This window comes from Pseudorca crassidens, chromosome 11 (genome assembly GCF_039906515.1).
Source record: "Pseudorca crassidens isolate mPseCra1 chromosome 11, mPseCra1.hap1, whole genome shotgun sequence".
Taxonomy (NCBI): domain Eukaryota; kingdom Metazoa; phylum Chordata; class Mammalia; order Artiodactyla; family Delphinidae; genus Pseudorca; species Pseudorca crassidens.
In genome coordinates, this window is record NC_090306.1 from 8,163,689 (window position 1) to 8,298,510 (window position 134,822).

General features: G+C 35.6%; 5 protein-coding genes and 2 long non-coding RNA genes across 8 annotated transcripts; 2 read left to right on the top strand and 5 right to left on the bottom strand.

Annotated features, from left to right (window-relative positions):
- The first annotated feature begins 15,997 nt into the window (after positions 1 to 15,997).
- On the top strand, positions 15,998 to 83,293 carry LOC137201624 (natural killer cells antigen CD94-like). The gene is made up of 6 exons (XM_067695681.1): positions 15,998 to 16,189; positions 17,526 to 17,618; positions 17,766 to 17,828; positions 19,270 to 19,421; positions 81,315 to 81,418; positions 82,229 to 83,293. The coding sequence occupies exons 1-6, from the start codon at positions 16,159 to 16,161 to the stop codon at positions 82,347 to 82,349; spliced, it is 564 nt and encodes a 187-aa protein (XP_067551782.1). The 5' UTR covers positions 15,998 to 16,158; the 3' UTR covers positions 82,350 to 83,293.
- On the bottom strand, positions 43,306 to 48,206 carry LOC137202761 (NKG2-A/NKG2-B type II integral membrane protein-like). Its single transcript, XM_067698628.1, has 6 exons — positions 47,904 to 48,206; positions 47,414 to 47,512; positions 46,877 to 46,930; positions 46,199 to 46,350; positions 44,189 to 44,289; positions 43,306 to 43,867 (listed from the first exon to the last, which is right to left on the bottom strand). Exons 1-6 carry the CDS (start codon positions 48,088 to 48,090, stop codon positions 43,747 to 43,749), a joined length of 714 nt encoding a protein of 237 aa, XP_067554729.1. The 5' UTR covers positions 48,091 to 48,206; the 3' UTR covers positions 43,306 to 43,746.
- On the bottom strand, positions 56,538 to 71,406 carry LOC137202762 (uncharacterized). Of its 2 annotated transcripts, XR_010932772.1 has the most exons (5): positions 71,305 to 71,406; positions 68,113 to 68,245; positions 66,920 to 67,018; positions 66,708 to 66,776; positions 56,538 to 57,125 (listed from the first exon to the last, which is right to left on the bottom strand). It is a non-coding gene; the product is annotated as an uncharacterized lncRNA (long non-coding RNA). The 2 variants fall into 2 exon arrangements; XR_010932771.1 differs by lacking the exon at positions 71,305 to 71,406 and having other exon boundaries at positions 68,113 to 68,386.
- On the bottom strand, positions 60,613 to 63,687 carry LOC137201620 (YTH domain-containing protein 1-like). The gene is made up of 2 exons (XM_067695677.1): positions 62,595 to 63,687; positions 60,613 to 62,540 (listed from the first exon to the last, which is right to left on the bottom strand). Exons 1-2 carry the CDS (start codon positions 63,574 to 63,576, stop codon positions 61,384 to 61,386), a joined length of 2,139 nt encoding a protein of 712 aa, XP_067551778.1. The 5' UTR covers positions 63,577 to 63,687; the 3' UTR covers positions 60,613 to 61,383.
- LOC137201625 (natural killer cells antigen CD94-like) lies at positions 77,139 to 80,557 on the top strand. The gene is made up of 4 exons (XM_067695682.1): positions 77,139 to 77,311; positions 78,648 to 78,740; positions 78,888 to 78,950; positions 80,394 to 80,557. The coding sequence occupies exons 1-4, from the start codon at positions 77,281 to 77,283 to the stop codon at positions 80,555 to 80,557; spliced, it is 351 nt and encodes a 116-aa protein (XP_067551783.1). The 5' UTR covers positions 77,139 to 77,280.
- A 21,110-nt stretch (positions 83,294 to 104,403) lies between the features above and the next one.
- Positions 104,404 to 109,924, bottom strand: LOC137201621 (NKG2-A/NKG2-B type II integral membrane protein-like). The gene is made up of 6 exons (XM_067695678.1): positions 109,018 to 109,924; positions 108,528 to 108,626; positions 107,991 to 108,044; positions 107,313 to 107,464; positions 105,303 to 105,403; positions 104,404 to 104,981 (listed from the first exon to the last, which is right to left on the bottom strand). The coding sequence occupies exons 1-6, from the start codon at positions 109,202 to 109,204 to the stop codon at positions 104,861 to 104,863; spliced, it is 714 nt and encodes a 237-aa protein (XP_067551779.1). The 5' UTR covers positions 109,205 to 109,924; the 3' UTR covers positions 104,404 to 104,860.
- Positions 109,925 to 116,710: 6,786 nt separating this feature from the next.
- On the bottom strand, positions 116,711 to 126,386 carry LOC137201622 (uncharacterized). Its single transcript, XR_010932263.1, has 5 exons — positions 126,125 to 126,386; positions 124,931 to 125,029; positions 124,719 to 124,787; positions 117,837 to 117,988; positions 116,711 to 116,876 (listed from the first exon to the last, which is right to left on the bottom strand). It is a non-coding gene; the product is annotated as an uncharacterized lncRNA (long non-coding RNA).
- Positions 126,387 to 134,822: the final 8,436 nt, after the last annotated feature.

Sequence of the window (134,822 nt, forward strand, 5' to 3'; positions counted from 1 at the left end):
AAAACTGCTGGGACAGACAGAAGGGTTGGAGAAGCCTAGATGCTACTCATAAGGAGTGTGCACATGTTGGTTTGCCAACAGTCAGGTGGCGAGAGCCTTGCACTGGTGGCTGCCTCATCACCACACTTCTCAATCCGAAGGGGCAAACACCACAGCCCTGTTCACTCCACACCACAGCTGGGGAGCAGATCCAGCACCTGGCAGGGCAATGATGGCCACTGAACAGAGAGGAAGTCCCTCGTCACACCCTGCACGAGCATTTGATCCTCCAATGCCAATGACAGTCTCTATCAAGGTGATCGTGGCTAGCACACCCTGAGGAAAGAAGTGGCTGGCAGCTCTCACACCAAAGACACAGAATACACACAGCCTCCACGGGAATGCTCCCACATAAAAACACGCCTTCAAGACCACAATAGACAACTGTTTCCCCTAAATTCATAGAGTCATAGAAATTTAAGTGAAATCTAAGGGCAGAGGAACTACTCCCAACCAAAAGAGCAAGAGAAATCCCCTGAAAGAACAAAATAAAACAGAGCTCACCAGCCTACCAGACCCCAAGTTCAAGAAGGTGGTAATAAAAACGCTAACTGAATTAAGAAAGATTGTCAACAGAAATGCAGATCACTGTAACAAGGAACTAGAAACTACAAAGAAGAGCCAATCAAAAATAGATAACTCAATTACTGGATAAAAAGCAATCTCGGGGCTTCCCTGGTGGCGCAGTGGTTGAGAGTCTGCCTGCCGATGCATGGGACATGGGTTCATGCCCGGGTCCGGGAAGATCCCACATGCTGCGGAGCGGCTGGGCCCGTGAGCCATGGCCACTGAGCCTGCGCGTCCGGAGCCTGTGCTCCGCAACGGGAGAGGCCACAACAGTGAGAGGCCTGCGTACCGCAAAAAAAAAAAAGCAATCTCAAAGCAATGAATAGCCAACTAAATGACACAGAAGAATGAATAAGTGATCTAGAAGATAGAAAAATGGAAATCACCCAATCAGAACAGCAGACAGAAAGACAAGGAAAGAAAAACAAAAGCAACGTATGAGATCTATGGGATAATATAAAGCATGCCAACGTACACAAAATAGGGGTTCCAGAAGGAGAAGAGAGAAAAAAGGGGGTGAAAAGTGTATTTGAAGAAATTATGGCTGAAAACTTCCCAAACCTAAAGAAGGAAACAGATATACAGGAACAGGAAGCACAGAGGCTCCCAACTCTCAGCCATAAAAAGAAGGAAATCTTCCATTTGCAACAAAATGGGTGGACCTTGAGGGCATTGTACTAAGTCAGACAAATTCACTATGATTTTACTTATATGGAATGTAAAAAAAAAGTCATAGAAACAGACAGATTTGTGGTTGCCAGAGGTGAGGTGTGGTGGTGAGGGAAGTAGGTGAAAATGGTCAAAATGTACAAACTTCCAGTTGTAAAATAAATAAATTCTGGGGAGGTAAAGTGTGGTGACTATAGGTAATAATACCATGTTGTATATTTGAAAGTTGATAAGAGAGTAGATCTTAAAAGTCCTCATCAGGACTTCCCTGGTGGCGCAGTGGTTAAGAATCCGCCTGCCAAAGCAGGGGACACGGGTTCCAGCCCTGGCCCGGGAAGATCCCACATGCCTCGGGAAGATCCCACATGCCTCGGAGCAACTAAGCCTGTGCACCGCAACTACTGAACCTGTGCTCTAGAGCCCGTGCGCCACAACTACTGAAGCCCAAATGCCTAGAGCCCATGCTCTGCAACAAGAAAAGCCACCACATTGAGAAGCCCACGCACCACAGCAAACAGTAGCCCCCGCTCGCTGCACCTAGAGAAAGCCCGCACGCAGCAACGAAAATCCAACACAGCCAAAAATAAATAAATAAAATTTAAAAATAAAGTAGTCCTCTTATTAAAAAAAACAGTCCTCATCAAAAGAAAAAAAATTATAACAATATATGGTGATGGATTTTAACTAGACTTATTTTGATGATCATTTCAGAATATATACAAGTGTCAAATCATTATATTGTACCCCTTAAACTAATATAATGTTGCATGTCAATTATAGCTCAAAAAATTCTCTTTGAGGTAAATAGTAAAGAGTATAACAGAGAAGGCATATGTTTGCTTTTGCTCATCACAATTTCACCAACAGTGTATGAGTCTTCCTTTAATCTGCTCATTTTTCTAACTTTTTAAAATTTTCATATTTTAAAAAATCTATACTAATCTTTGAAATTTGAAATAATGTACCATTATTTAATTACAATTTTTTCTAATTGCCCGTGAAAGTGAGCATCTTTTCATATATTAATTATACTTTAAATTTCTTCTTTAAGATTTTCTCTCATTCATATCTTGCTTCCACCCTCAGCCTACAAATTGTTCTTTTTTTCTTTTTCTTTCTTTCTCCCATTAATTATTCAACTGCATGGGCTCCTTTTGCAATCATTCAAAAGCAATTTAGTATGCAGAACAGAAACATACTTCTGAGCAATTTGCTGTGATATTTTGCTGCTCATTATGAAATAATAACCAGAATCATAACATATTATTTTTTTACTTCAGTTTTTATTTTCCCACTGTTTACGCACCCTCAATGACCTGATTTTTTCTCTCCCAAATAAAACTTTATTACTTTATTCCTTGCCTCAGGCTCTGTTTCTTAAAACATCCAGGAAAAGACTAAGTTTGTGTTTGGTCCTTTTGTACTTTCCATATCAGTTTTTGTGTCTTTAATTCCACTTTTCAAGGCTTTACATATTTGAAAGACATCTAATTTTCATTCTGTATCTGATACTTCAATTACCTGGATGTATTAGCATCTAATTTCTTTGTTATCTCAGCTAAGTACTGTTATGACTTTTTCCCTATGCAATTTGGTATTTTAAATTAGTTTTTATATATGATAATCATCTGGACCTGAGCTAGTGTCCTTTTCTTAGATGGATCATCTGCATGTACTTTCTCTGTACATGATGATTTGGGGTCCTACCAACCCAGGATCACACAGGGAATGTAACCTTAAATTCTAAGTGAGTCTGCCTAAGAAATTACAGAAAGGTCTGTATAGTCAACTAGAACTTGAGCTAATATAGAAAAAACTGTTTTAATATCCTCAAGCTTTACATGAGAAACTAATTTTTAACTCTTTTGCTCAAGCTAAGTGAAAGCCTCATTCTCTATCTCTGTTGTAGCGGTTCAATCCAGACTGTACAGTTATTAACATTGGAAATAACCCCAGAGAGTGGTAACTTCAGAGTCAGAATGCTTCTCTCGTTTCAAGCTTTCTCTCCATTTTTGGCCCTTGATGATTTCCGCTGTTTTATCAGAAACCTAGATGTAAAACTAAAATTTAAATTAAAAAAATTGTGTCCATCTAGACATCTGGATCTAATGAGAAGAAAAAGGGAAGTTGAACTTCACTAATACATAAACTTAGATGCCTGAGCTGTTAAGCACCATCCCTTAGGTAGAAATTAGAGCAGCAACGCTGGTTCCCTGCCACCTGTCGACTGTAACCCTGAACCTCTTCCCTCCTACGAGAGAAGTAGAGCTTGAGTTGCATCTCTTGACTTTTAAAGCTAGAAATTCAACTAAAGTAGTAGTAAAGGAATAAGAAGTAAAAATAAAAAAGAACGAGGACTATGGAAAGACTAGGAAAACATTAGTAGAAAACAAAGCTATGGGAGAATTTACCTCTGAGGAATAGGACTAAAGAGAGAAAGAAGAGTTAGCTTCACTGCTTTTAATTATGTCTTCCTGTGCTATTTTTAAATCCACTTGGTTGAGTTATAATTTACACACAATAAATTACATTGTTTTGAAGTACACACTTTGATGAGTTTTGATGAATGAATATACCTTTGTAACTTCCTCCCCATTTAAAATTTAGAATATTTCCATCACCTCAAAAGTTAACTCATGTCAATTCCCAACTAATGCCCCACACCTGCTTTACCCAAGCAACCACAGATCTGATTTACATCACTGTAAATTATTTTTTACTTTTGTATGCAATGCGTATACACACAATCCTTCAATATCAACTCGTTTGCATCTTATGTCACTCAACATAATGTTTTTGAGTTTTATTCAGGTTGTGTGTATAGGGATTTCATTCTTTTTCATTGCTGACTTGTCCATCATATGACTAACCCACAATTTGTAATCCATTCATCTGGTGATTTACTTTTGGATTGCTTATAATTTTTAGTTTTTATAAATAAATTGTCTATAAACATTTTTGCACATGTCTTATGTGGACATATCTCTTCATGTCTCTTTTTTAAATGTTTAAGAGTGAAATTGTTGGGGATTTGCACCAGTACAGTTAACTCCATGTCCTTGTTACTGTCAGTCCTTTCAAATTGTAACCATTTTGGATGGTTGTGTAGTGGTAACTCACTGGGGTCATAAGTTGCATTTCCTTAATTATTTACTATTTGATTGCTTTTTATTTTCAGATTAGGTGAATTGAAGGAAAACAAAAACAAGCAATATGAACAGCTAATATTTGGCATTAATATTTTTTTTCTGGGAGACATCAAGAAGTTTTGAAAAGCAATCACTAATTTAAATAAAAACTTAACAGCTGCTGGGTCTAGTCTCCTGTTTATTGCATCTATTGAGATTTTCCCTTTTTTATTCAAAGAATTTATTTTTAATAAGACTTTCAATTAGTTCTTTCCATATTTTTACTCCATTATTTTAATTTCCTTCCATTTTCTTTTTTTTTTTTAATTTGCTTTTAGAGAATATTCATCAGGAATACTCATGAGGCATGCCTTTAGTCTCAATGATGAAGGAACCCTACACTTTCGGGTTTTGTGTGTGGAAGAGATATTTTTCTTGGCAAATGCATCTGTGCTGAGAATCTTACACTGTTCATGAAAAAGCAAATATTTCTCTGAAAAGACGACAGAGGGGAACCATCCCGACTTCCTGAAAAAACAGACTCAATTAGGAAAGTTCTCTCTTTCCCTCTCCCCCTCTTCCCCCCGCACTGTGCCCCATCCCTGCTGTTTTTTAAGTGCTTAATTTACTGATAAGGATTTGAATAAACCCGCAATAAGTGAAAAAAAAGAGAATTGAAAACGAAAACAGCTTTCTATATTATGGCTATTGTATCTGGATTTATAAAAAAATTAATGTAAAATTTATACGCTTGTAATGTCATAAATGTTAGAGGAATAATATCCATCAGAGAAAGCTAGAAAGAAAAAAGTGTTAATGAGACACAACTCCCTTGCTTTTCATTTGTTTTCTTTTTGCCTTTTTGACCCCCTTCACACATTTCTCTCGCCCCCCACCTTAATATAATTTAAATCCCATTTTTCTCCTAATAATAATCAAATTGCAAACAATAATTCTCTTTTATACATAATACGTTGGGTTTTTTCACATTCTCTTATGTCTTCTTTCTTATTTTGCCCAATATTAATATTTCCTTGATAAAACATTGACCATACCATAAAACAGCATTTTTCTATCATGATTCACGAAGTTTTGTGGCTGTCAGGAAGGCAAACCCTTTAGTTCCAATGATCAATATTAGAAGTGGATTGAACAGAGAGAATACTCACCACCATTTTTAGAAGATAGTGTGGGAACAGGTGATCTTTTTCAGTTTTGTTCTTCTCTGCTAGAAAATACTGTGGTAAAAATTATGGTAGTAATTAGTTCTGTATAGGACAAAATAATTAAGACAACGTAAAAATCAGTCTTGAAAGCAAATCATTGAAATGTATTATGTTACTGATTTTAATAAAAACAGATTATTTTCTTAATTACTTACAGTTTGCAAGCGAGGCACCCACTGTTTTCATCCAGACCACACAAAAGATCCCTAGACTCCCAGTCACCAGTTGCCATGCTGTAGGTCGGTGGTGTAACACTAAAGAAAACAGAAACAATGATGAAGTTCCATCGTTTCCCAGAAGTCATCAAATGTAAAATTTAAGACCATTGTGTTTCACCCTTAGAGGGCAACCATTCATTTTCTAATTCTTGAATGAGTTCATCCTGAATAAAACTATTTCTCAGCCACATTGAGAACCCTAGTTCTTTGATACCCAAATTTCCTCCCTATTAGCTTCTTGTTGACTTCAGTTCTTTCTTATCAGAAATGGACATACATTTCGTATGTACCTTTCTTGAGTCTTCCTCTACTCAAGCCTTATATGTTGCTTTTCTCTATGATAGACTTTTCACCCCCATCATCTCTATTTGCAACCTTACCTACTGAGTCTTTCCCACCCATTTCCATCCTCTTCTGGAAGATCCAGCCTTTTAAATCTAATTTCATTATGGACGTTGTCCTCTGAAGTGATCAAGAGACAATTCAATGCCATATATGATCTGACTTTTACTGGATTAAACATTATTTTTCTTAATGGTGAGTAAGATGATTAGTCACTTAAGCTAGAAACCTTGTTATCTTATTCTACTCATTTCTCACCTTACCTCCAACTTTCAGTTAATCATGAAGTCATATAAGCTCTACCGCCAAAATACTTTTTTTCTCTATAATCTGTCTTTCCCCTAACAAATTCTGTTAGTTCTTTGAAGCTAAGTGGTTATTGCTTCTTCATCTTTGTAGGTACCCTAAGTCCAGAGCAGGCCCACAGAACAAATTCAGACATAGTTGTGGGACTGAGTTATATTGAACTGAATTGAAGACTAATATCAAGAATTATTTTAAAATAATTTTAAAATAACACAAAAAAAGGAATAGAATTTTCACAGTAGTTCTTACAAGTAATGCAATTCTGTAGGAATTTGAATCAATGCTATTTTAGAGGAAATGAACATAGTGAAGGACTATTTAAGAGACAAACAATTCCATGGTAATATCCTAAAATAATTAAGGAGAGTGTTGAAGATAGATAATTAGTGTAATGAGGCAATTTTATAGTGGTTTTGAGAGAAGTAATCTTCTAAACCCAAGAATCAAGATCTAGCAAATAACAAAATATATATAATATTGTACCTTTTCTTTTTTTCCTAAACAACCGTTTTCTGTGCTGAAGGTGAGAGGGCCTTGGAAACTTCAGTTCCGTGTAGTTTACTTGCTGTTCACTTGATTTGACACTTCTCTGGTTTGTCTTGGGTATTTTTTGCTTCTGTTGAGATTTGGAAAATTTTGGTTCTGTGTAGGTTACCTCTTGCTTGTTTACAATACCCTTGTTTTGCTTACTCTTAAACATTATTTTTTGGAAAGACTTAGATTGTTTCAGCTCAATCTTGATATCTTTCTGTGTCTCTCTTTAATATCTATGCAATAGAGAAATGTGAGGAAAAGAGTTACATGGTGACTGTATCAGCTCAGACAGTGAAAATTGCCTTCATTCTGATGTACAAGTAAACATTTAGGTATAACATTAAAAGGGTAAAAAAGGGAGGAAATGAGAGACTAAATCTCTCTCCCAACTTTGCAGTCCTTCTTCAGAAGAATAATTTTATTCCCCTTTAATGAGATTACACATTTCATTTCCTCTTTGAATCCGGTTTTGAAAGGAGCAGATTAAGGAGTAGATATGTTTTTCCCTCTCAACATTCTCTGTATAATGAACCATGTTGACAATGTGTAGACTATGGCTAAAACACAACTACATTAACAAAGTGTTGATTATTTAAATTTAATATTAAAGTTTTTATTTCAAATCAGGTTGGCATAAAGTTTATTGTATCACTGAAATAACCCATTACTCAGTAGATTCTTTACTAATAGAGGAAAACCCCAACTCTTTCAAGAACTGGGTAGAGTCTACATTTGTACAATAACCATGTATCTCTCAATCTGCCAGCCTAACGTCTTTTTTCTACTTAACTAGATTATATTTACCTACAGGCACATACTCACACACAGAGGCAGTCACACAGACCATCTAAATTAAAGAGACAAGGCCAATGAATCACCAAAAATAAACAAAAGAAATTAAAAGGTAATGTATAAAATTTTTTTAATTTATTCAATCTCATTAATAAAGAAAGAAAGCAAATGAAAAGAATAGAACAACTTTCACCTGTGAGAACACTAAATAACTGATACTTTTCTGAATTGGCAAATGACTGTGAGTATAAAATTGTCGATAGTTATTAAAACATAAAATATACAGGCTTTTTACCAGCAATTCTATTTTAAGTAATTTATCTTACAAAATATTTTTTAAATATTCAAAGTTGTGTAGCACCTGTTTTTGGTTTTATTTACTAAAAGCTAAATTGGAAAAACAAAAGAACAAAAAGTTGTCAAGAGAACGGTTCACAATTAAGGGAGTTGTTAAAGTTATGAGACATTTATACCCTAGTATACCATTGTTTAATATAACAAATATTACTTTAAATTTTTATTTATTTATTTATTTATGGCTGTGTTGGGTCTTTGTTTCTGTGCGTGGGCTTTCTCTAGTTGTGGCAAGGGGGGGCCACTCTTCATCGCGGTGCGCAGGCCTCTCACTATCGCAGCCTCTGTTGTTGTGGAGCACAGGCTCCAGACGCACAGGCTCAGTAATTATAGCTCACGGGCCCAGATGCTCTGCGGCATGTGGGGTCTTCCCAGACCAGGGCTCGAACCCGTGTTCCCTGTATTGGCAGGCAGATTCTCAACCACTGTGCCACCGGGGAAGCCCAACAAATATTACTGATGTGTAAAGCAAAATAATAGATTTGTAACGTGCTATGTCTTTGGTGGTTACTTGTAGGTAGAGTTTTGGCAGGTTTGCACTGCTCTCAATTTTATTGAAAATTAAAGAACATATGTTAAAATCTATTTAAAGGTGAAAATTTGAGTATTTAAAAATATTGAATAATAAATAATTTTATACATAGGGCCTTTTCTATATTTACCCTTCTATAAATTTACTGAGTAAACTCAAAACAACTGGGATAAAGTTATTTTCAAATTAAGAATTTTTTACACTTCCTCAAATTGTTTTCTGAAAGTTTTGACCAATTCATTTAGCACCAGCAAAAATGATATTTAAGAGGAATTGGCATTGTAAGAATGTTGCTGTTTAAATATTTAGAACAATTAAACTATTTTTTGTACCAGAAAAGGAAGAAAAATGACTATTGTTTTTGAAAATAAATAATTGAATAAGCTGATCTAGAAAATGTTAAAAGCGATAGAATCAGGTGGAATATTGGTTCAAATTGAAGCATTACATAGACTTAGATCTCTAATTTCACAACATATAATTGAACAAATTTCAGATAAACTAAAATGTTAAATGTAAACCATGAGATGATAAAACTGATAAACGACTGAAAGAAAGTATAAGTAAATAGTTATAACTTTCTAGTCACACACAGACAAGAAAGAGAGTTAGGTTAAATTATAGAAACATCATTTTCTTGCTAATGTAAAGATTTTTATCAATAATAATCACACTAAAAGACTTTTATTTCATCACTAACCAAAGAAATACAAACTACTATATTAATGATATACATTTTCACCTACAGAATCAGTAAATATTTATAAGCCAAATGCAACCACACAGAGTTGGACAAAGTGCAGGAAAACAGGCATTCATTTACACGGACTTTTGGTTAATCTAAATCTTTCCCTTCTGGAAAATAATTTGTCAGTATGTAAATATCAAAACCAAATAATAAAAACATCTACTGATGAAAGATTTCAAAATAATGTGAAAATGATGGGTTATTTCAAAAAAGAGCCTAAATAGTTGGAAAATAAAACGACAGAAAAATTCCAAGACAAAGAAACAAAAAAGTTCAAGGGATAGCTGGGTTCATACTCCACAACATTGTTTACAAAATGAGCATGTAACATAATTTTACAAAAATTATTTTTCCCTAAACTATCATTTAATACATTCTGAGTTAATTGTTGAAAGTAGTGTTAAAAAGTTACATACATTTTTAACTTCTTGAGAGAAGGAAATAAACAAAAGTAATACTCAGTGACTTGAAGAATAAATTTAAAAATAAATTTTGTAGGGGCTTCCGGGAAGATGGCGGAAGAGTAAGACGCTGAGATCACCTTCTTCCCCACAGATACACCAGGAATACATCTACACGTGGAACAACTCCTACAGAACACCTACTGAACGCTGGCAGAAGACCTCAGACCTCCCAAAAGGCAAGAAACCCCCCACGTACCTGGGTAGGGCAAAAGAAAAAAGAATAAACAGAGACAAAAGGATAGGGACGGGTCCTGCACCAGCGGGAGAGAGCTGTGAAGGAGGAAAAGTTTCCACACACTAGGAAGCCCCTTCGCGGGCGGAGACTGCGGGTGGCGGAGAGGGGGAGCTTCGGGGCCGCGGAGGAGAGCACAGCAACAGGGGTGCGGAGGGCAAAGCGGGGAGATTCCCGCACAGAGGATCGGGGCCGACCGGCACTCACCAGCCCGAGAGGCTTGTCTGCTCACCCGCCGGGGCGGGCGGGGCTGGGAGCTGAGGCTCGGGCTTCGGTCGGAGCGCTGGGAGAGGACTGCGGTTGGCGGCGTCAACACAGCCTGCAGGGGGTTAGTGCGCCACGGCTGGCCGGGAGGGAGTGCGGGAAAGTCTGGAGCTGCCGAAGAGGCAAGAGACTTTTTCTTGCCTCTTTGTTTCCTGGTGCGCGAGGAGAGGGGATTAAGAGCGCTGCTTAAAGGAGCTCCAGAGACGGGCGCGAGTCGCGGCTAAAAGCGCGGACCCCAGAGACGGGCATGAGACGCTAAGGCCGCTGCTGCCGCCACCAAGAAGCCTGTGTGCGAGCACAGGTTACTCTTCGCACACCCCTTCCGGCTGGTGCAACGTCACGGTGACCTCTGCCGCCGCTGGCTCGCCCCGCCCTCCATGCACACCCCCCCCCCCCCCCCCACCGCCCGAGTGAGCCAGAGCCCTCGAATCAGCGGCTCCTTTAACCCCGTCCTGTCTGAGCAAAGAACAGACGCCCTCAGGCGACCTACATGCAGAGGTGGGGCCAAATCCAAAACTGAGTCCCCGGGAGCTGTGAGAACAAAGAAGAGAAAGGGAAATCTCTCCCAGCAGCTGCAGAAGCAGCGGATTAAAGCTCCACAATCAACTTGATGTCTGTGGAATACATGAATACACAACGAATCATCCCAAATTGAGGAGGTGGACTTTGAGAGCAAGATTTATGCTGTATAGCTTTGCTTCCACCATTTGTCCTAGGGTTCTATCCGTCCGTTGTTTTTTTGGTTTTTTTTCTTTTTTTTCTTAATAATTATTTTTTATTTTAATAACTTTATTATATTTTATCTTACTTTATTTTACTTTATCTTCTTTCTTTCTTTTTTTCCTTCCTTCCCTCCTTCCTTCCTCCCTCCCTCCCTTTCTTTCTTTCTTTCTACTTCTACTAATTCTTTCTTTCTACTTTTTTTCCCTTTTATTCTGAGCCGTGTGGATGAAAGGCTCTTGGTGCTGCAGCCAGGAGTCAGTGCTGTGCCTCTGAGGTGGGAGAGCCAACTTCAGGACACTGGTCCACAAGAGGCCTCCCAGCTTCACATAATATCAAACAGCAAAAATCTCCCAGAGATCTCCATCTCAACACAAGCACCCAGCTTCACTCAACGACCAGCAAGCTACAGTGCTGGACATCCTATGCCAAACAACTAGCAAGACAGGAACACAACACCACCCATTAGCAGAGAGGCTGCCTAAAATCATAATAAGGCCACAGACACCCCAAAACACACCACCAGACGTGGACCTGCCCACCAGAAAGACAAGATCCAGCCTCATCCACCAGAACACAGGCACTAGTCCCCTCCACCAGGAAGCCTACACAACCCACTGAACCAACCTTAGACACTAGGGACAGACACCAAAAACAACGGGAACTACGAGCCTGCAGCCTGCAAAAAGGAGACCCCAAACACAGTAAGATAAGCAAAATGAGAAGACAGAAAAACACACAGCAGAAGGAGCAAGATAAAAGCCCACCAGACCTAACAAATGAACAGGAAATAGGCAGTCTACCCGAAAAAGAATTCAGAATAATGATAGTAAAGATGAACCAAAATCTTGGAAATAGAATGGTCAAATTGCAAGAAATATTTAACAAGGACCTAGAAGAACTAAAGATGAACCAAACAATGATGAACAACACAATAAATGAAATTAAAAATACTCTAGATGGGATCAATAGCAGAACAACTGAGGCAGAAGAACGGATAAGTGAACTGGAAGATAAAATAGTGGAAATAACTACTGCAGAGCAGAATAAAGAAAAAAGAATGAAAAGAACTGAGGACAGTCTCAGAGACCTCCGGGACAACATTAAATGCACCAACATTCGAATTATAGGGGTTCCAGAAGAAGAAGAGAAAAAGAAAGGGGCTGTGTAAATATTTGAAGAGATTATAGTTGAAAACTTCCCTAATATGGGAAGGGAACTAGTTAATCAAGTCCAGGAAGCACAGAGAGTCCCACACAAGATAAATCCAAGGAGAAATATGCCAAGACACATATTAATCAAACTGTCAAAAATTAAATACAAAGAAAACATATTAAAAGCAGCAAGGGAAAAACAACAAATAACACACAAGGGAATCCCCATAAGGTTAACAGCTGATCTTTCAGCAGAAACTCTGCAAGCCAGAAGGGAGTGGCAGGACATATTTAAAGTGATGAAGGAGAAAAACCTGCAACCAAGATTACTCTACCCAGCAAGGATCTCATTCAGATTTGATGGAGAAATTAAAACCTTTACAGACAAACAAAAGCTGAGAGAGTTCAGCACCACCAAACCATCTTTACAACAACTGCTAAAGGAACTTCTCTAGGCAAGAAGCACAAGAGAAGGAAAAGACCTACAATACCGAACCCAAAACAATCAAGAAAATGGGAATAGGAACATACATATCGATAATTACCTTAAATGTAAATGGACTAAATGCTCCCACCAAAAGACACAGATTAGCTGAATGGATACAAAAACAAGACCCATATAGTTGCTGTCTACCACAGACCCACTTCAGACCTAGAGACACATACAGACTGAAAGTAAGGGGATGGAAAAAGATATTTCATGCAAATGGAAACCAAAAGAAAGCTGGAGTAGCAATTCTCATATCAGACAAAATAGACTTTAAAATAAAGACTATTAGAGGAGACAAAGAAGTACATTACCTAATGATCAAGGGATCGATCCAAGAAGAATATATAACAATTGTAAATATTTATGTACCCAACATAGGAGCACCTCAACACATAAGGCAAATACTAACAGCCATAAAAGGGGAAATCGACAGTAACACATTCATAGTAGGGGACGTTAACACCCCACTTTCACCAATAGACAGATCATCCAAAATGCAAATAAATAAGGAAACAAAAGCTTTAAATGATACATTAAACAAGATGGACTTAATTGATATTTATAGGACATTCCATCCAAAAACAACAGAATACACATTGTTCTCAAGTGCTCATGGAACATTCTCCAGGATAGATCATATTTTGGGTCACAAGTCAAGCCTTGGTAAATTTAAGAAAATCGAAGTTGTTTCAAGTATCTTTTCCAACCACAACACTATGAGACTAGATATCAATTACAGGAAAAGATCTGTAAAAACTACAAACACATGGAGGCTAAACAATACACTACTTAATAACAAAGTGATCACTGAAGAAATCAAAGAGGAAATAAAAGAATACCTAGAAACAAATGACAATGGAGACACGATGACCCAAAATCTATGGGATGCAGCAAAAGCAGTTCTAAGAGGGAAGTTTATAGCAATACAATCCTACCTTAAGAAACAGGAAACATCTCGAATAAACAACCTAACCTTGCACCTAAAGCAATTAGAGGAAGAAGAACAAAAAAAAACCCAAAGTTAGCAGAAGGAAAGAAATCATAAACATCAGATCAGAAATAAATGAAAAAGAAATGAAGGAAACGATAGCAAAGATCAATAAAACTAAAAGCTGGTTCTTTGAGAAGATAAACAAAATTGATAAACCATTAGCCAGACTCATCAAGAAAAAAAGGAAAAAGACTCAAATCAATAGAATTACAAATGAAAAAGGAGAAGTAACAAGTGACACTGCAGAAATACAAAAGATCATGAGAGGTTACTACAAGCAACTGTATGCCAATAAAACGGACAACTTCAAAGAAATGGACAAATTCTTAGAAATGCACAACCTGCCAAGACTGAATCAGGAAGAAATCTTGAGAATGAAAAACGGAGCTGGAGGAATCAGGCTCCCTGACTTCAGACTATACTACAAAGCTACAGTAATCAAGACAGTATGGTACTGGCACAAAAACAGAAAGACAGATCAATGGAACAGGATAGAAAGCCCAGAGATAAACCCATGCACATATGGTCACCTTATCTTTGATAAAGGAGGCAGGAATGTACAGTGGAGAAAGGACAGCCTCTTCAATAAGTGGTGCTGGGAAAACTGGACAGGTACATGTCGAAGTATGAGATTAGATCACTCCCTAACACCATACACAAAAATAAGCTCAAAATGGATTAAAGACCTAAATGTAAGGCCAGAAACGATCAAACTGGTAGAGGAAAACATAGGCAGAACACTCTATGACATAAATCACAGCAACGTCCTTTTTGACCCACCTCCTAGAGAAATGGAAATAAAAACAAAACTAAACAAATGGGACCTAATGAAACTTCAAAGCTTTTGCACAGCAAGGAAACCATAAACAAGACCAAAACACAACCCTCAGAATGGGAGAAAATATTTGCAAATGAAGCAACTGACAAAGGATTAATCTCCAAAATTTACAAGCAGCTCATGCAGCTCAATAACAAAAAAACAAACAATCCAATCCAAAAATGGGCACAAGACATAAATAGACATTTCTCCAAAGAAGATATACAGACTGCCAACAAACACATGAAAGAATGCTCAACATCATTAATCAGTAGAGAAATGCAAATCAAAACTACAATGAGATATCATCTCACACCAGTCAGAATGGCCATCATCAAAAAATCTACAAACAATAAATGCTGGAGAGGGTGTGGAGAAAAGGGAACCCTCTTGCACTGTTGGTGGGAATGTAAATTTATACAGCTACTGTGGAGAACAGTATGGAGGTTCCTTAAAGAACTACAAATAGAACTACCATATGACCCAGCAATCCCACTACTGGGCATATACCCTGAGAAAACCATAATTCAAAAAGAGTCATGTACCAAAATGTTCATTGCAGCTCTATTTACAATAGCCCAGAGATGGAAACAACCTAAGTGTCCGTCATCGGATGAATGGATAAAGAAGATGTGGCACATATATACAATGGAATATTACTCAGCTATAAAAAGATATGAAACTGAGCTATTTGTAATGAGGTGGATAGACCTAGAGTCTGTCATACAGAGTGAAGTAAGTCAGAAAGAGAAAGACAAATACCGTATGCTAACACATATATATGGAATTTAAGAAAAAAAAATGTCATGAAGAACCTAGGGATAAGACAGGAATAAAGACACAGACCTACTAGAGAATGGACTTGAGGATATGGGGAGGGGGAAGGGTAAGCTGTGACAAAGCGAGAGAGAGGCATGGACATATATACACTAACAAACGTAAGGTAGATAGCTAGTGGGAAGCAGCCGCATAGCACAAGGATATCAGGTCAGTGCTTTGTGACCGCCTGGAGGGGTGGGATATGGAGGGTGGGAGGGAGGGAGACGCAAGAGGGAAGAGATATGGGAACATATGTATACGTATAACTGATTCACTTTGTTATAAAGCAGAAACTAACACACCATTGTAAAGCAATTATACTCCAATAAAGATGTTTAAAAAAAAAGATGTAGAAAAATAAAAAAATAAAAAGTAAAAAGTAAATAAATAAATATTTTAGAAAAAGGAAACTTATGTGTGGAATTTTATTATACCAAGTAAATTTACCATTAAACATGAAAAAAACTTCCTGTCACCTTCTTTTGTGATAGTCAAAGGGTGTGCATTGCACAAGTTCAGTGAGAATTTCCTGTATTGTGGTTCCAGAAACATTTTAGAAGATAGTGATTTTACTGCTTCTTGTTCATACTACACATCTGTGTCTCATCAGCAGATGATGCACGCACACTTGAATACACAAGTTTTCTTTTTTAAAAAATTTCTTCATACACAACTTTCAGGTTCCTTAGCCTACAGCTCAGCTCCGTGATCTAACCCAGTTCTTGAACAAGCAGCCATCGTGCCTTTCCTGCATGAACACTGGAACAACATTTCATATGGCAGGTATGTGCAGCCCAAGTCATAAAATGAAAAAATTAAAATAACCAGGAAAAATATCTTGTGGGTATGGCTAATTTGAGGCAACGCTGTAGGACAAAAGTATACATTTTTAGGCTCCCCATGTATCTGTACTTTCTACTTTAATTTCATTTTTCTGATTCTTCATTCTGTAACTTAGAAATGATTTTGTGAAGATTTTTCCAACAGGTTTAAAGAGTGGATTCTGACAGGGATAGCTCTAAATTCTGATTGGCATCTGAATTTACCAGGAAAAATATAAACAACATAATTCTAGCATGAAAATATATAGAGAATGTTAAATATTATCAACAAAATGTTTAAAAGTGTTTTTTTTTTAATTTACCATTTGTGTTGTGACATCCCCCAAACCACCCAGATTAACAGTTTGACACATTGAACTGTTGTGAATGATGACACCCTTTGGGAGTACTCTAATGTTAATGCAGAATCTCCTGATGCTAAATTATTTTAGGGGAAATGCCTGTGAGCAAGTAATTTTTGGTATGAGAAGACGTAATACATGTTAAAAATGGTTCCTGTAAAAAAGTGGTTTTTTACATATCATAATTCAATGTACTGTGAAATGAACTCAGGTTCCCAAGTTATTAGCGCTACATTGGTTGGGGAACCTCTCATCACACCATGTCTTCTCTTCACAGTACAGCCTCTACAAAGCTATGAGCAGCCTGACATTTCTCAGAGTAGCAAATACACTGAGATTAGCAGAAGGACACACTCCCAAGTAGTATTAATATTATTGTAACAATGATGGAATACATGTCATTTAAATGAAAGACTCTGGGTCTAGACAAACTTTCATTTGATTTCTGACTTGGGTACTTAATAGCTCTGATTCCTTGAGAAAATAACATTATTAATGGATCCTACATTTTCTCAGCTACCTAATGGGAATCAGATTCTCTATCTTGTGATTTTTTTGTTGCTGTTACAAAACTAAGAGTTTGTTATATCAGCCCACAAGACCGAACTTGGTGCCTGTTGATCTCTTTTTACTACAGATCTCTAAACTTCTTTGTCAAATTTAAAAATAAGTGGTAAGTACAGTTTGATAAGATAGAGCTGATAAAGAGGAAAAGGTATGGCTAATCTCACTGAAGAATAAAGTACATCATATAAAATTTTTGGTATTGGGTGGAGTTCTAAATGGAATGTCTTCATTTTCCAACATTTCATTGACAAAATTATGGGGTTATTAAACCAAGGAACTTTTTGGATTCTCTCACTGGTTTCTGCTTTTAAGAACTTCAGCTCCTGTGTTTGTTCTTTAAATCTTTACCCTATCTCTCTTTCTTTATAGCTTTTCAGACCACTCGATGGAGGCTGATTTCTGGGGTCTTAGGAGTAACGTGCCTTTTGTTGGTGGCTGCTTTGCGAGTTTTGTTGAAAAATTGTAAGTTTTTCTAATCAAGACTATATAAAAAGATCAAAATTGTGATGAAACTGTCTTACAATAAAGGTTTCATTTTGCTAATGTGTAATATTTTGTTATTTCATAAATCTGTGTCTGATGAAGTAAATTTCTAATTACTTCTTACAGCATTTACTAAACAAAATGTTCAGCCGACATTCTCTCCAGGACCCTCCACAGATCTCCAGGAAGGTGGGTTCCATACTTTGGAAAACTTTAGTGCTGTTAGAGAATGAAATATTCTTGTTTTTCTCACACAGAAGCATGAAGGGATATTATGCTTAGGAATAGAAATTACAGGATAGTCTCATTTTATTGCTAACTTAGTTTATTAAATTACATTGAATGTGTGTCATTTATATATTAAGTAATAAGGAAAATATTAGCCGGAAGTGACCTATTTTTCCTATGTGATTGCTCATGTTTAAGTAACAAAAGCAAATTACAGTAAATATTGTAGCTGATCCTAAGTGCCTGCTTGTGTTTCATAACACATACTTTGATACCTCTTTACCTGTACCTCCGCTTCTTCCATAACTCAGAAAGAAGCACAGAGATTTCTGCAATTCTAAACTCTACTTAACCAGTGAACGTCAGCTCAAAGATATTTTTAAACATATCTTTTCCTAAATGATGTCTCATCATCTTCTGTGTTCATATAGCACTTCATTCATATCTTTTTTCCCTCAGCGTTTTTCCAACTTTATTGAGATATAATTGACATATGACATCGTGTAAGTTTAAAGTGTACAATGATTCACTTATTACAATATTATTGCCACCATAGCATTAACTAACACCTCCATCATGTCACACAACTATCATGTCTTTTTGTGGTGAGAATGTTTAAGAAGCTCTCTTGTAGCAACTCTCCCAAGTATATAATACAGTACTGTTAACTCTAGTTATAATGATGCACAGTAGATCCCTAAAACTTAATCATCTTCTAAATGGAAGCTCGTACCTTTTGACCAACAGCTCCCCATTTCCCCCACATCCCAGCCCCTGGTAGCCCATTCAACTCTACAATCTCAGCACCACTCATTTGACAAAGATTTGAGTGCCTACCACATAATATGACTTTTATCACTGAGGATGGTAAATGTTGAAGACACTATCACTAGTAAACTGGACGGTCAGACTTCAAGCTAAGTGCTTTATTAACTTCATTTAGAAATAAAATATCCAGAATTATTTTCTGACTCAGGAAATATGCTAAAATGCTTTCCTCCTTTAAATATCTCTTTTTTCTAGTTCACTTTTAATTACACAGCAGAGATCAACTTTGGGTCACTTCCTCAAAAGAGGTTCTTCTAACCGCCCCCCATCCTATACTCTGCTACACAGTATTTTAACATACTGAATTTCTTGTGTATACTTACACAAATTATCATTAAATATAATTCATAAATGACTGAAATTTGTATAATTCTGTCTCTATCTCTAGACTATAATCTTCATGAGGAAGAAGGGTCATGTCTGAGTCATTCAGATTAATATCCCCTGAACTGTGGTGTATGCAGTAAATTCTCAAAGAATAGTTGTAGAAAACATTAAATAACAAATGAGTAAATAGCACTGAAAACAACGGAATCGCCAATGTCATCAAGTCATGTTTTGTTTTTTCTCTTAGGATCTGGCAGCTGTTCTTGCCGAGAAAAGTGGATTGGCTACCAATGCAGCTGTTACTTCCTTTCTAGTGAATCAAAAACATGGAAAGACAGTAGAAATTTTTGTGTTTCTCAGAATTCCAGTCTACTTCAGATACAAGACAGAAATGAACTGGCATGTATTTAATTCTGATTTTTCTACAATTTTTTTGACCTAGGAAAATATTATCTAAGTAAGCTGAATACTTTGATTCAAGTCTTTAATCAGATAGTAAATAGGCAGTTATATTTGAACTAATTTCCTACACTTTGAAACAGTCAATATACACAAAATTTCTCAAAGATTTACATTATAGGAATGTGACAGATAAAGTACAAGAAACTTTTTAGAGAGAATTCAAAGAATAAATAATAGATCATTATTTTTATTCAAAGGACTTTGAAGTTTTAGTTCATTAATTGAATTTATAATTTGTTTTGTAATTATATAGCTTTTGTTATCACTCTTGGAATGAATATGAAGAATATTATAAAACAATTACCCAACTCTTAAGAAAAAGTGAAAATTTTCTCTAGCTCCATGCAGAACCTGTGCTAAGATTTATCCCTCAAGATACTGTTGGTTTGGGATCAAATTTGATTGCTGATCCCCTGTGAAGGAAGTGTTCCATGAAAGCTCTAATTCCCTTTATGACGTTTTTCATTCTTTCAAGAAGTGAGATTTTGTGGTACGTTTTCCTCCATAAATGAATGGGCCTGATGAATGAGAACTATGAGGCATGTGACTTGACTATACCTCCTAAATTAAAAGTTAAAAATGATTTTAGTTTGTATAATTGAAAAACTGAATCTGACTTTCTTAAAAGTCACTGACTTTCTTAAAAGTACCTGATCCCTAGAGTAGATTCAAAATAGATTAATATGTTGGTCTTTGTTTCCAAACAGCATTTTATGAACTCCATTTCCTATTATTACTGGATTGGACTCTCTTACAGTGAAGAACATCATGCCTGGTTGTGGGAGGATAATTCTAATGTCTCCCAAGATCTGTAAGTTTCTGGCACTCAAAACCTTTTTCTGTTCTTTTTGAGTTTATCCTTAGATCTGATCAGAGAACGTAACATCCAGGAACACTGTAGGTAAGATATCCTGTTTAGGACGTGAGAATACAGAAAAGAGAATTGATACAACAGAATAACAATTTTAGTCCCAACCACAACACCCAAGTGTATGCTCAAGTGAGATGAAGTTAGTGTACTTGTGACTCTAAAAGAGCTTTTGATATATGCGTTTATTTCCTGCCTTGGTACAAGCACTTGGATATGTATGTACATATACAGATTCTCACATACACAAAAGCCATCCAGAGAAAAGAGTATATCCACTATTTTCCTTATTCTGGTGGAGCCCAATATTCTCAGCATCATCCCATATTTCAAACATTCTGGGCTTATTTTCTGTGTATTTGTAATCTTCAAATCTCATTTTCATTCATAAACATGGGATTTACAGTATCATACAATGACAGGTTTTATGCTCTGATTTTTTCCCTAGACTAGATTAGCAGATGCATCTTAGAAGTAAAGTATATAACATACCAAAACCATTAAAAACAACAGCAAAAACAAAAAAATCCCCAACTTCATTGCTATTGATTATTGATGCAATAGCTGAGTTTTTGTAACATTGTACTCTGAAATTGTGAAAACTGACTTGAATGAAAAAAAGATAATGTCTCAATGTGGTAATATCTCATTAAAATGCTTTTAAAATGTCTGTAGTTCTATCATTTAACAAAAACATCATCCTTGAACATTCTCATTTCCTTTTCCCAATATATTAAAACATTATTCTTCATTACAGATTTCCATCCTTTCACCCTCTAAATCCAAAGAACTGCATAATATATGACCCAAGCGGAGGAGTTTCGGATACAGACTGTGGGAGTCAACATCGTTATGTCTGTAAGCAACAGCTTATTTAGATGTCTCTTGGGGCAGAAGGGGTGTGCAATGAAGATTCAGTGTACTTAGAATGGTAACATATATTACTAACTACCTACTTCTGGGATCTGTAAAATGTTTCAAATTGTGTCTTATCAATCATAATTTTCATGTATTTGAAAATGTGTTTAAATTTTTTATCAAGATATAATTGACATATTACATTAGCTTCAAGTATACAACATAACAATAACTAGACACTAGGTCTAATTAACATCCATCATCATATATAGTTATAATTTTTAAATTTTGCCGTGTGTCTTAAAATGGATGAAAGGTGTGCCTACACCTAAAATTATAGTCCAGACAAGTAATTTCATGAATATTAATGTATATGGTAAAGAGTGAATTTAATAGTTTATGCATATGTTCTTGGAAACTCTCTGCAGAAATTTAAATAAAACTTAATTCATGCCAAATAATATATATCACATCGTATCAGTCCTTTGTGTGGCGTACTGAGTTGAGAAGTCCCATCCTCATCTCTCTTTTTCCGGAAGTAAAAATAATTTTAGTGTTCCTTTTCAGTTCTTTGTGGATTTCTATACATCTATATGTTCTAATTTAGAGCTGGAAGTGCCATATAATAGTTTCTTCATATGTGTCACCTGGCCTCAGAGGGGAACACATTTGTGTGTCTTCTCTTGATGCTACAGAGTTCTGCAGAACAGTTGGAAGTCTCTGGCCAAATATATGGTCTCACGTGATTGCTTTCATATTTTGCAAGAGGCAAGGGCATCTAAGCCCTGATCATATAAATTTATAATACTTATTTCTTTACTCCACCTATCTTTCTTGCCTATGCTTATCCATCAGTAAAAAAAAAGCCATTCTTACATGTACATTGAAGATTTTAATCTCTAGCCAGTCCCCAAAGCCTTTTCCTAAAAGTATGTACCAAAAACTAAATACTGTAAGATGTTACAGAAAAACCCAAATGAACTTTTGGGCCAACCCAATAATTACCCTTTTTTTGGGGGGGGTGGAGGAGGGGCTAGCTCATTTTATTGAAGGATTTCTAAATAGGTAAAAGAAAGGGTGGGAACACAATGAGTTCTGATGCCCGTCTGACCTGGAAGAGATTTTCCCAACCTCACAGATATCAAAAGCCAATTCCCTTTTTGTAATTGTTGCATCTACATCTTAAAAATTGTGTATTGACATCTATATTTGCTCTCTAGTTTTATATTTTAATTAAATAATAATAATTAAGAACCCAAAGTTGATTTTTAAAATACAAAGAGTCAGGAAGAGGAAAGAGCCTCTTATGTTTTATTTCTCAAAATATAAATATAATAGTACTACAACTTGAACTCTTCACATTCTTGTATGCAGGTTGACTTAGGAAAAATGCACTTAAGTTATACTATGCAAAATTCAGGATAGACTATAACATCTTTCAAATGTTTAACTTGGACTAAGTGAACATGCATTGCACTTTCTAGATATTTGAAATGTTTTGCCTGTGCTGTCCATGTGATTTTCATAATAATATAGTTTAATTGAATTTAAGAAGAACATTATAGGCAACCTTATAATGAAAATAAATACTTTTCTGTTCCAACTGTCCCATCAATCTGTCCTCTTCCCACAAAAATTTCCTCTGAGTTTTTTGTGTGTTTCTTTGTTTTTTCCTACCTGGAGTAGTTTTCTCTGTAATGAACCAAGGATAGTCTATTTTCATAATTTTTGTCCAGGATGAATCTCAACTGTATTTATTTAGCCACATTAAAGTATAGGTTCAAATTGTTACTTTCATATCATTACACTATGAAGTGTCCAGAGTTCAATCAGCCTTTTTTTTTTTTTTCCTGAGAACTCATGAACATTTATTACAATGCTGCAAGAACAATGAGGGAACGGAAGGTGTTAAATATGACAGATGATGTCTAATTTCAGAGAGTAATCTATGTCAAAATTGTCTCCATCGAGGGAAGAAAATTCCTGTTGCCACCCAATTATAGCTCAGATGTTTTTTTAAGCTCCCATATCTTTTCAGGGCATTGTGATGGAAAGTGCTGATTCGAATGAAGAGTACTGGTCACCCATGGCAGTGGCCTGCTCACATCTGGCCCCATCATACTAATCACAGTCAATCCAGGACCATCTGACCCATTTCATTTTTATTATTTTTTCTGCCACTCTTACCTGCATTCTATTTTCCTTCATCCTGAAAATATCTTTGTAGTCCTTGGGATGGGAACAACATTTTTTTTTTTTTTTTTTTTTTTTGCGGTACGCGGGCCTCTCACTGTTGTGGCCTCTCCCGTTGCAGAGCACAGGCTCCGGACGCGCAGGCTCAGCGGCCATGGCTCACGGGCCCAGCTGCTCCGCGGCACGTGGGATATTCCCGGAGCAGGGCACGAACCCGTGTCCCCTGCCTCGGCAGGTGGACTCTCAACCACTGTGCCACCAGGAAAGCCCTAAAATAAGTTAATTCTTAATGTGTAATGAAATATAACATAAAAATAAAGACACTATCATGAAAAAGACAGGGATCTAGGGCATTAGACGTGTGTTTAATTCACAGAGCCACGTTTACTAAGTTAATAATTTCACAAATTGCAAGAAGAAGAAAAGAAACAAAGAAAGAAACGGAGAAAGACAGAAAAAAAGGGGGAGAGGGAGGGAGGGAGGAAGACAAAGAATATTAACAAAACCTGGTGTGGGTATTTTAAAAAGTAAAAGAAAATGAAATGCATCTTGTATCAATAATGTAAATCATGTAGTAAAGTTCTTTATAGTGAAGGACTTACAAAGAATAAAATAGTAGGTTCTAAAATTTTAGGAAAAAGACAAGTAAAGAATCTCGCCTCTGAATAACACGAGTGAAAAATAATTTTTTTTCTTTTTGAAATAATCACTACTGAATATGTAAGAGCCTTTTATAAATGAAATGTGAATATGAATTACCTTTTGCACCTAAAATTAAACTAAAACTTTTTTTAGTTTATACATACAATATGTAATTTAATTTAAACTTCATTATTAAGTATGTGGAAAATGTGGGTATTATTTTATTTCTTATTTATGTATTATTTAGGTAAATATTTATTATTATTTTATGGGTGAAGAAATTAAATCTTAGAGGCGGCCAAAATCATACTGCTTATTCAGTATAAACCTATCAGCTATGAGTAATTTATAATATTTTTAGTTCAAAAAGCACTTTTAAATTTATGTCACTTGAGTTGAATATCATAGAAATCCACTAAGGTAAATATGGCATGTCTTATACCTCTATTTAATAGAAAAGGAAACGTAAGTCCATAGAGGCTGTTATTGTCCCAGATCTCAAAGCTAGAGACTGGTAAAATTTTGATTAAAACCCAGTTCTAACTCCAAATACTAAGGCTGTTATCTCAAATTGTGAGATACATTCCTTTAGGTAGTTATTGAAATGAAGGAGGAAAAAACCTTTCAAGTTTTTGAAGCCAGGATTTAAAATATAACATGACCATAATATAAAATGAACATAAGTGAATCATAGTAAATTACTTTTCTATGACTTATATGCTTGTATCAAATTCTGGGTATCTTAAAATTGTACAGAAAGACCAAACTACATTTATGTGGAAAGTACGTACCCACGCTGTGATGGGCCCACGGATCTCGGACCAACCCCATCATAGAATTATGACTGCCCATCTATCCCACAGATGAATCCAAATGCTTCATTTTTTACAAAGGATTACTGAATAAAATAAAAATGTGAATTTTTTTCCTGTTTCCTCTCCTTGGGGTGAGTTGATATATTTAGATTAGAAAAGTGAGAATACAGAAAACTTTCACCCATGCAGACATGAAAAAGGAAAGAATGGAAATGAGAATTCATATAGAGCCAGGTAAAATTACTTTTAAATTTTCTCTTGCTATAAAATAAAAAACAAAATGTTAAAAAATGTAATAGCTGTTTTTAGTTCACCTACACTAAGATACTTAAAGATGTTTTTCATCACTGATAGTGAATGATAACACACACAGTTTTTGTTTGTTTTTTTTTTTTTTGCGGTACACGGGCCTCTCACTGTTGCGGCCTCTCCCCGTTGCGGAGCACAGGCTCAACGGCCATGGCTCACGGGCCCAGCCACTCCGCGGCATGTGGGATCCTCCTGGACCGGGGCACGAACCCGTGTCCTCTGCATCGGCAGGCAGACTCTCAACCACTGCGCCACCAGGGAAGCCCCACACACAGTTTTTTATTTATAGTCGTCTTATTTTATTTGGTGGTAACTTTATTGGTGGTAATTGCTTTCTTTGCAAGGTAAGTCTGGGTAGGATATATGAATTTTTGTTGAATGAGTTTTTCTAGTATACTTTAATTAAAGTTCTGTCCACATCGTTGTCATCATTTACAAGTTATCGTTGTCATCATTAACAAAACTAATCTCACATTTGTTAATATAGTAACATCTTAACATTGCCTAGCAGAGCTCTCAGGAAAAAATAAAAGGTGTTTAATAAATGCGCATAGTGCTTAGATTTTTAAAAATATAAACTGTTCTACATTTGATCATGATAGTTGGAAACAATGAAAATAATTTGTTTCATTTTGAAAGTAAGGTTGTGTGTCACATCTTATAGTAATATCATAACTTCTGATTCTTCAATAAGTATATCCTACTTACCTATCATTAAATAAAGTGGAGCAGAATATACCTCAGAAGTAACAAGTATTCATTGCCTTCAGTAAGTCAATTCAAACACTTAAGAAACAATTAGAATTACCTTATAGCGCATATATTTTTAGAAATTTTCTTGAGGTTAAAACCTCAAGAGTTTCTTATTTATTAAACAATAGTTGTTAGAAACACACACACAAACACACACAGACACACACCTGATTAGAGAAGGAAGGTCCTGATTCTTGTGGATAAGAGCCTCCTGAAAAAATTAGACCTGTCCTGAGTTCCTGATTTAGATTCGATACTAGCAATATCCAGTCAATTCTGATCCCTGAAAAGGATATGACAAGTGTTATTCTAATCTCATCTTTCTGTTGAAAAAGCATAGCACAAACCACAGTGCTTCCACCTCTCACGACACAGAAAATTTCCCTTTTTGGTGGAATAAATGTTAGGTCCTAACATCACTTTAGGACTTAAAAATGGTGAATTCAGTGATAAGAAGTCACCAGAGTTTTAAGAAACAAATGGTGGGATCACATAATCTCTTTCTGAATTTTTTTCAAAAGTGAAAAATTTGTAATAAAATATGGTTATAAGTACTTTGTGGAAAAAATAGAGAAAAAATTAAACTTCTTAATCATTTTGTGCATAGGCTTTTATAAGTTTGAGTGGAATTAAGTATGCTGTATCATATAAGCTGAAACAACAGAGAGATAGCTTTCATATATATACTACATAGGTACATACCTACATGTATATGCATACATATGTATATATGCATATGTGTGTATTTATATGACCTTTTAATAATGAAAATATAAGTGTATACAAGATAAAAATTCCATGATGAATCATCATATGCCTAATTTAAATAATTATCAACTTGTGACCAATATTATTTCAGTTATGATGTATGTGAGTCTCTCAGATCTACCTCTGCTCCTAAATAGGGCTCTTTCCTCCTTCTTCCTTGTGTACACCACTCATTATATTACTCTCTCTTTACTGCTCAGAACAATAGCTCCAAATCCCTTACCACAATAGTAACATAATCAACTAATGTCTTAATGCTCTCATTTTTAGCTATTTATAATTTTTGTTATATTAAGAAATGATGACAGCCAAAAGGAGTTTAAATAGACTGAATGACTAAAAGTAGCATGGTATCCTGGATGGCATAATGGAAGAGAAAATGGATATTAGGTAAAAACTAAAGAAATACAAGTAAAGTATGTTCATTAATAATAATATATCAGTTCATTCATTGTGAAAAATGCACCATGCTAATGTAAGCTGTTAATAATAAGAGAAACTGGACACTGGGTGTATGGGAACACTCTGTACTACTTTTGCACTTTTTCTGTAAATTTAAGACTATTCTAAGATAAAAAGTTTATTTAAAAATAAGTATTGGTGCTTCTTTATAATGTTATATTCTACAGAATAGTAACAATCATTATCTTTATTATTATTATAAATTAGATGGGGCAATTTGAAAAAGAAAACCAAAAAACGACTCTAAAGGGAAACAGCTTAAGAAGGAGTCATTCATATGAACTTTCACTGAACATGCGCTTCTGAAAACAGAACTTCAACCAGTAAATCCACAACCTATTCAGTCAATAAGAGAATTATCAAGCAATAATTTTTAGTCAATAGAACAATTACATAGACACTGTAACTATTTACTATGTACAATGTGTGAGATAATTTAACATAGGTAAAAGTCAATTCTGCAAAGTTTGATAAAGCTATAATAATTTTTATGAAATCAATACATTATTTAAAATCTTCCTATAGGGATAACACAAAAGCCAATTTTTTTTTTTTTTTTTTTTTTTTTTTTTTTTTTGCGGTACGCGGGCCCGTCACTGCCGTGGCCTCACCCGTTGCGGAGCACAGGCTCTGGCCGCGCACGCTCACGGACCCAGCCGCTCCGCGGCACGTGCGATCCTCCCGGACCGGGGCACGAACCCGCGTCCCCTGCATCGGCAGGCGGACTCTCAACCACCGCGCCACCAGGGAAACCCAAGTCAAATATTTTTACAGGAGAGAAATAATAAACTTTCAGGGAAGAAATAATTAAAACATAAAAACTTTCCTAAACTATAGGGGAGAAAGGAATTGTTGCTATTTTTTTTCACTACGACTAGAGTTGTGTTGATGTCCAAATTAGATGAGAATGTGTTAACAGGAAAAGGAAAAGTCAATCTTACTGTGAAAATTGTCACAAAATCCTAAAACAGTACCAAACCAAATCAAACAGTACATAAAACTGTCTAGTCTATAGATGACCAAATTGAGTTTATTTCAGCCTTGTAATAATAATTTTATTTTGGAAGAAAAATTGTTAAATGAAATTTGCTCCAAACAGTAGATTAAAGAAATAAAAGATGAATATACCCAGATGGAATGCATATTTATTATAATTCAACAGCTTTTCATGATAAAAACAATCTTTAGCATGTATATCAGAATCTGTATAAACATCATTCTTAACCTTGAGGTATTAGTAGCTTTTTAGAAAATCATTAAGACAAAATGATAATAATACCACTTCTTTTCAATATCATTGAGGAGATTCTCCAGCACATTTAAGACCACCATAGGAAATTAAAAAGAAAAGGACTTAAAAAAATTTTTTTCTGATGATATATTTATCCACATAGAACATAAAAATATAATTTAATGACCAGTTAATAGAAATAATATTAGTATAACTGAATGTAACATTAATTTGCAAATACTATTAAAGTTCAATAATAAACAGAAATAATTAATTAACTTAACAACCACAACAGAAACACTGTAAGGTACTTATGAGTAAATCTAACAGGAATAGACAAGATCTATATTGAACTTATTGTATAATTTTATAGAAATATTTTCAAAAACAACTAAATTTTGATAGGACCACTGAATCTAATAACGATGTCAATTAATCCTAAAATATTTTAGAGATTCAATTTAATTCCAATTAATATCCCAGGTTATCCTATGTTCATTAATGCAAAATCCAAGAGTAGACGTATCACTATTGAAGAAGAAAAAATGGTGAGGGACTTGTCCTACTAATTTTTAAGACCTTTGCTAAAGCTATGTCCATTACAACAAAGTGACATGAGAACGTAGACAAATCCGATAAATTGAAAGAGAAAAGATACAGACAATGAAAAGCCATGTGAATAGATGAAAAAACAGATGAGGTAGCATTGCAGATAAAGTAGGAAATGAGATACTATTAAATAATTACTGCTGTGAAATTTTTTATGCCAACATAAAAACACACACTTGAATCTCTACTGTATATACATCATATGCAGAACAATTAGGAACTTAAATCACAACCCTGGTGTGCATTAAAAAAATAATATATGAGAGTTGATATCAATTTATAAGATTGATTCAGTATATATTTTATTTATTTTCATTTATTCAAAACATTGAGATAAAGTATAAAGTAAGATAACAAAACATCATAAAATTTTAAGGAAAAGTAAGATATCAAAGTCAAAATTCTTAAAAATATACTAAGGAAATAAGGAAAGCAAATTTGTTGATATGTTTCAACTTGGACAATAAACAATTTTATTCAACATAGGTTTTTTAGTGACAACTATTTGCTGGGTGCTTTTCTAAGCCTTGAAAATGTTAAACAATCTAGGCAAAATTTCTTGCCATCATGGAGTTTACATTTTAGTGTAGGTGATAGAAAAATGGACAAGAAAGTGTGAAACAAGTTCAAGAATAAACAAGATAAGTGAATATGAAACAAGTTGAAGGAAAAAAGAATAATGTTATCTTCTGACAGTCTTTGAGCAAAATTCTTTTCAGCTAATCCACATTTTCCATTGACTATTTTAGAGTAAAATTAGATCTCTATATATGAAATGTAGGCTGACATTTACAACCACATTTTAAAAAAATATTTGGTTTATAAAAGGAAATGAATGTGGGCTTTTTATGGGGAAATCTAAATCACACTTAGTTGAAGAGCTATTTTTTATGTTAGTGGTTTTTTTTGTTTGTTTGTTTGTTTGTTTTTTTGCGGTACGCGGGCCTCTCACTGTTGTGGCCTCTCCCGTTGCGAAGCACAGGCTCCAGACGCGCAGGCTCAGCGGCCATGGCTCACGGGCCCAGCTGCTCCACGGCATGTGGGATCTTCCCGGACTGGGGGACGAACCCGTGTCCCCTACATCGGCAGGCGGACTCCCAACCACTGCGCCACCAGGGAAGCCCTAGTGGCTTTATATTTAACTGATATTATGTGTCTCTTAAATAAAAGACCAAGAAAAAGAGATAGCAATAGGGAAGAAACAGAACATCTGAATATTCTACTATTTCATTTAGTTCAAATAAGAACTTAGAGTCCTGTGGGAAAGTCACAAAACATACCTACAGGTACAGTTTCTGGAAATAGATATAGCTGAGCACGGAGAGCTATGGTGTCATATGTAAAGCCCTGCTACATCAATTGATGGAGTGAGGAAAGGATTCTTTTTCTTTGAAGTGGGGGGGGGGGGGGCAAAGTGTTTTTAATTAATTAATTGAGGCGTGATTGGCATATAACATTATATTAGTTTTAAATATATGACATAATGATTCGATATTTGTATATACTGAAAAATGATCACCACAACATCTAGTTAACATCCTTCTTTAAGGATTCTTAAAGAGATATATTCTGCGTTAGGATGGTGAGTTAAAAAACTTAAAAGGCAGGGGAGAGGTTTCAAAAACTTACTTGTATAAAGAGACAATATAGGGCTTCCCTGGTGGCACAGTGGTTGAGAGTCCGCCTGCCGATGCAGGGGACACGGGTTCGTGCCCCGGTCCGGGAAGATCCCACATGCCGCGGAGCGGCTGGGCCCGTGAGCCATGGCTGCTGAGCCTGCGCGTCCGGAGCCTGTGCTCCACAACGGGAGAGGCCACAGCAGTGAGAGGCCCGCGTACCGCAAAAAAAAAAAAAAAAAAAGAGACAATATGTACAAAGAAATTCCAAAATCTTTCTCAATGCTAAGCATATATTCACCTTGCATCTGTCATCATGGAACATTTATTGAGGATGTGCTGAAGAGTAGTGATGTTTCAGTGACATGTGAAATTGCAGAAAGACATGACATTGCCTTCAGAAAACATACCTTCTAATAAATGGAATAAAACCAACAAAATGAATTTATGCAGAAAGAGTAATTTGAGTACAAAAGTACATGTATAGGTTGCATAAGGACATATTTATCTGACCTTTTAAAACTACTGGATCTAGAAATTTACAATGCTTTGCAAACAGCCTGGGTTCAAGTCATCTAACTGCCACCACTTCCACAAACTATGCAGAAACTAAATTCGTTAAGTGAGAAAAACCACCACGGCCTAATCCACAGGCCTTCTTGGCCAGTAAATAACAGTCTGGTTAACATGACTGAGCCTGTATTAAGCTCTTCCTGTGTACCATAAGGGGAGAAGGTAGTGAGGCACAATGCAATTTTGTGGTGAGAAACAGTCCTCTGGGCAGGATACTGACTTCAAGCTGCGACTCTAAAAGTAGATGTGGTCAGGGATGTTTACTGGACAGTTGCCTAGAAACACAAGCATATGATGTATGGCCATGACCAAGGGAAACTTTTGTAGTCTTGACTTTTCTGTAAATGTGTTTGGATTAATAAGAGACATGACAAAAAGATTCTAAAATTCACATGAGCAATGAAGTGAATAAATGGGACAGGGAGAAACAGAGCTGAGTCTGGATATGCATGGGCATATTGAAGCAGAATTGAAATGCTGAGTGATAAAAAAGTGAAAACTCTGCAAACACACTTGAAAAAATATTTATTCAGAACCTAAATATTTATTCAGAACACTTAGTGGGTATTACGTACTGTGCAAGGAACGTATGCTGCCAACTAGTACATTGTAGTAGAATGAACACAAGGCAGGTAATTCATAAATCTTGAACTTGAGCAGGGAGGGAAAGAGAAGAGATCACCATCTTGGCAACTAACTGATACTGCTTGACACAGTTGCCTGAGCTTGTAATGGATAAATAATTTCTTGGCCCCATCTCGGTTGAAACCTTCTGTAATTCTAAAAATAAACAATTCTACTGAGATGTCATTTCTTTCACAAAGAAATATTTTCATTATATTCACTTAGGCCATGCTAGAAAACTTCATTGTTTGTTTAATATCCATCTATATGATATAATGAAACTGAAAACTTTTCTCCTCCTGTGGTATTAACTTAGAATTTGAGAATAAACAGCATGTAAATAGTAACTCTTTTGAAAATGGCTCTCAAGTGAATCACATGCGTGACTTACAAATTAGAGGACTTCAAATTTCTATTAGCATCCTAGTTATTTTTGTTTGATTGCTTGTTTATTTGCCATTTGACCTCACACTTCCTGCCACAGCAGTAATCTCCACATTCATGGAAAAAAAGAAAGATGCTATTTACAACTTCTGCATCTTGCATCCAAGTGGATTTTGTGTTTACTTCAGTACTTTAAATATCAAAGAATAGTAGAATTGTGTAAATATCATGAAATTTGGACAGTACTTATCCCAGGTGCCCAAGGACACAGAGTTAGGAATAAGACAGCACTTTTCCCAAAGAAAAAGGCTCATTAGTTGAAGATCTAGGTAGAACCAAGGTCTCCCAAGTCACAACTTTTTTTTTTAAATGCACCTAATAGCAGTTGGTCAAATTCTAATTGATGTATTGCTTCTTCATTTGTTCCCAGTAGATTCATTTGTGTACACAAGAATAAAAATGCATTCAATTTAAGCTCTACAGTTCTCACATTATCCTCTTGGAGAGTTTGAAAATAACTACTAAAAGCTTACAATGTTCCTTCTGTGGTGTTAGCCCATCTCCTGGAGCCTTTTTAAACTGCATTAATTTTTTTCTCCATTATTTTACACAGAATTAACAACATCAAAGCACAACAGAATATATAAATAAACATACAAATAGGAAACTGCTGTATTTTCATGAAGGCTGTTTCTTGTTTCTTGTTTGAGCTAGTATCTGTTAAGGATTTCTGTGTGTCAAGCATATTGTTTGGCAATGGATATACATAGTTTAATAAAGTATACAGCACAATCCCTATCATCGAATTGTCCACAATCTATTAAAGGCATAGACATAAGCATATGGTTTTAAATTAATATGTAATTTGCAATGGTAGATACAATTACTGGGTAGTAGAGAAGCTAGGATTATACATAACAATTTTGCAATGGATGACCAGTATCGACTATGAGGAAATGGTGTTAGGGAAGATGTCCTTGATTAGGTGATTTAGAGGGAGTGTTTTTTAAAACAATATGTTAGATATCAAGTGGAACGGGGTTAACACATACCAAGAATTGAAGATGGAAATGACAAAGACTCAGAAGAAAGAGACAGTAAAATGAATAAAGAGAGCTATACACACTCCAGTACTGTTGGTTTATTAGGTGGGGTTATGAATATCTGGAGATGGATGGAACCTGGAACAGTCTGGAAGGACAAGGAGTGGGTGTGTGTGAGTGAGAAGAAAGATTCATAATCTAAGCTTGAATAGCACCATACAGTCAGTAAAAGCCCTTTGAGGAGTTTTAAGAAAGGATTGACAAGGTCAGGTTTCCACACTGTGGGCAGACAATTTGACCTGTTCAGAGGACAACAGATTTGATACAGATGGGGATAAAGAACAAATAAGAAAAATAGTTAGGGACAGTAGAAGTAAATAGTGTTTTTATCCAAAACTGTGATGTTAGGAATTGTGAAGACGACAATAATTGGGAGGTTACTCACATAGTTGATGACATTAGATCTGACAGTAGGTGAAGACAAGGGTGGGGACAGGGGGCTTCCCTGGTGGCACAGTGGTTGAGAGTCTGCCTGCCGATGCAGGGGACACGGGTTCGTGCCCAGGTCCGGGAAGATCCCACATGCTGCGGAGTGGCTGGGCCCGTGGGCCATGGCCGCTGAGCCTGTGCGTCCGGAGCCTGTGCGTCCGGAGCCTGTGCTCCACAACTGGAGAGGCCACGGCAGTGAGAGGCCCGTGTCCCGAAAAAAAAAAAGAGTGGGGAGAGGGAAAGGATAAGAAAGATGCATACGTTTTTATTTTTTACTGAATGAAATAATGATGGTACCATTAATATAGAGGATACTAGAGTAAGCAGTTTAAGGAAGGGGATGATGACCTAATATATAGACATAATAAGGTGTAAAGCCAGTTGGGATTTTTAACCCATTTCTATTTTAAAATACAAATGGACCTCATGGGCCTTAGTTTTATGATTCAAAACACGAAGTTTTACTTTCTAAATATCTTTAATGTTAGACAGTTTGTTTAAAAAATACTCTGTGGTTTACAGAATTTTCTCTCAATAAGAAATGTCAAGAAGACAAGTTAAAAAAGAAATTTTCAAACGTGATGTGTTCTCAAGGTTACTAGGAATAATCATTATTACACTAAAACAGGGTTTGAGTGGTGGTTCCCGATGTGATTACAAACCAGAAAGCCAAATATTTCCTTGTAATTAGATGTTGTTTTAGATTATTAAAGACATATATGCTTGTATCTTTAAGAGCAATGACTCACATTTTCAGTCTCAGCGAGTGATGCAGTCAAAAGAATGAAAACCATCTAAAAAGTACTTGCAAAAATGTGTACCTCATTTCTGTTTTTTTAATACTCAGAAGTGGTCAAGCACTAGGTCCATATCAACTTTTCTTCTCTCTTGACCTATTCTTCATCTTCTTTCTCTCTCTTTAGACTCATTGTTCTTTTTATTGTTCCTCACCAACACCGTTTATTTCTTTGGCCTTTCTGCTCCGACAGATATGAATTTTATTTGCCCAGATAAGTTCATTATTTCGTTTAACTTCTGTCAAATGTTATCTTCTAGAGTTTCTTTTCCTGAACACACTATTAATATGTTTTATTTCTTAATGTAACTTATTTTTACTTGTATCATTTATTCTAACCTGTTTATTTTGCTTTTTATATTTCTTCCTCACCAGAATATAAAATATGAAAGGACAGGAAGTTTGTCTCCTTCACTGATGTATCTTTAGCACATAAAATAATGTATGGTACATAATAAGTGCTCATCAAACATTAGTTATGAGTTTTATATATTTTCCATTATTTATTTGACATAATTGTTATGTTACGTAGATAAATATTTCTAGTCTTTTATTTATTGATTAGGGGGTGTACTGGGTTGCCTACAAAGTCTTCTGTTGCTCTAAGTTTATATAAATATTCTGAAACATTTCTAAATTGCCTTATTGATAATAATTTTTGCTTAAAGAATAATATGACAAACACTAATGTACCCACTATCAAGCTTAGGAAATATATTATGAATAGATGTAAAATTTTTATCTGCTCATTCATAATTTAATTCCCTCTTTTCCCTTTAGAGGATACCTATTACCTATTTATTTATATCTAATACATACGGCTATGTCTTGCATGTATTTTTAAAAAGGACATAAACAATGTATAATGTGTATTTTTAGAATTATTTATATTGGCTCAAATTTGTATTTTTGACCTCCCTTAATATTGATATACTCAATATTGTGCTATTTTATTCACTTTCTTCATAAAATATAGTCTATTCTATGAATATAGGACAATATTTTCACCTATTTTCTTTTCTAAGGATATTCAGATTCTTCCTGTTTTTCATTTTTATTATCACTCAAAATTCTGTCTTGAATGTTCTTCAATATCTTTCCTTAACCATATTTACAGGAGTGTTTCTTCTAGACTATGTACTTACCAGTTTTGGGGTACTAGTATAAGTATATTCAAAACTTCACAAATATTGACAAATTGCTTTTCAAAACTTGTTATTACTTTCACCCCAAGCAGAAGTACATGAGAACTTCCATTTTTTTACACCATATCCATGATTTGGAATCTACAATCTTTTCATATTTCTAATATCGTGAATACAAAATTTTGTTAGGATGTCTTGCTTTGCCTTTGCATGATAATTACTTACATTTAACTTTTATAATAGTATCATTAAGGAATATTCAGGTCTAATTCTCTGTGAATTGTCTTTTCACATATTTTATGTTGAATCGGTTGCCTTTTTATGGACTTACATAAGTTCTTTGTATATTCTAGATAGAAATCTATTGTTAAGTGCACCCAGTGTAAATTAGTAAATGTTTAAAAACCCACTCTATGGTGGTGGGGAAGATCTCATTGGTAGAGTTTGCCAATTTTATTTGTGTAAGTACTCTGACCATAATCAAATTTAAAGCTACTAACCTGATACCACTGAATGCAGAATTGAGAAGGGAAGAGATTTATAGTAGTACAACATTGTACAGTATTTCAACAACCAGATATGATAGATGCAAATAACTTCATAAGTATAGTAAATTTAGCAAAATAACTAAAAATGAGTTTTGAGTATTTATTACTTTTATTGTTAGTATGATTTACAATATTTATATTTATATAATTGAATTTTAGTAATGATTGTGTTTAACAGCTTGTTTTCAAAATTCCTGAAATTTTAACAATAATCTCTTTTGATTAGCTATGAGCCCGATCCAGCAAACCACTCACTGATTGTATAATCTGTGCTAGTCTGGGTGTATCTTTCCAATCTTAATAATATATTTTACTGTCCAGATAATAAATTTACTTATTTAATTATTACTTTATAGCATCGTTTGCATTTATGATTTGGATTTTTGGAAATTTGATTGAGAAGTGTATCCTTCACCAAAGGTTTTGAAGTTTGCAGCTGTATTTTCTGTTAAACTTGTGAGGACGTCTTTCATAATTAGATCTCTGATATTCAATACTTTTCCACAGGGAAATGATTTTTTCCATCACCTTTATTGAATAATCTATTCTTTTCTTAGGATCTGTAATATTACCTCTGCAACCACATATTTATTGTTCAATATATTCATAGACTTTTTTTTTTTTCCAGAATTTGGTTCGGTTCCTCGGACTAATGACAAAATATATTCTTCATGCTCTTCACCCACACTGTCTTGACTATTCTTGGTGTTTTCCACTTTATATGATTTGAAATTGAGTGATACAGAACTCAGTCCCATCTGTGGACCCTGCAGTTGCCTGTGAACCAGCTCCAGTTCCTCCCTCTTTCAGGGAACCTCTGGAAAACAATGTCTTAGACAATCACTCACAGACAAAAGAACCCTTGTGGAGGTCCAGGCTTCCAGAGAAGAAGTTCCACCACACCACTGGAGCAAAGAATATGAGATTGGATGCATTAGAGAAGATAAGAGGAGCAACCTGACTTTACCTACGTTACCCTTCCTCCATGGAAACACAGTTTTAGGGCCAAGAGAGACCTTCTTGGCCCATGTTTTTTCCACTAGGAAAAGTAAGAGAGTGTGAGTGAGCACCCGGCCTTCTCAGCTATATGGGAGGCTGCCAAAGAGGCTGATTTCTCTCATGCCTCACCCAGGGCACTGAATCATATGTATAACTGGGGGGCTGAGAAGAGTCTAAGATAGCAGCAAATAGGACTCTAAAAGGGCATTAAAAGGATGCAGATCCTACTAACTGTGTCACTGGCTCCATCAGGAAACCTGCCTATGAGCCACTTGGATCCGCCCAACTGGCCCACAGGTACCCTCAGTAATAAGCTCACCTCACCTCAAAACACCCACACCCTGTAGTTGCCTCCCTGTGGGCACTCCCAACTGTAGCATAGAGAGTGAGCTTTGGCAGATGGCTAGTGAGCATGTGCAGAAACCTAGTCTGAATCTGAAGGCCAACAAGAGACCACAAACATGAACTTTAACATCATGTTTGTGAAAACAAAAGAAAGGCTTTCAGCATCCAGCCTGGTTCATTGCAAAATTAAGATAAGGTATACAAACTTAAAACTTTTGCCACAAGAGGGAGCACAAAGTGTGCAACAGGTGCGTCCATAAAAGGTCCTAAAAAGCCTCAGAATCATTAGCAGTTTTGATGGAAGGTAATTCTCTCCTGAGGTCAGTGAGTAAATGGGAGAAGGTGGCCACTACTTCAAATACAAAGACAGCAATAGAAAACTTCAAGAAGCATGAAAAATGTCACCACCAAAGGATCACAGTAATTTTCCAGCAACCAACCCCAAAGACATGGAAATCTATGAATTAACCAATAAAGAATTCAAAATAGCTGTTTCAGGGAAGCTCAACGAGCTAGAAGAAAAAAAGAAAAATAATTCAACACTGTAAGGAAAACAATAAATGAAAAATGATAAGGTTAGCAAAGTGATACAAATCGTAAAAAGAACTAAACAGAATTGAAGAATACAATAGATGAAACAAAAATATAATGGAAGCATCAACACCAAATGGATCAAGCAAAAGAAAGAATCTGTAAACTAGAAGACAAGACCTTTGAAATTATCCAGTCAGAGGAGAACAAAGAAAGACCAACTAAAAAAGTGAATAAAGCCTATATGATATATGGCATATCATCAAAAGAACCAACTTGCAGACTACTGGAGTTCCAGGAGGAGAGAGGGACAAGGGGGTGGAAAGTTATTTTGAAAAAATAATGGTTGAGAACTTCCCAAGTCTGCTGAGAGATTTTGATATCCACATTTATGAAGCTCCTGAGTCACCAATCAAAATCAACTTAAAGAGATTCTCTCCAAGACACATTATAATAAAACTGTAAAAAGCAATCAAGGACAAAGAGATAGTCTTAAAACCAGCGGGAGAAAAAGAAGATAGTAACTTACAGGGGAACTCCTAGAGGGCTATGAGATTTCCAAGCAAAACCTTACAAACCAGGAGAGAGTGGGATAGTGCCGGGGAAAAAAATTGCCAAGCAAGAATATTCAACCTGGCAAATTTGTCCTTCAGAATTGAAAGATAAAGATCTTCTCAAAAAAACAAACAAAAGCTGAGGGAATTCATCATCACTAGACCTGTCTTATGAGAAATGCTGAAAGGGGTTCTTTAACCTCAAATGAAAGGATGCTAATTAGTAACATGAGAACATAGAAAATATACAGGACATTGGTCAAGGTCAAATCCAGAATACTCTAATACTGAAATAGTATAAAGGTTAAAGGAAAAGAATATTAGAAATAACTATAGCAAAAATAATTTGTTTTTAAACACACAATATAAAAAAATTACCTTTTTGTGATATGAAAAACATAAAAAGAGTGAGTAAAAAGGTAAGGTTTGGTTTGCAACTGAAGTTGTTATCAGCATAAAATAGATTGTTATATCTATAGCATGTATTATTTAAGCCTGAAGGTAATCACAAAGTGAAAACCTATGATAGATTCACAAAAAAATAAAGAGAAAAGAATCAAAACATACCACTATGGGAAATTATCAATTCACAAACAAATGCAGCAAGAGAAAGAGAAAAGAACAAGGAAACTACAAAAGATCCAGAAAACAATAAAATGGCTTAAGTAAGTGCCTGCCTGTTAATAATTACCTTAAATGTAAATGGATTGAATTCTCTAACCAAAAGGCATAGAGTGACTGGATGGATAAGAAAACTGAGACCCAACTACATATATACGTATAGGGACTCACTTCAGCTTTGAGGATTCACTTAGGCTAAAAGTGAAGGGATGAAAAACGATATTCCACAGAATTGGAAACCAAAATAAAGAAGGGGTAGTGATACTTATAACAAACAAAATAGAATTTAAACAAAAATGGTAACAAGAGCTAAAGAAAGTCATTGCATATAATGATAAAAGAGTTATTCATCAAGAAGATATAACAATGCAAATATACATTGTTCATACAATGTTCATTGCAGCACTATTTACAATAGCCAGGACATGGAAGCAACCTACATGTCCATTGACAGACGAATGGCTAAAGAAGATGTTGCATACATATACAATGGAATATTACTCAGCCCTAAAAAGAAACGAAATTGAGTTATTTGTATGTGGTGGATGGACCTAGAGTCTGTCATATAGAATGAACTGTCAGAAAGAGAAAAACAAATACCATATGCTAACACATATGTATGGAATTTTTTAAAAAATGGTACTGATGAACCTAGCAGCGGGCCAGGAATAAAGACACAGACATAGAGAATGGACTTGAGGACACAGGGTTGGGAGGGGAAGCTGGGGCAAAATGAGAGAAGTATTGACATATATACACTACCAAATGTAAAATAGCTAGTGGGATATAGCTGCATAACACAGCAACATCAGCTCCGTGTTTTGCGACCACCTAGAGGGGTGGGATAGGGAAGGTGGGAGGGAGGCTTTAGAGGGAGGGGATATGGGGATATATGTATGCATATGGCTGATTCGCTTTGTTGTACAACAAAACTAACACAGCATTGTGAATCAATTATACTCCAATAAAGATGTATATATAAAAAAAGAAACCCTTATTCTAGGTGAAAACCTGGATATGCAGAAGGGAAAGAAGAGTTGTAAGAATTATGTGGATATATTTAATGGATATCGAGTCGACAAAATATTAACAATAAAGTTTCAAATTTTAAAATACATATTTGTATTCGAATTCAAGGGAGCAAATACGGCATAAGCAGTAAATAAAGGTAGAAGGTAGTTATGTCTTTTCACTTTTCGAGAAAGGGTAAAGGTATTAATTTGTTAGACTTTACTGAGTTAAGAATTTATGCTGTAAAATGTGGGGCACTAATAACATAATATTTAAAACATTAAACTGACAACAGAGGATAGTTAAAATAGTTAAAATAGTTATTGTGAAAGATAAAAAGAAAACAACAAAAGAAGTGGAGTTCAAAGAAATGGTAGCATTCATCTCTGATTAAGGATAACTATATTATACTTAATTAATTATATATACATACAATACATACTTATATATAAATAATATATGTAAATATATCTTAGAATAATTTAAAAATTATGTTAAATATAGAGTAACTTCCAATTTAAATTCTAAGAATATTTAAAATAACTGTTCACTATCTTAATGAGAAACTCCTTTAACAAAAGCCTAAAGAAAGAGGAAAGTAAAAAGATGAAAAATATACCATGCAACACAAGCCAGTAGAAAATTGCTATAGTTAGTATACTGTTATAATAGAAGGCAAGAGCCGTATTGGAAATGATGAAGCATGTTTCATAATGATAGATAGAGTATCTAAACTATTAGCAATGTTTTCTAAAAAATCTTTATGTACTTAATAATACAAGTTCAACATAAGTTTGAAAAAAGTGAACTATTACTAATAGAGATTTAAATGATTCTCTCTCACTGCTTACAAACAAGCAGATATCAGTAAGGCTAAAGAAAGATTTAAACTAGACAACTCATCAATACATATATGTAGAACACATACTATATACTAGTATGGACTATTCATATTTTTGTACATAGAAATTTTCAAAAAATACACTATAAATCATATTTCCAAGCATATTCATATAAAAATATAGAAGTGGTGTCACTGCAGTAGCCGCTAGGCAAGTTTGGCAAGTGGGCACTTGAAATGTGGGCATTCAATTTTAATTAGTTAAAAAAATAATATTTTAATATTGGTTCCTCTTTCACACCAGCCACTTTTAACAAAGATGTGGAATATTTCTAGCTTCACAGAAAGTTCTCTAACCAAACAGAATGCTCTTTACTATATGCAGAAGTCAATAACCAAAACTTTGAAAATCCTTATATGGTGTTAAATTCAGTAATAAATGTCTAAGTAACAGATGGACCATAGAAATGACCACAATGAACGTTCAAAATTTTTATAAGAATTACAAGGAAAATATAAAACCAAATGTCTGTCTTGTGAAGTATTGATTGCCTTAAATGCTTACCTTACAAACTAAATAAAACAAAACAAAGCAGAAATCCAAGCATGCATCACAAGAAACTAAAAATGGAAAAGCTAAATTTAGGTGAAATTAAAACCAAATGAAGTAGAAGGAAGAAAACAATAAATAGTACAAAATCAAGACAAAGAACAAAATTACAATAGAGAGGAACAAGGCCAAATGTATTCTCATTGAAAACATTTAATAAAATTGATAAAAGACTGCTGAAAGAAAGGTGAGGAGAGGGAATCCCTGATGGTTCAGTGGTTAAGACACCACGCTCTCACTGCCGAGGCCCCGGGTTCATTCCTTGGTCAGGGAACTAAGAGTCCACAAGCCATGCGGTGTGGCCAAAAAAAAAAAATTTGAGAAGAAACAAGTCTTTTATGTCTATAATAAATATGGGGATACCATGTGGTTTTTACAGATAAAAAAAGCAATATTATGAAAACATTTTAGTATCTATAAAAAATAGAAAAATCCTACATTGAAAATTACCAAAATGCATCACAAAAAATAGAAACCTGAGTAAACCTAACACATATTGTAAAGAAATTGAGTTCGTTATATAAACCTTCCCACAAAAAAGTTCTAGAAGCTCAGATGGCACTAGTAGTGAATAATAACACTTGAAAAGGTAGCAGTACTCTTTCACAAAGGTCCAGGTAAAAGAAAAGGAAATGCTTCCTAAAAATAGCCTTGGTAACAACTTGTCAAGTACATAACGTAAATGAAAACTCAGTCAAATTTCTTTGGGAACACAGATAAAGAAAAACTTCAGCTTGACCTAGATATAATATATGCATTGATTTTTTTAAAAAGGACAACACATGATCATTGTGATTTTACTTCAAAATGCAAGACTGGTTTAACATATGAAAGAAATAAAGGTAATTTACTTCATAATCATTATACAGAGAAAACGTTTATCATTCCAACTGATGGAAAAACAATACAAATGTAACGTCAATTGATTATAAAATTTGTTTGAAAAATGAGAATATTATGGAACTGTTTTCATATGAGAAACTTATGATGAAAAAAACCTTAAGATGAACCTCATATTGATGAAATATTGAAATCTTTTCCTCGAAAATAGAAAAGGATACATATAGAACCTTTACTGTACCTTCTATTCGACATTGAAAATAAAATCCTAGCCTATAAAAATAAGTCAAGAAAAAAAATTGCATCTGGAAAGAAGAAATGAAGTATGATTATTTACAAATGCAAGAGCTGTTATATAAAAATCCAGAAGACTATATATTTGAAATGACAGAATTAATACATAAAGTCAGAGAAATCATTGGCTATAAGACCAATATGTAAACCTCATTGTATTACTGTTTACAGCAGCAAAACTTACTAAAAATTTTCAAATGAGGATGTCATTTACAAAAGCATGAGAGTGAAATACCAATGTATCTTTAAGAACTCAATATAGAAAAATACAAAATATAATAGGGAGAATTTAAAGAAAACCTAATTCATAGAGAGATAAAGCATGATATTGCCTGGAAGAGCCAATATTGTAAAGATGACTATCTTTACAAATTACTTTGAAGATTAAATGCAATCCCAAACATAATTCCAGGATTTTTTTTAAAAACAGTTTTATTGAGGTGTAATTTACATGGCATAAAATGTATCCACTTAAAGTGTATAAATCAGTGATTTTTTTTCTTTAGTATATTCACAGAGTTTACAACCATCAACAGTAACAAACTCTAGACGTTTTCATCGCCCCCAGAAGAAACATAGTAACCATCAGCAGTCATTTTCCAATCCTACCTCTGCTCAGCCCTTGGTAACCAACAATCCACTCTCTGTCTCTAGAATAGGTTTCCCTCTTCTTGATATTTCATATAAATGGACTCACACAACATGCGATCTTTTACAAAGGTTGAAGGCCATAAAAATAATGTAGAGTAAAAAAAGCCAGACACAAAAGTAACGATATCTATACTTTTTGGTGTGCATATTATATTTCAATATAATTCATTTTAAAATTTATACAATCATAATATTATTTCCATTTCATAAAAGTTAAAGTTACTCAACAGCATCCAAACTCACATTTTCTCAAGCTGATCCTTGCAATTATATGTATGTGGACGCTCACAACTGTCTGATTTAATGCCATATGGATAGAGCAGAGCACAGTTACGTTCATCAGGTGATCGGTCTGTTATACTGTAATGGAAAAAAATGCACAATTCTGTTATATCATATGAGGACAACTCATGAAACAATAGCATTTTCCATGTCACTGTAATAAAAGCTATTTTGAAAATGGGTAATGATATTTTAATATAATTTTAGTAAGAGCTTGTTATTAGGGAAATGGGCTATTGAGGAGCCCATTCTTTAATAACTATATCAACATTTTATTAACTTTCAACATCCTCCTTCATCTTTCTATAATTCAACTAAAACAAATGTTTTAATATTATTCTTAAAATTTTTATTTTTAATCTCTTCCTCCTCTATACAGTATTATTTTTAAAAACTTACTGTAGTTTGTAAGTTGAACCATTTAGCCACATCCATGGATGATCACGGCCTTTACGAAAGACTGAAATCCATGACATAATTGATAGGGACATCAGGAATTTCTAGCCCAAAATAAAGAATTTTCACTTAAATAGTCGTATTGAAAGATTTTTATTAATTTTTCAAAGGCAAGTAGTGTGTTCTTTCATAGGATCCTTAGTTTTCTGAACAAAATGAGTGTTAAGAGTCTCATCTAACACTAAAAATATATTAAAGTTCAAAGTTTTAATACTGCCAAATACATTAACCAAGGTCAGTACTTTTGATGTAAAATTAACTCAAACAGTTATGCTTAGCAGTTTCACTGTTTTTCTTAGGTTAATAAGGAAAATTCTGATTCATGTAATTCAACTGTTACCCATGTTGTCAAAACTAACATAGCAAGGCTTTAAATAAGATTTTAGATTCTGTGACATCCATTTCTCAGGATACTGTGACCATATCAATGGATTTCTCCTCTATGTTTCTCAGAGTTTCGGTTTTAGAAGGAAATTAAGGGAATGAAATTGAGAAAATAAGTGACACGAAAGCCAAAGATTTGGTTTCCTGGGGCTCACACCGTTCTTTGACTAGATCAACCCCCAATCACTCTGTTTCTGTGTTGCTAGAATCCAAGGGACCAGACAAGGAGTCAGAGACTCGTTTCTCTCAGCTGCGCCCAGCTAGGTACAACTGTAAACACTGGAACTAATGAAAGACACAAGTCAAGGAGAACTCTGAAAGGTGGAAAGAGAAAGGTGAAATGGTTTGCGACCCTGGGGTTAAGGAACAACTATTAGGGGCATCTTATATCCACCACCCAACCGAAGAAAGTGACCTAGGCCTGCTGCTTCCCAACACCCAGCCTAGCCATTCCTCCTTGGTGTTGAGGGGAATCCTGTGGGCGACACCAGGTGAGCCTTACGAGGTGATCCAGCAGGACACCTGCTAACAAGAAGCAGCCAGAGTAAGGGCTTCTCCTCTCCCTCCACCGAGAGATACCAGAGTTGGGGGGTAGGGGTGGAGGTGGGACCAGCGAAGGGGATCCCATGACTAAAAGTATTGAACCCGGGAAGCCTCTTTATATCTGAGGGCATAAGACTCCATCTGTAACCAGAGACATTGGGTAGATTGGATTTTAAATGTTATATTTACATAATGAGCAGTGGAAATTTACAAACTACACATAAATGCAATAATATGGATGAATGGCAAAAATAGCATATGGGGGTGAGAGGAGACAGGAAGAAAAATGCATACTCTATGATTCCATGTATATGAAGTTCAAAAACAAGCAAAGAGGGGCTTCTCTGGTGGCGCAGTGGTTGAGAGTCCGCCTGCCGATGCAGGGGACACGGGTTCGTGCCCCGGTCCGGGAAGATCCCACATGCCACAGAGCGGCTGGGCCCGTGAGCCATGGCCGCTGAGTCTGCGCATCCAGAGCCTGTGCTCCGCAATGGGAGAGGCCACAACAGTGAGAGGCCCGCGTACCACACACACACACACAAAAACAACAACCAAGCAAAGAGATTCTATAATATCAAAAGTCAGGACAGTGGGTATACACGGAGGGTGGAGAAGTGATGAGAGAATACAGAGGAGTGGGGCTGCTATGAAGTGGAAACTTCTATTCCACGATCTGATATGCAATTACATGGTTCTATACATTTTGTGATCAATATGCAAAATCATGATATGTTTATTTTCCTTTATATATTGTAAAATTAAATAGCACAGTTTATTTTAGAAAATAATAGCATTTGTAGAAACATGTTTTTTTTATGAAAAGCAAGAACTGGAAATTATCAAACGTGTATTAATGGTATAAAAATATAAATAGAATATCATAAAGTTGTATTCTGTTGTTTAATGGAACATTAATAGGCCTTAAACAAACTGCAAATATGTACAAAACCGCAAGTGAATCCTAGCAAATATAATATTGACTGAATCAAGCCTTTAACAAAGTGTTTGCAACATTTAGTATCTTACCTTTTCTTCTTCATTATCTATATAAAGCAGAGTAGAGTTCTTAGCAGCACAGGCCGTCACACTCTCATTCCATGTTTTGTTTTCCAAATGAATACAATAGCAATTGTTGAAATATGTAAAACACTGTTTTGGACAATGACCAGCATGACATTCTGAAGAAAGATTGTGAATTATTATCTAAAAACAATTTGAATTAAAAAAAATGAAAACTAACTTACATATACGCATAGGTATAAATATATATGTGTGTATATATATAAAACACATCTATGCACCCTCAAGGCTGGTGCATATAAAACAAACCACACTCATACATTCACAGAAGTGTCAGTCTCTCACCCCCCAATTTATGTCTCCGTATAAAGCAAACACACAGAAATAGCCACTCTTTACATGTCCTGAAAATCAAGAAATGAAACCTCTGTTTTAGAATAGCAAAATTATTTGTCTCTTATCATATTACAGAGGGAGGAAATTTGAGCCAGTGGCAACAGTGGGTATGGTGATCATATTGTTGCATAGGGAGAAACACTCTCCTATAATCATTATTTATGAATATTTGTTGCCGTATTTTGTAATTTATGTTCAACCCCAAAATCTATTCTTATTTTCACTAGCCTAAGATAGAGACAAAATACAAACTGTATTTATATCAGAACTTTGAAAATCATTATGTACCTTTCTGGAGCCTTTTTATCGGAGAGGAGTTATTCTGCTCCCGTATTGCAGTACCTACAAAATTAATCATTATAAAAGTTAATATTGATCTAAATAAATCATAATGATTGTAGTTTCTGAGTTGAAATTTGGTTTATTGCTTAGGATCAGATTAATCTGGAATAAAATTGATTTTACCAAGAAAAATTAAGTAATGAAGATTTGGTTGAAAAAATATTTCAAAAGCCTAAAGGAACAGATCACCATCTCTTATAGTATTTGTTTTAACCAATCTCAAGAATTAATTTGTATTTCTCAGTAAGATCTTTCAATATCCTAAAGCATGCTTTTGAGTTATGAAATCAGAATATACATATACATACTCTCTGTAATTATTGTGTTGTATACTTTTGACAAATTCAGAATAACCATTCCACATTTAGTCTAAATGCATACATTTTAATGAGATGCCCATTCCATAATATTATGAACTGTTTAGAGGCACTGACCATCATTAAAGTGTAAAGTTCCCTTACAATTTTTCAAAAATCTACTTACAGGGAGTAAAAACTATCATTGTTACCACACTGGACATCAAAACAAGGCAGATGATTCCCAGAACCCCAGCAATGAGCTTCTCTGGAGGTGATGGTAAATCTGCAGGGAAAGAAAAGGAAACACTGAGAAAAGAGTGATGGTGACAGTTGTTTAGAAAGTTTACAAACAAGAGAACCCACATAAACAGGGAGTTATATATATAAACTTGGACCCCAAGCCCATTTCTACCACTATAATCTTTCTCTCAGAATATACCTTTGCATTTTCAGCATATATAACGCTTCATGAGTTGTTGATCAAAGACTACAAATTACAGCAATGCCAGAATAAAAGTAGTCCTCCAGTTTCACATTAGAATCCCATCTCCAACGTCAAGTTCTGTTCCTCAAAATGAAAAATATGTGAACTTATCCCCTACTCCTTCTCCAACCTCTGTACTCCAACTGCATATCCTAGAACAGTTCCATCATGTGACTATTAAATGTTTTACCTTTGCAGTGGTAGTTCTTGTCATTCCCTCGAAGATTCTGAGAAGCATTTTGAAGATTTGATTCTGCATAGGTTATTTCCTGCTCAGTTATTGAAATGGAACTTTTAGTGCCCTTAGGTTTTATTTGCTGCCTCTTTGAGTTCTTGGCTATCTTCAGTTCTGCACAGGTTACTCCTTGGTTATTCATCTCTGCAGCTGAATTATGTCAGACAGTGCCCTAAGTGTACTTAGGAATGAATGGTGTATGTAAGATGAGATCCCTAGTACAGTAAAATGGGCGGGGTAGAGTCTAGTGCTCACTTCGCAGTAGAACAATCTTAAGGCCTGGTTTTAAATTCCTTAGAGCTTTAAGCAAGTGTCTCATGGTAGAATACTTTTTTTTTTTAAGTTATTCTACATTTGACAATATATTTTTGGTTGAAACAATGAAAAGCAATAAATTAGGGAGGAGTAAAGAAGTTCATGACTAATAATATCCTACTCAGATTCCACAGAAATATTTTAACACCATTATAATGCTTGTATTAAAATTAAAATGTTTTATTAGAAAAGAGAGATTCACCCATATTTATGATAATTTTGAAATCCAGTAATGGTTAAAGATAGAGTATTTTAAAGATGGGGAAAGAGTAATGTTGGCATGTACAACAATCTCCTACACTAAATTACATTATTTGGTGACTTACATTTACTTATGAAAAGTGTTACCAAATGGTCGTTATTTTGAATGGTTGAGGAGTTCTGAGAAGACATTAAAAATTGAGGAAATACTTCATGTATTGGAAAATGTTACATGATACACTAAACTTATATATAACCTAGACAATATTGAAAATAAAACAACAGAAAAAGACTAAAAAATACTTAGTTTGTAAAAGTAATCGATAATTGACTTAATGGCTAAGATATGAACCCACAAAATAATAAACAAATATAAGTAATTTATGGAAGAACACTGTTAATTCAAACTTCCAGAAAGATCCTATAGGTGTCAAAGTTAGTAAAGGTCATTTTAGTTGTATAAGTGATGGTAATTACTTATAAAAATTACTTATAAAAAATCCAGATAACATAACTTAATAATTCAGTCAATGGATGCTGTAGTCAGAAAGACCTGGAAATAAATTATGGCTTTGAAACTTATCAGAGTGTGACTGTTAAAAAATTATTTAGTATCTAGTAACCTATCTTACTAATCTAAAATGGAAATAAGAATAGGTAATATCCAATGCATGTAACACTGAGCACTCAACCTGACACTTATAAGTTCTCAACAAGTATCAGTTTTAATTATTATTTTAGTCACAATTTCTATGTTACTATTTCTAATTCATATCAGTTAGACCCTGTTAAGTAATTTATTAAGCAGGAGTGTCTTTAATTAGCATGGTACATTTTTTTGCAGTGTTTGTTCAATTTTTTAAAAAATTCTTTCATTACTTACAATTAAGTTTAAATTAGCATTTAGGAAGCTACCTCATCCTGATTTTTGTTATAAAATCAGGCTGCTTTTATTGAGTCTAAGTACACGTATGAGGAATTATGTTTGGCTTTTGTTATGCAATGAATTCCTTTCCAAGAATCTATTTATAAAGGTTGAGCAAAATATATATTAACATACTATTATACAAAAAACCCACCTTCTACTGATTATAAAATCCCAAACTAATTCTTCCCTGTCATGATGTCTGTGGGTTTCACTTAATATTATATTGATTTATAAACCCAAATATGCAAGTGCATATGCAACTAACTTCCTACAGACAATAAATTGAATACTTTGAGAAATCTTCCAACATATTTCATGTTTTATGGTTGCTTTTTACCCTGAATTATTTTAAAAAAACACCAATATTCTACTTTGATTTTGTTGTATATTAATTGTACCTCACTTGCATTACATTTAACATTTGTTATTTCCCACTAAGTGAGGTGGTCTAGTAGAGAGACAGGAGAGGAGGGACACATACCTTCTGTTGGCCAGAAAGTTGTGCATCCTTTAGTGGGGAGGTCAGGTTACTCTCATAAAAGAGGCCTGCTATAGCTGGGTAGAAAGAAGAAATTTAAAGAAGAATTTAAAAAATTAAAAGAAGAAATTTAAAAACATAAATCTAGGACAAGAATAAACAATGTCTGTGACCTCCACAGACTGCCCTGTGAAGGCTCAGAGTGAAACAAGAGTGGAAAAAGTTGATTTCTCATCAATGTGTCACTTCAGGTTTGAACAGGAAATTCTCACACATAGGCTATTTTGAAGACAGTTTACCTCATCACAAACCTCCAGAAACTAGGAGACGTTGGGCTCCAGTTGAAAGGACAAATGGACCTCTAAGTGTGTCATTTAGATTTTCCATTTTCAAATGTCTCTGAGAAATTGTTTTCACATTCTACAAGATCTGAGGAGATGGCGGCTTAGCCACCCTGCAGTTATCTTATTTCCATCTCAATCATGAACACTGCAACTTCAAATACCTCAAGTTTTACTTTGAAACTAGTTGCTAAATCTTGGCAGCACATACACTATTTCCTCATTATTATCTCATTTCTATTGTCATGGAAGAAATTCTAAAAGCCATAATCCCATTTTCAACAAGTATTTAAGGATATTTGTCACTAATTATCCTGAGGAATTTCTACATTCTCAACCATACTCTACCTGGCACAAAGTCCATCGTTTTCAAAATACCATCTCTATTTCTCTGCCCTAGTTCTTACGTTCCATTTTATTCTTATTAAATAAATAATTTAATCTGCAGATTTCCTCTGTTAAAAATAAATGCCCCTTGAAAGGATAAAACACAAACAATATTAAACTGTATCACCATGACATAGGTGGAAATATTAAATAACTACTCATTATATCATTCATGAATTCATCCTCCAATCATGACTAGTTGTCTGTATTACACTAGGAATATATATATATATATATATATATATACATATAGTTTTTTTTTTGGTGGTACGTGGGCCTCTCGCTGTTGTGGCCTCTCCCGTTGTAGAGCACAGGCTCTGGACGCGCAGGCTCAGCGGCCATGGCTCACGAGCCTAGCTGCTCCGTGGCATGTGGGATCTTCCCGGACCGGGGCACGAACCCATGTCCCCTGCATCGGCAGGCGGACTCTCAGCCACTGTGCCACCAGGGAAGCCCTACACTAGGAATATTTGATGTAACGACATAAACCCAAGTCAAACTATGCAGTTCAAGAAAAGGTAATTTTTAAAAATATCACCTAACCAAACAATGGGAAGGGGAGGAAAAGAAGGCTTAAACCACAAGATAAATGGCACATGCAAATGAAAATGACAAGAAACTATGGGTAGCAATACTCATATCAGACAAAATAGACTTTAAAACAAAGTTCATAATGAAAGACAAAGGACACTATATAATGATAAAAGGATCAATACAAGAAGAGGATATTACACTTGTTAACATGTATGCACCCAATATACTTAGGAGAATCTAAATACATAAAACAAACACTACAGACATAAAGAGAGAAATTGATGGGAATAAAATAATAGTAGGAGTCTTTAATACCCCACTGACATCAGTGGACAGATCTTCCAGACATAAAAAGCAATAAGGCAAAGGAGATCCTAAATGACACAATAGAACAGTTGAACTTAATTGATGTCTACAGGATGTTACATACAAAAAAACCATAATACACACTCTTTTTTAAGTGCACATGGAACGTTCTCAAGGATAGGCCACATAGTAGGACACAAAACAAGCCTCAAGAAGTGTAAGGGATAGAAATTATTTCAAACATCTTTTCTGACCACAACCATACGTAACTAGAAATCAACCACAGGAAAAAAATGAGAAAAAAAAAAATGATTACATGGAGACTAATCAACATGATACTAAAAACCAATGGGTCAGAATGAAATGAAAGAGAAAATCAGAAAATACCTGGAAAGAAATGACAATGAAAAGACAACCTTAAAAAATCTATGGGACACAGCAAAAGCAGTTCTAAAAGGGAAGTTTACAGCAATACAGGCCTTTCTCAAGAAAGAAGAAAATCTCAAGTAAACAACCTAAGCTACCACCTAAAAGAATTAGAAAAACAGGAATAAAAAAACCCAAAGTCAGCAGAAGGAAGGAAATAACACACATCAGAGAGGAAATAAATAAAATAGAGATAAAGAACAATAGAAAGATCAATAAAGCCAAGAACTGTTTCTCTGAAAAGATAAACAAAATTGACATACCTCTAGCCAGGCTCACCAAGAAGAAAAGAGAGAGGAGCCAAATAAAAAAAAAAAAAGAAAAAGGAGGAATAACAACTGATACCAGAGAAATACAAAAAATCATAAGAAAATACTATGAACACTTATGTCAACAAATTGGACAACCTAGAAGAAATGGACAAGTTTTTAAAAATGGACAACCTGCCAAAACTGAGTCAAGAAGAAAGAGAAAATTTGAACAGAATGATCACTAGAAGTGAAATACAATCTGTAATTTTTTAAAAAACTCCCTGTAAATAAAAGTCCAGGTCTCGGTGGCTTCACTGGGGAATTTTACCAAATATACAAAGAACTTATACCAATCCTTCTCAAAGTATTCCAAAAGACTGAAGAGGAGGGAACTCTCCCAAAGTCATTCTAGGAAGCCACCAACATCCTGATATCAAAATCAGACAAAGATATTACAAAAAAAAAGAAAAGTATAGGCCAATATCTTTGATGAATATGGATGCAAAAGTCCTCACAAAATATTAGTAAACTGAAGCAACAATACATAAAAAGGATCATATGCTGTGATCAAGTTAGATTCATTCCAGGGTTGCAAGAATGGTTCAACAAATACAAATCAATCAATGTGATATGCCACATAAACAAAAGAAAAGACAACAACCACTGATCATCTTGATAGATGCAGAAAAAGCATTTAATAAAATTCATGATAAAAACTTTCACCAAAGTGGGTATGGAGGGACTATACCTCAACATAATAAAAGCAAACCCATAGTTAATATAATACTCAACAATGAAAAACTGAAAGCCTTCCAGCTAAAATCTGAAAGAAGACAAGGATGCCCATTCTCACCAGTTCTGTTCAACATAGTATCAGAAGTCCTAGCCATAGCAATCAGACAAGAAACATAAATAAAAGGTATCCAAACTGGAAGGGAAGAGGCAAAATTGTCACTATATGCAGATGACATGATACTATGTATGTAGAAAACCCTAATGACTCCAACACAAAAACCACTAGAACTAATAAACAAATTCAGCAAAGTAGCAAGATACAAAATTAATACACAGAAGTCTGTTGCATTTCTTTGCACTAACAATAAAATATCAGAAAGAATGTAAAAAAAAAAAATCCTGTTTAAAATCGCATCCAAAAAAAATCCTGTTTAAAATCGCATCCAAAAAAAAAACCTAGAAATAAACCTAACCAAGGAGGTGAAAGACCTATACACTGAGAACAATAAAACATTGGTAAAGGAAACTGAAGATTATTCAAAGAAATAGAAAGACATTTCATGCTCTCGAATTGGAGGAATTAATACTGTTAAAAGGGTCATACTACCCAAAGCAATCTACAGACTTAATGCAATCCCTATCAAATTACCCATGACATTTTCCACAAAACTATAACAAATAATCCTAAAATTCATATGGAACCAGAAGAGACCCAGAACTGCCCAAATAATCCTGAGGAAAAATAACAAATCTGGAGGCAGAACCTTCTCAGACTTCAGACAATACTACGAAGCTACAGTAATCAAAACAGTGTGATATTGGCACAAAAATAGTCATATGGATGAATGGAACAGAATAGAGAGCCCAGAAATAAACCCACACACCTATGGTCAATTAATCTTTGACAAAGGGGGCAAGAATATAGAATGGAGCAAAGACAGTCTCTTCCGTGAGTGGTATTGGGAAAGCTGGACAGCCACATGTAAATCAATGAGGTTAAAACACTCCCTCACACAGTATACACAAAAATAAACTCAAAATGGTTTAAAAACTTAAATATAAGACATGACACCATAAAACTCCTAGGAGAGAACAAAGGCAAAACATTCTTTGACATAAATCATAGCAATATTTACTTACGTCAGTCTCCCAAGGCAAAAGAAATAAAAGTAAAAATAAACAAATGGGACCTAATGAAACTTAAAAGCTTTTGCACAGCAAAGGAAACCATAAACAAGACGAAAAGACAACCCTCAGAATGGGAGAACATATTTGCAAACAAAGCAAATGAGAAAGGAGTAATCTCTAAAACATACAAACAGCTCATGCAGCTCAATATCAAAAAAACCCAAACAACCCAATCAAAAAATGGGTGGAAGACCTGAACAGACATTTCTCAAAGAAGACAAACAGATGGCCAACAAACACATGAAAAGATGCTCAACATCACTAATTATTAGAGAAATGCAAATCAAAACTACAGTGAGGTATCACCTCACACCTGTCAGAATGGCCATCATCAAAAAGTCTATAAATAACAAATGCTGGAGAGGGTGTGGAGAAAAGGGAACTCTCCTACACTACTGGTGGGAATGTAAATTGATGTAGCCACTATGGAGAATAGTATGGACCTTCTTAAAAAAACTAAAAATAGAGTTACCATATGATTTAGCAATCTCACCCCTGGGCATATATCCAGAGAAAAACATTATTCGAAAAGACATATGAACCCAATGTTCATAGCAGCACTATTACAATAGCCGAGGCATGGAAGCAATCTAAGTGTTCATCAACAGATGAATGCATAAAGAAGATGTGGCACGTATATACAATGGAATATTACTCAGCCATAAAAAGAAACGAAACTGAGTTATTTGTAGTAAGGTGGATGGACCTAGAGTCTGTCATACAGAGTGAAGTAAGTCAGAAAGAGAAAAACAAATACCGTATGCTAACACATATATATGGAATCTAAAAATTTAAAAAAAAGGTCATGAAAAACCTAGGGGTAGGATGGGAATAAAGACGCAGACCTACTACAGAATGGACTTGAGGACACGGGGAGGGGGGAGGGTAAGCTAGGACGAAGTGAGAGAGTAGCACTGACATATATACACTACCAAATGTAAAATAGATAGCTAGTGGGAAGCAGCCGCATAGCACAGGGAGATCAGCTCGGTGCTTTGTGACCACCTAGAGGGGTGGGATAGGGAGGGTGGGAGGGAGGGAGACACAAGAGGGAAGAGATATGGGGATATATGTATATGTACAGCTGATTCACTTTGTTATAAAGCAGAAACTAACACACCATTGTAAAGCAATTATACTCCAATAAAGATGTTAAAACAAACAGTTTGCTAACTTTATTTAATAAATTAATATTAATATGAGCTCTCATAGGGAGAACACTCACTCCCAAAGAATTTGTGGGTGGTGAATTTTCCTCACTTCGAATACATTTAAAAGTTGAAAATTTAACTAAAGTATTATGAGTGCAGTAAAAAAAAAAAACTTTAACAATAATTTGTAAAATTTTATAAAGGCAACAGAATATTTTGTACTTCTTTAATTAATTAGGATTCAATTACAACATGTATTAGGAAAACAGCTGCTATATATTAAACTCACAGACGTAGGTTTTCCCAGATGAACAGTTACAAGCATAAACATAATTTCCTTCGATATATGGACAATCATCGTTCTCCATTTCCAAGAATCTGTGAAAAAAATTGTAAAGCAAGGTGTGATATCCGCAAATGCTAATTTTATCTCAAGCTTAAAATTAGAAAGAACAAACAAAATGAGAAACAATAAAGGAACAAACTAATCAAAACAAGAATTAAACCCTGAAGATTGACAGTCTTTAATTACAAAATATTAAGCTTAACACAAAATACCGAACAGTATCTAATCCTATCCTGTTTATTTAAGTAGAATTATAAGCCAATATGATAGAAGTTTATGGATTTATCAGCTTGCCTAAAACTATGCATAAATTTCTCCTAAGAGTCCAGTAAAGTTAAAAAAGTAAAGGCCCTAAAGGTGATATTTAGAAAAAACTGGAAATTTTCCCCCAATTAAATCCCACAGACTGATCCTCAAAAACCGTAATGATTTCCTTTTTCTTGGTTGCTCTTTCTGTGCCCTACACACGTAACGCACACACACATACATGCACATACACACGAATTGTCATATACTCTCAGAAAAGTTCAGTTATCAAAACACTATACTTTCAGGCTTTCAGTTACTGTGACGCCATCTTCCCTTAACCAGGATTTATTGGTTTCATTGATTTTGAGACCTATCCAGCCTTTCATTTCAAGCATGGATAAAATTTCCAATTGGGAAAAGAAATCATAAACCAGAAATGTGTGCATATTATAATCCACTCCTTTCTGGCTCAACTGTTATTGGTTAAAGTTCTCCCAAGGGCTTGCACCACATCCACTTAGTATTAATAAGATTTTTTCTCAAGGTATCTCATTTGTTAATGTGGTTTTCTTCTAGCATTAAATGTTCAAAAAGTGGAGTTTCTCCCTAAGAAAATTGAGTCAAAGTAAGAAAATATCATACACTTTTGAGAACCTTCAGTTTTCCCAAATTATGGTGTCAATCACTAATGCTTTGAAACCAGATATAGTTATAGTACAACAAAAAAAACAGAAGTGTCTGCCCTACCAGCTCTTCCTTGATACCGATCTTTAGAAGGTGAGAATTCAGCTCTGCACAGGCAGCATGGCTCTCCGCCCGGGTTTTGGATTTATTGGAAAGAAGATAAGAGCTATTTCCAAATCCAATCCAGTGGGTTGAACAAAGATCACAGGAACATTCTAGAAAATGTAAACATATTTAATGTGTACTCTGTACTATGAATAACTACTACTAACACAATTACTATATCTTTGTGTTTGTTTTACAGATGGATATTAGATAGAAAGCAAAACAAGCATTTTTTGTAACATTTCTGGGCAAGTTTTACACAAACCATAGTTAACAATAATTAATATTTAGCTCATGTTTTGAATTTTTCTACTAAAAATTTGTTATAAAATTTTACCCACAAGAAAAATGCATTCCAAATAATATTATACAATTGTTTGATGTGATTAAAATTATATACGCAGGGCTTCCCTGGTGGCGCAGTTGTTGAGGGTCCGCCTGCCGATGCAGGGAACACGGGTTCGTGCCCTGGTCCGGGAAGATCCCACAAGCCGCGGAGCGGCTGGGCCCGTGAGCCATGGCCACTGAGCCTGCGCGTCCGGAGCCTGTGCTCTGCAACGGGAGAGGCCACAACAGTGAGAGGCCCACGTACCGCAAATAAATAAATAAATAAATAAAAATTATATATGCATATTGAAAAGGCTAAAAAATATATAATCATATGAACACAAAAAGCAATTAATGAACTATTGCACTTTTGTCAGAAATTTTTATTATTAATTATTTTAAATATATGGAATAAAATTCAGTAACTAATTTCATAAAAACTTATACTTCAACTGTTTAATAAACATATGCAATTTGCATATTTTAATAATCTTTTTTATAATCATCAAAAACATACAGTTAGGGAAGGGGATCAAGGCAGTGGAGTAGGAGAATGTGGAACTCATCTCCCCCCACAAACACATCAAAAATACATCTACATGTGGAACAGTTCTCATGGAAAGCTAACTGGAAACTAGCAGAACTACACAACCAAAGTTGCAAGAAACCTATAACTGGGTAGGATGGGAAAAAAAGACATTGGCTCGGGACCTGCACCCCTGGGAGGGATCTGAAAAAAAAAAAAAAAAGGACTCTCAACCTGAGGAGCGAGCAGGGTGAGCCACAATCTAGGCATCCTAGTCCTGGGTCCTGCACAAAGGAGACAAGCCCTCTTGCCTGCTGGGAAAACTGCTGGGACAGACAGAAGGGTTGGAGAAGCCTAGATGCTACTCATAAGGAGTGTGCACATGTTGGTTTGCCAACAGTCAGGTGGACAGAGCCTTGCACTGGTGGCTGCCTCATCACCACACTTCTCAATCCGAAGGGGCAAACACCACAGCCCTGCTCACTCCACACCACAGCTGGGGAGCAGATCCAGCACCTGGCAGGGCAATGATGGCCACTGAACAGAGAGGAAGTCCCTCCTCACACCCTGCACGAGCATTTGATCCTCCAATGCCAATGACAGTCTCTATCAAGGTGATCGTGGCTAGCACACCCTGAGGAAAGAAGTGGCTGGCAGCTCTCACACCAAAGACACTGAATACACACAGCCTCCACGGGAATGCTCCCACATAAAAACACGCCTTCAAGACCACAATAGACAACTGTTTCCCCTAAATTCATAGAGTCATAGAAATTTAAGTGAAATCTAAGGGCAGAGGAACTACTCCCAACCAAAAGAGCAAGAGAAATCCCCTGAAAGAACAAAATAAAACAGAGCTCACCAGCCTACCAGACCCCAAGTTCAAGAAGGTGGTAATAAAAACGCTAACTGAATTAAGAAAGATTGTCAACAGAAATGCAGATCACTGTAACAAGGAACTAGAAACTACAAAGAAGAGCCAATCAAAAATAGATAACTCAATTACTGGATAAAAAGCAATCTCGGGGCTTCCCTGGTGGCGCAGTGGTTGAGAGTCTGCCTCCCGATGCACGGGACATGGGTTCATGCCCGGGTCCGGGAAGATCCCACATGCTGCGGAGCGGCTGGGCCCGTGAGCCATGGCCACTGAGCCTGCACGTCCGGAGCCTGTGCTCCGCAACGGGAGAGGCCACAACAGGGAGAGGCCTGCGTACCGCAAAAAAAAAAAAAAGCAATCTCAAAGCAATGAATAGCCAACTAAATGACACAGAAGAATGAATAAGTGATCTAGAAGATAGAAAAATGGAAATCACCCAATCAGAACAGCAGACAGAAAGACAAGGAAAGAAAAACACAAGCAACGTATGAGATCTATGGGATAATATAAAGCATGCCAACGTACACATAATAGGGGTTCCAGAAGGAGAAGAGAGAAAAAAGGGGATGAAAAGTGTATTTGAAGAAATTATGGCTGAAAACTTCCCAAACCTAAAGAAGGAAACAGATATACAGGAACAGGAAGCACAGAGGCTCCCAACTCTCAGCCATAAAAAGAAGGAAATCTTCCATTTGCAACAAAATGGGTGGACCTTGAGGGCATTGTACTAAGTCAGACAAATACACTATGATTTTACTTATATGGAATCTAAAAAAAAAGTCATAGAAACAGACAGATTTGTGGTTGCCAGAGGTGAGGTGTGGTGGTGAGGGAAGTAGGTGAAAATGGTCAAAATGTACAAACTTCCAGTTGTAAAATAAATAAATTCTGGGGAGGTAAAGTGTGGTGACTATAGGTAATAATACCATGTTGTATATTTGAAAGTTGATAAGAGAGTAGATCTTAAAAGTCCTCATCAGGACTTCCCTGGTGGCGCAGTGGTTAAGAATCCGCCTGCCAAAGCAGGGGACACGGGTTCGAGCCCTGGCCCGGGAAGATCCCACATGCCTCGGGAAGATCCCACATGCCTCGGAGCAACTAAGCCTGTGCGCCGCAACTACTGAACCTGTGCTCTAGAGCCCGTGCGCCACAACTACTGAAGCCCGAATGCCTAGAGCCCACACTCTGCAACAAGAAAAGCCACCACATTGAGAAGCCCACGCACCACAGCAAACAGTAGCCCCCGCTCGCTGCACCTAGAGAAAGCCCGCACGCAGCAACGAAAATCCAACACAGCTAGAAATAAATAAAATTTAAAAATAAAGTAGTCCTCTTATTAAAAAAAACAGTCCTCATCAAAAGAAAAAAAATTATAACAATATATGGTGATGGATTTTAACTAGACTTATTTTGATGATCATTTCAGAATATATACAAGTGTCAAATCATTATATTGTACCCCTTAAACTAATATAATGTTGCATGTCAATTATAGCTCAAAAAATTCTCTTTGAGGTAAATAGTAAAGAGTATAACAGAGAAGGCATATGTTTGCTTTTGCTCATCACAATTTCACCAACAGTGTATGAGTCTTCCTTTAATCTGCTCATTTTTCTAACTTTTAAAAATTTTCATATTTTAAAAAATCTATACTAATCTTTGAAATTTGAAATAATGTACCATTATTTAATTACAATTTTTTCTAATTGCCCGTGAAAGTGAGCATCTTTTCATATATTAATTATACTTTAAATTTCTTCTTTAAGATTTTCTCTCATTCATATCTTGCTTCCACCCTCAGCCTACATATTGTTATTTTTTTTTCTTTCTTTCTCCCATTAATTATTCAACTGCATGGGTTCCTTTTGCAATCATTCAAAAGCAATTTAGTATGCAGAACAGAAACATACTTCTGAGCAATTTGCTGTGATATTTTGCTGCTCATTATGAAATAATAACCAGAATCATAACATATTATTTTTTACTTCAGTTTTTATTTTCCCACTGTTTACACACCCTCAATGACCTGATTTTTTCTCTCCCAAATAAAACTTTATTACTTTATTCCTTGCCTCAGGCTCTGTTTCTTAAAACATCCAGGAAAAGACTAAGTTTGTGTTTGGTCCTTTTGTACTTTCCATATCAGTTTTTGTGTCTTTAATTCCACTTTTCAAGGCTTTACATATTTGAAAGACATCTAATTTTCATTCTGTATCTGATACTTCAATTACCTGGATGTATTAGCGTCTAATTTCTTTGTTTTTTTTTTGTTTTGTTTTTTGTTTTTTGTTTTTTTCTTTTTTAAAAAATTTTTTTCAATCTTTACCAATTTATTTTATACAAAACAGTAGCAATGTAGAATATGGGAATTATCTTCCGCTGCCACACACGCAAGTTGTGAACATTCCAAGCCAATGTATACAGTTTGGAGGGGAAGGCTAAACAATAGCATCAACCATGCTACTGAACATAGGAATTTTTTATCTAAAAAGACTAAAAATTAGATAGCAAAGTCTTCTTAATATTGCTGTCATCATTGAAGACGGAAGAAACATAAAAAGTGACCTTTTTTAAGATTAAAAAAAAGGAAAAACCAAGAGGCTGCTACAACACTGCCATACAGTCAAACCATCATATTTCAATATTTGCATACTTGATAGCAGCATTATTTTTACTGAACCGTGTGCACCTACATTTAGAAATACATCAAAGCAAAATATTGTGGCAGTCATCCATCAAGATTCAAAAGAAAGAAAACAAAAAATAACTCTAGGATGAACATACTATATGTAGGTGAACATTTATGGAGACTGAATCTAATATCTACATTCTTGGACTGTTCCATTCTGCCCCAATAAAAGTCTCAACTCAAATTGTCAACTGTGCATTTTTTGGAGGATTTGAGTTTTTCCAGTTCTTATTATACTGCATGCTTGGAACAAAGAGGGTCATAATAAATCCTTCTACACAATGAACTTTAAGTAGACAGTTGAAAATAAATTTACTACTTGTAAACACACACAAAAAGAAAAATACAAGATTCTTTTTATTTTTAAACAATCAGTGCTTCCAAAAGCACATTATCTTCTATATCGACCTCTCTCCCCTCGGTCTCTGTCCCGATCACATAATCGCTCTCTTTCTCTTTCTCTATCACGTCCTCTATCTCGTTCTCTGTCTCTTCTGTTATCTCTGGGGCGGTCTCGCTCTCGCTCCCGATCTCTTTCACGAGGTCTACTTCTCCGACCACTGACAACAGCTTGTGTTCGACGAAGGAAATCATCCACCCTCATATCATAATCATGTACTCGTTTATCTCTGTATCTTGCTTCATGTGGTACTGGGGGATGTCCTGAGTAGGGGGGATGAGCTTGAGGAGGTGGAGCATGGTGCTGATAGTAAGGATGGTGTGGAGGTTGTTCCATTCCAGGATAAGGAGTCATTCCTTGCCAAGGTGGTGGTGGTCCCATGTTATGAAATTCCCTCACATAATCATTGTAGGACCCATTTAAAAACACATCTCGGCGAACTCCTGAAAACCGTCTATCTACTTCCTGGTATCGTGGATCCTTTAAATACCCTGGTCTCTGATGAAACTCAGGGGCATAGTCAATCCTTGGTTTCTTTCTGCTGTTATGAATATCATAATCTTCTGGTCGACGCCTTCCCACATCCCGGACTGGTTCTCGACGGGATGGACGTCCTCTTGACCGGGGCTGAGAATGCATTCTTCTCTTGTGACGCATTTTATGAATGACCTGATACAAGTCAATACTTTCATCAGGGGGAAATAGAAGACAAAGCTGGGTTCCACATTCAAGTTCAATTTCCTGTCCATCACGTCCGATCTTTACTGGCTTATGTTCATTCCAAGGATTGGTGAGATGAGCCGACTTAGTGAAGGGTAATTCACGCCTGCAAATCCAGTCAATTTTAAAGACGCCTCCCAGCATTTTAGCATTCATTCCTGCTGGAAGCACCCAATGTATAGGAGATCCTCCATGGTGTGATTCTGAAGAAAGTCTTGCAAATCCTTGAAATTTTCCACTCTCTCTCACAGAAAATATTAAGATAACACTCCTTGCAGATCTGAATGCAGCATTTAATTTCTTCTCATTTACTGGCAGTGTAGACCATACACCCTTAGCTTTGGCAAGGGACACATTCTCATGGTTGTTACTCTTTATGAGAAAAAATCTCGCATCCTGTAGGACATATTTGAGTTTACTGGTTTGATCTTTTCGGACAGCACGAACGGAAGATGATAATTTCTCATGCTTCTTTTCTGAACCTGCATATGGCTCTGATGCAGAGCTTCCACTTCTATCAAAAACAATAGGAGATATGCCTCTAGCTCTCTTCCTTTCCTTCTTTTTCTCATCTGATCCATCTGTTCCTGAACCAGATCTGACAGACCCATCCGTGAAGGAAACAGATTCAGAATCGGAGTCGCTAGCCTCACTCCGGGTGTCATAATCATTTCCCTCTTCCTTCTGGTCTCTCTCATCCTGTTCATATTCTTCTTCTTCCTCCTCCTCCTCTTCCTCCTCCTCCTCCTCTTCCTCTTCTTCTTCCTCCTCTTCCTCCTCTCCATCATCATCCACCTCTTCATCTTCCTCTGCATCTTCTTCTACTTCTTCATCTTCCTCCACATCTTCCACCCCTTCCTCCTCATTCTCAGTGTTGTTGCCTTGCTCATCAGAAGAACCACTGCTGCCAGTCTCATGGTCAGAGCCATATTCTTCAGAGTTCACTTCCTCCTTGGAAGACTGGCTGGATCTGCTTGCACGTCTATCCACTTCAAGCCCAATTCTCTCAGAACCATCTGGTGTAGGGGATTTGACCCTCCTTTCAGGATCCCTTTTCCGCAGACATGTTTTCTCAGATAGACTCTTATAAGATTCTCTGGAGGCACTGCTTGACAAACGAATCTTCCGATCAGCTTCTAGACGTTTGTTTCTTTCAGATCTTTGATATTCCTCATTTTTATACTCTGTGACTGACTTTCCTTTTGTACTAACCATTCTTTTGTTATTGCTAACTGATGAGCTCAGTGGCTTAGAAATCAATTGTCTTGAATGAACAGAAGGCTTTTGTCGCTTTGTGTCAGTAGATTCCATTCGGTCACTTTTTCTTTTTGAACCCTTTTTCTCATTTTTATCTTGTTCACTCTCTGGATTATAGAGTTCATCGTCCTGTTCTGGTACTTCAGTCAAAATATCATCTAGAACATTAAGTTCTCCATCTTTCTCCTCTCGGCTGTCGGCCGCCATTGCTCCCCTCTTGTTTCTGCTGCTGCCGCCGCAGCCGCCACCGCCGCTTCGACGCGACTCGCGCGGGCGCCGCAGCCGCGGCAGCAGAACCACAGGCGCGTCCGTCAGTCCGTCTGCTGGGCTTGCGCGCTTCGCACGTTAGCCTCTACCACTCACCCTTCCCGACCCACCCTTTCTCCCCACTTCTTCCCTTTCTCCCTTTTCCCCTTTCCTCCTTTCACTCCTGCCTCCCCCACCCCAGGCCCAGCCTTCCCGTTGGGGCTTAGGAACGGGAGGCGGTAACGGGGAGGGAAGGGAAACAGATGGCGACAGCGGGCGGCGCTAAAATGGAGCCTGCTTCCTGCGTGAAACAATCCCCCTCCCAAAATGCCCTGCGCTGTTATCTGCGCTTTGTTATCTCAGCTAAGTACTGTTATGACTTTTTCCCTATGCAATTTGGTATTTTAAATTAATTTTTATATATGACAATCATCTGGACCTGAGCTAGTGTCCTTTTCTTAGATGGATCATCTGCATGTACTTTCTCTGTGATGATTTGGGGTCCTACCAACCCAGGATCACACAGGGAATGTAACCTTAAATTCTAAGTGAGTCTGCCTAAGAAATTACAGAAAGGTCTGTATAGTCAACTAGAACTTGAGCTAATATAGAAAAAACTGTTTTAATATCCTCAAGCTTTACATGAGAAACTAATTTTTAACTCTTTTGCTCAAGCTAAGTGAAAGCCTCATTCTCTGTCTCTGTTGTAGCGGTTCAATCCAGACTGTACAGTTATTAACATTGGAAATAACCCCAGAGAGTGGTAACTTCAGAGTCAGAATGCTTCTCTCGTTTCAAGCTTTCTCTCCATTTTTGGCCCTTGATGATTTCCGCTGTTTTATCAGAAACCTAGATGTAAAACTAAAATTTAAATTAAAAAAATTGTATCCATCTAGACATCTGGATCTAATGAGGAGAAAAAGGGAAGCTGAACTTCACTAATACATAAACTTAGATGCCTGAGCTGTTAAGCACCACCCCTTAGGTAGAAATTAGAGCAGCAACTCTGGTTCCCTGCCACCTGTCGACTGTAACCCTGAACCTCTTCCCTCCTACGAGAGAAGTAGAGCTTGAGTTGCATCTCTTGACTTTTAAAGCTAGAAATTCAACTAAAGTAGTAGTAAAGGAATAAGAAGTAAAAATAAAAAAGAACGAGGACTATGGAAAGACTAGGAAAACATTAGTAGAAAACAAAGCTATGGGAGAATTTACCTCTGAGGAATAGGACTAAAGAGAGGAAGAAGAGTTAGCTTCACTGCTTTTAATTATGTCTTCCTGTGCTATTTTTAAATCCACTTGGTTGAGTTATAATTTACACACAATAAATTACATTGTTTTGAAGTACACACTTTGATGAGTTTTGATGAATGAATATACCTTTGTAACTTCCTCCCCATTTAAAATTTAGAATATTTCCATCACCTCAAAAGTTAACTCATGTCAATTCCCAACTAATGCCCCACACCTGCTTTACCCAAGCAACCACAGATCTGATTTACATCACTGTAAATTATTTTTTACTTTTGTATGCAATTCGTATACACACAATCCTTCAATATCAACTCGTTTGCATCTTATGTCACTCAACATAATGTTTTTGAGTTTTATTCAGGTTGTGTGTATAGGGATTTCATTCTTTTTCATTGCTGACTTGTCCATCATATGACTAACCCACAATTTGTAATCCATTCATCTGGTGATTTACTTTTGGATTGCTTATAATTTTTAGTTTTTATAAATAAATTGTCTATAAACATTTTTGCACATGTCTTATGTGGACATATCTCTTCATGTCTCTTTTTTAAATGTTTAAGAGTGAAATTGTTGGGGATTTGCACCAGTACAGTTAACTCCATGTCCTTGTTACTGTCAGTCCTTTCAAATTGTAACCATTTTGGATGGTTGTGTAGTGGTAACTCACTGGGGTCATAAGTTGCATTTCCTTAATTATTTACTATTTGATTGCTTTTTATTTTCAGATTAGGTGAATTGAAGGAAAACAAAAACAAGCAATATGAACAGCTAATATTTGGCATTAATATTTTTTTTCTGGGAGACATCAAGAAGTTTTGAAAAGCAATCACTAATTTAAATAAAAAATTAACAGCTGCTGGGTCTAGTCTCCTGTTTATTGCATCTATTGAGATTTTCCCTTTTTTATTCAAAGAATTTATTTTTAATAAGACTTTCAATTAGTTCTTTCCATATTTTTACTCCATTATTTTAATTTCCTTCCATTTTCTTTTTTTTTTTTAATTTGCTTATAGGGACTATTCATCAGGAATACTCATGAGGAATGCCTTTAGTCTCAATGACGAAGGAACCCTACACTTTTGGTTTTTGTGTGTGGAAGAGATATTTTTCTTGGTAAATGCATCTGTGCTGAGAATCTTACACTGTTCATGAAAAAGCAAATATTTCTCTGAAAAGACGACAGAGGGGAACCATCCCGACTTCCTGAAAAAACAGACTCAATTAGGAAAGTTCTCTTTCCCTCTCCCCCTCTTCCCCCCCCACTGTGCCCCACCCCTGCTGTTTTTTAAGTGCTTAATTTACTGATAAGGATTTGAATAAACCCGCGATAAGTGAAAAAAAGAGAATTGAAAACAAAAACAGCTTTCTATATTATGGCTATTGTATCTGGATGTATAAAAAAATTAATGTAAAATTTATACGCTTGTAATGTCATAAATGTTAGAGGAATAATATCCGTCAGAGAAAGCTAGAAAGAAAAAAGTGTTAATGAGACACAACTCCCTTGCTTTTCATTTGTTTTCTTTTTGCCTTTTTGACCCCCTTCACACATTTCTCTCGCCCCCCACCTTATATAATTTAAATCCCATTTTTCTCCTAATAATAATCAAATTGCAAACAATAATTATCTTTTATACATAATACTTTGGGTCTTTTCACATTCTCTTATGTGTTCTTTCTTATTTTGCCCAATATTAATACTTCCTTGATAAAACATTGACCATACCATAAAACAGCATTTTTCTATCATGATTCACGAAGTTTTGTGGCTGTCAGGAAGGCAAACCCTTTAGTTCCAATGATCAATATTAGAAGTGGATTGAACAGAGAATACTCACCACCATTTTTAGAAGATAGTCTGGGAACTGGTGATCTTTTTCAGTTTTGTTCTTCTCTGCTAGAAAATACTGTGGTAAAAATTATGGTAGTAATTAGTTCTGTATAGGATAAAATAATTAAGACAACGTAAAAATCAGTCTTGAAAGCAAATCATTGAAATGTATTATGTTACTGATTTTAATAAAAACAGATTATTTTCTTAATTACTTACAGTTTGCAAGCGAGGCACCCACTGTTGTCATCCAGACCACACACAAGATCCCTAGACTCCCAGCCACCAGTTGCCATGCTGTAGATCGGTGGTGTAACACTAAAGAAAACAGAAACAATGATGAAGTTTCATCGTTTCCCAGAAGTCATCAAATGTAAAATTTAAGACCATTGTGTTTCACCCTTAGAGGGCAACCATTCATTTTCTAATTCTTGAATGAGTTCATCCTGAATAAAACTATTTCTCAGCCACATTGAGAACCCTAGTTCTTTGATACCCAAACTTCCTCCCTATTAGCTTCTTGTTGACTTCAGTTCTTTCTTATCAGAAATGGACATACATTTCGTATGTACCTTTCTTGAGTCTTCCTCTACTCAAGCCTTATATGTTGCTTTTCTCTACGATAGACTTTTCACCCCCATCATCTCTATTTGCAAGCTTACCTACTGAGTCTTTCCCACCCATTTCCATCCTCTTCTGGAAGATCCAGCCTTTTAAATCTAATTTCATTATGGACGTTGTCCTCTGAAGTGATCAAGAGACAATTCAATGCCATATATGATCTGACTTTTACTGGATTAAACATTATTTTTCTTAATGGTGAGTAAGATGATTAACTACTTAGTCACTTAAGCTAGAAACCTTGTTATCTTATTCTACTCATTTCTCACCTTACCTCCAACTTTCAGTTAATCATGAAGTCATATAAGCTCTACCGCCAAAATACTTTTTTTCTCCATAATCTGTCTTTCCCCTAACAAATTCTGTTAGTTCTTTGAAGCTAAGTGGTTATTGCTTCTTCATCTTTGTAGGTACCCTAAGTCCAGAGCAGGCCCACAGAACAAATTCAGAAATAGTTGTGGGACTGAGTTATATTGAACTGAATTGAAGACTAATATCAAGAATTATTTTAAAATAATTTTAAAATAACACAAAAAACGTAATAGAATTTTCACAGTAGTTCTTACAAGTAATGCAATTCTGTAGGAATTTGAATCAATGCTATTTTAGAGGAAATGAACATAGTGAAGGACTATTTAAGAGACAAACAATTCCATGGTAATATCCTAAAATAATTAAGGAGAGTGCTGAAGACAGATAATTAGTGTAATGAGGCAATGTTATAGTGGTTTTGAGAGAAGTAATCTTCTAAACCCAAGAATCAAGATCTAGCAAATAACATAATATTGTACCTTTTCTTTTTTTCCTAAACAACCGTTTTCTGTGCTGAAGGTGAGAGGGCCTTGGAAACTTCAGTTCCGTGTAGTTTACTTGCTGTTCACTTGATTTGACACTTCTCTGGTTTGTCTTGGGTATTTTTTGCTTCTGTTGAGATTTGGAAAATTTTGGTTCTGTGTAGGTTACCTCTTGCTTGTTTACAATACCCTTGTTTTGCTTACTCTTAAACATTATTTTTTGGAAAGACTTAGATTGTTTCAGCTCAATCTTGATATCTTTCTGTGTCTCTCTTTAATATCTATGCAATAGAGAAATGTGAGGAAAAGAGTTACATGGTGACTGTATCAGCTCAGACAGTGAAAATTGCCTTCATTCTGATGTACAAGTAAACATTTAGGTATAACATTAAAAGGGTAAAAAAGGGAGGAAATGAGAGACTAAATCTCTCTCCCAACTTTGCAGTCCTTCTTCAGAAGAATAATTTTATTCCCCTTTAATGAGATTATACATATCATTTCCTCTTTGATTCAGGTTTTGAAAGGAGCAGATTAAGGAGTAGATATGTTTTTCCCTCTCAACATTCTCTGTATAATGAATCATGTTGACAATGTGTAGACTATGGCTAAAACACAACTACATTAACAAAGTGTTGATTATTTAAATTTAATATTAAAGTTTTTATTTCAAATCAGGTTGGCATAAAGTTTATTGTATCACTGAAATAACCCATTACTCAGTAGATTCTTTACTAATAGAGGAAAACCCCAACTCTTTCAAGAACTGGGTAGAGTCTACATTTGTACAATAACCATGTATCTCTCAATCTGCCAGCCTAACGTCTTTTTTCTACTTAACTAGATTATATTTACCTACAGGCACATACTCACACACAGAGGCAGACACACAGACCATCTAAATTAAAGAGACAAGGCCAATGAATCACCAAAAATAAACAAAAGAAATTAAAAGGTAATGTATAAAATTTTTTTAATTTATTCAATCTCATTAATAAAGAAAGAAAGCAAATGAAAAGAATAGAACAACTTTCACCTGTGAGAACACTAAATAACTGATACTTTTCTGAATTGGCAAATGACTGTGAGTATAAAATTGTCGATAGTTATTAAAACATAAAATATACAGGCTTTTTACCAGCAATTCTATTTTAAGTAATTTATCTTACAAAATATTTTTTAAATATTCAAAGTTGTGTAGCACCTGTTTTTGGTTTTATTTACTAAAAGCTAAATTGGAAAAACAAAAGAACAAAAAGTTGTCAAGAGAACGGTTCACAATTAAGGGAGTTGTTAAAGTTATGAGACATTTATACCCTAGTATACCATTGTTTAATATAACAAATATTATTTTAAATTTTTATTTATTTATTTATTTATGGCTGTGTTGGGTCTTTGTTTCTGTGCATGGGCTTTCTCTAGTTGTGGCAAGGGGGGGCCACTCCTCATCGCGGTGCGCAGGCCTCTCACTATCGCAGCCTCTGTTGTTGTGGAGCACAGGCTCCAGACGCACAGGCTCAGTAATTATAGCTCATGGGCCCAGATGCTCTGCGGCATGTGGGGTCTTCCCAGACCAGGGCTCGAACCCGTGTTCCCTGTATTGGCAGGCAGATTCTCAACCACTGTGCCACCGGGGAAGCCCAACAAATATTACTGATGTGTAAAGCAAAATAATAGATTTGTAACGTGCTATGTCTTTGGTGGTTACTTGTAGGTAGAGTTTTGGCAGGTTTGCACTGCTCTCAATTTTATTGAAAATTAAAGAACATATGTTAAAATCTATTTAAAGGTGAAAATTTGAGTATTTAAAAATATTGAATAATAAATAATTTTATACATAGGGCCTTTTCTATATTTACCCTTCTATAAATTTACTGAGTAAACTCAAAACAACTGGGATAAAGTTATTTTCAAATTAAGAATTTTTTACACTTCCTCAAATTGTTTTCTGAAAGTTTTGACCAATTCATTTAGCACCAGCAAAAATGATATTTAAGAGGAATTGGCATTGTAAGAATGTTGCTGTTTAAATATTTAGAACAATTAAACTATTTTTTGTACCAGAAAAGGAAGAAAAATGACTATTGTTTTTGAAAATAAATAATTGAATAAGCTGATCTAGAAAATGTTAAAAGGGATAGAATCAGGTGGAATATTGGTTCAAATTGAAGCATTACATAGACTTAGATCTCTAATTTCACAACATATAATTGAAAAAATTTCAGATAAACTGAAATGTTAAATGTAAACCATGAGATGATAAAACGGATAAACGACTGAAAGAAAGTATAAGTAAATAGTTATAACTTTCTAGTCACACACAGACAAGAAAGAGAGTTAGGTTAAATTATAGAAACGTCATTTTCTTGCTAATGTAAAGATTTTTATCAATAATAATCACACTAAAAGACTTTTATTTCATCACTAACCAAAGAAATACAAACTACTATATTAATGATATACATTTTCACCTACAGAATCAGTAAATATTTATAAGCCAAATGCAACCACACAGAGTTGGACAAAGTGCAGGAAAACAGGCATTCATTTACACGGACTTTTGGTTAATCTAAATCTTTCCCTTCTGGAAAATAATTTGTCAGTATGTAAATATCAAAACCAAATAATAAAAACATCTACTGATAAAAGATTTCAAAATAATGTGAAAATGATGGGTTATTTCAAAAAAGAGCCTAAATAGTTGGAAAATAAAACGACAGAAAAATTCCAAGACAAAGAAACAAAAAAGTTCAAGGGATAGCTGGGTTCATACTCCACAACATTGTTTACAAAATGAGCATGTAAAATAATTTTACAAAAATTATTTTTTCCTAAACTATCATTTAATACATTCTGAGTTAATTGTTGAAAGTAGTGTTAAAAAGTTACATACATTTTTAACTTCTTGAGAGAAGGAAATAAACAAAAGTAATACTCAGTGACTTGAAGAATAAATTTAAAAATAAATTTTGTAGGGGCTTCCGGGAAGATGGCGGAAGAGTAAGACGCTGAGATCACCTTCTTCCCCACAGATACACCAGGAATACATCTACACGTGGAACAACTCCTACAGAACACCTACTGAACGCTGGCAGAAGACCTCAGACCTCCCAAAAGGCAAGAAACCCCCCACGTACCTGGGTAGGGCAAAAGAAAAAAGAATAAACAGAGACAAAAGGATAGGGACGGTACCTGGACCTCTGGGAGGGAGCTGTGAAGGAGGAAAAGTTTCCACACACTAGGAAGCCCCTTCTCGGGCGGAGACCTCGGGTGGTGGAGGCGGGGAGCTTCGGGGCCGCGAAGGAGAGCACAGCAACAGGGGTGCAGGGGGAAAAGCGGCGAGATTCCCGCACAGAGGATCGGTGCCGACCGGCACTCACCAGCCCGAGAGGCTTGTCTGCTCACCCGCCGGGGCGGGCGGGGCTGGGAGCTGAGGCTCGGGCTTCGGTCGGAGCGCGGGGAGAGGACTGGGGTTGGCGGCGTGAACACAGCCTGCAGGGGGTTAGTGCGCCACGGCTGGCCGGGAGGGAGTGCGGGAAAGTCTGGAGCTGCCGAAGAGGCAAGAGACTTTTTCTTGCCTCTTTGTTTCCTGGTGCGCGAGGAGAGGGGATTAAGAGCGCTGCTTAAAGCAGCTCCAGAGACGGGCGCGAGCCGCGGCTAAAAGCACGGACCCCAGAGACGGGCGGGAGACACTAAGGCCACTGCTGCCGCCACCAAGAAGCCTGTGTGCGAGCACAGGTTACTCTCCACACACCCCTTCCGGCTGGTGCAACGTCACGGTGACCTCTGCCGCCGCTGGCTCGCCCCGCCCTCCATGCACCCACCCCCCCACCGCCCGAGTGAGCCAGAGCCCTCGAATCAGCGGCTCCTTTAACCCCGTCCTGTCTGAGCAAAGAACAGACGCCCTCAGGCGACCTACATGCAGAGGTGGGGCCAAATCCAAAACTGAGTCCCCGGGAGCTGTGAGAACAAAGAAGAGAAAGGGAAATCTCTCCCAGCAGCTGCAGAAGCAGCGGATTAAAGCTCCACGATCAACTTGATGTCTGTGGAATACATGAATACACAACGAATCATCCCAAATTGAGGAGGTGGACTTTGAGAGCAAGATTTATGCTGTATAGCTTTGCTTCCACCATTTGTCCTAGGGTTCTATCCGTCCGTTGTTTCTTTGGTTTTTTTTCTTAATAATTATTTTTTATTTTAATAACTTTATTATATTTTATCTTACTTTATTTTATTTTACTTTATCTTCTTTCTTTTTTTCCTTCCTTCCCTCCTTCCTTCCTCCCTCCCTCCCTTTCTTTCTTTCTTTCTTTCTACTTCTACTAATTCTTTCTTTCTACTTTTTTTCCCTTTTATTCTGAGCCGTGTGGATGAAAGGCTCTTGGTGCTGCAGCCAGGAGTCAGTGCTGTGCCTCTGAGGTGGGAGAGCCAACTTCAGGACACTGGTCCACAAGAGGCCTCCCAGCTCCACATAATATCAAACAGCAAAAATCTCCCAGAGATCTCCATCTCAACACAAGCACCCAGCTTCACTCAACGACCAGCAAGCTACAGTGCTGGACATCCTATGCCAAACCACTAGCAAGACAGGAACACAACACCACCCATTAGCAGAGAGGCTGCCTAAAATCATAATAAGGCCACAGACACCCCAAAACACACCACCAGACGTGGACCTGCCCACCAGAAAGACAAGATCCAGCCTCATCCACCAGAACACAGGCACTAGTCCCCTCCACCAGAAAGCCTACACAACCCACTGAACCAACCTTAGACACTGGGGACAGACACCAAACACAACGGGAACTACGAGCCTGCAGCCTGCAAAAAGGAGACCCCAAACACAGTAAGATAAGCAAAATGAGAAGACAGAAAAACACACAGCAGAAGGAGCAAGATAAAAGCCCACCAGACCTAACAAATGAACAGGAAATAGGCAGTCTACCTGAAAAAGAATTCAGGATAATGATAGTAAAGATGAACCAAAATCTTGGAAATAGAATGGTCAAATTGCAAGAAATATTTAACAAGGACCTAGAAGAACTAAAGATGAACCAAACAATGATGAACAACACAATAAATGAAATTAAAAATACTCTAGATGGGATCAATAGCAGAACAACTGAGGCAGAAGAACGGATAAGTGAACTGGAAGATAAAATAGTGGAAATAACTACTGCAGAGCAGAATAAAGAAAAAAGAATGAAAAGAACTGAGGACAGTCTCAGAGACCTCCGGGACAACATTAAATGCACCAACATGCGAATTATAGGGGTTCCAGAAGAAGAAGAGAAAAAGAAAGGGGCTGTGTAAATATTTGAAGAGATTATAGTTGAAAACTTCCCTAATGTGGGAAGGGAACTAGTTAATCAAGTCCAGGAAGCACAGAGAGTCCCACACAAGATAAATCCAAGGAGAAATATGCCAAGACACATATTAATCAAACTGTCAAAAATTAAATACAAAGAAAACATATTAAAAGCAGCAAGGGAAAAACAACAAATAACACACAAGGGAATCCCCATAAGGTTAACAGCTAATCTTTCAGCAGAAACTCTGCAAGCCAGAAGGGAGTGGCAGGACATATTTAAAGTGATGAAGGAGAAAAACCTGCAACCAAGATTACTCTACCCAGCAAGGATCTCATTCAGATTTGATGGAGAAATTAAAACCTTTACAGACAAGCAAAAGCTGAGAGAGTTCAGCACCACCAAACCATCTTTACAACAACTGCTAAAGGAACTTCTCTAGGCAAGAAGCACAAGAGAAGGAAAAGACCTACAATACCGAACCCAAAACAATCAAGAAAATGGGAATAGGAACATACATATCGATAATTACCTTAAATGTAAATGGACTAAATGCTCCCACCAAAAGACACAGATTAGCTGAATGGATACAAAAACAAGACCCATATATTTGCTGTCTACAATAGACCCACTTCAGACCTAGAGACACATACAGACTGAAAGTAAGGGGATGGAAAAAGATATTTCATGCAAATGGAAACCAAAAGAAAGCTGGAGTAGCAATTCTCATATCAGACAAAATAGACTTTAAAATAAAGACTATTAGAGGAGACAAAGAAGTACACTACCTAATGATCAAGGGATCGATCCAAGAAGAATATATAACAATTGTAAATATTTATGTACCCAACATAGGAGCACCTCAACACATAAGGCAAATACTAACAGCCATAAAAGGGGAAATCGACAGTAACACATTCATAGTAGGGGACGTTAACACCCCACTTTCACCAATAGACAGATCATCCAAAATGCAAATAAATAAGGAAACAAAAGCTTTAAATGATACATTAAACAAGATGGACTTAATTGATATTTATAGGACATTCCATCCAAAAACAACAGAATACACATTGTTCTCAAGTGCTCATGGAACATTCTCCAGGATAGATCATATTTTGGGTCACAAGTCAAGCCTTGGTAAATTTAAGAAAATCGAAGTTGTTTCAAGTATCTTTTCCAACCACAACACTATGAGACTAGATATCAATTACAGGAAAAGATCTGTAAAAACTACAAACACATGGAGGCTAAACAATACACTACTTAATAACAAAGTGATCACTGAAGAAATCAAAGAGGAAATAAAAGAATACCTAGAAACAAATGACAATGGAGACACGATGACCCAAAATCTATGGGATGCAGCAAAAGCAGTTCTAAGAGGGAAGTTTATAGCAATACAATCCTACCTTAAGAAACAGGAAACATCTCGAATAAACAACCTAACCTTGCACCTAAAGCAATTAGAGGAAGAAGAACAAAAAAACCCCCAAAGTTAGCAGAAGGAAAGAAATCATAAACATCAGATCAGAAATAAATGAAAAAGAAATGAAGGAAACGATAGCAAAGATCAATAAAACTAAAAGCTGGTTCTTTGAGAAGATAAACAAAATTGATAAACCATTAGCCAGACTCATAAAGAAAAAAAGGAAAAAGACTCAAATCAATAGAATTACAAATGAAAAAGGAGAAGTAACAAGTGCCACTGCAGAAATACAAAAGATCATGAGAGGTTACTACAAGCAACTGTATGCCAATAAAACGGACAACTTCAAAGAAATGGACAAATTCTTAGAAATGCACAACCTGCCAAGACTGAATCAGGAAGAAATCTTGAGAATGAAAAACGGAGCTGGAGGAATCAGGCTCCCTGACTTCAGACTATACTACAAAGCTACAGTAATCAAGACAGTATGGTACTGGCACAAAAACAGAAAGACAGATCAATGGAACAGGATAGAAAGCCCAGAGATAAACCCATGCACATATGGTCACCTTATCTTTGATAAAGGAGGCAGGAATGTACAGTGGAGAAAGGACAGCCTCTTCAATAAGTGGTGCTGGGAAAACTGGACAGGTACATGTCGAAGTATGAGATTAGATCACTCCCTAACACCATACACAAAAATAAGCTCAAAATGGATTAAAGACCTAAATGTAAGGCCAGAAACTATCAAACTGGTAGAGGAAAACATAGGCAGAACACTCTATGACATAAATCACAGCAACGTCCTTTTTGACCCACCTCCTAGAGAAATGGAAATAAAAACAAAACTAAACAAATGGGACCTAATGAAACTTCAAAGCTTTTGCACAGCAAGGAAACCATAAACAAGACCAAAACACAACCCTCAGAATGGGAGAAAATATTTGCAAATGAAGCAACTGACAAAGGATTAATCTCCAAAATTTACAAGCAGCTCATGCAGCTCAATAACAAAAAAACAAACAATCCAATCCAAAAATGGGCACAAGACCTAAATAGACATTTCTCCAAAGAAGATATACAGACTGCCAACAAACACATGAAAGAATGCTCAACATCATTAATCAGTAGAGAAATGCAAATCAAAACTACAATGAGATATCATCTCACACCAGTCAGAATGGCCATCATCAAAAAATCTACAAACAATAAATGCTGGAGAGGGTGTGGAGAAAAGGGAACCCTCTTGCACTGTTGGTGGGAATGTAAATTTATACAGCTACTGTGGAGAACAGTATGGAGGTTCCTTAAAGAACTACAAATAGAACTACCATATGACCCAGCAATCCCACTACTGGGCATATACCCTGAGAAAACCATAATTCAAAAAGAGTCATGTACCAAAATGTTCATTGCAGCTCTATTTACAATAGCCCAGAGATGGAAACAACCTAAGTGTCCGTCATCGGATGAATGGATAAAGAAGATGTGGCACATATATACAATGGAATATTACTCAGCTATAAAAAGATATGAAACTGAGCTATTTGTAATGAGGTGGATAGACCTAGAGTCTGTCATACAGAGTGAAGTAAGTCAGAAAGAGAAAGACAAATACCGTATGCTAACACATATATATGGAATTTAAGAAAAAAAAATGTCATGAAGAACCTAGGGATAAGACAGGAATAAAGACACAGACCTACTAGAGAATGGACTTGAGGATATGGGGAGGGGGAAGGGTAAGCTGTGACAAAGCGAGAGAGAGGCATGGACATATATACACTAACAAACGTAAGGTAGATAGCTAGTGGGAAGCAGCCGCATAGCACAAGGATATCAGGTCAGTGCTTTGTCATCGCCTGGAGGGGTGGGATATGGAGGGTGGGAGGGAGGGAGACGCAAGAGGGAAGAGATATGGGAACATATGTATATGTATAACTGATTCACTTTGTTATAAAGCAGAAACTAACACACCATTGTAAAGCAATTATACTCCAATAAAGATGTTAAAAAAAAAAGATGTAAAAAAATAAAAAAATAAAAAATAAAAAGTAAATAAATAAATATTTTAGAAAAAGGAAACTTATGTGTGGAATTTTATTATACCAAGTAAATTTACCATTAAACATGAAAAAAACTTCCTGTCACCTTCTTTTGTGATAGTCAAAGGGTGTGCATTGCACAAGTTCAGTGAGAATTTCCTGTATTGTGGTTCCAGAAACATTTTAGAAGATAGTGATTTTACTGCTTCTTGTTCATACTACACATCTGTGTCTCATCAGCAGATGATGCACGCACACTTGAATACACAAGTTTTCTTTTTTAAAAAATTTCTTCATATACAACTTTCAGGTTCCTTAGCCTACAGCTCAGCTCCGTGATCTAACCCAGTTCTTGAACAAGCAGCCATCGTGCCTTTCCTGCATGAACACTGGAACAACATTTCATATGGCAGGTATGTGCAGCCCAAGTCATAAAATGAAAAAATTAAAATAACCAGGAAAAATATCTTGTGGGTATGGCTAATTTGAGGCAACGCTGTAGGACAAAAGTATACATTTTTAGGCTCCCCATGTATCTGTACTTTCTACTTTAATTTCATTTTTCTGATTCTTCATTCTGTAACTTAGAAATGATTTTGTGAAGATTTTTCCAACAGGTTTAAAGAGTGGATTCTGACAGGGATAGCTCTAAATTCTGATTGGCATCTGAATTTACCAGGAAAAATATAAACAACATAATTCTAGCATGAAAATATATAGAGAATGTTAAATATTATCAACAAAATGTTTAAAAGTGTTTTTTTTTTAATTTACCATTTGTGTTGTGACATCCCCCAAACCACCCAGATTAACAGTTTGACACATTGAACTGTTGTGAATGACGACACCCTTTGGGAGTACTCTAATGTTAATGCAGAATCTCCTGATGCTAAATTATTTTAGGGGAAATGCCTGTGAGCAAGTAATTTTTGGTATGAGAAGACGTAATACATGTAAAAAATGGTTCCTGTAAAAAAGTGGTTTTTTACATATCATAATTCAATGTACTGTGAAATGAACTCAGGTTCCCAAGTTATTAGCGCTACATTGGTTGGGGAACCTCTCATCACACCATGTCTTCTCTTCACAGTACAGCCTCTACAAAGCTATGAGCAGCCTGACATTTCTCAGAGTAGCGAATACACTGAGATTAGCAGAAGGACACACTCCCAAGTAGTATTAATATTATTGTAACAATGATGGAATACATGTCATTTAAATGAAAGACTCTGGGTCTAGACAAACTTTCATTTGATTTCTGACTTGGGTACTTAATAGCTCTGAGTCCTTGAGAAAATAACATTATTAATGGATCCTACATTTTCTCAGCTACCTAATGGGAATCAGATTCTCTATCTTGTGATTTTTTTGTTGCTGTTACAAAACTAAGAGTTTGTTATATCAGCCCACAAGACCGAACTTGGTGCCTGTTGATCTCTTTTTACTACAGATCTCTAAGCTTCTTTGTCAAATTTAAAAATAAGTGGTAAGTACAGTTTGATAAGATAGAGCTGATAAAGAGGAAAAGGTATGGCTAATCTCACTGAAGAATAAAGTACATCATATAAAATTTTTGGTATTGGGTGGAGTTCTAAATGGAATGTCTTCATTTTCCAACATTTCATTGACAAAATTATGGGGTTATTAAACCAAGGAACTTTTTGGATTCTCTCACTGGTTTCTGCTTTTAAGAACTTCAGCTCCTGTGTTTGTTCTTTAAATCTTTACCCTATCTCTCTTTCTTTATAGCTTTTCAGACCACTCGATGGAGGCTGATTTCTGGGGTCTTAGGAGTAATGTGCCTTTTGTTGGTGGCTGCTTTGGGAGTTTTGTTGAAAAATTGTAAGTTTTTCTAATCAAGACTATATAAAAAGATCAAAATTGTGATGAAACTGTCTTACAATAAAGGTTTCATTTTGCTAATGTGTAATATTTTGTTATTTCATAAATCTGTGTCTGATGAAGTAAATTTCTAATTACTTCTTACAGCATTTACTAAACAAAATGTTCAGCCGACATTCTCTCCAGGACCCTCCACAGATCTCCAGGAAGGTGGGTTCCATACTTTGGAAAACTTTAGTGCTGTTAGAGAATGAAATATTCTTGTTTTTCTCACACAGAAGCATGAAGGGATATTATGCTTAGTAATAGAAATTATAGGATAGTCTCATTTTATGGCTAACTTAATTTATTAAATTACATTGAATGTGTGTCATTTATATATTAAGTAATAAGGAAAATATTAGCCGGAAGTGACCTATTTTTCCTATGTGACTGCTCATGTTTAAGTAACAAAAGCAAATTACAGTAAATATTGTAGCTGATCCTAAGTGCCTGCTTGTGTTTCATAACACATACTTTGATACCTCTTTACCTGTACCTCCGCTTCTTCCATAACTCAGAAAGAAGCACAGAGATTTCTGCAATTCTAAACTCTACTTAACCAGTGAACGTCAGCTCAAAGATATTTTTAAACATATCTTTTCCTAAATGATGTCTCATCATCTTCTGTGTTCATATAGCACTTCATTCATATCTTTTTTCCCTCAGCGTTTTTCCAACTTTATTGAGATATAATTGACATATGACATCGTGTAAGTTTAAAGTGTACAATGATTCACTTATTACAATATTATTGCCACCATAGCATTAACTAACACCTCCATCATGTCACACAACTATCATGTCTTTTTGTGGTGAGAATGTTTAAGAAGCTCTCTTGTAGCAACTCTCCCAAGTATATAATACAGTACTGTTAACTCTAGTTATAATGATGCACAGTAGATCCCTAAAACTTAATCATCTTCTAAATGGAAGCTCGTACCTTTTGACCAACAGCTCCCCATTTCCCCCACATCCCAGCCCCTGGTAGCCACCATTCAACTCTACAATCTCAGCACCACTCATTTGACAAAGATTTGAGTGCCTACCACATAATATGACTTTTGTCACTGAGGATGGTAAATGTTGAAGACACTATCACTAGTAAACTGGACGGTCAGACTTCAAGCTAAGTGCTTTATTAACTTCATTTTGAAATAAAATATCCAGAATTATTTTCTGACTCAGGAAATATGCTAAAATGCTTTCCTCCTTTAAATATCTCTTTTATCTAGTTCACTTTTAATTACACAGCAGAGATCAACTTCGGGTCACTTCCTCAAAAGAGGTTCTTCTAACCGCCCCCCATCCTATACTCTGCTACACAGTATTTTAACATACTGAATTTCTTGTGTATACTTACACAAATTATCATTAAATATAATTCATAAATGACTGAAATTTGTATAATTCTGTCTCTATCTCTAGACTATAATCTTCATGAGGAAGAAGGGTCATGTCTGAGTCATTCAGATTAATATCCCCTGAACTGTGGTGTATGCAGTAAATTCTCAAAGAATAGTTGTAGAAAACATTAAATAACAAATGAGTAAATAGCACTGAAAACAACGGAATCGCCAATGTCATCAAGTCACGTTTTGTTTTTTCTCTTAGGATCTGGCTGCTGTTCTTGCCGAGAAAAGTGGATTGGCTACCAATGCAGCTGTTACTTCATTTCTAGTGAATTAAAAACATGGAAAGACAGTAGAAATTTTTGTGTTTCTCAGAATTCCAGTCTACTTCAGATACAAAACAGAAATGAACTGGCATGTATTTAATTCTGATTTTTCTACAATTTTTTTGACCTAGGAAAATATTATCTAAGTAAGCTGAATACTTTGATTCAAGTCTTTAATCAGATAGTAAATAGGCAGTTATATTTGAACTAATTTCCTACACTTTGAAACAGTCAAACAATCTACACAAAATTTCTCAAAGATTTACATTATAGGAATGTGACAGATAAAGTACAAGAAACTTTTTAGAGAGAATTCAAAGAATAAATAATAGATCATTATTTTTATTCAAAGGACTTTGAAGTTTTAGTTCATTAATTGAATTTATAATTTGTTTTGTAATTATATAGCTTTTGTTATCACTCTTGGAATGAATATGAAGAATATTATAAAACAATTACCCAACTCTTAAGAAAAAGTGAAAATTTTCTCTAGCTCCATGCAGAACCTGTGCTAAGATTTATCCCTCAAGATACTGTTGGTTTGGGATCAAATTTGATTGCTGATCCCCTGTGAAGGAAGTGTTCCATGAAAGCTCTAATTCCCTTTATGACGTTTTTCATTCTTTCAAGAAGTGAGATTTTGTGGTACGTTTTCCTCCATAAATGAATGGGCCTGATGAATGAGAACTATGAGGCATGTGACTTGACTATACCTCCTAAATTAAAAGTTAAAAATGATTTTAGTTTGTATAATTGAAAAACTGAATCTGAATAATAGACACTGACTTTCTTAAAAGTACCTGATCCCTAGAGTAGATTCAAAATAGATTAATATGTTGGTCTTTGTTTCCAAACAGGATTTTATGAACTCCATGTCCTATCATTACTGGATTGGACTCTCTTACAGTGAAGAACATCATGCCTGGTTGTGGGAGGATAATTCTACTCTCTTCCAAGATCTGTAAGTTTCTGGCACTCAAAACCTTTTTCTGTTCTTTTTGAGTTTATCCTTAGATCTGATCAGAGAATGTAACATCCAGGAACACTGTAGGTAAGATATCCTGTTTAGGACGTGAGAATACAGAAAAGAGAATTGATACAACAGAATAACAATTTTAGTCCCAACCACAACACCCAAGTGTATGCTCAAGTGACATGAAGTTAGTGTACTTGTGACTCTAAAAGAGCTTTTGATATATGCTTTTATTTCCTGCCTTGGTACAAGCACTTGGATATGTATGTACATATACAGATTCTCACATACACAAAAGCCATCCAGAGAAAAGAGTATATCCACTATTTTCCTTATTCTGGTGGAGCCCAATATTCTCAGCATCATCCCATATTTCATTCTGGGCTTATTTTCTGTGTATTTGTAATCTTCAAATCTCATTTTCATTCATAAACATGGGATTTACAGTATCATACAATGACAGGTTTTATGCTCTGATTTTTTCCCTAGACTAGATTAGCAGATGCATCTTAGAAGTAAAGTATATAACATACCAAAACCATTAAAAACAACAGCAAAAACAAAAAAATCCCCAACTTCATTGCTATTGATTATTGATGCAATAGCCGAGTTTTTGTAACATTGTACTCTGAAATTGTGAAAAGTGACTTGAATGAAAAAAAGATAATGTCTCAATGTGGTAATATCTCATTAAAATGCTTTTAAAATGTCTGTAGTTCTATCATTTAACAAAAACATCATCCTTGAACATTCTCATTTCCTTTTCCCAATATATTAAAACATTATTCTTCATTACAGATTTCCATCCTTTCACCCTCTAAATCCAAAGAACTGCATAATGTATGGCCGAAGCGGAGAAGTTTTGGATAGAGACTGTGGGAGTCAACATCGTTATGTCTGTAAGCAACAGCTTATTTAGATGTCTCTTGGGGCAGAAGGGGTGTGCAATGAAGATTCAGTATACTTAGAATGGTAACATATATTACTAACTACCTACTTCTGGGATCTGTAAACTGTTTCAAATTGTGTCTTATCAATCATAATTTTCATGTATTTGAAAATGTGTTTAAATTTTTTATCAAGATATAATTGACATATTACATTAGCTTCAAGTATACAACATAACAATAACTAGACACTAGGTCTAATTAACATCCATCATCATATATAGTTATAATTTTTAAATTTTGCCGTGTGTCTTAAAATGGATGAAATGTGTGCCTACACCTAAAATTATAGTCCAGACAAGTAATTTCATGAATATTAATGTATATGGTAAAGAGTGGATTTAATAGTTTATGCATATATTCTTGGAAACTCTCTGCAGAAATTTAAATAAAACTTAATTCATGCCAAATAATATATATCACATCGTATCAGTCCTTTGTGTGGCGTACTGAGTTGAGAAGTCCCATCCTCATCTCTCTTTTTCCGGAAGTAAAAATAATTTTAGTGTTCCTTTTCAGTTCTTTCTGGATTTCTATACATCTATATGTTCTAATTTAGAGCTGGAAGTGCCATATAATAGTTTCTTCATATGTGTCACCTGGCCTCAGAGGGGAACACATTTGTGTGTCTTCTCTTGATGCTACAGAGTTCTGCAGAACAGTTGGAAGTCTCTGGCCAAATATATGGTCTCACGTGATTGCTTTCATATTTTGCAAGAGGCAAGGGCATCTAAGCCCTGATCATATAAATTTATAATACTTATTTCTTTACTCCACCTATCTTTCTTGCCTATGCTTATCCATCAGTAAAAAAAAAGCCATTCTTACATGTACATTGAAGATTTTAATCTCTAGCCAGTCCCCAAAGCCTTTTCCTAAAAGTATGTACCAAAAACTAAATACTGTAAGATGTTACAGAAAAACCCAAATGAACTTCTGGGCCAACCCAATAATTACCCTTTTTTTGGGGGGGGGGGTGGAGGAGGGGCTAGCTCATTTTATTGAAGGATTTCTAAATAGGTAAAAGAAAGGGTGGGAACACAATGAGTTCTGATGCCCGTCTGACCTGGAAGAGATTTTCCCAACCTCACAGATATCAAAAGCCAATTCCCTTTTTGTAATTGTTGCATCTACATCTTTAAAATTGTGTATTGACATCTATATTTGCTCTCTAGTTTTATATTTTAATTAAATAATAATAATTAAGAACCCAAAGTTGATTTTTAAAATACAAAGAGTCAGGAAGAGGAAAGAGCCTCTTATGTTTTATTTCTCAAAATATAAATATAATAGTACTACAACTTGAACTCTTCACATTCTTGTATGCAGGTTGACTTAGGAAAAGTGCACTTAAGTTATACTATGCAAAATTCAGGATAGACTATAACATCTTTCAAATGTTTAACTTGGACTAAGTGAACATGCATTGCACTTTCTAGATATTTGAAATGTTTTGCCTGTGCTGTCCATGTGATTTTCATAATAATATAGTTTAATTGAATTTAAAAAGAACATTATAGGCAACCTTAGAATGAAAATAAATACTTTTCTGTTCCAACTGTCCCATCAATCTGTCCTCTTCCCACAAAAATTTCCTCTGAGTTTTTTGTGTGTTTCTTTGTTTTTTCCTACCTGGAGTAGTTTTCTCTGTAATGAACCAAGGATAGTCTATTTTCATAATTTTTGTCCAGGATGAATCTCAACTGTATTTATTTAGCCACATTAAAGTATAGGTTCAAATTGTTACTTTCATATCATTACACTATGAAGTGTCCAGAGTTCAATCAGCCTTTTTTTTTTTTTCCTGAGAACTCATGAACATTTATTACAATGCTGCAAGAACAATGAGGGAACGGAAGGTGTTAAATATGACAGATGATGTCTAATTTCAGAGAGTAATCTATGTCAAAATTGTCTCCATCGAGGGAAGAAAATTCCTGTTGCCACCCAATTATAGCTCAGATGTTTTTTTAAGCTCCCATATCTTTTCAGGGCATTGTGATGGAAAGTGCTGATTCGAATGAAGAGTACTGGTCACCCATGGCAGTGGCCTGCTCACATCTGGCCCCATCATACTAATCACAGTCAATCCAGGAGCATCTGACCCATTTCATTTTTATTATTTTTTCTGCCACTCTTACCTGCATTCTATTTTCCTTCATCCTGAAAATATCTTTGTAGTCCTTGGGATGGGAACAACATTTTTTTTTTTTTTTTTTTTTTGCGGTACGCGGGCCTCTCACTGTTGTGGCCTCTCCCGTTGCAGAGCACAGGCTCCGGACGCGCAGGCTCAGCGGCCATGGCTCACGGGCCCAGCTGCTCCGCGGCATGTGGGCTATTCCCGGAGCAGGGCACGAACCCGTGTCCCCTGCCTCGGCAGGCGGACTCTCAACCACTGTGCCACCAGGAAAGCCCTAAAATAAGTTAATTCTTAATGTGTAATGAAATATAACATTAAAATAAAGACACTATCATGAAAAAGACAGGGATCTAGGGCATTAGACATGTGTTTAATTCACAGAGCCACGTTTACTAAGTTAATAATTTCACAAATTGCAAGAAGAAGAAAAGAAACAAAGAAAGAAACGGAGAAAGACAGAAAAAAAGGGGGAGAGGGAGGGAGGGAGGAAGACAAAGAATATTAACAAAACCTGGTGTGGGTATTTTAAAAAGTAAAAGAAAATGAAATGCATCTTGTATCAATAATGTAAATCATGTAGTAAAGTTCTTTATAGTGAAGGACTTACAAAGAATAAAATAGTAGGTTCTAAAATTTTAGAAAAAAGACAAGTAAAGAATCTCGCCTCTGAACAACACGAGTGAAAAATAATTTTTTTTCTTTTTGAAATAATCACTACTGAATATGTAAGAGCCTTTTATAAATGAAATGTGAATATGAATTACCTTTTGCACCTAAAATTAAACTAAAACTTTTTTTAGTTTATACATACAATATGTAATTTAATTTAAACTTCATTATTAAGTATGTGGAAAATGTGGGTATTATTTTATTTCTTATTTATGTATTATTTAGATAAATATTTATTATTATTTTATGGGTGAAGAAATTAAATCTTAGAGGCGGCCAAAATCATACTGCTTATTCAGTATAAACCTATCACCTATGAGTAATTTATGATATTTTTAGTTAAAAAAGCACTTTCAAATTTATGTCACTTGAGTTGAATATCATAGAAATCCACTAAGGTAAATATGGCATGTCTTATACCTCTATTTAATAGAAAAGGAAACGTAAGTCCATAGAGGCTGTTATTGTCCCAGATCTCCAAGCTAGAGACTGGTAAAATTTTGATTAAAACCCAGTTCTAACTCCAAATACTAAGGCTGTTATCTCAAACTGTGAGATACATTCCTTTAGGTAGTTATTGAAATGAAGGAGGAAAAAACCTTTCAAGTTTTTGAAGCCAGGATTTAAAATATAACATGACCATAATAGAAAATGAACATAAGTGAATCATAGTAAATTACTTTTCTATGACTTATATGCTTGTATCAAATTCTGGGTATCTTAAAATTGTACAGAAAGACCAAACTACATTTATGTGGAAAGTACGTACCCACGCTGTGATGGGCCCACGGATCTCGGACCAACCCCATCATAGAATTATGACTGCCCATCTATCCCACAGATGAATCCAAATTCTTCATTTTTTACAAAGGATTACTGAATAAAATAAAAATGTGAATTTTTTTCCTGTTTCCTCTCCTTGGGGTGAGTTGATATATTTAGATTAGAAAAGTGAGAATACAGAAAACTTTCACCCATGCAGACATGAAAAAGGAAAGAATGGAAATGAGAATTCATATAGAGCCAGGTAAAATTACTTTTAAATTTTCTCTTACTATAAAATAAAAAACAAAATGTTAAAAAATGTAATAGCTGTTTTTAGTTCACCTACACTAAGATACTTAAAGACGTTTTTCATCACTGATAGTGAATGATAACACACACAGTTTTTTTTTTTGTTTTTTTTTGTTTTTTTTTTTTGCGGTACACGAGCCTCTCACTGTTGTGTCCTCTCCCCGTTGCGGAGCACAGGCTCAACGGCCATGGCTCACGGGCCCAGGCACTCCGCGGCATGTGGGATCCTCCTGGACCGGGGCACGAACCCGTGTCCTCTGCATCGGCAGGCAGACTCTCAACCACTGCGCCACCAGGGAAGCCCCACACACAGTTTTTTATTTATAGTCGTCTTATTTTATTTGGTGGTAACTTTATTGGTGGTAATTGCTTTCTTTGCAAGGTAAGTCTGGGTAGGATATATGAATTTTTGTTGAATGAGTTTTTCTAGTATACTTTAATTAAAGTTCTGTCCACATCGTTGTCATCATTTACAAGTTATCGTTGTCATCATTAACAAAACTAATCTCACATTTGTTAATATAGTAACATCTTAACATTGCCTAGCAGAGCTCTCAGGAAAAAATAAAAGGTGTTTAATAAATGCGCATAGTGCTTAGATTTTTAAAAATATAAACTGTTCTACATTTGATCATGATAGTTGGAAACAATGAAAATAATTTGTTTCATTTTGAAAGTAAGGTTGTGTGTCACATCTTATAGTAATATCATAACTTCTGATTCTTCAATAAGTATATCCTACTTACCTATCATTAAATAAAGTGGAGCAGAATATACCTCAGAAGTAACAAGTATTCATTGCCTTCAGTAAGTCAATTCAAACACTTAAGAAACAATTAGAATTACCTTATAGCGCATATATTTTTAGAAATTTTCTTGAGGTTAAAACCTCAAGAGTTTCTTATTTATTAAACAATAGTTGTTAGAAACACACACACAAACACACACAGACACACACCTGATTAGAGAAGGAAGGTCCTGATTCTTGTGGATAAGAGCCTCCTGAAAAAATTAGACCTGTCCTGAGTTCCTGATTTAGATTCGATACTAGCAATATCCAGTCAATTCTGATCCCTGAAAAGGATATGACAAGTGTTATTCTAATCTCATCTTTCTGTTGAAAAAGCATAGCACAAACCACAGTGTTTCCGCCTCTCACGACACAGAAAATTTCCCTTTTTGGTGGAAAAATGTTATGTCCTAACATCACTTTAGGACTTAAAAATGGTGAACTCAGTGATAAGAAGTCACCAGAGTTTTAAGAAACAAATGGTGGGATCACATAATCTCTTTCTGAATTTTTTTCAAAAGTGAAAAATTTGTAATAAAATACGGTTATAAGTACTTTGTGGAAAAAATAGAGAAAAAATTAAACTTCTTAATCATTTTGTGCATAGGCTTTTATAAGTTTGAGTGGAATTAAGTATGCTGTATCATATAAGCTGAAACAACAGAGAGATAGCTTTCATATATATACTACATAGGTACATACCTACATGTATATGCATACATATGTATATATGCATATGTGTGTATTTATATGACCTTTTAATAATGAAAATATAAGTGTATACAAGATAAAAATTCCATGATGAATCATCATATGCCTAATTTAAATAATTATCAACTTGTGACCAATATTATTTCAGTTATGATGTATGTGAGTCTCTCAGATCTACCTCTGCTCCTAAATAGGGCTCTTTTCTCCTTCTTCCTTGTGTACACCACTCATTATATTACTCTCTCTTTATTGCTCAGAACAATAGCTCCAAATCCCTTACCAGAATAGTAACATAATCAACTAATGTCTTAATGCTCTCATTTTTAGCTATTTATAATTTTTGTTATATTAAGAAATGATGACAGCCAAAAGGAGTTTAAATAGACTGAATGACTAAAAGTAGCATGGTATCCTGGATGGCATAATGGAAGAGGAAATGGATATTAGGTAAAAACTAAAGAAATACAAGTAAAGTATGTTCATTAATAATAATATATCAGTTCATTCATTGTGAAAAATGCACCATGCTAATGTAAGCTGTTAATAATAAGAGAAACTGGACACTGGGTGTATGGGAACACTCTGTACTACTTTTGCACTTTTTCTGTAAATTTAAGACTATTCTAAGATAAAAAGTTTATTTAAAAATAAGTATTGGTGCTTCTTTATAATGTTATATTCTACAGAATAGTAACAATCATTATCTTTATTATTATTATAAATTAGATGGGGCAATTTGAAAAAGAAAACCAAAAAACGACTCTAAAGGGAAACAGCTTAAGAAGGAGTCATTCATATGAACTTTCACTGAACATGCGCTTCTGAAAACAGAACTTCAACCAGTAAATCCACATCCTATTCAGTCAATAAGAGAATTATCAAGCAATAATTTTTAGTCAATAGAACAATTACATAGACACTGTAACTATTTACTATGTACAATATGTGTGAGATAATTTAACATAGGTAAAAGTTAATTCTGCAAAGTTTGATAAAGCTATAATAATTTTTATGAAATCAATACATTATTTAAAATCTTCCTATAGGGATAACACAAAAGCCAAATTTTTTTTTTTTTTTTTTTTTGCGGTACGCGGGCCCCTCACTGCCGTGGCCTCACCCGTTGCGGAGCACAGGCTCTGGCCGCGCACGCTCACGGACCCAGCCGCTCCGCGGCACGTGCGATCCTCCCGGACCGGGGCACGAACCCGCGTCCCCTGCATTGGCAGGCGGACTCTCAACCACCGCGCCACCAGGGAAACCCAAGCCAAATATTTTTACAGGAGAGAAATAATAAACTTTCAAGGAAGAAATAATTAAAACATAAAAACTTTCCTAAACTATAGGGGAGAAAGGAATTGTTGCTATTTTTTTTCACTACGACTAGAGTTGTGTTGATGTCCAAATTAGATGAGAATGTGTTAACAGGAAAAGGAAAAGTCAATCTTACTGTGAAAATTGTCACAAAATCCTAAAACAGTACCAAACCAAATCAAACAGTACATAAAACTGTCTAGTCTATAGATGACCAAATTGAGTTTATTTCAGCCTTGTAATAATAATTTTATTTTGGAAGAAAAATTGTTAAATGAAATTTGCTCCAAACAGTAGATTAAAGAAATAAAAGATGAATATACCCAGATGGAATGCATATTTATTATAATTCAACAGCTTTTCATGATAAAAACAATCTTTAGCATGTATATCAGAATCTGTATAAACATCATTCTTAACCTAGAGGTATTAGTAGCTTTTTAGAAAATCATTAAGACAAAATGATAATAATACCACTTCTTTTCAATATCATTGAGGAGATTCTCCAGCACATTTAAGACCACCATAGGAAATTAAAAAGAAAAGGACTTAAAAAAATATATTCTGATGATATATTTATCCACATAGAACATAAAAATATAATTTAATGACCAGTTAATAGAAATAATATTAGTATAACTGAATGTAACATTAATTTGCAAATACTATTAAAGTTCAATAATAAACAGAAATAATTAATTAACTTAACAACCACAACAGAAACACTGTAAGGTACTTATGAGTAAATCTAACAGGAATAGACAAGATCTATATTGAACTTATTGTATAATTTTATAGAAATATTTTCAAAAACAACTAAATTTTGATAGGACCACTGAATCTAATAACGATGTCAATTAATCCTAAAATATTTTAGAGATTCAATTTAATTCCAATTAATATCCCAGGTTATCCTATGTTCATTAATGCAAAATCCAAGAGTAGACGTATCACTATTGAAGAAGAAAAAATGGTGAGGGACTTGTCCTACTAATTTTTAAGACCTTTGCTAAAGCTATGTCCATTACAACAAAGTGACATGAGAACGTAGACAAATCCGATAAATTGAAAGAGAAAAGATACAGACAATGAAAAGCCATGTGAATAGATGAAAAAACAGATGAGGTAGCATTGCAGATAAAGTAGGAAATGAGATACTATTAAATAATTACTGCTGTGAAATTTTTTATGCCAACATAAAAACACACACTTGAATCCCTACTGTATATACATCATATGCAGAACAATTAGGAACTTAAATCACAACCCTGGTGTGCATTAAAAAAATAAGTAAATATATGAGTTGATATCAATTTATAAGATTGATTCAGTATATATTTTATTTATTTTCATTTATTCAAAACATTGAGATAAAGTATAAAGTAAGATAACAAAACATCATAAAATTTTAAGGAAAAGTAAGATATCAAAGTCAAAATTCTTAAAAATATACTAAGGAAATAAGGAAAGCAAATTTGTTGATATGTTTCAACTTGGACAATAAACAATTTTATTCAACATAGGTTTTTTAGGGACAACTATTTGCTGGGTGCTTTTCTAAGCCTTGAAAATGTTAAACAATCTAGGCAAAATTTCTTGCCATCATGGAGTTTACATTTTAGTGTAGGTGATAGAAAAATGGACAAGAAAGTGTGAAACAAGTTCAAGAATAAACAAGATAAGTGAATATGAAACAAGTTGAAGGAAAAAAGAATAATGTTATCTTCTGACAGTCTTTGAGCAAAATTCTTTTCAGCTAATCCACATTTTCCATTGACTATTTTAGAGTAAAATTAGATCTCTATATATGAAATGTAGGCTGACATTTACAACCACATTTTAAAAAAATATTTGGTTTATAAAAGGAAATGAATGTGGGCTTTTTATGGGGAAATCTAAATCACACTTAGTTGAAGAGCTATTTTTTATGTTAGTGGTTTTTTTTGTTTGTTTGTTTGTTTGTTTTTTTGCGGTACGCGGGCCTCTCACTGTTGTGGCCTCTCCCGTTGCGAAGCACAGGCTCCAGACGCGCAGGCTCAGCGGCCATGGCTCACGGGCCCAGCTGCTCCGCGGCATGTGGGATCTTCCCGGACTGGGGGACGAACCCGTGTCCCCTACATCGGCAGGCGGACTCCCAACCACTGCGCCACCAGGGAAGCCCTAGTGGCTTTATATTTAACTGATATTATGTGTCTCTTAAATAAAAGACCAAGAAAAAGAGATAGCAATAGGGAAGAAACAGAACATCTGAATATTCTACTATTTCATTTAGTTCAAATAAGAACTTAGAGTCCTGTGGGAAAGTCACAAAACATACCTACAGGTACAGTTTCTGGAAATAGATACAGCTGAGCACGGAGAGCTATGGTGTCATATGAAAAGCCCTGCTACATCAATTGATGGAGTGAGGAAAGGATTCTTTTTCTTTGAAGTGGGGGGGGGGGCAAAGTGTTTTTAATTAATTAATTGAGGCGTGATTGGCATATAACATTATATTAGTTTTAAATATATGACATAATGATTCGATATTTGTATATACTGAAAAATGATCACCACAACATCTAGTTAACATCCTTCTTTAAGGATTCTTAAAGAGATATATTCTGCGTTAGGATGGTGAGTTAAAAAACTTAAAAGGCAGGGGAGAGGTTACAAAAACTTACTTGTATAAAGAGACAATATAGGGCTTCCCTGGTGGCACAGTGGTTGAGAGTCCGCCTGCCGATGCAGGGGACACGGGTTCGTGCCCCGGTCCGGGAAGATCCCACATGCCGCGGAGCGGCTGGGCCCGTGAGCCATGGCTGCTGAGCCTGCGCGTCCGGAGCCTGTGCTCCACAACGGGAGAGGCCACAGCAGCGAGAGGCCCGCGTACCGCAAAAAAAAAAAAAAAAAAAAAGAGACAATATGTACAAAGAAATTCCAGAATCTTTCTCAATGCTAAGCATATATTCACCTTGCATCTGTCATCATGGAACATTTATTGAGGATGTGCTGAAGAGTAGTGATGTTTCAGTGACATGTGAAATTGCAGAAAGACATGACATTGCCTTCAGAAAACATACCTTCTAATAAATGGAATAAAACCAACAAAATGAATTTATGCAGAAAGAGTAATTTGAGTACAAAAGTACATGTATAGGTTGCATAAGGACATATTTATCTGACCTTTTAAAACTACTGGATCTAGAAATTTACAATGCTTTGCAAACAGCCTGGGTTCAAGTCATCTAACTGCCACCACTTCCACAAACTATGCAGAAACTAAATTCGTTAAGTGAGAAAAACCACCACGGCCTAATCCACAGGCCTTCTTGGCCAGTAACTAACAGTCTGGTTAACATGACTGAGCCTGTATTAAGCTCTTCCTGTGTACCATAAGGGGAGAAGGTAGTGAGGCACAATGCAATTTTGTGGTGAGAAACAGTCCTCTGGGCAGGATACTGACTTCAAGCTGCGACTCTAAAAGTAGATGTGGTCAGGGATGTTTACTGGACAGTTGCCTAGAAACACAAGCATATGATGTATGGCCATGACCAAGGGAAACTTTTGTAGTCTTGACTTTTCTGTAAATGTGTTTGGATTAATAAGAGACATGACAAAAAGATTCTAAAATTCACATGAGCAATGAAGTGAATAAATGGGACAGGGAGAAACAGAGCTGAGTCTGGATATGCATGGGCATATTGAAGCAGAATTGAAATGCTGAGTGATAAAAAAGTGAAAAATCTGCAAACACACTTGAAAAAATATTTATTCAGAACCTAAATATTTATTCAGAACACTTAGTGGGTATTACGTACTGTGCAAGGAACGTATGCTGCCAACTAGTACATTGTAGTAGAATGAACACAAGGCAGGTAATTCATAAATCTTGAACTTGAGCAGGGAGGGAAAGAGAAGAGATCACCATCTTGGCAACTAACTGATACTGCTTGACACAGTTGCCTGAGCTTGTAATGGATAAATAATTTCTTGGCCCCATCTCGGTTGAAACCTTCTGTAATTCTAAAAATAAACAATTCTACTGAGATGTCATTTCTTTCACAAAGAAATATTTTCATTATATTCACTTAGGCCATGCTAGAAAACTTCATTGTTTGTTTAATATCCATCTATATGATATAATGAAACTGAAAACTTTTCTCCTCCTGTGGTATTAACTTAGAATTTGAGAATAAACAGCATGTAAATAGTAACTCTTTTGAAAATGGCTCTCAAGTGAATCACATGCGTGACTTACAAATTAGAGGACTTCAAATTTCTATTAGCATCCTAGTTATTTTTGTTTGATTGCTTGTTTATTTGCCATTTGACCTCACACTTCCTGCCACAGCAGTAATCTCCACATTCATGGAAAAAAAGAAAGATGCTATTTACAACTTCTGCATCTTGCATCCAAGTGGATTTTGTGTTTACTTCAGTACTTTAAATATCAAAGAATAGTAGAATTGTGTAAATATCATGAAATTTGGACAGTACTTATCCCAGGTGCCCAAGGACACAGAGTTAGGAATAAGACAGCACTTTTCCCAAAGAAAAAGGCTCATTAGTTGAAGATCTAGGTAGAACCAAGGTCTCCCAAGTCACAACTTTTTTTTTTAAATGCACCTAATAGCAGTTGGTCAAATTCTAATTGATGTATTGCTTCTTCATTTGTTCCCAGTAGATTCATTTGTGTACACAAGAATAAAAATGCATTCAGTTTAAGCTCTACAGTTCTCACATTATCCTCTTGGAGAGTTTGAAAATAACTACTAAAAGCTTACAATGTTCCTTCTGTGGTGTTAGCCCATCTCCTGGAGCCTTTTTAAACTGCATTAATATTTTTCTCCATTATTTTACACAGAATTAACAACATCAAAGCACAACAGAATATATAAATAAACATACAAATAGGAAACTGCTGTATTTTCATGAAGGCTGTTTCTTGTTTCTTGTTTGAGCTAGTATCTGTTAAGGATTTCTGTGTGTCAAGCATATTGTTTGGCAATGGATATACATAGTTTAATAAAGTATACAGCACAATCCCTATCATCGAATTGTCCACAATCTATTAAAGGCATAGACATAAGCATATGGTTTTAAATTAATATGTAATTTGCAATGGTAGACACAATTACTGGGTAGTAGAGAAGCTAGGATTATACATAACAATTTTGCAATGGATGACCAGTATCGACTATGAGGAAATGGTGTTAGGGAAGATGTCCTTGATTAGGTGATTTAGAGGGAGTGTTTTTTAAAACAATATGTTAGATATCAAGTGGAACGGGGTTAACACATACCAAGAATTGAAGATGGAAATGACAAAGACTCAGAAGAAAGAGACAGTAAAATGAATAAAGAGAGCTATACACACTCCAGTACTGTTGGTTTATTAGGTGGGGTTATGAATATCTGGAGATGGATGGAACCTGGAACAGTCTGGAAGGACAAGAAGTGGGTGTGTGTGAGTGAGAAGAAAGATTCATAATCTAAGCTTGAATAGCACCATACAGTCAGTAAAAGCCCTTTGAGGAGTTTTAAGAAAGGATTGACAAGGTCAGGTTTCCACACTGTGGGCAGACAATTTGACCTGTTCAGAGGACAATAGATTTGATACAGATGGGGATAAAGAACAAATAAGAAAAATAGTTAGGGACAGTAGAAGTAAATAGTGTTTTTATCCAAAACTGTGATGTTAGGAATTGTGAAGATGACAATAATTGGGAGGTTACTCACATAGTTGATGACATTAGATCTGACAGTAGGTGAAGACAAGGGTGGGGACAGGGGGCTTCCCTGGTGGCACAGTGGTTGAGAGTCCGCCTGCCGATGCAGGGGACACGGGTTCGCGCCCAGGTCCGGGAAGATCCCACATGCTGCGGAGTGGCTGGGCCCGTGGGCCATGGCCGCTGAGCCTGTGCGTCCGGAGCCTGTGCGTCCGGAGCCTGTGCTCCACAACTGGAGAGGCCATGGCAGTGAGAGGCCCGTGTCCCGAAAAAAAAAAAGAGTGGGGAGAGGGAAAGGATAAGAAAGATGCATACGTTTTTATTTTTTACTGAATGAAATAATGATGGTACCATTAACATAGAGGATACTAGAGGAAGCAGTTTAAGGAAGGGGATGATGACCTAATATATAGACATAATAAGGTATAAAGCCAGCTGGGATTTTTAACCCATTTCTATTTTAAAATACAAATGGACCTCATGGGCCTTAGTTTTATGATTCAAAACACGAAGTTTTACTTTCTAAATATCTTTAATGTTAGACAGTTTGTTTAAAAAATACTCTGTGGTTTACAGAATTTTCTCTTAATAAGAAATGTCAAGAAGACAAGTTAAAAAAGAAATTTTCAAACGTGATGTGTTCTCAAGGTTAATAGGAATAATCATTATTACACTAAAACAGGGTTTGAGTGGTGGTTCCCGATGTGATTACAAACCAGAAAGCCAAATATTTCCTTGTAATTAGATGTTGTTTTAGATTATTAAAGACATATATGCTTGTATCTTTAAGAGCAATGACTCACATTTTCAGTCTCAGCGGAGTGATGCAGTCAAAAGAATGAAAACCATCTAAAAAGTACTTGCAAAAATGTGTACCTCATTTCTGTTTTTTTAATACTCAGAAGTGGTCAAGCACTAGGTCCATATCAACTTTTCTTCTCTCTTGACCTATTCTTCATCTTCTTTCTCTCTCTTTAGACTCATTGTTCTTTTTATTGTTCCTCACCAACACCGTTTATTTCTTTGGCCTTTCTGCTCCGACAGATATGAATTTTATTTGCCCAGATAAGTTCATTATTTCGTTTAACTTCTGTCAAATGTTATCTTCTAGAGTTTCTTTTCCTGAACACACTATTAATATGTTTTATTTCTTAATGTAACTTATTTTTACTTGTATCATTTATTCTAACCTGTTTATTTTGCTTTTTATATTTCTTCCTCACCAGAATATAAAATATGAAAGGACAGGAAGTTTGTCTCCTTCACTGATGTATCTTTAGCACATAAAATAATGTATGGTACATAATAAGTGCTCATCAAACATTAGTTATGAGTTTTATATATTTTCCATTATTTATTTGACATAATTGTTATGTTACGTAGATAAATATTTCTAGTCTTTTATTTATTGATTAGGGGGTGTACTGGGTTGCCTACAAAGTCTTCTGTTGCTCTAAGTTTATATAAATATTCTGAAACATTTCTAAATTGCCTTATTGATAATAATTTTTGCTTAAAGAATAATATGACAAACACTAATGTACCCACTATCAAGCTTAGGAAATATATTATGAATAGATGTAAAATTTTTATCTGCTCATTCATAATTTAATTCCCTCTTTTCCCTTTAGAGGATCCCTATTACCTATTTATTTATATCTAATACATACGGCTATGTCTTGCATGTATTTTTAAAAAGGACATAAACAATGTATAATGTGTATTTTTAGAATTATTTATATTGGCTCAAATTTGTATTTTTGACCTCCCTTAATATTGATATACTCAATATTGTGCTATTTTATTCACTTTCTTCATAAAATATAGTCTATTCTATGAATATAGGACAATATTTTCACCTATTTTCTTTTCTAAGGATATTCAGATTCTTCCTGTTTTTCATTTTTATTATCACTCAAAATTCTGTCTTGAATGTTCTTCAATATCTTTCCTTAACCATATTTACAGGAGTGTTTCTTCTAGACTATGTACTTACCAGTTTTGGGGTACTAGTATAAGTATATTCAAAACTTCACAAATATTGACAAATTGCTTTTCAAAACTTGTTATTACTTTCACCCCAAGCAGAAGTACATGAGAACTTCCATTTTTTTACACCATATCCATGATTTGGAATCTACAATCTTTTCATATTTCTAATATCGTGAATACAAAATTTTGTTAGGATGTCTTGGTTTGCCTTTGCATGATAATTACTTACATTTAACTTTTATAATAGTATCATTAAGGAATATTCAGGTCTAATTCTCTGTGAATTGTCTTTTCACATATTTTATGTTGAATCGGTTGCCTTTTTATGGACTTACATAAGTTCTTTGTATATTCTAGATAGAAATCTATTGTTAAGTGCACCCAGTGTAAATTAGTAAATGTTTAAAAACCCACTCTATGGTGGTGGGGAAGATCTCATTGGTAGAGTTTGCCAATTTTATTTGTGTAAGTACTCTGACCATAATCAAATTTAAAGCTACTAACCTGATACCACTGAATGCAGAATTGAGAAGGGAAGAGATTTATAGTAGTACAACATTGTACAGTATTTCAACAACCAGATATGATAGATGCAAATAACTTCATAAGTATAGTAAATTTAGCAAAATAACTAAAAATGAGTTTTGAGTATTTATTACTTTTATTGTTAGTATGATTTACAATATTTATATTTATATAATTGAATTTTAGTAATGATTGTGTTTAACAGCTTGTTTTCAAAATTCCTGAAATTTTAACAATAATCTCTTTTGATTAGCTATGAGCCCGATCCAGCAAACCACTCACTGATTGTATAATCTGTGCTAGTCTGGGTGTATCTTTCCAATCTTAATAATATATTTTACTGTCCAGATAATAAATTTACTTATTTAATTATTACTTTATAGCATCGTTTGCATTTATGATTTGGATTTTTGGAAATTTGATTGAGAAGTGTATCCTTCACCAAAGGTTTTGAAGTTTGCAGCTGTATTTTCTGTTAAACTTGTGAGGACGTCTTTCATAATTAGATCTCTGATATTCAATACTTTTCCACAGGGAAATGATTTTTTCCACCATCTTTATTGAATAATCTATTCTTTTCTTAGGATCTGTAATATTACCTCTGCAACCACATATTTATTGTTCAATATATTCATAGACTTTTTTTTTTTTCCAGAATTTGGTTCGGTTCCTCGGACTAATGACAAAATATATTCTTCATGCTCTTCACCCACACTGTTTTGACTATTCTTGGTGTTTTCCACTTTATATGATTTGAAATTGAGTGATACAGAACTCAGTCCCATCTGTGGACCCTGCAGTTGCCTGTGAACCAGCTCCAGTTCCTCCCTCTTTCAGGGAACCTCTGGAAAACAATGTCTTAGACAATCACTCACAGACAAAAGAACCCTTGTGGAGGTCCAGGCTTCCAGAGAAGAAGTTCCACCACACCACTGGAGCAAAGAATATGAGATTGGATGCATTAGAGAAGATAAGAGGAGCAACCTGACTTTACCTACGTTACCCTTCCTCCATGGAAACACAGTTTTAGGGCCAAGAGAGACCTTCTTGGCCCATGTTTTTTCCACTAGGAAAAGTAAGAGAGTGTGAGTGAGCACCCGGCCTTCTCAGCTATATGGGAGGCTGCCAAAGAGGTTGATTTCTCTCATGCCTCACCCAGGGCACTGAATCATATGTATAACTGGGGGGCTGAGAAGAGTCTAAGATAGCAGCAAATAGGACTCTAAAAGGGCATTAAAAGGATGCAGATCCTACTAACTGTGTCACTGGCTCCATCAGGAAACCTGCCTATGAGCCACTTGGATCCGCCCAACTGGCCCACAGGTACCCTCAGTAATAAGCTCACCTCACCTCAAAACACCCACACCCTGTAGTTGCCTCCCTGTGGGCACTCCCAACTGTAGCATAGAGAGTGAGCTTTGGCAGATGGCTAGTGAGCATGTGCAGAAACCTAGTCTGAATCTGAAGGCCAACAAGAGACCACAAACATGAACTTTAACATCATGTTTGTGAAAACAAAAGAAAGGCTTTCAGCATCCAGCCTGGTTCATTGCAAAATTACGATAAGGTATACAAACTTAAAACTTTTGCCACAACAGGGAGCACAAAGTGTGGAAAAGGTGCGTCCATAAAAGGTCCTAAAAAGCCTCAGAATCATTAGCAGTTTTGATGGAAGGTAATTCTCTCCTGAGGTCAGTGAGTAAATGGGAGAAGGTGGCCACTACTTCAAATACAAAGACAGCAATAGAAAACTTCAAGAAGCATGAAAAATGTCACCACCAAAGGATCACAGTAATTTTCCAGCAACCAACCCCAAAGACATGGAAATCTATGAATTAACCAATAAAGAATTCAAAATAGCTGTTTCAGGGAAGCTCAACGAGCTAGAAGAAAAAAAGAAAAATAATTCAACACTGTAAGGAAAACAATAAATGAAAAATGATAAGGTTAGCAAAGTGATACAAATCGTATAAAGAACTAAACAGAATTGAAGAATACAATAGATGAAACAAAAATATAATGGAAGCATCAACACCAAATGGATCAAGCAAAAGAAAGAATCTGTAAACTAGAAGACAAGACCTTTGAAATTATCCAGTCAGAGGAGAACAAAGAAAGACCAACTAAAAAAGTGAATAAAGCCTATATGATATATGGCATATCATCAAAAGAACCAACTTGCAGACTACTGGAGTTCCAGGAGGAGAGAGGGACAAGGGGGTGGAAAGTTATTTTGAAAAAATAATGGTTGAGAACTTCCCAAGTCTGCTGAGAGATTTTGATATCCACATTTATGAAGCTCCTGAGTCACCAATCAAAATCAACTTAAAGAGATTCTCTCCAAGACACATTATAATAAAACTGTAAAAAGCAATCAAGGACAAAGAGATAGTCTTAAAACTAGCGGGAGAAAAAGAAGATAATAACTTACAGGGGAACTCCTAGAGGGCTATGAGATTTCCAAGCAAAACCTTACAAACCAGGAGAGAGTGGGATAGTGCCGGGGAAAAAAACTGCCAAGCAAGAATATTCAACCTGGCAAATTTGTCCTTCAGAATTGAAAGATAAAGATCTTCTCAAAAAAACAAACAAAAGCTGAGGGAATTCATCATCACTAGACCTGTCTTATGAGAAATGCTGAAAGGGGTTCTTTAACCTGAAATGAAAGGATGCTAATTAGTAACATGAGAACCTAGAAAATATACAGGACATTGGTCAAGGTCAAATCCAGAATACTCTAATACTGAAATAGTATAAAGGTTAAAGGAAAAGAATATTAGAAATAACTATAGCAAAAATAATTTGTTTTTAAACACACAATATAAAAAAAGGTAAATTGTGATATGAAAAACATAAAAAGAGTGAGTAAAAAGGTAAGGTTTGGTTTGCAACTGAAGTTGTTATCAGCATAAAATAGACTGTTATATCTATAGCATGTATTATTTAAGCCTGAAGGTAACCACAAAGTGAAAACCTATGATAGATTCACAAAAAAATAAAGAGAAAAGAATCAAAACATACCACTATGGGAAATTATCAATTCACAAACAAATGCAGCAAGAGAAAGAGAAAAGAACAAGGAAACTACAAAAGATCCAGAAAACAATAAAATGGCTTAAGTAAGTGCCTGCCTGTTAATAATTACCTTAAATGTAAATGGATTGAATTCTCTAACCAAAAGGCATAGAGTGACTGGATGGATAAGAAAACTGAGACCCAACTACATATATACGTATAGGGACTCACTTCAGCTTTGAGGATTCACTTAGGCTAAAAGTGAAGGGATGAAAAACGATATTCCACAGAATTGGAAACCAAAATAAAGAAGGGGTAGTGATACTTATAACAAACAAAATAGAATTTAAACAAAAATGGTAACAAGAGCTAAAGAAAGTCATTGCATATAATGATAAAAGAGTTATTCATCAAGAAGATATAACAATGCAAATATACATTGTTCATACAATGTTCATTGCAGCACTATTTACAATAGCCAGGACATGGAAGCAACCTACGTGTCCACTGACAGATGAATGGATAAAGAAGATGTTGCATACACATACAATGGAATATTACTCAGCCCTAAAAAGAAACGAAATTGAGTTATTTGTATGTGGTGGATGGACCTAGAGTCTGTCATATAGAATGAACTGTCAGAAAGAGAAAAACAAATACCATATGCTAACACATATGTATGGAATTTTTAAAAAAATGGTACTGATGAACCTAGCAGCGGGCCAGGAATAAAGACACAGACATAGAGAATGGACTTGAGGACACAGGGTTGGGAGGGGAAGCTGGGGCAAAATGAGAGAAGTATTGACATATATACACTACCAAATGTAAAATAGCTAGTGGGATATAGCTGCATAACACAGGAACATCAGCTCCGTGTTTTGCGACCACCTAGAGGGGTGGGATAGGGAAGGTGGGAGGGAGGCTTTAGAGGGAGGGGATATGGGGATATATGTATGCATATGGCTGATTCGCTTTGTTGTACAACAAAACTAACACAGCATTGTGAATCAATTATATTCCAATAAAGATGTATATATAAAAAAAGAAACCCTTATTCTAGGTGAAAACCTGGATATGCAGAAGGGAAAGAAGAGTTGTAAGAATTATGTGGATATATTTAATGGATATCGAGTCGACAAAATATTAACAATAAAGTTTCAAATTTTAAAATACATATTTGTATTCGAATTCAAGGGAGCAAATACGGCATAAGCAGTAAATAAAGGTAGAAGGTAGTTATGTCTTTTCACTTTTCGAGAAAGGGTAAAGGTATTAATTTGTTAGACTTTACTGAGTTAAGAATTTATGCTGTAAAATGTGGGGCACTAATAACATAATATTTAAAACATTAAACTGACAACAGAGGATAGTTAAAATAGTTAAAATAGTTATTGTGAAAGATAAAAAGAAAACAACAAAAGAAGTGGAGTTCAAAGAAATGGTAGCATTCATCTCTGATTAAGGATAACTATATTATACTTAATTATATATACATACAATACATACTTATATATAAATAATATATGTAAATATATCTTAGAATAATTTAAAAATTATGTTAAATATAGAGTAACTTCCAATTTAAATTCTAAGAATATTTAAAATAACTGTTCACTATCTTAATGAGAAACTCCTTTAACAAAAGCCTAAAGAAAGAGGAAAGTAAAAAGATGAAAAATATACCATGCAACACAAGCCAGTAGAAAATTGCTATAGTTAGTATACTGTTATAATAGAAGGCAAGAGCCGTATTGGAAATGATGAAGCATGTTTCATAATGATAGATAGAGTATCTAAACTATTAGCAATGTTTTCTAAAAAATCTTTATGTACTTAATAATACAAGTTCAACATAAGTTTGAAAAAAGTGAACTATTACAAATAGAGATTTAAACGATTCTCTCTCACTGCTTACAAACAAGCAGATATCAGTAAGGCTAAAGAAAGATTTAAACTAGACAACTCATCAATACATATATGTAGAACACATACTATATACTAGTATGGACTATTCATATTTTTGTACATAGAAATTTTCAAAAAATACACTATAAATCATATTTCCAAGCATATTCATATAAAAATATAGAAGTGGTGTCACTGCAGTAGCCGCTAGGCAAGTTTGGCAAGTGGGCACTTGAAATGTGGGCATTCAATTTTAATTAGTTAAAAAAATAATATTTTAATATTGGTTCCTCTTTCACACCAGCCACTTTTAACAAAGATGTGGAATATTTCTAGCTTCACAGAAAGTTTTCTAACCAAACAGAATGCTCTTTACTATATGCAGAAGTCAATAACCAAAACTTTGAAAATCCTTATATGGTGTTAAATTCAGTAATAAATGTCTAAGTAACAGATGGACCATAGAAATGACCACAATGAACGTTCAAAATTTTTATAAGAATTACAAGGAAAATATAAAACCAAATGTCTGTCTTGTGAAGTATTGATTGCCTTAAATGCTTACCTTACAAACTAAATAAAACAAAACAAAGCAGAAATCCAAGCATGCATCACAAGAAACTAAAAATGGAAAAGCTAAATTTAGGTGAAATTAAAACCAAATGAAGTAGAAGGAAGAAAACAATAAATAGTACAAAATCAAGACAAAGAACAAAATTACAATAGAGAGGAACAAGGCCAAATGTATTCTCATTGAAAACATTTAATAAAATTGATAAAAGACTGCTGAAAGAAAGATGAGGAGAGGGAATCCCTGATGGTTCAGTGGTTAAGACACCATGCTCTCACTGCCGAGGCCCCGGGTTCATTCCTTGGTCAGGGAACTAAGAGTCCACAAGCCATGCGGTGTGGCCAAAAAAAAAAAATTTGAGAAGAAACAAGTCTTTTATGTCTATAATAAATATGGGGATACCATGTGGTTTTTACAGATAAAAAAAGCAATATTATGAAAACATTTTAGTATCTATAAAAAATAGAAAAATCCTAAATTGAAAATTACCAAAATGCATCACAAAAAATAGAAACCTGAGTAAACCTAACACATATTGTAAAGAAATTGAGTTCGTTATATAAACCTTCCCACAGAAAAGTTCTAGAAGCTCAGATGGCACTAGTAGTGAATAATAACACTTGAAAACGTAGCAGTACTCTTTCACAAAGGTCCAGGTAAAAGAAAAGGAAATGCTTCCTAAAAATAGCCTTGGTAACAACTTGTCAAGTACATAACGTAAATGAAAACTCAGTCAAATTTCTTTGGGAACACAGATAAAGAAAAACTTCAGCTTGACCTAGATATAATATATGCATTGATTTTTTAAAAAAGGACAACACATGATCATTGTGATTTTACTTCAAAATGCAAGACTGGTTTAACATATGAAAGAAATAAAGGTAATTTACTTCATAATCATTATACAGAGAAAACGTTTATCATTCCAACTGATGGAAAAACAATACAAATGTAACGTCAATTGATTATAAAATTTGTTTGAAAAATGAGAATATTATGGAACTGTTTTCATATGAGAAACTTATGATGAAAAAAACCTTAAGATGAACCTCATATTGATGAAATACTGAAATCTTTTCCTCGAAAATAGAAAAGGATACATATAGAACCTTTACTGTACCTTCTATTCGACATTGAAAATAAAATCCTAGCCTATAAAAATAAGTCAAGAAAAAAAATTGCATCTGGAAAGAAGAAATGAAGTATGATTATTTACAAATGCAAGAGCTGTTATATAAAAATCCAGAAGACTATATATTTGAAATGACAGAATTAATACATAAAGTCAGAGAAATCATTGGCTATAAGACCAATATGTAAACCTCATTGTATTACTGTTTACAGCAGCAAAACTTACTAAAAATTTTCAAATGAGGATGTCATTTACAAAAGCATGAGAGTGAAATACCAATGTATCTTTAAGAACTCAATATAGAAAAATACAAAATATAATAGGGAGAATTTAAAGAAAACCTAATTCATAGAGAGATAAAGCATGATATTGACTGGAAGAGCCAATATTGTAAAGATGACTATCTTTACAAATTACTTTGAAGATTAAATGCAATCCCAAACATAATTCCAGGATTTTTTTTAAAAACAGCTTTATTGAGGTGTAATTTACATGGCATAAAATTTATCCACTTAAAGTGTATAAATCAGTGATTTTTTTTCTTTAGTATATTCACAGAGTTTACAACCATCAACAGTAACAAACTCTAGACATTTTCATCGCCCCCAGAAGAAACATAGTAACCATCAGCAGTCATTTTCCAATCCTACCTCTGCTCAGCCCTTGGTAACCAACAATCCACTCTCTGCCTCTAGAATAGGTTTCCCTCTTCTTGATATTTCATATAAATGGACTCACACAACATGCGATCTTTTACAAAGGTTGAAGGCCATAAAAATAATGTAGAGTAAAAACAGCCAGACACAAAAGTAACGATATCTATACTTTTTGGTGTGCATATTATATTTCAATATAATTCATTTTAAAATTTATACAATCATAATATTATTTCCATTTCATAAAAGTTAAAGTTACTCAACAGCATCCAAACTCACGTTTTCTCAAGCTGATCCTTGCAATTATATGTATGTGGAAGCTCACAACTGTCTGATCTAATGCCATCTGAATAGAGCAGAGCACAGTTACGTTCATCAGGTGATCGGTCTGTTATACTGTAATGGAAAAAAAAGCACAATTCTGTTATATCATATGAGGAAAACTCATGAAACAATAGCATTTTCCATGTCACTGTAATAAAAGATATTTTGAAAATGGGTAATGATATTTTAATATAATTTTAGTAAGAGCTTGTTATTAGGGAAATGGGCTATTGAGGAGCCCATTCTTTAATAACTATATCAACATTTTATTAACTTTCAACATCCTCCTTCATCTTTCTATAATTCAACTAAAACAAATGTTTTAATATTATTCTTAAAATTTTTATTTTTAATCTCTTCCTCCTCTATACAGTATTATTTTTAAAAACTTACTGTAGTTTGTAAGTTGAACCATTTAGCCACATCCATGGATGATCACGGCCTTTACGAAAGACTGAAATCCATGACATAATTGATAGAGACATCAGGAATTTCTAGCCCAAAATAAAGAATTTTCACTTAAATAGTCGTCTTGAAAGATTTTTATTAATTTTTCAAAGGCAAGTAGTGTGTTCTTTCATAGGATCCTTAGTTTTCTGAACAAAATGAGTGTTAAGAGTCTCATCTAACACTAAAAATATATTAAAGTTCAAAGTTTTAATACTGCCAAATACATTAACCAAGGTCAGTACTTTTGATGTAAAATTAACTCAAACAGTTATGCTTAGCAGTTTCACTGTTTTTCTTAGGTTAATAAGGAAAATTCTGATTCATGTAATTCAACTGTTACCCATGTTGTCAAAACTAACACAGCAAGGCTTTAAATAAGATTTTAGATTCTGTGACATCCATTTCTCAGGATACTGTGACCATATCAATGGATTTCTCCTCTATGTTTCTCAGAGTTTCGGTTTTAGAAGGAAATTAAGGGAATGAAATTGAGAAAATAAGTGACACGAAAGCCAAAGATTTGGTTTCCTGGGGCTCACACCGTTCTTTGACTAGATCAACCCCCAATCACTCTGTTTCTGTGTTGCTAGAATCCAAGGGACCAGACAAGGAGTCAGAGACTCATTTCTCTCAGCTGCGCCCAGCTAGGTACAACTGTAAACACTGGAACTAATGAAAGACACAAGTCAAGGAGAACTCTGAAAGGTGGAAAGAGAAAGGCGAAATGGTTTGCGACCCTGGGGTTAAGGAACAACTATTAGGGGCATCTTATATCCACCACCCAACCGAAGAAAGTGACCTAGGCCTGCTGCTTCCCAACACCCAGCCTAGCCATTCCTCCTTGGTGTTGAGGGGAATCCTGTGGGCGACACCAGGTGAGCCTTACAAGGTGATCCAGCAGGACACCTGCTAACAAGAAGCAGCCAGAGTAAGGGCTTCTTCTCCCCCTCCACCGAGAGATACCAGAGTTGGGGGGTAGGGGTGGAGGTGGGACCAGCGAAGGGGATCCCATGACTAAAAGTACTGAACCCAGGAAGCCTCTTTATATCTGAGGGCATAAGACTCCATCTGTAACCAGAGACATTGGGTAGATTGGATTTTAAATGTTATATTTACATAATGAGCAGTGGAAATTTACAAACTACACATAAATGCAATAATATGGATGAATTGCAAAAATAGCATATGGGGGTGAGAGGAGACAAGAAGAAAAATGCATACTCTATGATTCCATGTATATGAAGTTCAAAAACAAGCAAAGAGGGGCTTCTCTGGTGGCGCAGTGGTTGAGAGTCCGCCTGCCGATGCAGGGGACACGGGTTCGTGCCCCGGTCCGGGAAGATCCCACATGCCACAGAGCGGCTGGGCCCGTGAGCCATGGCCGCTGAGTCTGCGCATCCAGAGCCTGTGCTCCGCAATGGGAGAGGCCACAACAGTGAGAGGCCCGCGTACCACACACACACACAAAAAAACAACAACCAAGCAAAGAGATTCTATAATATCAAAAGTCAGGACAGTGGGTATACACGGAGGGTGGAGAAGTGATGAGAGAATACAGAGGAGTGGGGCTGCTATGAAGTGGAAACTTCTATTCCACGATCTGATATGCAATTACATGGTTCTATACATTTTGTGATCAATATGCAAAATCATGATATGTTTATTTTCCTTTATATATTGTAAAATTAAATAGCACAGTTTATTGTAGAAAATAATAGCATTTGTAGAAACATGTTTTTTTTATGAAAAGCAAGAACTGGAAATTATCAAACGTGTATTAATGGTATAAAAATATAAATAGAATATCATAAAGTTGTATTCTGTTGTTTAATGGAACATTAATAGGCCTTAAACAAACTGCAAATATGTACAAAACCACAAGTGAATCCTAGCAAATATAATATTGACTGAATCAAGCCTTTAACAAAGTGTTTGCAACATTTAGTATCTTACCATTTCTTCTTCATTATCTATATAAAGCAGAGTAGAGTTCTTAGCAGCACAGGCCGTCACACTCTCATTCCATGTTTTGTTTTCCAAATGAATACAATAGCAATTGTTGGAATATGTAAACCACTGTTTTGGACAATGACCAGCATGACATTCTGAAGAAAGATTGTGAATTATTATCTAAAAACAATTTGAATTAAAAAAAATGAAAACTAACTTACATATATGCATAGGTATAAATATATATGTGTGTATATATATAAAACACATCTATGCACCCTCAAGGCTGGTGCATATAAAACAAACCACACTCATACATTCACAGAAGTGTCAGTCTCTCACCCCCCAATTTATGTCTCCGTATAAAGCAAACACACAGAAATAGCCACTCTTTACATGTCCTGAAAATCAAGAAATGAAACCTCTGTTTTAGAATAGCAAAATTATTTGTCTCTTATCATATTACAGAGGGAGGAAATTTGAGCCAGTGGCAACAGTGGGTATGGTGATCATATTGTTGCATAGGGAGAAACACTCTCCTATAATCATTATTTATGAATATTTGTTGCCGTATTTTGTAATTTATGTTCAACCCCAAAATCTATTCTTATTTTCACTAGCCTAAGATAGAGACAAAATACAAACTGTATTTATATCAGAACTTTGAAAATCATTATGTACCTTTCTGGAGCCTTTTTATCGGAGAGGAGTTATTCTGCTCCCGTATTGCAGTAGCTACAAAATTAATCATTATAAAAGTTAATATTGATCTAAATAAATCATAATGATTGTAGTTTCTGAGTTGAAATTTGGTTTATTGCTTAGGATCAGAATAATCTGGAATAAAATTGATTTTACCAAGAAAAATTAAGTAATGAAGATTTGGTTGAAAAAATATTTCAAAAGCCTAAAGGAACAGATCACCATCTCTTATAGTATTTGTTTTAACCAATCTCAAGAATTAATTTGTATTTCTCAATAAGATCTTTCAATATCCTAAAGCATGCTTTTGAGTTACGAAATCAGAATATACATATACATACTCTCTGTAATTATTGTGTTGTATACTTTTGACAAATTCAGAATAACCATTCCACATTTAGTCTAAATGCATACATTTTAATGAGATGCCCATTCCATAATATTATGAACTGTTTAGAGGCACTGACCATCATTAAAGTGTAAAGTTCCCTTACAATTTTTCAAAAATCTACTTACAGGGAGTAAAAACTATCATTGTTACCACACTGGACATCAAAACAAGGCAGATGATTCCCAGAACCCCAGCAATGAGCTTCTCTGGAGGTGATGGTAAATCTGCAGGGAAAGAAAAGGAAACACTGAGAAAAGAGTGATGGTGACAGTTGTTTAGAAAGTTTACAAACAAGAGAACCCACATAAACAGGGAGTTATATATATAAACTTGGACCCCAAGCCCATTTCTACCACTATAATCTTTCTCTCAGAATATACCTTTGCATTTTCAGCATATATAACGCTTCATGAGTTGTTGATCAAAGACTACAAATTACAGCAATGCCAGAATAAAAGTAGTCCTCCAGTTTCACATTAGAATCCCATCTCCAACTTCAAGTTCTGTTTCTCAAAATGAAAAATATGTGAACTTATCCCCTACTCCTTCTCCAACCTCTGTACTCCAACTGCATATCCTAGAACAGTTCCATCATGTGACTATTAAATGTTTTACCTTTGCAGTGGTAGTTCTTGTCATTCCCTCGAAGATTCTGAGAAGCATTTTGAAGATTTGATTCTGCATAGGTTATTTCCTGCTCAGTTATTGAAATGGGACTTTTAGTGCCCTTAGGTTTTATTTGCTGCCTCTTTGAGTTCTTGGCTACCTTCAGTTCTGCATAGGTTACTCCTTGGTTATTCATCTCTGCAGCTGAATTATGTCAGACAGTGCTCTAAGCGTACTTAGGAATGAATGGTGTATGTAAGATGAGATCCCTAGTACAGTAAAATGGGCGGGGTAGAGTCTAGTGCTCACTTCGCAGTAGAACAATCTTAAGGCCTGGTTTTAAATTCCTTAGAGCTTTAAACAAGTGTCTCATGGTAGAATACTTTTTTTTTTTAAGTTATTCTACATTTGACAATATATTTTTGGTTGAAACAATGAAAAGCAATAAATTAGGGAGGAGTAAAGAAGTTCATGACTAATAATATCCTAGTCAGATTCCACAGAAATATTTTAACACCATTATAATGCTTGTATTAAAATTAAAATGTTTTATTAGAAAAGAGAGATTCACCTATATTTATGATAATTTTGAAATCCAGTAATGGTTAAAGATAGAGTATTTTAAAGATGGGGAAAGAGTAATGTTGGCATGTACAACAATCTCCTACACTAAATTACATTATTTGGTGACTTACATTTACTTATGAAAAGTGTTACCAAATGGTCGTTATTTTGAATGGTTGAGGAGTTCTGAGAAGACATTAAAAATTGAGGAAATACTTCATGTATTGGAAAATGTTACATGATACACTAAACTTATATATAACCTAGACAATATTGAAAATAAAACAACAGAAAAAGACTAAAAAATACTTAGTTTGTAAAAGTAATCGATAATTGACTTAATGGCTAAGATATGAACCCACAAAATAATAAACAAATATAAGTAATTTATGGAAGAACACTGTTAATTCAAACTTGCAGAAAGATCCTATAGGTGTCAAAGTTAGTAAAGGTCATTTTAGTTGTATAAGTGATGGTAATTACTTATAAAAATTACTTATAAAAAATCCAGATAATATAACTTAATAATTCAGTCAATGGATGCTGTAGTCAGAAAGACCTGGAAATAAACTATGGCTTTGAAACTTACAAGAGTGTGACTGTTAAAAAATTATTTAGTATCTAGTAACCTATCTTACTAATCTAAAATGGAAATAAGAATAGGTAATATCCAATGCATGTAACACTGAGCACTCAACCTGACACTTATAAGTTCTCAACAAGTATCAGTTTTAATTATTATTTTAGTCACAATTTCTATGTTACTATTTCTAATTCATATCAGTTAGACCCTGTTAAGTAATTTATTAAGCAGGAGTGTCTTTAATTAGCATGGTACATTTTTTTGCAGTGTTTGTTCAATTTTTTAAAAAATTCTTTCATTACTTACAATTAAGTTTAAATTAGCATTTAGGAAGCTACCTCATCCTGATTTTTGTTATAAAATCAGGCTGCTTTTATTGAGTCTAAGTACACGTATGAGGAATTATGTTTGGCTTTTGTTATGCAATGAATTCCTTTCCAAGAATCTATTTATAAAGGTTGAGCAAAATATATATTAACATACTATTATACAAAAAAACCACCTTCTACTGATTATAAAATCCCAAAGTAATTGTTCCCTGTCATGATGTCTGTGGGTTTCACTTAATATTATATTGATTTATAAACCCAAATATGCAAGTGCATATGCAATTGACTAACTTCCTACAGACAATAAATTGAATACTTTGAGAAATCTTCCAACATATTTCATGTTTTATGGTTGCTTTTTACCCTGAATTATTTTAAAAAAACACCAATATTCTACTTTGATTTTGTTGTATATTAATTGTACCTCACTTGCATTACATTTAACATTTGTTATTTCTCACTAAGTGAGGTGGTCTAGTAGAGAGACAGGAGAGGAGGGACACATACCTTCTGTTGGCCAGAAAGTTGTGCATCCTTTAGTGGGGAGGTCAGGTTACTCTCATAAAAGAAGCCTGCTATAGCTGGGTGATAAAAGAAGAAATTTAAAAACATAAATCTAGGACAAGAATAAACAATGTCTGTGACCTCCACAGACTGCCCTGTGAAGGCTCAGAGTGAAACAAGAGTGGAAAAAGTTGATTTCTCATCAATGTGTCACTTTAGGTTTGAACAGGAAATTCTCACACATAGGCTATTTTGAAGACAGTTTACCTCATCACAAACCTCCAGAAACTAGGAGACGTTGGGCTCCAGTTGAAAGGACAAATGGACCTCTAAGTGTGTCATTTAGATTTTCCATTTTCAAATGTCTCTGAGAAATTGTTTTCACATTCTACAAGATCTGAGGAGATGGCGGCTTAGCCACCCTGCAGTTATCTTATTTCCATCTCAATCATGAACACTGCAACTTCAAATACCTCAAGTTTTACTTTTAAACTAGTTGCTAAATCTTGGCAGCACATACACTATTTCCTCATTATTATTTCATTTCTATTGTCATGGAAGAATTTCTAAAAGCCATAATCCCATTTTTCAACAAGTATTTAAGGATATTTGTCACTAATTATCCTGAGGAATTTCTACATTCTCAACCATACTCTACCTGGCACAAAGTCCATCATTTTCAAAATACCGTCTCTATTTCTCTGCCCTAGTTCTTACGTTCCATTTTATTCTTATTAAATAAATAATTTAATCTGCAGATTTCCTCTGATAAAAATAAATGCCCCTTGAAAGGATAAAACACAAACAATATTAAACTGTATCACCATGACATAGGTGGAAATATTAAATAACTACTCATTATATCATTCATGAATTCATCCTCCAATCATGACTAGTTGTCTATATTACACTAGGAATATATATATATATATATATATATATATTTTTTTTTTTTGGTGGTACGCGGGCCTCTCGCTGTTGTGGCCTCTCCCGTTGTAGAGCACAGGCTCTGGACGCGCAGGCTCAGCGGCCATGGCTCATGGGCCCAGCCGCTCCGCAGCATGTGGGATCTTCCTGGACCGGGGCACGAACCCATGTCCCCTGCATCGGCAGGCGGACTCTCAACCACTGTGCCACCAGGGAAGCCCTACACTAGGAATATTTGATGTAACGACATAAACCCAAGTCAAACTATGCAGTTCAAGAAAACGTAATTTTTAAAAATATCACCTAACCAAACAATGGGAAGGGGAGGAAAAGAAGGCTTAAACCACAAGATAAATGGCACATGCAAATGAAAATGACAAGAAACTATGGGTAGCAATACTCATATCAGACAAAATAGACTTTAAAACAAAGTTCATAATGAAAGACAAAGGACACTATATAATGATAAAAGAATCAATACAAGAAGAGGATATTACACTTGTTAACATGTATGCACCCAATATACTTAGGAGAATCTAAAGACATAAAACAAACACTACAGACATAAAGAGAGAAATTGATGGGAATAAAATAATAGTAGGAGTCTTTAATACCCCACTGACATCACTGGACAGATCTTCCAGACATAAAAAGCAATAAGGCAAAGGAGATCCTAAATGACACAATAGAACAGTTGAACTTAATTGATGTCTACAGGACGTTACATACAAAAAAACCATAATACACACTCTTTTTTAAGTGCACATGGAACATTCTCAAGGATAGGCCACATAGTAGGACACAAAACAAGCCTCAAGAAATGTAAGGGATAGAAATTATTTCAAACATCTTTTCTGACCACAACTATATGTAACTAGAAATCAACCACAGGAAAAAAATGAGGAAAAAATAATGATGACATGGAGACTAAACAACATGATACTAAAAACCAATGGGTCAGAATGAAATGAAAGAGAAAATCAGAAAATACCTGGAGAGAAATGACAATGAAAAAACAACCTTACAAAATCTATGGGACACAGCAAAAGCAGTTCTAAAAGGGAAGTTCACAGCAATACAGGCCTTTCTCAAGAAAGAAGAAAATCTCAAGTAAACAACCTAACCTACAACCTAAAAGAATTAGAAAAACAGGAACAAAAAAACCCAAAGTCAGCAGAAGGAAGGAAATAACACACATCAGAGAGGAAATAAATAAAATAGAGATAAAGAACAATAGAAAGATCAATAAAGCCAAGAACTGTTTCCTTGAAAAGATAAACAAAATTGACATACCTCTAGCCAGGCTCACCAAGAAGAGAGAGGAGCCAAATTAAAAAAAAAAAAAAAAAAAAAAGAAAAAGGAGGAATAACAACTGATACCAGAGAAATACAAAAAATCATAAGAAAATACTATGAACACTTATGTCAACAAATTGGACAACCTAGAAGAAATGGACAAGTTTTTAAAATGGACAACCTGCCAAAACTGAGTCAAGAAGAAAGAGAAAATTTGAACAGAATGATCACTAGAAGTGAAATACAATCTGTAATTTTTAAAAAAACTCCCTGTAAATAAAACTCCAGGTCTGGGTGGCTTCACTGGGGAATTTTACCAAATATACAAAGAACTTATACCAATCCTTCTCAAAGTATTCCAAAAGACTGAAGAGGAGGGAACTCTCCCAAAGTCATTCTAGGAAGCCACCAACATCCTGATATCAAAATCAGACAAAGATATTACAAAAAAAAGAAAAGTACAGGCCAATATCTTTGATGAATATGGATGCAAAAGTCCTCACAAAATATTAGTAAACTGAAGCAACAATACATAAAAAGGATCTTATGCCGTGATCAAGTTAGATTCATTCCAGGGTTGCAAGAATGGTTCAACAAATACAAATCAATCAATGTGATATGCCACATAAACAAAAGAAAAGACAACAACCACTGATCATCTTGATAGATGCAGAAAAAGCATTTAATAAAATTCATGATAAAAACTTTCACCAAGGGGCTTCCCTGGTGGCACAGTGGTTTGAGAGTCCGCCTGCCGATGCAGGGGACAGGCGTTCGTGCCCCGATCCAGGAGGATCCCACATGCCGCGGAGCGGCTGGGCCTGTGAGCCATGGCCACTGAGCCTGTGCGTCTGGAGCCTGTGCTCCGCAATGGGAGAGGCCACAACAGTGAGAGGCCTGCATACCGCAAAAAAAAAAAAACCAAAAAAACTTTCACCAAAGTGGGTATGGAGGGACTATACCTCAACATAATAAAAGCAAACCCATAGTTAATATAATACTCAACAATGAAAAACTGAAAGCCTTCCAGCTAAAATCTGAAAGAAGACAAGGATGCCCATTCTCACCAGTTCTGTTCAACATAGTATCAGAAGTCCTAGCCATAGCAATCAGACAAGAAACATAAATAAAAGGTATCCAAACTGGAAGGGAAGAGGCAAAATTGTCACTATATGCAGATGACATGATACTATGTATGTAGAAAACCCTAATGACTCCAACACAAAAACCACTAGAACTAATAAACAAATTCAGCAAAGTAGCAAGATACAAAATTAATACACAGAAGTCTGTTGCATTTCTTTGCACTAACAATAAAATATCAGAAAGAATGTAAAAAAAAAAATCCTGTTTAAAATCGCATCCAAAAAAAATCCTGTTTAAAATCGCATCCAAAAAAAAAACCTAGAAATAAACCTAACCAAGGAGGTGAAAGACCTATACACTGAGAACAATAAAACATTGGTAAAGGAAACTGAAGATTATTCAAAGAAATAGAAAGATATTTCATGCTCTCGAATTGGAGGAATTAATACTGTTAAAAGGGTCATACTACCCAAAGCAATCTACAGACTTAATGCAATCCCTATCAAATTACCCATGACATTTTCCACAAAACTACAACAAATAATCCTAAAATTCATATGGAACCAGAAGAGACCCAGAACTACCAAAATAATCCTGAGGAAAAATAACAAATCTGGAGGCAGAACCTTCTCAGACTTCAGACAATACTACGAAGCTACAGTAATCAAAACAGTGTGATATTGGCACAAAAATAGTCATATGGATGAATGGAACAGAATAGAGAGCCCAGAAATAAACCCACACACCTATGGTCAATTAATCTTTGACAAAGGGGGCAAGAATATACAATGGAGCAAAGACAGTCTCTTCAGTGAGTGGTATTGGGAAAGCTGGACAGCCACATGTAAATCAATGAGGTTAAAACACTCCCTCAAACAGTATACACAAAAATAAACTCAAAATGGTTTAAAAACTTAAATATAAGACATGACACCATAAAACTCCTAGGAGAGAACAAAGGCAAAACATTCTTTGACATAAATCATAGCAATATTTACTTACGTCAGTCTCCCAAGGCAAACGAAATAAAAGTAAAAATAACCAAATGGGACCTAATGAAACTTAAAAGCTTTTGCACAGCAAAGGAAACCATAAACAAGACGAAAAGACAACCCTCAGAATGGGAGAACATAGTTGCAAACAAAGCAAATGAGAAAGGAGTAATCTCTAAATCATACAAACAGCTCATGCAGCTCAATATCAAAAAAACCCAAACAACCCAATCAAAAAATGGGTGGAAGACCTGAACAGACATTTCTCAAAGAAGACAAACAGATGGCCAACAAACACATGAAAAGATGCTCAACATCACTAATTATTAGAGAAATGCAAATCAAAACTACAGTGAGGTATCACCTCACACCTGTCAGAATGGCCATCATCAAAAAGTCTATAAATAACAAATGCTGGAGAGGGTGTGGAGAAAAGGGAACTCTCCTACACTACTGGTGGGAATGTAAATTGATGTAGCCACTATGGAGAATAGTATGGACCTTCTTAAAAAAACTAAAAATAGAGTTACCATATGATTTAGCAATCTCACCCCTGGGCATATATCCAGAGAAAAACATTATTCGAAAAGACATATGAACCCAATGTTCATAGCAGCACTATTACAATAGCCAAGGCATGGAAGCAATCTAAGTGTTCATCAACAGATGAATGCATAAAGAAGATATGGCACGTATATACAATGGAATATTACTCAGCCATAAAAAGAAACGAAATTGAGTTATTTGTAGTAAGGTGGATGGACCTAGAGTCTGTCATACAGAGTGAAGTAAGTCAGAAAGAGAAAAACAAATACTGTATGCTAACACATATATATGGAATCTAAAAATTTTAAAAAAAGGTCATGAAAAACCTAGGGGTAGGATGGGAATAAAGACGCAGACCTACTACAGAATGGACTTGAGGACACGGGGAGGGGGGAGGGTAAGCTGGGACGAAGTGAGAGAGTAGCACTGACATATATACACTACCAAATGTAAAATAGATAGCTAGTGGGAAGCAGCCGCATAGCACAGGGAGATCAGCTCGGTGCTTTGTGACCACCTAGAGGGGTGGGATAGGGAGGGTGGGAGGGAGGGAGACACAAGAGGGAAGAGATATGGGGATATATGTATATGTACAGCTGATTCACTTTGTTATAAAGCAGAAACTAACACACCATTGTAAAGCAATTATACTCCAATAAAGATGTTAAAACAAACAGTTTGCTAACTTTATTTAATAAATTAATATTAATATGAGCTCTCATAGGGAGAACACTCACTCCCAAAGAATTTGTGGGTGGTGAATTTTCCTCACTTCGAATACATTTAAAAGTTGAAAATTTAACTAAAGTATTGTGAGTGCAGTAAAAAAAAAAAACTTTAACAATAATTTGTAAAATTTTATAAAGGCAACAGAATATTTTGTACTTCTTTAATTAATTAGGATTCAATCACAACATGTATTAGGAAAACAGCTGCTATATATTAAACTCACAGACGTAAGTTTTCCCAGATGAACAGTTACAAGCATAAACATAATTTCCTTCGATATATGGACAACCATCGTTCTCCATTTCCAAGAATCTGTGAAAAAAATTGTAAAGCAAGGTGTGATATCCGCAAATGCTAATTTTATCTCAAGCTTAAAATTAGAAAGAACAAACAAAATGAGAAACAATAAAAGAACTAATCAAAACAAGAATTAAACCCTGAAGATTGACAGTCTTTAATTACAAAATATTAAGCTTAACACAAAATACCGAACAGTATCTAATCCTATCCTGTTTATTTAAGTAGAATTATAAGCCAATATGATAGAAGTTTATGGATTTATCAGCTTGCCTAAAACGATGCATAAATTTCTCCTAAGAGTCCAGTAAAGTTAAAAAAGTAAAGGCCCTAAAGGTGATATTTAGAAAAAACTGGAAATTTTCCCCCAATTAAATCCCACAGACTGATCCTCAAAAACCGTAATGATTTCCTTTTTCTTGGTTGCTCTTTCTGTGCCCTACACACGTAACGCACACACACATACATGCACATACACACGAATTGTCATATACTCTCAGAAAAGTTCAGTTATCAAAACACTATACTTTCAGGCTTTCAGTTACTGTGACGCCATCTTCCCTTAACCAGGATTTATTGGTTTCATTGATTTTGAGACCTATCCAGTCTTTCATTTCAAGCATGGATAAAATTTCCAATTGAGAAAAGAAATCATAAACCAGAAATGTGTGCATATCATAATCCACTCCTTTCTGGCTCAACTGTTATTGGTTAAAGTTCTCCCAAGGGCTTGCACCACATCCACTTAGTATTAATAAGATTTTTTCTCAAGGTATCTCATTTGTTAATGTGGTTTTCTTCTAGCATTAAATGTTCAAAAAGTGGAGTTTCTCCCTAAGAAAATTGAGTCAAAGTAAGAAAATATCATACACTTTTGAGAACCTTCAGTTTTCCCAAATTATGGTGTCAATCACTAATGCTTTGAAACCAGATATAGTTATAGTATAACAAAAAAAACAGAAGTGTCTGCCCTACCAGCTCTTCCTTGATACCGATCTTTAGAAGGTGAGAATTCAGCTCTGCACAGGCAGCATGGCTCTCCGCCCGGGTTTTGGATTTATTGGAAAGAAGATAAGAGCTATTTCCAAATCCAATCCAGTGGGTTGAACAAAGATCACAGGAACATTCTAGAAAATGTAAACATATTTAATGTGTACTCTGTACTATGAATAACTACTACTAACACAATTACTATATCTTTGTGTTTGTTTTACAGATGGATATTAGATAGAAAGCAAAACAAGCATTTTTTGTAACATTTCTGGGCAAGTTTTACACAAACCATAGTTAACAATAATTAATATTTAGCTCATGTTTTGAATTTTTCTACTAAAAATTTGTATAAAATTTTACCCACAAGGAAAATGCATTCCAAATAATATTATACAATTGTTTGATGTGATTAAAATTATATATGCAGGGCTTCCCTGGTGGCGCAGTTGTTGAGGGTCCGCCTGCCGATGCAGGGGACACGGGTTCGTGCCCTGGTCCGGGAAGATCCCACAAGCCGCAGAGCGGCTGGGCCCGTGAGCCATGGCCGCTGAGCCTGCGCGTCCGGAGCCTGTGCTCTGCAACGGGAGAGGCCACAACAGTGAGAGGCCCGCGTACCGCAAATAAATAAATAAATAAAAATTATATATGCATATTGAAAAGGCTAAAAAATATATAATCATATGAACACAAAAAGCAATTAATGAACTATTGCACTTTTGTCAGAAATTTTTATTATTAATTATTTTAAATATATGGAATAAAATTCAGTAACTAATTTCATAAAAACTTATACTTCAACTGTTTAATAAACATGCAATTTGCATATTTTAATAATCTTTTTTATAATCATCAAAAACATACAGTTAGGGAAGGGGATCAAGGCAGTGGAGTAGGAGAATGTGGAACTCATCTCCCCCCACAAACACATCAAAAATACATCTACATGTGGAACAGTTCTCATGGAAAGCTAACTGGAAACTAGCAGAACTACACAACCAAAGTTGCAAGAAACCTATAACTGGGTAGGATGGGAAAAAAAGATATTGGCTCGGGACCTGCACCCCTGGGTGGGATCTGAAAAAACAAAAACAAAAAAAAGGACTCTCAACCTGAGGAGCGAGCAGGGTGAGCCACAATCTAGGCATCCTAGTCCTGGGTCCTGCACAAAGGAGACAAGCCCTCTTGCCTGCTGGGAAAACTGCTGGGACAGACAGAAGGGTTGGAGAAGCCTAGATGCTACTCATAAGGAGTGTGCACATGTTGGTTTGCCAACAGTCAGGTGGAGAGAGCCTTGCACTGGTGGCTGCCTCATCACCACACTTCTCAATCCGAAGGGGCAAACACCACAGCCCTGCTCACTCCACACCACAGCTGGGGAGCAGATCCAGCACCTGGCAGGGCAATGATGGCCACTGAACAGAGAGGAAGTCCCTCCTCACACCCTGCACGAGCATTTGATCCTCCAATGCCAATGACAGTCTCTATCAAGGTGATCGTGGCTAGCACACCCTGAGGAAAGGAGTGGCTGGCAGCTCTCACACCAAAGACACTGAATACACACAGCCTCCACGGGAATGCTCCCACATAAAAACACGCCTTCAAGACCACAATAGACAACTGTTTCCCCTAAATTCATAGAGTCATAGAAATTTAAGTGAAATCTAAGGGCAGAGGAACTACTCCCAACCAAAAGAGCAAGAGAAATCCCCTGAAAGAACAAAATAAAACAGAGCTCACCAGCCTACCAGACCCCAAGTTCAAGAAGGTGGTAATAAAAACGCTAACTGAATTAAGAAAGATTGTCAACAGAAATGCAGATCACTGTAACAAGGAACTAGAAACTACAAAGAAGAGCCAATCAAAAATAGATAACTCAATTACTGGATAAAAAGCAATCTCGGGGCTTCCCTGGTGGCGCAGTGGTTGAGAGTCTGCCTGCCGATGCACGGGACATGGGTTCATGCCCGGGTCCGGGAAGATCCCACATGCTGCGGAGCGGCTGGGCCCGTGAGCCATGGCCACTGAGCCTGCGCGTCCGGAGCCTGTGCTCCGCAACGGGAGAGGCCACAACAGGGAGAGGCCTGCGTACCGCAAAAAAAAAAAAAAAAAGCAATCTCAAAGCAATGAATAGCCAACTAAATGACACAGAAGAATGAATAAGTGATCTAGAAGATAGAAAAATGGAAATCACCCAATCAAAACAGCAGACAGAAAGACAAGGAAAGAAAAACAAAAGCAACGTATGAGATCTATGGGATAATATAAAGCATGCCAACGTACACATAATAGGGGTTCCAGAAGGAGAAGAGAGAAAAAAGGGGAGGAAAAGTGTATTTGAAGAAATTATGGCTGAAAACTTCCCAAACCTAAAGAAGGAAACAGATATACAGGAACAGGAAGCACAGAGGCTCCCAACTCTCAGCCATAAAAAGAAGGAAATCTTCCATTTGCAACAAAATGGGTGGACCTTGAGGGCATTGTACTAAGTCAGACAAATACACTATGATTTTACTTATATGGAATGTAAAAAAAAAGTCATAGAAACAGACAGATTTGTGGTTGCCAGAGGTGAGGTGTGGTGGTGAGGGAAGTAGGTGAAAATGGTCAAAATGTACAAACTTCCAGTTGTAAAATAAATAAATTCTGGGGAGGTAAAGTGTGGTGACTATAGGTAATAATACCATGTTGTATATTTGAAAGTTGATAAGAGAGTAGATCTTAAAAGTCCTCATCAGGACTTCCCTGGTGGCGCAGTGGTTAAGAATCCGCCTGCCAAAGCAGGGGACACGGGTTCCAGCCCTGGCCCGGGAAGATCCCACATGCCTCGGGAAGATCCCACATGCCTCGGAGCAACTAAGCCTGTGCGCCGCAACTACTGAACCTGTGCTCTAGAGCCCGTGCGCCACAACTACTGAAGCCCGAATGCCTAGAGCCCATGCTCTGCAACAAGAAAAGCCACCACATTGAGAAGCCCACGCACCACAGCAAACAGTAGCCCCCGCTCGCTGCACCTAGAGAAAGCCCACACGCAGCAACGAAAATCCAACACAGCCAAAAATAAATAAATAAAATTTAAAAATAAAGTAGTCCTCTTATTAAAAAAAACAGTCCTCATCAAAAGAAAAAAAATTATAACAATATATGGTGATGGATTTTAACTAGACTTATTTTGATGATCATTTCAGAATATATACAAGTGTCAAATCATTATATTGTACCCCTTAAACTAATATAATGTTGCATGTCAATTATAGCTCAAAAAATTCTCTTTGAGGTAAATAGTAAAGAGTATAACAGAGAAGGCATATGTTTGCTTTTGCTCATCACAATTTCACCAACAGTGTATGAGTCTTCCTTTAATCTGCTCATTTTTCTAACTTTTAAAAATTTTCATATTTTAAAAAATCTATACTAATCTTTGAAATTTGAAATAATGTACCATTATTTAATTACAATTTTTTCTAATTGCCCGTGAAAGTGAGCATCTTTTCATATATTAATTATACTTTAAATTTCTTCTTTAAGATTTTCTCTCATTCATATCTTGCTTCCACCCTCAGCCTACATATTGTTATTTTTTTTTCTTTCTTTCTCCCATTAATTATTCAACTGCATGGGTTCCTTTTGCAATCATTCAAAAGCAATTTAGTATGCAGAACAGAAACATACTTCTGAGCAATTTGCTGTGATATTTTGCTGCTCATTATGAAATAATAACCAGAATCATAACATATTATTTTTTTACTTCAGTTTTTATTTTCCCACTGTTTACACACCCTCAATGACCTGATTTTTTCTCTCCCAAATAAAACTTTATTACTTTATTCCTTGCCTCAGGCTCTGTTTCTTAAAACATCCAGGAAAAGACTAAGTTTGTGTTTGGTCCTTTTGTACTTTCCATATCAGTTTTTGTGTCTTTAATTCCACTTTTCAAGGCTTTACATATTTGAAAGACATCTAATTTTCATTCTGTATCTGATACTTCAATTACCTGGATGTATTAGCATCTAATTTCTTTGTTATCTCAGCTAAGTACTGTTATGACTTTTTCCCTATGCAATTTGGTATTTTAAATTAGTTTTTATATATGACAATCATCTGGACCTGAGCTAGTGTCCTTTTCTTAGATGGATGATCTGCATGTACTTTCTCTGTGATGATTTGGGGTCCTACCAACCCAGGATCACACAGGGAATATAACCTTAAATTCTAAGTGAGTCTGCCTAAGAAATTACAGAAAGGTCTGTATAGTCAACTAGAACTTGAGCTAATATAGAAAAAACTGTTTTAATATCCTCAAGCTTTACATGAGAAACTAATTTTTAACTCTTTTGCTCAAGCTAAGTGAAAGCCTCATTCTCTATCTCTGTTGTAGCGGTTCAATCCAGACTGTACAGTTATTAACATTGGAAATAACCCCAGAGAGTGGTAACTTCAGAGTCAGAATGCTTCTCTCGTTTCAAGCTTTCTCTCCATTTTTGGCCCTTGATGATTTCCGCTGTTTTATCAGAAACCTAGATGTAAAACTAAAATTTAAATTAAAAAAATTGTATCCATCTAGACATCTGGATCTAATGAGAAGAAAAAGGGAAGTTGAACTTCACTAATACATAAACTTAGATGCCTGAGCTGTTAAGCACCATCCCTTAGGTAGAAATTAGAGCAGCAACGCTGGTTCCCTGCCACCTGTCGACTGTAACCCTGAACCTCTTCCTTCCTACGAGAGAAGTAGAGCTTGAGTTGCATCTCTTGACTTTTAAAGCTAGAAATTCAACTAAAGTAGTAGTAAAGGAATAAGAAGTAAAAATAAAAAAGAACGAGGACTATGGAAAGACTAGGAAAACATTAGTAGAAAACAAAGCTATGGGAGAATTTACCTCTGAGGAATAGGACTAAAGAGAGGAAGAAGAGTTAGCTTCACTGCTTTTAATTATGTCTTCCTGTGCTATTTTTAAATCCACTTGGTTGAGTTACAATTTACACACAATAAATTACATTGTTTTGAAGTACACACTTTGATGAGTTTTGATGAATGAATATACCTTTGTAACTTCCTCCCCATTTAAAATTTAGAATATTTCCATCACCTCAAAAGTTAACTCATGTCAATTCCCAACTAATGCCCCACACCTGCTTTACCCAAGCAACCACAGATCTGATTTACATCACTGTAAATTATTTTTCACTTTTGTATGCAATTCGTATACACACAATCCTTCAATATCAACTCGTTTGCATCTTATGTCACTCAACATAATGTTTTTGAGTTTTATTCAGGTTGTGTGTATAGGGATTTCATTCTTTTTCATTGCTGACTTGTCCATCATATGACTAACCCACAATTTGTAATCCATTCATCTGGTGATTTACTTTTGGATTGCTTATAATTTTTAGTTTTTATAAATAAATTGTCTATCAACATTTTTGCACATGTCTTATGTGGACATATCTCTTCATGTCTCTTTTTTAAATGTTTAAGAGTGAAATTGTTGGGGATTTGCACCAGTACAGTTAACTCCATGTCCTTGTTACTGTCAGTCCTTTCAAATTGTAACCATTTTGGATGGTTGTGTAGTGGTAACTCACTGGGGTCATAATTTGCATTTCCTTAATTATTTACTATTTAATTGCTTTTTATTTTCAGATTAGGTGAATTGAAGGAAAACAAAAACAAGCAATATGAACAGCTAATATTTGGCATTAATATTTTTTTTCTGGGAGACATCAAGAAGTTTTGAAAAGCAATCACTAATTTAAATAAAAACTTAACAGCTGCTGGGTCTAGTCTCCTGTTTATTGCATCTATTGAGATTTTCCCTTTTTTATTCAAAGAATTTATTTTTAATAAGACTTTCAATTAGTTCTTTCCATATTTTTACTCTATTATTTTAATTTCCTTCCATTTTCTTTTTTTTTTTTAATTTGCTTTTAGAGAATATTCATCAGGAATACTCATGAGGAATGCCTTTAGTCTCAATGATGAAGGAACCCTACACTTTTGGGTTTTGTGTGTGGAAGAGATATTTTTCTTGGCAAATGCATCTGTGCTGAGAATCTTACACTGTTCATGAAAAAGCAAATATTTCTCTGAAAAGACGACAGAGGGGAACCATCCCGACTTCCTGAAAAAACAGACTCAATTAGGAAAGTTCTCTCTTTCCCTCTCCCCATCTTCCCCCCGCACTGTGCCCCATCCCTGCTGTTTTTTAAGTGCTTAATTTACTGATAAGGATTTGAATAAACCCGCAATAAGTGAAAAAAAAGAGAATTGAAAACGAAAACAGCTTTCTATATTATGGCTATTGTATCTGGATGTATAAAAAAATTAATGTAAAATTTATACGCTTGTAATGTCATAAATGTTAGAGGAATAATATCCATCAGAGAAAGCTAGAAAGAAAAAAGTGTTAATGAGACACAACTCCCTTGCTTTTCATTTGTTTTCTTTTTGCCTTTTTGACCCCCTTCACACATTTCTCTCGCCCCCCACCTTAATATAATTTAAATCCCATTTTTCTCCTAATAATAATCAAATTGCAAACAATAATTATCTTTTATACATAATACGTTGGGTTTTTTCACATTCTCTTATGTCTTCTTTCTTATTTTGCCCAATATTATTATTATTAATATTATATTATATAATATATAATATATATAATATAATATATATTATATAATATATAATATATATTATATATATATAATATTATAAATATTAATATTTCCTTGATAAAACATTGACCATACCATAAAACAGCATTTTTCTATCATGATTCACGAAGTTTTGTGGCTGTCAGGAAGGCAAACCCTTTAGTTCCAATGATCAATATTAGAAGTGGATTGAACAGAAAGAATACTCACCACCATTTTTAGAAGATAGTGTGGGAACAGGTGATCTTTTTCAGTTTTGTTCTTCTCTGCTAGAAAATACTGTGGTAAAAATTATGGTAGTAGTTAGTTCTGTATAGGACAAAATAATTAAGACAACGTAAAAATCAGTCTTGAAAGCAAATCATTGAAATGTATTATGTTACTGATTTTAATAAAAACAGATTATTTTCTTAATTACTTACAGTTTGCAAGCGAGGCACCCACTGTTGTCATCCAGACCACACACAAGATCCCTAGACTCCCAGTCACCAGTTGCCATGCTGTAGGTCGGTGGTGTAACACTAAAGAAAACAGAAACAATGATGAAGTTCCATCGTTTCCCAGAAGTCATCAAATGTAAAATTTAAGACCATTGTGTTTCACCCTTAGAGGGCAACCATTCATTTTCTAATTCTTGAATGAGTTCATCCTGAATAAAACTATTTCTCAGCCACATTGAGAACCCTAGTTCTTTGATACCCAAATTTCCTCCCTATTAGCTTCTTGTTGACTTCAGTTCTTTCTTATCAGAAATGGACATACATTTCGTATGTACCTTTCTTGAGTCTTCCTCTACTCAAGCCTTATATGTTGCTTTTCTCTATGATAGACTTTTCACCCCCATCATCTCTATTTGCAAGCTTACCTACTGAGTCTTTCCCACCCATTTCCATCCTCTTCTGGAAGATCCAGCCTTTTAAATCTAATTTCATTATGGACGTTGTCCTCTGAAGTGATCAAGAGACAATTCAATGCCATATATGATCTGACTTTTACTGGATTAAACATTATTTTTCTTAATGGTGAGTAAGATGATTAGTCACTTAAGCTAGAAACCTTGTTATCTTATTCTACTCATTTCTCACCTTACCTCCAACTTTCAGTTAATCATGAAGTCATATAAGCTCTACCGCCAAAATACTTTTTTTCTCCATAATCTGTCTTTCCCCTAACAAATTCTGTTAGTTCTTTGAAGCTAAGTGGTTATTGCTTCTTCATCTTTGTAGGTACCCTAAGTCCAGAGCAGGCCCACAGAACAAATTCAGACATAGTTGTGGGACTGAGTTATATTGAACTGAATTGAAGACTAATATCAAGAATTATTTTAAAATAATTTTAAAATAACACAAAAAAAGGAATAGAATTTTCACAGTAGTTCTTACAAGTAATGCAATTCTGTAGGAATTTGGATCAATGCTATTTTAGAGGAAATGAACATAGTGAAGGACTATTTAAGAGACAAACAATTCCATGGTAATATCCTAAAATAATTAAGGAGAGTGTTGAAGATAGATAATTAGTGTAATGAGGCAATTTTATAGTGGTTTTGAGAGAAGTAATCTTCTAAACCCAAGAATCAAGATCTAGCAAATAACAAAATATATATAATATTGTACCTTTTCTTTTTTTCCTAAACAACCGTTTTCTGTGCTGAAGGTGAGAGGGCCTTGGAAACTTCAGTTCCGTGTAGTTTACTTGCTGTTCACTTGATTTGACACTTCTCTGGTTTGTCTTGGGTATTTTTTGCTTCTGTTGAGATTTGGAAAATTTTGGTTCTGTGTAGGTTACCTCTTGCTTGTTTACAATACCCTTGTTTTGCTTACTCTTAAACATTATTTTTTGGAAAGACTTAGATTGTTTCAGCTCAATCTTGATATCTTTCTGTGTCTCTCTTTAATATCTATGCAATAGAGAAATGTGAGGAAAAGAGTTACATGGTGACTGTATCAGCTCAGACAGTGAAAATTGCCTTCATTCTGATGTACAAGTAAACATTTAGGTATAACATTAAAAGGGTAAAAAAGGGAGGAAATGAGAGACTAAATCTCTCTCCCAACTTTGCAGTCCTTCTTCAGAAGAATAATTTTATTCCCCTTTAATGAGATTATACATATCATTTCCTCTTTGATTCAGGTTTTGAAAGGAGCAGATTAAGGAGTAGATATGTTTTTCCCTCTCAACATTCTCTGTATAATGAATCATGTTGACAATGTGTAGACTATGGCTAAAACACAACTACATTAACAAAGTGTTGATTATTTAAATTTAATATTAAAGTTTTTATTTCAAATCAGGTTGGCATAAAGTTTATTGTATCACTGAAATAACCCATTACTCAGTAGATTCTTTACTAATAGAGGAAAACCCCAACTCTTTCAAGAACTGGGTAGAGTCTACATTTGTACAATAACCATGTATCTCTCAATCTGCCAGCCTAACGTCTTTTTTCTACTTAACTAGATTATATTTACCTACAGGCACATACTCACACACAGAGGCAGTCACACAGACCATCTAAATTAAAGAGACAAGGCCAATGAATCACCAAAAATAAACAAAAGAAATTAAAAGGTAATGTATAAAATTTTTTAAATTTATTCAATCTCATTAATAAAGAAAGAAAGCAAATGAAAAGAATAGAACAACTTTCACCTGTGAGAACACTAAATAACTGATACTTTTCTGAATTGGCAAATGACTGTGAGTATAAAATTGTCGATAGTTATTAAAACATAAAATATACAGGCTTTTTACCAGCAATTCTATTTTAAGTAATTTATCTTACAAAATATTTTTTAAATATTCAAAGTTGTGTAGCACCTGTTTTTGGTTTTATTTACTAAAAGCTAAATTGGAAAAACAAAAGAACAAAAAGTTGTCAAGAGAACGGTTCACAATTAAGGGAGTTGTTAAAGTTATGAGACATTTACACCCTAGTATACCATTGTTTAATATAACAAATATTATTTTAAATTTTTATTTATTTATTTATTTATGGCTGTGTTGGGTCTTTGTTTCTGTGCGTGGGCTTTCTCTAGTTGTGGCAAGGAGGGGCCACTCCTCATCGCGGTGCGCAGGCCTCTCACTATCGCAGCCTCTGTTGTTGTGGAGCACAGGCTCCAGACGCACAGGCTCAGTAATTATAGCTCATGGGCCCAGATGCTCTGCGGCATGTGGGGTCTTCCCAGACCAGGGCTCGAACCCGTGTTCCCTGTATTGGCAGGCAGATTCTCAACCACTGTGCCACCGGGGAAGCCCAACAAATATTACTGATGTGTAAAGCAAAATAATAGATTTGTAACGTGCTATGTCTTTGGTGGTTACTTGTAGGTAGGGTTTTGGCAGGTTTGCACTGCTCTCAATTTTATTGAAAATTAAAGAACATATGTTAAAATCTATTTAAAGGTGAAAATTTGAGTATTTAAAAATATTGAATAATAAATAATTTTATACATAGGGCCTTTTCTATACTTACCCTTCTATAAATTTACTGAGTAAACTCAAAACAACTGGGATAAAGTTATTTTCAAATTAAGAATTTTTTACACTTCCTCAAATTGTTTTCTGAAAGTTTTGACCAATTCATTTAGCACCAGCAAAAATGATATTTAAGAGGAATTGGCATTGTAAGAATGTTGCTGTTTAAATATTTAGAACAATTAAACTATTTTTTGTACCAGAAAAGGAAGAAAAATGACTATTGTTTTTGAAAATAAATAATTGAATAAGCTGATCTAGAAAATGTTAAAAGGGATAGAATCAGGTGGAATATTGGTTCAAATTGAAGCATTACATAGACTTAGATCTCTAATTTCACAACATATAATTGAACAAATTTCAGATAAACTGAAATGTTAAATGTAAACCATGAGATGATAAAACGGATAAACGACTGAAAGAAAGTATAAGTAAATAGTTATAACTTTCTAGTCACACACAGACAAGAAAGAGAGTTAGGTTAAATTATAGAAACATCATTTTCTTGCTAATGTAAAGATTTTTATCAATAATAATCACACTAAAAGACTTTTATTTCATCACTAACCAAAGAAATACAAACTACTATATTAATGATATACATTTTCACCTACAGAATCAGTAAATATTTATAAGCCAAATGCAACCACACAGAGTTGGACAAAGTGCAGGAAAACAGGCATTCATTTACACGGACTTTTGGTTAATCTAAATCTTTCCCTTCTGGAAAATAATTTGTCAGTATGTAAATATCAAAACCAAATAATAAAAACATCTACTGATAAAAGATTTCAAAATAATGTGAAAATGATGGGTTATTTCAAAAAAGAGCCTAAATAGTTGGAAAATAAAACGACAGAAAAATTCCAAGACAAAGAAACAAAAAAGTTCAAGGGATAGCTGGGTTCATACTCCACAACATTGTTTACAAAATGAGCATGTAACATAATTTTACAAAAATTATTTTTTCCTAAACTATCATTTAATACATTCTGAGTTAATTGTTGAAAGTAGTGTTAAAAAGTTACATACATTTTTAACTTCTTGAGAGAAGGAAATAAACAAAAGTAATACTCAGTGACTTGAAGAATAAATTTAAAAATAAATTTTGTAGGGGCTTCCGGGAAGATGGCGGAAGAGTAAGACGCTGAGATCACCTTCTTCCCCACAGATACACCAGGAATACATCTACACGTGGAACAACTCCTACAGAACACCTACTGAACGCTGGCAGAAGACCTCAGACCTCCCAAAAGGCAAGAAACCCCCCACGTACCTGGGTAGGGCAAAAGAAAAAAGAATAAACAGAGACAAAAGAATAGGGACGGTACCTGGACCTCTGGGAGGGAGCTGTGAAGGAGGAAAAGTTTCCACACACTAGGAAGCCCCTTCTCGGGCGGAGACCTCGGGTGGTGGAGGCGGGGAGCTTCGGGGCCACGGAGGAGAGCACAGCAACAGGGGTGCGGAGGGCAAAGCGGGGAGATTCCCGCACAGAGGATCGGGGCCGACCGGCACTCACCAGCCCGAGAGGCTTGTCTGCTCACCCGCCGGGGCGGGCGGGGCTGGGAGCTGAGGCTCGGGCTTCGGTCGAGCGCTGGGAGAGGACTGGGGTTGGCGGCGTGAACACAGCCTGCAGGGGGTTAGTGCGCCACGGCTGGCCGGGAGGGAGTGCGGGAAAGTCTGGAGCTGCCGAAGAGGCAAGAGACTTTTTCTTGCCTCTTTGTTTCCTGGTGCGCGAGGAGAGGGGATTAAGAGCGCTGCTTAAAGGAGCTCCAGAGACGGGCGCGAGCCGCGGCTAAAAGCACGGACCCCAGAGACGGACATGAGACGCTAAGGCCACTGCTGCCGCCACCAAGAAGCCTGTGTGCGAGCACAGGTTACTCTCCACACACCCCTTCCGGCTGGTGCAACGTCACGGTGACCTCTGCCGCCGCTGGCTCGCCCCGCCCTCCATGCACCCAACCCCCCCCCCCCCCCACCGCCCGAGTGAGCCAGAGCCCTCGAATCAGCGGCTCCTTTAACCCCGTCCTGTCTGAGCAAAGAACAGACGCCCTCAGGCGACCTACATGCAGAGGTGGGGCCAAATCCAAAACTGAGTCCCCGGGAGCTGTGAGAACAAAGAAGAGAAAGGGAAATCTCTCCCAGCAGCTGCAGAAGCAGCGGATTAAAGCTCCACAATCAACTTGGTGTCTGTGGAATACATGAATACACAACGAATCATCCCAAATTGAGGAGGTGGACTTTGAGAGCAAGATTTATGCTGTATAGCTTTGCTTCCACCATTTGTCCTAGGGTTCTATCCGTCCGTTGTTTCTTTGGTTTTTTTTCTTTTTTTTCTTAATAATTATTTTTTATTTTAATAACTTTATTATATTTTATCTTACTTTATTTTATTTTACTTTATCTTCTTTCTTTTTTTCCTTCCTTCCCTCCTTCCTTCCTCCCTCCCTCCCTTTCTTTCTTTCTTTCTACTTCTACTAATTCTTTCTTTCTACTTTTTTTCCCTTTTATTCTGAGCCGTGTGGATGAAAGGCTCTTGGTGCTGCAGCCAGGAGTCAGTACTGTGCCTCTGAGGTGGGAGAGCCAACTTCAGGACACTGGTCCACAAGAGGCCTCCCAGCTCCACATAATATCAAACCGCAAAAATCTCCCAGAGATCTCCATCTCAACACAAGCACCCAGCTTCACTCAACGACCAGCAAGCTACAGTGCTGGACATCCTATGCCAAACCACTAGCAAGACAGGAACACAACACCACCCATTAGCAGAGAGGCTGCCTAAAATCATAATAAGGCCACAGACACCCCAAAACACACCACCAGACGTGGACCTGCCCACCAGAAAGACAAGATCCAGCCTCATCCACCAGAACACAGGCACTAGTCCCCTCCACCAGGAAGCCTACACAACCCACTGAACCAACCTTAGACACTAGGGACAGACACCAAAAACAACGGGAACTACGAGCCTGCAGCCTGCAAAAAGGAGACCCCAAACACAGTAAGATAAGCAAAATGAGAAGACAGAAAAACACACAGCAGAAGGAGCAAGACAAAAGCCCACCAGACCTAACAAATGAACAGGAAATAGGCAGTCTACCTGAAAAAGAATTCAGGATAATGATAGTAAAGATGAACCAAAATCTTGGAAATAGAATGGTCAAATTGCAAGAAATATTTAACAAGGACCTAGAAGAACTAAAGATGAACCAAACAATGATGAACAACACAATAAATGAAATTAAAAATACTCTAGATGGGATCAATAGCAGAACAACTGAGGCAGAAGAACGGATAAGTGAACTGGAAGATAAAATAGTGGAAATAACTACTGCAGAGCAGAATAAAGAAAAAAGAATGAAAAGAACTGAGGACAGTCTCAGAGACCTCCGGGACAACATTAAACGCACCAACATTCGAATTATAGGGGTTCCAGAAGAAGAAGAGAAAAAGAAAGGGGCTGTGTAAATATTTGAAGAGATTATAGTTGAAAACTTCCCTAATATGGGAAGGGAACTAGTTAATCAAGTCCAGGAAGCACAGAGAGTCCCACACAAGATAAATCCAAGGAGAAATATGCCAAGACACATATTAATCAAACTGTCAAAAATTAAATACAAAGAAAACATATTAAAAGCAGCAAGGGAAAACCAACAAATAACACACAAGGGAATCCCCATAAGGTTAACAGCTAATCTTTCAGCAGAAACTCTGCAAGCCAGAAGGGAGTGGCAGGACATATTTAAAGTGATGAAGGAGAAAAACCTGCAACCAAGATTACTCTACCCAGCAAGGATCTCATTCAGATTTGATGGAGAAATTAAAACCTTTACAGACAAGCAAAAGCTGAGAGAGTTCAGCACCACCAAACCATCTTTACAACAACTGCTAAAGGAACTTCTCTAGGCAAGAAGCACAAGAGAAGGAAAAGACCTACAATACCGAACCCAAAACAATCAAGAAAATGGGAATAGGAACATACATATCGATAATTACCTTAAATGTAAATGGACTAAATGCTCCCACCAAAAGACACAGATTAGCTGAATGGATACAAAAACAAGACCCATATAGTTGCTGTCTACCACAGACCCACTTCAGACCTAGAGACACATACAGACTGAAAGTAAGGGGATGGAAAAAGATATTTCATGCAAATGGAAACCAAAAGAAAGCTGGAGTAGCAATTCTCATATCAGACAAAATAGACTTTAAAATAAAGACTATTAGAGGAGACAAAGAAGTACACTACATAATGATCAAGGGATCGATCCAAGAAGAATATATAACAATTGTAAATATTTATGTACCCAACATAGGAGCACCTCAACACATAAGGCAAATACTAACAGCCATAAAAGGGGAAATCGACAGTAACACATTCATAGTAGGGGACGTTAACACCCCACTTTCACCAATAGACAGATCATCCAAAATGCAAATAAATAAGGAAACAAAAGCTTTAAATGATACATTAAACAAGATGGACTTAATTGATATTTATGGGACATTCCATCCAAAAACAACAGAATACACATTTTTCTCAAGTGCTCATGGAACATTCTCCAGGATAGATCATATTTTGGGTCACAAGTCAAGCCTTGGTAAATTTAAGAAAATCGAAGTTGTTTCAAGTATCTTTTCCAACCACAACACTATGAGACTAGATATCAATTACAGGAAAAGATCTGTAAAAACTACAAACACATGGAGGCTAAACAATACACTACTTAATAACAAAGTGATCACTGAAGAAATCAAAGAGGAAATAAAAGAATACCTAGAAACAAATGACAATGGAGACACGATGACCCAAAATCTATGGGATACCGTATGCTAAGAGGGAACTTCTAAGTTCCCTCTAAAACTTCTAAGAGGGAAGTTTATAGCAATACAATCCTACCTTAAGAAACAGGAAACATCTCGAATAAACAACCTAACCTTGCACCTAAAGCAATTAGAGGAAGAAGAACAAAAAAAAACCCAAAGTTAGCAGAAGGAAAGAAATCATAAACATCAGATCAGAAATAAATGAAAAAGAAATGAAGGAAACGATAGCAAAGATCAATAAAACTAAAAGCTGGTTCTTTGAGAAGATAAACAAAATTGATAAACCATTAGCCAGACTCATCAAGAAAAAAAGGAAAAAGACTCAAATCAATAGAATTACAAATGAAAAAGGAGAAGTAACAACTGACACTGCAGAAATACAAAAGATCATGAGAGGTTACTACAAGCAACTGTATGCCAATAAAATGGACAACTTCAAAGAAATGGACAAATTCTTAGAAATGCACAACCTGCCAAGACTGAATCAGGAAGAAATCTTGAGAATGAAAAACGGAGCTGGAGGAATCAGGCTCCCTGACTTCAGACTATACTACAAAGCTACAGTAATCAAGACAGTATGGTACTGGCACAAAAACAGAAAGACAGATCAATGGAACAGGATAGAAAGCCCAGAGATAAACCCATGCACATATGGTCACCTTATCTTTGATAAAGGAGGCAGGAATGTACAGTGGAGAAAGGACAGCCTCTTCAATAAGTGGTGCTGGGAAAACTGGACAGGTACATGTCGAAGTATGAGATTAGATCACTCCCTAACACCATACACAAAAATAAGCTCAAAATGGATTAAAGACCTAAATGTAAGGCCAGAAACTATCAAACTGGTAGAGGAAAACATAGGCAGAACACTCTATGACATAAATCACAGCAACGTCCTTTTTGACCCACCTCCTAGAGAAATGGAAATAAAAACAAAACTAAACAAATGGGACCTAATGAAACTTCAAAGCTTTTGCACAGCAAGGAAACCATAAACAAGACCAAAACACAACCCTCAGAATGGGAGAAAATATTTGCAAATGAAGCAACTGACAAAGGATTAATCTCCAAAATTTACAAGCAGCTCATGCAGCTCAATAACAAAAAAACAAACAATCCAATCCAAAAATGGGCACAAGACCTAAATAGACATTTCTCCAAAGAAGATATACAGACTGCCAACAAACACATGAAAGAATGCTCAACATCATTAATCAGTAGAGAAATGCAAATCAAAACTACAATGAGATATCATCTCACACCAGTCAGAATGGCCATCATCAAAAAATCTACAAACAATAAATGCTGGAGAGGGTGTGGAGAAAAGGGAACCCTCTTGCACTGTTGGTGGGAATGTAAATTGATACAGCTACTGTGGAGAACAGTATGGAGGTTCCTTAAAGAACTACAAATAGAACTACCATATGACCCAGCAATCCCACTACTGGGCATATACCCTGAGAAAACCATAATTCAAAAAGAGTCATGTACCAAAATGTTCATTGCAGCTCTATTTACAATAGCCCAGAGATGGAAACAACCTAAGTGTCCGTCATCGGATGAATGGATAAAGAAGATGTGGCACATATATACAATGGAATATTACTCAGCTATAAAAAGATATGAAACTGAGCTATTTGTAATGAGGTGGATAGACGTAGAGTCTGTCATACAGAGTGAAGTAAGTCAGAAAGAGAAAGACAAATACCGTATGCTAACACATATATATGGAATTTAAGAAAAAAAAATGTCATGAAGAACCTAGGGATAAGACAGGAATAAAGACACAGACCTACTAGAGAATGGACTTGAGGATATGGGGAGGGGGAAGGGTAAGCTGTGACAAAGCGAGAGAGAGGCATGGACATATATACACTAACAAACGTAAGGTAGATAGCTAGTGGGAAGCAGCCGCATAGCACAAGGATATCAGGTCAGTGCTTTGTGACCGCCTGGAGGGGTGGGATATGGAGGGTGGGAGGGAGGGAGACGCAAGAGGGAAGAGAT

Coding starts and splice junctions, on each gene's coding strand:
- LOC137201624 (XM_067695681.1), top strand. CDS start 16,159: ATGAACACTGGAACAACATTTCATATGGCAG. Junction 16,190..17,525: donor AACAACATTTCATATGGCAG/GTATGTGCAGCC, acceptor CTTTCTTTATAG/CTTTTCAGACCACTCGATGG. Junction 81,419..82,228: donor TCTACTCTCTTCCAAGATCT/GTAAGTTTCTGG, acceptor TCTTCATTACAG/ATTTCCATCCTTTCACCCTC.
- LOC137201620 (XM_067695677.1), bottom strand. CDS start 63,576: ATGGCGGCCGACAGCCGAGAGGAGAAAGATGGAGAACTTAATGTTCTA. Junction 62,541..62,594: donor TGCATCAGAGCCATATGCAG/GTTCAGAAAAGA, acceptor CTGTCCGAAAAG/ATCAAACCAGTAAACTCAAA.
- LOC137201625 (XM_067695682.1), top strand. CDS start 77,281: ATGAACACTGGAACAACATTTCATATGGCAG. Junction 78,741..78,887: donor GGGAGTTTTGTTGAAAAATT/GTAAGTTTTTCT, acceptor TACTTCTTACAG/CATTTACTAAACAAAATGTT. Junction 78,951..80,393: donor CTCCACAGATCTCCAGGAAG/GTGGGTTCCATA, acceptor TTTTTCTCTTAG/GATCTGGCTGCTGTTCTTGC.
- LOC137201621 (XM_067695678.1), bottom strand. CDS start 109,204: ATGAATAACCAAGGAGTAACCTATGCAGAACTGAAGGTAGCCAAGAAC. Junction 107,465..107,990: donor GATAAAAAGGCTCCAGAAAG/GTACATAATGAT, acceptor ATCTTTCTTCAG/AATGTCATGCTGGTCATTGT. Junction 105,404..107,312: donor TAGATAATGAAGAAGAAATG/GTAAGATACTAA, acceptor ATTTTGGGCTAG/AAATTCCTGATGTCTCTATC.
- LOC137202761 (XM_067698628.1), bottom strand. CDS start 48,090: ATGAATAACCAAGGAGTAACCTGTGCAGAACTGAAGATAGCCAAGAAC. Junction 47,513..47,903: donor CAAGAACTACCACTGCAAAG/GTAAAACATTTA, acceptor CTTTCCCTGCAG/ATTTACCATCACCTCCAGAG. Junction 46,931..47,413: donor AATGATAGTTTTTACTCCCT/GTAAGTAGATTT, acceptor TTAATTTTGTAG/GTACTGCAATACGGGAGCAG.